This window comes from Bos taurus, chromosome 11, assembly GCF_002263795.3.
Source record: "Bos taurus isolate L1 Dominette 01449 registration number 42190680 breed Hereford chromosome 11, ARS-UCD2.0, whole genome shotgun sequence".
Classification (NCBI taxonomy): Eukaryota; Metazoa; Chordata; class Mammalia; order Artiodactyla; family Bovidae; genus Bos; species Bos taurus.
In genome coordinates this window covers 20354227-20498405 of record NC_037338.1, presented here as the reverse complement: position 1 = coordinate 20498405, position 144179 = coordinate 20354227, and the positions used below count along the sequence as shown (strand labels likewise).

The 144179-nt window shown below is 41.0% G+C and overlaps 3 protein-coding genes and 1 long non-coding RNA gene across 12 annotated transcripts; 2 read left to right on the top strand and 2 right to left on the bottom strand.

Annotated features, from left to right (window-relative positions):
- The first annotated feature begins 4259 nt into the window (after window positions 1-4259).
- Window positions 4260-8925, top strand: LOC112448759 (uncharacterized). Its single transcript, XR_003037121.2, has 3 exons — window positions 4260-5398; window positions 7372-7595; window positions 8755-8925. It is a non-coding gene; the product is annotated as an uncharacterized lncRNA (long non-coding RNA).
- A 13020-nt stretch (window positions 8926-21945) lies between these two features.
- CYP1B1 (cytochrome P450 family 1 subfamily B member 1) lies at window positions 21946-27441 on the top strand. Its single transcript, NM_001192294.2, has 3 exons — window positions 21946-22319; window positions 22746-23777; window positions 26610-27441. The coding sequence occupies exons 2-3, from the start codon at window positions 22747-22749 to the stop codon at window positions 27196-27198; spliced, it is 1620 nt and encodes a 539-aa protein (NP_001179223.2). The 5' UTR covers window positions 21946-22319; window position 22746; the 3' UTR covers window positions 27199-27441.
- A 35386-nt stretch (window positions 27442-62827) lies between these two features.
- Window positions 62828-139757, bottom strand: RMDN2 (regulator of microtubule dynamics 2). Of its 9 annotated transcripts, XM_059891089.1 has the most exons (12): window positions 128409-128532; window positions 126812-127507; window positions 114319-114493; window positions 112560-112662; window positions 109986-110046; window positions 103599-103674; window positions 101268-101345; window positions 92922-93020; window positions 85203-85256; window positions 85038-85118; window positions 72199-72248; window positions 62828-71439 (listed from the first exon to the last, which is right to left on the bottom strand). In XM_059891089.1, the coding sequence occupies exons 1-12, from the start codon at window positions 128423-128425 to the stop codon at window positions 71364-71366; spliced, it is 1566 nt and encodes a 521-aa protein (XP_059747072.1). In that variant the 5' UTR covers window positions 128426-128532; the 3' UTR covers window positions 62828-71363.
- Window positions 128672-131096, bottom strand: LOC132346553 (large ribosomal subunit protein eL27-like). The gene has a single exon (XM_059891726.1). It carries the CDS (start codon window positions 131077-131079, stop codon window positions 130747-130749), a length of 333 nt encoding a protein of 110 aa, XP_059747709.1. The 5' UTR covers window positions 131080-131096; the 3' UTR covers window positions 128672-130746.
- Window positions 139758-144179: the final 4422 nt, after the last annotated feature.

The following is a 144179-nucleotide window of genomic DNA, read 5'->3' as shown; positions in this document are numbered from 1 at the left end:
TGTGACCACACACATTCTCTAGAGATGTTAATTGGCTGCATAGGAGGGATAAATCTTCTTAGAAGAGTTAAAAAGATATTCTTAGTTTTCTTTGCTTTCCCTCCACTGATTCTCCACAAGAAGGTGTTTGTGGTCTCTGTAAACCGTGTCTCAGAATTTCCCTTGGGCTTCAACTTTTTCCTCACAATCTCCCCTTGCTAATAAGAAATGCAGTTGCCCGAGGTGGCTTTTCTTTTCTTCCCTGGTCTAATTCCCGAGATAATCTGTGGGCCTCTGTCTCATGGGGGAGGAAGAGAGGAAGAGAGGAAGAGATGGCTCAAGTCCTTCATGGGGTCATTCTTCTGACCCAGACAGTCCAGCCTACTCAGCCCTGGCGCTGGGGCGGTGGAGAAGGGGAGGCCCAAACTCCTGACAAGACCTGCTGAGAATTGTACATACACAGGACAGAAAACCAGAGGACCTTTTCTTTTTCAGAATATTTCCCTGTTTTTTCTTCTTATTTTTTCCTCTGGTCCATAAACATAAGAAAGAGAAAATGAGATTGTTTAAGCCTAGGGAAAGTGAGGAAAAGCAGGATGGGAACCCATAACATAATAATGACCAACAACACATCACAGTTGATGGTGCTCTATGGCTTACAAAGCAATTTCATATCCTTTACCTCAGCTTCTCACAGCCTGAAGACAACAGTGAACAGGTGTTCTGGCGATTTCGGTAACCACGGACCAGGAACTGCAGGCCCTGGTGGACGCTGCGGTCTGTTACTCAGATGTACCTGCAGGATGGAGGAACTCATTCCCCTGGCTGTGGAGAGTGCTGGCCACTGCTGGCCACAACTGAATCCCTCAGTGGGAATTGTCCTCTGTGGGCGCGATCTGCCTCACCCAAGATTTCATTCCCTTCCCGGGCCCTTGCTTTGATTCTGAACAATTTCAAAGGGCCATTCCAGCTCCAGGATACCCTATAGGATCAGTTGCATTTGAGTTCAACAAATGGGATTTTATTTTTGTACTGCTTTATTGACTATGCCAAAGCCTTTGACTGTGTGGATCACAACAAACTGTGGAAAATTTTTCAAGAGATGGGAATACCAGACCACCTGATCTGCCTCCTCTGAAATCTGTATGCAGGTCAAGAACCAACAGAACTGGACATGGAACAACAGATTGGTTCCAAATTGGGAAAGGAGTACATCAAGGCTGTATATTGTCACCCTGCTTATTTAACTTCTATGCAGACTACATCATGAGAAATGCTGGGCTGGAGGAAGCACAGACTGAAATCAAGATTGCCGGGAGAAATATCAATAACCTCAGATATGCAGATGACACCACTCTTATAGCAGAAAGTGAAGAGGAACTAAAGAGCCTCTTGATGAAAGTGAAAGAGGAGAGTGAAAAAGTTGGCTTAAAGCTCAACATTCAGAAAACTAAGATCATGCCATCTGGTCCCATCACTTCATGGCAAATAGATGGGGAAACAATGGAAACAGTGTCAGATTTTATTTTTTGGGGCTCCAAAATCACTACAGATGGTGACTGCAGCCATGAAATTAAAAGACGTTTGCTTCTTGGAAGAAAAGCTATGACCAACCTAGACAGCATATTAAAAAGCAGAGACATTATTTTACCAACAAAGGTCCATCTAGTCAAACCTATGGTTTTTGTAATAGTCATGTATGGAATATATGTTGGAATATAAAGAAGGCTGAGTGCCGAAGAATTGATGCTTTTGAACTGTGGTGTTGGAGAAGACTCTTGAGTCCCTTGGACTGCAGGAGATCCAACAAGTCCATCCTAAAGGAGATCAGTCCTGAATATTCATTGGAAGGACTGATGCTGAAGCTGAAACTCCAACACTTTGGCCACCTGATGTAAAGAATGGACTCATTGTAAGAGATCCTGATGCTGGGAAAGATTGAAGGTGGGAGGAGAAGGGGACAACAGAGGATGAAATGGTTGGAGGGCATCACCAACGTGATGGACAGGAGTTTGAGTAGGCTCCAGGAGTTGGTGATGGACAGGGAAGCCTGGTGTGCTGCGGTACATGGGGTCACAGAGTCGGACATGACTGAGCAACTGAACTGAACTAAACTGAAAACTGCATTTTCTTCACTCAATAACTCATCATGGTTATCTCCCCATATCATTGAATATAGACATACAGTCTTTAACAGCTGCAAAATATCCCATTGTACAGATATCTCTATTTATCCAACCTCCTATTGCTGACATTTAGATATTTTCCAGTTATTTGCTATCGATTATAAAGTTTTTGTTGAACATCTTTGTATATACATCTTCTCAAAAGATGTCCAGCTATCTTTAGGATGAATTCGTAGAATGGCTCAATCAAAGGACACTGCCCTCCAGAAAACTGGTAACAATTACATTCCCACTTCAAGTATTGAGAAAATCCCCACAGCCAGCTGTCTCAGTTCAAACTCATGATGATCAAACTCTAATGGACAGGAAGCGCTACAATCCTTCTACACATCCCTACATAGTTTGCTCTTCTGCTTTTTTAAGATAATTTTTTGAAATCTCATGTCTCCTTAACCTTTCCACATCCCTTTCCTCTCTCACATGACCAGCTGTTGTCCTGTTTTATGTATGTCCAATTCTAAAAAATTAGAAGCTAGGGCAATGGACTTTCCTGGTGGCTCAGATAGTAAAGAATCTGCCTGCAATGCGGGAGACCTGGGGTTGATCCCTGGGTTGGGAAGATGCCCTGGAGAAAGGAATGGCTACCCACTCCAATATTCTTGCCTGGAGAATTCCATGGACAGAGGAGCTTGGTAGGCTACAGTCATGACACATGAGATCACAAACGTCAGACATGACTGAGCAATTTATACACACTAGGGCAACAATCCCCCGTTTTTTTTTTTGAGCCACCCTGTGCAGCTTGACGGATCTTAGTTCCCCAGTCAGGGATCCAGATATTGAACTCAGGCCCATAGCAGCAGAAGTGCAGAGTCCTAGCCACTGGACTGCCAGGGAATTCCTGAGGGCAGCAAGCTTATCTGTCTACCCCAAATCAATACAAGCGTGCGTGCGTGTGCACACACACACACACACACACACACACCATGCACTGTAAACTGGAACTTGCTTTCTCTGTCTTCCTCCTTCACTGTGGCAAAGGCTCTACGTGTCTAGCAATGGTTAGCACTTTCCTTGAACCACATCAGCATAACTGCTCAAGGACCTCTTTCCTGCAATATTTTCTTTCTCTGCTACATCCTCGTTATCATCTCTTTCTTTCTCTCTCCTGGATCATTCTCAAAAGCATAAAAAAATCTTCTCATCTCCTATCTTAAAATACAAACAAATAAAAAATAATAAAATGAAGGAAAAAACTCTCTGTTGAGCCCAGCCTTCACTCCATTCTCTCGGGTTCCCTTCACAACAACCCAGAAAGAAAAATAGATACAGATCAATGTCTTATCACTCATCTACTCATTCAGTAAGTATTTACTGAACATCTACTATTTGCCGGGCACTGACAGAAGAGAAAGGTGCATGAGATAGACAAAGTCTCTATTCCCAAGAAACTTGAAATCCAGTGGCAGAAACAGATATAACCAGGCAGACTGCAATGGAGGCCAGTTAGAACAGAGAGACAGTGATGGGCTTGAGAGCAAGGGAGCTCGGATGGGCCCCTGCTCTAGAGAGGGGGTCAAAGAATGATGCTCTAACACAACATATCTGATGCAGCCAACCATGCAAAGACCAAGGAGGAACTTTCCAGGCAGAAAAGAATAGTAAGCCCTGAAACCGTGAGGCAAGAAAGAACTCTGACATTTGAGGCACAGCAAGGGGACCACAGAGTAAGAGCAGAGCGTGAAGAAAGGTGAGAAGGGTCCAGATGGGCAGGGTGGCAGTTTGGGGGTGGGAATGTATTATAGATTCTTTGGGAAAACACTAAAGAGTTTCAAGCAACATGCTTAGAACTTAGTGTTTTGTTTTTTTTTTTTATTTTATTGAGCTAACCTGTGGAAATCGAGTTTTATGGGAATTCAAACAACTGGCTGGAAAATCATCTTTTTTTAAATTGAGTCAATTTGAAACTCCAAAAATACAATGGTGTATTCATTAAAAAAAGATCCATCTCAAAAATGCAAAAATTCCATACTCATAGCAGAGGTGAGTCCATCATCAAAGTCCTTGAATGGGTTATTGCATGCGAAGCCCACATTTTTTTAAAAACACTTTAACTTTATGAGAGTTTTTTTTTTTTTTTTTTTTTAAGGAAAAGGGAAAATCAGGTTTGTGCCTCTGGAAAAAAAATTTGGCCTGGGTTCTAAACAAACACACGAAAGATTCTCTAATCTTCTTAGATTCGTAAATGAGCTATTTCCTCAAGCACAATTAGGAATGGCTTATTTTCTCAATTTTAAGTGAGTTTCTGAAATATATCACGTGACACAGAGGATAAGTGGAAACTAGAAGCTGCTCTTTCTAGGTCATGAATCATACCATCTTGCTTTTCTTCTATAATTTGCTGCTATTAATGTCTGAAATCTAAGACCACTGCCACAAATTAACTTACAATTCCTTACACATGAAAAGGGCACATGATGACTCAGTACTACAGGTGACTGTTTACATCATTCACATGGTGATCAGTTGGGAAATGCTTTGTGTATTTAAGATTCTCCTTTCAGAACTTTTGGATATCCATGTAATATGCCTTTAGGATAAAAAAGGCTGGGGGTGGGAGCTGATCTGGATTTGTTTGCAGATAGCTCAGTCAGTAAAGTGTCCGCAATGCAGGAGACCTGGATTCGATTCCTGGGTTGGGAAGATCCCCTGGAGAAGGAAATGGCAATCCACTCCAGTATTCTTGCCTGGAAAATCCCATGGACAGAGGAGGCTGGCTGGCTACAGTCCAAGGGGTCGCAAGAGTCGGACATGACTTAGCAACTAAACCACCACCACCACAGCTTAAAACACATTTGTAAATGTGTAAAAATATGTCACATAGACACACACATAGATGATTGCACCCCGCCCCCCAAACAACCACAGGTGAGGAACGTTTTTCACATATACACACACATTCTACTGGCCTTGTGGTTCATCTTTCCCTTCCCTTCAGATTTTGTAGAGCTGTTTTGACTCCTGCATTTTCTAGGCTAATTATTCCAGAGGATTTAAACCTTTGGCCATTGAGGTTGTGGCTGGTGCTATTATGACTCCAAGATTAACATTTTCTCTCATTTCACAATGCTCAAGAGTTTCAAGGAAAAGTTTTAAGTCCAAAGAAGTGTCACCAGGGCCCTCGGAACTCAGGGAAGACACTGCTTCTCCCTGTGTCACAAACACCTTGCAAGTCATGGAATTCTGCCACCAAATTCTCCTCGTGCTGATGAACAGACATCTTTAGAGCAGAGGTGAAGGGGTACCTATGTACTTGGTGTCACAATCATTACAGAAATTGTTGGGGGAGTTTGGGGAGAATGGATACATGTTTACATATGGCAGAGTCCCCTTGCTGTCCCCCTGAAACTATCACAACATTGTTAATCAGTTATACTCCAATATAAAATAAAAACTTTTTTTTAAAAAGAAATTGTTTGGGGGAGATTATGAGGTCAGATATCATATAGCTTCCCCACATTTCTGGCTCTTTCCTCTCCTTCATCCCTACCCTTCCTAGACTTGAAATGTCCCTTCTCAATTCAGAAAGGAAAACGACTGGCTGGCTTTTCCCCAAAGATGTTCTTATTGCACTTTGATTTCTCTGCTCTGGTCTATTGACCTAACGCTGGAGACACTTTCCTCTACCACCCACCAGCTTCTAACCACCACTAACTACCTTCCTCGGTCCCTGGCTTATCTGTGAGAATCAGCTTTGCCTTGTTCGTGGTCATTTCTGAGATGTTTTATTAAAAAGTAAAACCCCCTCAACCCTTCCTTTTTCTCTAAGCCAGCATTCCAACTGGGCTGGGAGGGGAAAGGCCAGCATTCAGCCGCCTCTCCCCTCTGAGAGCTGAGGTTTCATTCACTTCCCCTCTGGTTCAGGAATGCTGCTCCCCCACGGCACTTGTGGCAGCAAACAGGTTTTATCTGCTTCGTTTCTCAAGTGTTTATTTAACTTGTCTCAGCCTTCTCTCTCTTCTTACTCAGTGAGAATGCTTTGTGAATTTGCATGTGTCATGCTCATCCCAATGTTAAAGATAAAGGACACTAACTACCCTCCAGTGAATTCCCAACCTACTGCCCTCTTGGTCACCAGAAATGACCTCTCCTCCTCTTCTGGGCTTTTAGTGAGCTGGGGCCCACTAAAAGTGACTGTGTGCACCAACCACGCAGATTTTTCAAATATCTTTGGTGAGATAATTCACATATTTTAAGAAAAAGGTACCTCTGAGAACACAGTTATCTTGACCTTTGGTTCTTTCAATAGTTATATATTTTTAGCAAGATGGTGAGCCTTTTCAATGAACTTGATCCTTTTCTGAAGAAATTGCTCAAAATGTGCAGAATCCTTCCCCGGAAGCACTAAAATCAAAGGTGAATCTCAGAATCTGTTTCTTTGTTATGTCACTCTTCATGACAAATTTTCTCTATTTTGATTGTAAAACCTCTGTTGAATTTAAAATCACCTTTCCAACAACATGGCTTTTCCATTTCTCTACCAAATGCTTAGGGCTTCTCTGGTGGCTCAGCAATAAAGAATCTGCCTGCCAATGCAGGAGATGCAGATTTGATCCCTGATCCAGGAAAATCCCCTGGAGAAGGAAATGGCAACCCACTCCAGTATTCTTGCCTGGGAAATCCCAAGAACAGAAGAGCCTGGAGGGCTACAGTCCATGGAGTCGCAAACAGTTGGACATGACTTAGCGAATTAACAACCACCACCACTGTGTGTAAAGGCTCTGAACCTAAACTTTTTTTCATTAGGCTAACTTTTTGAATCCTCATTCATTTAAAAATGAGAATTTGGTTTTCTGCAAAATCTCTACCTAGTAAAGAGTAAGGAATTTGTTTTAAATTAGAATTCATGTTTAGTGAGAAAAAACAAATCACACAGAACTTGATGTCTTCAAACAAGACTTTACACCAAAGGCAGAAAAGACCTAGATGTATTCCTGGGTAGGGCAAGTGGAAATGTTCAAAGGAAGTTACGGGGACCTCCCTGGTGGTCCAGTGGTTAAGATTCTGTGCTTCCAATTCAGGGGCATGGGTATTGAGCCCTGGTCAGAGAACTAAGATCCCACATGCTGTGCAGCATGGCCACAAAATTAAATAAGTAAGTAAACTGGGGAGAAAAGTAAATTAAAAAAAATAGGAAGCTACCATATACTGGAAGAAGGAGGAGTATAAGCAAATATAGCTAAATAGCAATTTTTGTTTTTTAAAGTTTCAGAAAAGCTCCCAAGTGACCTGAGTTGGGTCCTATTTACAAAACACGCAGACAGGAGGGTCATTCAGCTGGTTCTAAGCCTGGCGAAGGATAAGGGCATATGTGGCCCCTTTTACCAAGTGAGGCTAGACCAACTTTGCCTACCACCCAAAAGCCAGCTTTCTCCTGGGACCTCCAAGCATCACCTTCAGTCCACAGCCTCCTTCTTATCACCAGCCTATGTAAGTTTTCATGGGGGGAGGGTGGGGATCTGCACTGCTCAACCCTGACTGGCTGTGAACTTCTAACCCAAGGAGCATTCTTATCCCATTAGGATGAAATCCACAGGGTTCAACAACTTAATTCCTCTATGAACACTGAATGTATACCAGGTGCCAGGGGAAGGGAGAGGACAGCGGGGAGGCTGGGCTATACACGTGACCAAGTCCCCGATGATTTCCAGGTCCTGAGGGTCTAGCTGAGCAAAGATATGCTGGATAGGAAACCAAAAATAACACCAGATAGAATAAAATCAATGCAATCACAGTGCAAATTGCTCAAGGGATCCAGAGGGGAAAACAATTCATTTCATGATGGGGAGTGGAGGAAAAGGAAAGAGAATTTTCATAGTAGTGAATGGGAGGGGGCACTTTTGGCTGAGTGAACAGTCTTGAAATGGAGCCTGTGTTTAGAGACCACTTTTTAATAGTCTGGCATGGCTGTGGGGGAAATTCGAGAATTCAATGGAGAATGAGACAGACGCAGAGCCTCCACATGAAATCCTATAGTCAGGAGAGAGGGCAGTAAAGTATCCTCCATATAAGTTAGGCAAATAAAAGTATTTAAAAAAAAAAAAAGTAAAACAAGATTTTCCTGGCTAGTGAAATCTTTGGAATTATAGAAGGGAATCAGATACTACTAATAATTATAATAATAATGGTGATTATTTTGTCAAGCTGGAAGTGGTTTAGGACATACATAATCTTTTAGAGCTGAAGGAACTTTAAAGACCATCCCTGCCAATTCCCTTATTTTAAAAAACAGATGAGGAGATTGATGACCAGAGCAAAGTGCGTGCATGCTCAGTTGTGTCTGACTCTGCGGCACCATGGACTGCTGTCTACCAGGCTTCTCTGTCCATGTTATTTTCCAGGCAAGAAACCTGGAGTGGATTGACATTTCCTACTCCGTGAGATCGAACCTGCATCTCTTGTGTCTTCTGCATTGGCAGGCAGATTCTTTAACCACTACACCACCCGAGAAGCCTACAGAAAAGTCCCTTGTCTCAAATTCACAGCTGCTTAGGGGCAAAGCAGGGTTGGAACACAGATCTCTTTCTTTCTAGACCTGGTCACTTTCCACTAAAACGTGTCAACCTGCACCCTCCTGGCTTTTTTTCAGAGAAGGGAAAACAGTGAAACAGCAGTTGGAGTTTAAGAGGTTTGCCTGAAGTCCCATAGCCAGTGGTGGCTCAGAGGGAACTCAGACCGAAGACATCAGAGACATCAAGCCAACACTCTCCTGTAAACATTCTTACTAAAATTAAACCCATTCACGAGGGGTGAAGCACGAGACAGAAGAGTGAGTGTGGTGATTAAAGCCCAGGAATGCATGTTTCTCCAATCGTGACCTGGGTAAGAAACACAGGGGCTGCAGGAGTCTGCTTTGCCTCAGCTGCCATCCGGCCCCACCATGCACAAGCCAAGCTGCAGGGAGCTCTCTTTCTCCACTGAGGGCTTAGCTGCAATATGGTTTAAATTAGACATTTCTTGCCTGAGTAGAACAAATCACTTAGGTTATACGCTGACAAAAAAGGAACAGTCTGCATGCTTGGAAAGCTTAGGGGGAATTAAATTATGTGCTGTCACTTCAGAGTTGTTCCTCTGTCCTCTCCACCACCACCTCTCAATTGCCTGCAGGAGTCCTAGCCTTGCGTGCAAGCCGAGCCCTAACCCAGGGCTTAACATAAACTTCGGGCTCTCAGGTCATTGGGAAATAACAGGTATATCCGGTTGGGTCTTTTGTGCTTGTCTGCACGCAAATTAAAAGCTCGTGCAAAGCTGAACTCCTTGGAGCCTCTGGTTAGGGAGAAGGTATGATGCCTTGGAAGAGAATTCTCACACGATCTCTGTTTGCTTTTTCAGGGAATGGGGGTGGAGGGTTGAGCTTGCTTATGGGAAATTCACACCTCTGGGCAGCTGAGCTCAGAAGGGGCGGGATGTGGAGGTGGCTTTGTGCCAGCTGGTCTGCTGGGAGCAGGAGTCTGCAGGACCTCATGTCGGAGCTTTGAAAGGGGGTACATCTTGTAGATTTCCGTGGGGGGAGTAGAGGTGGGTGGGCCAATGCCTGTGCTTCCTGGCTGGTGTCAACAGTGGCAGGACCCTTGGAAGGCCAGAGTTGTGTGGGGAGGGGCACAGGTGGGGCCCTATAACTAAGGGAAGGACCCATGCACCAAAAGCTGTCACCTCAGCACCCCACCTCCCTCACTGTTGAAGACCCCATTATGATTCAGCTTTTTTAAAAAGAAAAAAAAAGATTTTAAAAATGTGGGCCATTTTTCAAGTCTTGATTGAATTTGTTATAACATTGCTTCTGTTCTATGTTTTGTTTTTTTGCTGTTGTTGTTGTTTTTGACTGAGAGGCATGTGGGATCCCATCTCCTTGACCAGGGAATGAACCCCTGAATTGGAAGGTAAAGTCTTAACCACTGGACCACCAGGAAATCCCTACAATTCAACTCCGAAGCCTCCAAAAGGCTGGTTGGAGTGGGAGAAGGTGTCCACTCTGTCCCTGTGCTTCATCTAATAGGAAGCAGTGATGTTCATGTCTCCTGCTCTTACGGTTTTGCTTACCCGGCCTGGAGCAGAGGTTGCAGGGTACCTCCAGGATCTGGTAGACCGGAATTCACATTTTAGCTCAGCTATCACAGGAGCTGCGTGGCCTTGGTTGATAACGCCAACTCTTCCTGTCTTGCTTTATTTGTCTGTAGGAAAGGGATTATGGTTAATAGTTACCTTAGAGAGTTGGTTGTGAAGGATTAATAAAATGATTCATGTCAAGTGCTTGGCACTCCGCCCGGCTCAGAGTGCTCAATAAATGGTAGTTCTTCCATTATTAGTAGTACATTATTACTATTACCATTGTTATTACTGGCACAGCTGCTAATGAAAGAGCCGCTGTGATCTCAGGATGTGGCTCAGATGCCCTTCTGGCCCCACACCTGAGCAGGAGCTCCCCACCCCCTTCATCTAAGCCACGCTCTCCCGGTCGCTGACTCAGACATCACCTGGGCTCCAGGCAGCAGAGATGTGGGTACCACTCTGCCTCTTCCTTCTGGCCCTGCTTGGGGGTTAAACTGCACCATCCCCACTAGACCCATCATCTGGGAGTGGTACCTCTGTGATAGCCCAGCTGTTTAGAAGTGCCCACACGTGTCTCAGGGGCTTTCCTCCAAAAATCAGTCACTGGGACATGTTTGCCTCTGAAATCTACCCTCACTGCCACCAAGTTCCTATATCAAGACCATAGATATTATGGTCTTTATATTCTTTAGATATTAATACTTCTGGGTGGATTTTTCTCACAAGAAAAATCATACATTTGAACTGAGACGGTGATTCTCAATGGCAACCCACTTCAGTGTTCTTGCCTGGAGAATCCCAGGGATGGAGGAGCCTGGTGGGCTTCCATCTATGGGGTTGCACAGAGTCGGACGTGACTGAAGCAACTCAGCAGCAGCAGGTGATTCTCAAAGTGTGGCCCGGGGACTTCTTGGGAGGGTAGGTGGTCCCTGAGATGCTTTCAGGAAGTCCATAAGGTTAAAACTATGGTCATAAAGTAGTCTTTGCCCTTCTCCCCATTCTTCTCTCACAAGATCACCAGGGATCTTTCAGGGGCTACCTGACATTCAATATCACTACAGATTGGTTACAGCATCAGATATGAGTATTCATCTGTCTTCTATTAAATCAGAAATTAAAGGGATTTGTAAAATATGTAAAACAATGCCACTCCTACTAAATATTTTTTGTTTTGGAAAACAGAGATATTTTCTAATATGCTATTTATGTAAACATGTTTTAGGTTTATTGTGTTTTAATGGATAAATTTCATTTCTAAAATTGTAAATGCGTGCATGCATGCTCAGATCCTCAGACATGTCCAACTCTTTGCAACCCCACGGACTATAGCCTGCCAGGCTCCACTGTCCATGGAATTTAGATAAAACTTAGAGGAAGCAATAGCTCTTTGGTTTCTGTAACATTTTTTAAGAGTAGAAAGAGGTCCTGAACACAAAACATTTGAGAAACACTGAGCTAAGATTTTGGCATTGGGACCAATGAAGTCATCACTTTGCTCACTTACTTCTAAATAAAACTGTCATTTCTGGGAGTCTGGAATAGTGTGAATTTTATAGTAAGTTCAATATAATGCATTTGAATGTAGCAGATCTAGTCATGAAGGCCATGTGGAGGCTGCATTCCAGCCACTGTTTTAAAGGAAAATTTTTCAAAACCCTCCCAAGACTGGATTGTAAATTACAGAGCCTGAACTGTGCAGGACAGATAGCAATTTTCTCCACTAGGAGAGGAGAGGGCAGGTCTGAATTGCATCTCACACGGGAACCAAGATGGCTTTTCCTGTTGGGGTCCTGGCCTCCAGGAGGATGTCAGCTCTCCTGGGGGAGTGGGGAGAGGCTTGGGATCACCCAGGTCGTTCACAGGCATGTGGGTGCCGGGGAAGTGTATACACACAGTGTGGAGTCAGAAGGGAGGGGCTGCTGGACAGTTTATGACACTGGCAGTCAGTTCACGTGTGTTGATCGCTATGGTCTGGGTGGGCTTTGGAGCCTGTAGACCCAAGTACAGATCTTGACCCCCAGAGATTGTCATACTGAGTGAGTAAGTGAGACAGAGAAAGAGAAATATCATATGATATCCCTTATATGTGGAATCTAAAAAAAAAATGATACAAATGAACTTATTTACAAAATAGACTCATAGAGAATGAACTTACGGTTACCAGTGAGGAAGAATCGGGGAAGGGATACTTACGGAGTTTCGGATGGACAGGTACACACTGCTATATTCAAAATGGATAACTAACAAGGACTTACTGTATGGCACAGGGAACTCTGCTCAATGTTATGTGGCAGCCTGGATAGGAGGGGAGTCTGGGGGAGAATGGATACATGTACATGTATGGTTGAGTCCGTTTCCTGCTCACCCGAAACTATCACAGCATTGTTAACTGGCTATACTCCAATATAAAATTAAAAATTAAAAAATCACTTGCAACCTGTAAGACTTTTGGCAAATAGTCCATCGTGTCTGAACCTTAATCCTCCTATATGTAAAGCAGGCTAATGATGGCTATACATTTAGGATGATCGGGAGAAGTAAATGAAGTTGTCAAGCACTGAATACAGTGCCCGGCATTTGGAGGGAAAATTAACTCCTTTCCTCTCTGTGTCCTGACTTGCTTTGTGGTGTTCAGCACTCTAACAGACCAGAGGAGAGTGAGCCCTGGCCTGACCTCACAACTACAACATCGGAGAGGAGGATCATCCTCTCGTTTCACTGGGCACAGAGTTCTGCATGTGGCACTCAAAATTGTTGTAGTTATTCCATGTTAAATGAAATGACACTTGTAATCTGATTTTCACCTCTCTGAGCTGCCTCCGGGAGCTGCAGGTATGATACCCAGAGCCCAGCAGGAGAAAGGCACAAGGATTGCCACTGGTTCAGAGCCCGTCATGTGTTCTTAAATGGGATGGAGATTTCCATTTTACCCCAGAGCCCCAGGTATTCCATGAGGTAACCCCGCGATCTGGGAGCTCAGGTGAGTGTATCAGATGCTCCCTGAAACCGCGGACAGTGCCCTGGGGGCCTGGTAAGAGGCACCAGCTGCACCTGAACACAGGTGTAGGTGCTGCTACCAAGGCTCAGAACTGAGAAGTCCTGACTTCCTTCTGCAATCCAACCCGTAAAACAAATAAGCCACAGGCTGACTCGGCACAATAGTTCAAGGAAAGAAGGTTAGTCACCACCACAGTACAGATGGCTGAATTCGACTTTCCACTGTGGCCAGGGGAGCGTTTCCTCCCTGGCAGTTAACAAGGAAGGGCAGAGAGACTCCTCGCCCAGCCTTCTGGTCCGGGCTGCCAGACGGCCTGAGCTTCTTCAGTGCAGCTGCTCAGTGTTCTGGGTGCTGCAGGTCTGAGCCACAGCCCACTTTCATCCAGACCTGTACTGGGAGGAAAGTAGGCGGTCTCTTCTGGGGAGCCAGGGAGCATGGCTTCATTCATGCCAACCCCTGGAGGTCCCAGGACAGCACTTCCTGGGGCCTTCTCCTGTTTGCACCGCGTGGACTGTCGTTTTCTTAACTCTCCCTGGCAGCGATGGCCCGAGTGCTGTCCCAGAGCCTCTGCTCTGTGGGAGGGACTGGCCCAGAGCCTGGCTTGGAGGAAGGCACCCGGCTCGGCCTCCTCCGGGACCTTTTGGGAGCGTGGCATCCTCCTGCCTAAAGAGCTGCCTCTGCTCTGAGGGTCCTGAAGTGGAGCGTGTCCATCTGGGTGAGCTGAAACAAGGTGAGAAAGAAGTACTGCATGGCTCCATCTGGGAGCTGGAGGAAAACGCAAATTGGCTGTTGATGCTGAGCCCTTCTGCCAAGAGCAGATGGCTCTGAGGTTGGCCTTTTCAGGCAGCGGCAAATGGCTTCCCTCAGAGTAATGATCATAACTGATGCGTCTGAGCCCCTCCCTGGTACCAGGCACTGTTCTTCTAAAGCTGTACATGTATTAGCTCGTTTAGTCCTGAAGTAGGTACTGGCGTGGTCTCTGTTTTACCCAAATGTGAACTGGACCCAGAAAGCTATTTGCAGCAGCTAGAGTCACTCGGTTATGAGTGGTAGAGGCAGAACCCTGCGGGCTCTGGAGTTGGGCGCTACTGACCACTCATGTGCTGCCTCAGAAAGAAAAGGAGGCTGTGGCTGTTGTCACCTTAGGCTTCCAGGAGGTTGCAGGCGGTTGGGTGAGGGTGTGTCACCCCAAAGCGTCACACTGAACCAAGCAGGCTATGTTTATCTCTGTGAGGTCCAAGTCCTTGCGTGACTCTGATTTTATTGGACAGGAATAAGGGCGTAGTACTAGTGGTAACAATAATAAATAACAGCTAGCTTTTATTGAGAACTCACTCTTTGCCATCAACTGTGCTAATTGGTATCCTCATAATATCTCATTTAATCCTCACAGTGACCCCCTGTGGCTGGGATATTATGATCCCTTTTGTACAAATGAGGATACTTGGGCTAAGAAGAGTTAACTACCATGGCCAAGGTCACTGCTTATAAGTCAGAGAGCTGGGCCTTACACCCAAGAGTGCCTGGCTCCAGAAGCCAAATTCCTAATGATGTGTTATGCTGGCTTTACTGCTTTTAATCTCCTCTGGAAGACTGGACAAACCTAGAAGGCTTTTTGGGCCTGTGCCCAGGGGCCTGTCATCATCTCGGAGGGGACATTGAGGCACGCTGAGGTCACTCTCCTACCCTGGATTCTGTGATGTCTTCCATAGAGATATGGAAATCCGGAATGCTCCCCCCACTAATGTCTTATCAGCTTTAATCTGGGGATTTCCCTCACCTGTCAAGAAGAGGAGATGATCTGAGCACAAGCATACCAATTCTTTAAAGGAAAGAACAGATCTGAAAGACAAGTAATCCCTTTGTTTTCTTTTCATTCTATATTTGCAAAGCTAAATTAAAGCAATCATTCTTTATAGAAGGAAAAGTTTGTTGGTACATGCTACTGGGTACAAAATCCCAGGTTCCAGATGCAAACTGGCCGTCTTTGTGGAAGACAAGGAGGTGTTAGCAAGACCCTTTAAAATGCATACCCCTTTGATTCAAGATTCTCCACTGGGAAAACATTTGCAAATGTATACAGAATTGCACAGAAAAGTGAAGTCACCACAATGGAGTCTCAAATAAGTTGGAAAGAACACAAACGGTCTTCAAAGAGAAATGGCTAAATAAATTATGTTACAGTCATACTACGCCGTAGTTTAAAAGCATGTGGTAGGTAGATCTATACCTTCTGTTGAAGTTGCCAAGACAATTGTTAAGTTGAAAAAAATCACTGAACAGTAATTTTAGTATGATCTCATTTGTATTAAAAATATATACATATGCACAAGCATATGCTATACATAAGTGGAAGACACATGATTCTTGTGGCTGCACATGAGAAGGGGTAGGAGCATGGGCTTTCCTAATTCTCTGCATATTCTTATATACTGATTGAATCTTTTGCAACAAGAGCATGTTTGTATACTATGCGTGGGTGTGTTTTAAGAATTTATATCTGGTCAAAACTGAAAAATAATATATACAAATTGTATAATATTATAACATGCCTGAGTGCTAAGTCGCTTCAGGCGTGTCTGACTCTGTGTGACCCTATGGACGGCACTGGGCCAGGCTCCTCTGTCCATGGAATATTCCAGGCAAGAATACTGGAATGGGTTGCCATTTCCTACTCCAGGAGATCTTCCCAACCCAGAGATTGAACCTGCATCTCTTAAGTCTCCTACATTGGCAGGTAGGTTCTTTACCAATAGCGCCACTTGGGAAGCCCTAATATTGTATGCTCAAAATTCTCCAAGCCAGACTTCAGCAATACGTGAACCGTAAACTTCCAAATGTTCAAGCTGGTTTTAGAAAAGGCAGAGGAACCAGAGACCAAATTGCCAACATCCGCTGGATCATCAAAAAAGCAAGAGAGTTCCAGAAAAACATCTATTTCTGCTTTATTGACTATGCCAAAGCCTTTGACTGTGTGGATCACAATAAACTGTGGAAAATTCTGAAAGAGATGGGAATACCAGACCATCTGACCTGCCTCTTGAGAAATTTGTATGCAGGTCAGGAAGCAACAGTTAGAACTGGACATGGAACAGCAGACTGGTTCCAGATAGGAAAAGGAGTACGTCAAGGCTGTATATTGTCACCCTGCTTATTTAACTTATATGCAGAGTACATCATGAGAAATGCTGGGCTGGAAGAAGCACAAGCTGGAATCAAGATTGCTGGGAGAAATATCAATAACGTCAGATATGCAAATGACACCACCCTTATGGCAGAAAGTGAAGAGGAACTTAAAAGCCTCTTGATGAAGGTGAAAGAGGAGAGTGAAAAAGTTGGCTTAAAACTCAACATTCAGAAAACTAAGATCATGGCATTTGGTTCCATCACTTCATGAGAAATAGATGGGGAAACAGTGGAAACAGTGTCAGACTTTATTTTTGGGGGCTTCAAAATCACTGCAGATGGTGACTGCAGCCATGAAATTAAAAGACGCTTACTCCTTGGAAGAAAAGTTATGACCAACCTGGATAGCATATTCAAATGCAGAGACATTACTTTGCCAACAAAGGTCCGTCTAGTCAAGGCTATGGTTTTTCCAGTGGTCATGTATGGATGTGAGAGTTGGACTGTGAAGAAAGCTGAGCGCCAAAGAATTGATGCTTTTGAACTGTGGTGTTGGAGAAGACTCTTGAGAGTCCAAGGGACTCTGCAAAGAGATCCAACCAGTCCATTCTGAAGGAGATCAGCCCTGGGATTTCTTTGGAAGTAATGATGCTAAAGCTGAAACTCCAGTACTTTGGCCACCTCACGCGAAGAGTTGACTCATTGGAAAAGACCCTGATGCTGGGAGGGACTGGGGGCAGGAGGAGAAGGGGACGACAGAGGATGAGATGGCTGGATGGCATCACTGACTCGATGGATGTGAGTCTGAGTGAACTCCGGGAGTTGGTGATGGACAGGGAGGCCTAGTGTGCTGCGATTCATGGGGTCACAAAGAGTCGGACACAACTGAGCAACTGAACTGAACTGAATATTGTAACATGATATATTAAATATTTATATATATATAAAATATTGTGTATGCATAATAATGTAGATATATAATATAAACCAAAGTCCAAAGATTTTTGTCATAGAAGTAGTCCAGAGTGGGCCAGTGGTCACCTGGCCACTAGACTTGTTTTCCCCATATTACTTTCCAGCTTCTGTTGTGATCTTGGCCTCAGAGGCCATAAGAGTATCAACATGGCCTCCATGGGCTGGAAGCTTCAAAATGTATTTAATGGAAATAAATGGAAAATCTCATATTTTTTTTTAAATCAATTGTACAAGTGCAATGAAAGACTCAGAATGGTATTAAGTCTCAAGATAAAAGATAAAGACCTTAATTTATCACAAGCTTAGATACTTTAAAATAGCCCTAAAACTTAGTTTGCATTAAAAAGAAACACTGCATGATTGGTGGGAAGTAACCACAGCTCTCGGGGTTGGACAAGATCTCATCTTTGGGGTATTGTGTTTAGTTTTAGGTACATACGTAGCCATATTGAAGAGCTGCTAAAGCAAAATCCCATGAAGAAAACCAACTTCTATACTGATGACTTAAGGGCTGAGCTTTCTTGGCTATGGGTTCCAGGCAAAAAGCATCTATCTTGGGGCTTCCCTGGTGGCTCAGTGGTAAAGAATCTGCCTGCTAGTGTGGGAGACACAGGTTTGATCCCTGACCCAGGAAGATCCCACATGCCTTGGAGCAACCAAGCCTGTGCGCCAGCCACAACTACTGAGCCTGTGCTCTGGAGCCTGGGAGCCACAACTTCTGATCCACGTGCTGTAACTTCTGAAGCCTAGAGCCAGTGCTCTGCAACAAGTCTAGAACCAGTTCTCTGCAATAAGAGAAGCCACAGCAATGAGAAGCCTGCGCATTGCAAGTAGAGAGTAGCCCCTACTTGTTGCAACTAGAGAAAGCGCATGTAGCAGTGAAGACCCAGCACTGCAAAAAATAAATAATTTTTTAAAAAAGCATCTATCTCAGTTGCTGATTTATTATTATTATTATTTTGGGTTATCCTTCAACCCAAAATGAAGGACAGAAGCAGGATACCTGAGGACAGAGGGGCCTCTTACCTTTTGTTTCCCAGCAGAGTCTGGACACGACTGAGCGACTTCACTTTCACTTTTCACTTTCATGCATTGGAGAAGGAAATGGCAACCCACTGCAGTGTTCTTGCCTGGAGAATCCCAGGGATGGGGGAGCCTGGTGGGCTGCCATCTATGGGGTTGCACAGAGTTGGACACAACTGAAGTGACTTAGCAGCAGCATGTTCTCCCTACCTCCATCTCTCTTTTTCTGAAAACAGACTTAGCCCTTTGGCCACAGGGGTGGCCTGATGCCAAGCTGGCACAATGGAATCCTTCCAGGGGCTTGAAAAATGACCCTGAAAAGGACATGTTCTCTTTTTTGGGGGGTGGTGGTTAATTTGAGGCTGCCCATGGCCAGCTTTCCTGCTACATGAAGAGAGTATATGGGATGAAACCCAAGCAGAGACTAGCATGCTAGACAGTGGGAGAGCAGCCCCAGGTCCTTCCATCCTGTGAGGTACCACCTTTATCCTTTCCTTCATGTGAGCCAGTGCATTTCTGTCCTGCTTAAACACGCTTAAGCTGGATTTCTCTTCTATGGAATCAATACAACACAAGGTATTTTAAATCTCTTCCTTGAACTATCTCTCTAGCTTCGCTGTTCTTTTGAAAGTTATCTGTACCAAACAATTCAAATGTTGAGTTTAGGGGTGGGCAAAATCCCCATATTGTGTGTTATTGACTGAAAAGAGATCCCTGGGCCTTAGACACTGGCTTTGAGCAACTGATAACTTAGAGTCTGGTATGGATATTCACTAGAGTGAGGGCTCCACCATGAGCTACGTCAAGGGTACCCGCAGGCCTCTCTGGATTTATCCTGAGTCTTCATCAGGTATTGGATGGGCCTTCCAACAGAGGTCTACACCAAAAAGCCCGGGAGAAGCCAAAGCCCAGTGTTACCACAGCCAGTCTTTTTGGCTTGTCCTAACTGATAAAGCCTATCTTTCTGACAGCATTTACCTAACTGGTTCCTCTGCCTTTTAAAGCCTTGTCCTGCAACAAGAGCTGAATCCAGGGCATCATGGCTTGAAAGGTACGTTGAACTATTTGCTGTGGCAGGCAGGTATGTATCTAGTTTATCTAAAAGCTATATAGGAGGTCTTAGAAACAGCTCTGTTTTGTAGTTTTTAAGATAGGTATTTACTTGGTTTAAAAGCACCTCCATTCCTCTGATTCTGGTAGAAATACTGTGATAAAAGCTTTCAGGAACGTTGCCAGCTCAAAATTGGTAGTAGCCCATACACAATTCTTGTCTACTAAATTCAAGTCTGATGAGAGACTGATACCTGCAGCAATCTTCAATTATTAGACAAGGGTCTTGCTAAACTTAGATATTATAAGGTTGCTATGAAATTCATTTCAAATGATATATATGCCAGCGGAGCCCTGGGAAACCAATTCCTATTTACTCAGTTGCTCAAAAACTAACTTTATTACAGAACTGAGTACGCCATAATAAAGTATGAATTCATTTCCAGAGAACCTCTCAAAAGCTACTGAAGGCAGAATTTTACAAAAAGGCATTTTCTTATCAAGTAAGATATTTTAATGTTGGTTTCAACCTTTCAAAAAGTCAAACTCTTAAGAAGTTTATTTTTCTTTAGAATTTAACCAGTTATTTCAAAGTCAGCTATGAAGCACAGTCCACAGGCCTCCTTCATTCAAAACCAATTTACCTGCAAAAGATGAGCATATTATTTCTTTAGAATTCTCAAGATTCAATTCTCTAAAACAAATCTCCCTGCCCCACCCCCGCCAAAAACCCCAGAAATTATTTTAAAAAATTCTTCCAGCTGATTTTTTTTTTTTTTTTTAGGCAGGCAGGAAAGAATGCATTTGTGCCTATATTTATCTGAGGCTTTTCTTCAGCATAAACGAGTATGATGGAGCTGGAGTGCAACTTCGTGGGTTCAAATCCTGGGTCCACCTCTTATTAGCTAATAAAAGGTAGAGTGGGGGAGTACAGAACCACCTCACTTTGCCGAGGGAAGCATTTCAATCATTTACTCGGAAAAAGAAATCATTTAAGGTTATATCATATGATTGTAAATGTATGCGTGTGAACTTGGGTAAATCATATAACCTTTCTGAACCCGTTTCCTCATCTGTAAACTGGCAAACAGTAGAGATTGGCCGCGCCGGTAAACCTCAAAGCACACGGCTGGTACTTGGTAAGCGCCCAACTTCTTTACTTATTCTTGATAACCCCCGAGGCTCGGAAGCACACTTCCTACCTGAATAACTACCATTCATCCCCCGGGCTCGCCCTTTCCCCAACCTTTCGGAAAAGATCTTTTTTTCTCCAGGGTCTTTAAAATACTTTGTACCAGCCGGCAGGAAAGGGTGCTGCGCCTTGGGGCTTCCACTTGGGCAGGAGAGTCCCGTTCAGAGCGCGCGCGCGCGCGCCCAGACCCGGCCTTGGAGCGGTGGCCGGGAGGGCGCGGCTGTGCGTGCGCCGCGCAGGGTGGTGGCGGTCGGCATCCCGCCCTCGGCCGCCGCCCCCGCCGCCGCCTCGGCGTGTCAGGTGCCGTGAGAAGCGCCGAGGGATATGACTAGAGCCGACTTTCCAGAAGCAGCGCACGCAAGGCACAGCTCCGCACGCAAGGGGGAGGCGACAGCAGAAGAAACTTTTCAACCCAATAAAGTTCGCAGGCTCTCGGAGATTGGCCTCCTCCTTCTCACCCCGCTCCCGCCCCACCCCCTCCACTCCTCCAGGAATCTTCAGAGCGCCCTCCCTCCCCTGCTCTCCGCAGGGTTCGTCCCAGCTCGGCTCTCCGCCGGGCGCCCCCGGTCTCCGACGCGGCCAGCTTTGCTCCGCGTTCTCCAGTGGGCGGCGCCACCTGGAGGAGTTTCTACGCGGGAAACCTCCAGGCAGCTGTGGCGCGCCAGCTCTGGCCTTTGTATGCCAAGGAAGTCGGGGTCCCGGGGCGGGGAGCTGTGTCCTTCAGGGCTTCTTGATCTCTCCGCCCAAGGTGGAAGGAGAACTTTGCGCGCCAAAGGGCCTGACCTGATGGGTCGATATGCTTGCGAGAACGTTAAACTACAAATAAAGCAACTCGGGATGCAGTAAGGCAAACCTTCACCACAACCGAGTTTTCTTTTCCAAGCTGACAGGTTTGCTTTCCCGGTTAGGGCGCCCGAGGATCTCGAGCGATTTTCTCTCGGGGAAGGAAGCCCAGGCCACGGAAAGGGTAGAGAGGTTGTGCGCTCGGGGCGTGGAGCGCGCTCCCACCGAAAGCGCAGGAGTGGTGCTCAGGTGGTGTCCCGAGCGAGCGTCCAGAGAAACTGCGGCCTCGATCGGAAGTGGCTGTGAGGAAGGGTGATTTGGGGGAAACGCAAAGTTCTCGCCGCCGCTTCCAGGAAAGCCACCAGCTACTGCTCCAAGGCCGTCGGGGCGCGCAGGGACTGCCTCGCGTGACCACCAGCGCGCGGTGACCCCAGTCGTAGTCCGAGAGGCCTGTTCCAGAGCGCCCCGCCTTCCCTCTGCAAGCCCCGCCCCTGCCAGGTCCGGTTGCCTCCTCCCCACTCACAGACCTTAAAAAAGAGAGGCGGGATGGCGCGCTTTACTCTCCAGAGTGACTGTGCAAACCGACCACGCCTCTGCGACGCCAGCTGTCAGAGCCTTGCAGGGGGTTGTGAGGGCTGGCAGTTGACTCCATTCATCGACCCTCAATCGCAACTCTCACGCGGTGAGAAAACCCTGACTTTGCCGAGGCTCAGGTGCAGCGAGGCTCGGCAAAGCAAACTCCTTTCTGCGTCCCTATCCCAGACCGAGCGCCCCCGGCTCTGACGACCCCTAGAGACTCCAGAGTGGGCGCTGAAGTTCCCAGAGCTGGCAACAGGTGTCCAGGGTCGGCTTCTGATTTTCTGGAGACATTGAGATTGCGGTCTTGAACCCCACAAGGGCCCCAGTCCGTTCTCCCAGCCGGCCGTCTGGCGCTGCTGGAAACCGCGCCTCCTCGCAGGTCAGTGTGTCAGCTGAGCCGCCTTCCTGCGGCCTCTTGTGATGCGTGGGTTCTCACACATCAGAAGTGGCGGGGGTCGCAGGGGCCGGGGTGGTAGGCATTTAGAGGGAACTGAGCGCCACACCTTGATGCCCGCTGTGTTGTCCTTGAATTGCAGGAACCATTACGCGGCTGAGGCGGGGTCGGGGGAATCGGGTCATAGAGAGGCGGAAACACGACCCTTCCCCTCGCTTTTGGGCAATGGGTTTGGGATGGCAAGAGGCGTGTTCAACTGCTTCTTCAGTGAGCTAGCCCTGATCTGACCTACGCGCTACCTCCTGCCTACCCAACAGTGCACGGTAGCCCGAGGCAGGTGGATAGGAGCTTGGGGCGCCCTCTTCTTTCTCTGCCTACCTGAGTGTCACGCCTTCGCCCTTCTCTCCCCAGCATGGCCACTGGCCTCAGCCCGGACGATCACCTGTCGCCGACCCTTCTGTCGGTCCAGCAGACCATGCTCCTTCTGCTGCTCTCGGTGCTGGCCGCAGTGCACGTGGGCCAGTGGCTGTTGAGGCAGCGGCGGCGGCAGCCGGGCTCCGCGCCCCCCGGTCCCTTTGCTTGGCCGCTGATCGGAAATGCGGCGTCAATGGGCTCGGCGCCGCACCTCTTGTTCGCACGTCTGGCGCGGCGCTACGGCGACGTCTTCCAGATCCATCTCGGCAGCTGCCGGGTGGTGGTGCTGAACGGCGAGCGCGCCATCCGCCAGGCGCTGGTGCACCAGAGCGCGGCCTTCGCCGACCGGCCGCCTTTCGCCTCTTTCCGCTTGGTGTCCGGTGGCCGCAGCCTGGCTTTCGGCCAGTACTCGGAGAGCTGGAAGGCGCAGCGGCGCGCGGCGCACAGCACGATGCGAGCCTTCTCCACGCGCCAGCCGCGCGGCCGCCGGGTCCTCGAGGGCCACGTGGTAGGCGAGGTGCGGGAGTTGGTAGAGCTGCTGGTGCGCCGCAGCGCGGGCGGCGCCTTCCTAGACCCGCGGCCACTGACCCTGGTGGCCGTGGCCAACGTCATGAGCGCTCTGTGCTTCGGCTGCCGCTACAGCCACGACGACGCCGAGTTCCTCGAATTGCTCAGCCACAACGAGGAGTTTGGGCGCACTGTGGGCGCGGGCAGCCTGGTGGACGTGCTGCCCTGGCTGCAGCGCTTCCCTAACCCCGTGCGCACTGCCTTCCGTGAATTCGAGCAGCTCAATCGCAACTTCAGCAACTTCGTTCTAGACAAGTTCCTGAGGCACCGCGAAAGCCTCCGGCCCGGGGCCGCCCCCCGCGACATGATGGACGCTTTCATCCACTCGGCGGGGGCTGACTCTGGCGATGGTGGCCCGCGCCTGGACGTAGACTACGTGCCGGCCACGGTCACAGACATCTTCGGCGCCAGCCAGGATACTCTCTCCACCGCGCTGCAGTGGCTGCTCGTTCTCTTCACCAGGTAAAGCCTCCAGGAGGCTTGGGTCGGCCTTCCCCCCTCCCTCCGTAAAAGGTGGAGTGGAATTAGAATATGCTGAGGTCGCGACTAGCGCTCAAGGAGGGTTTGGGGTTTCGCTGCGGGTCCCCACCTGCCAAAGCTGAGACCGAGTCCAGAAAGCGCGTCTCTGGAAGGCACCGTGCGTTTTGCACGCTCCACCCAACCGCGCCGGGACGGCTCGGCATCGCTGATCTTGGAGCTCACCGCTCCGAGAGGGGATAAATTTGTGTGAAACCACTTGGAATAGCAAGATTAAGTGCCCAAGATCATCCCCCGATCTCCCACATTGGCACGGAGAAGCAAAATTGGAAATGTTCGAAAGGAAAGGGCAGCGTAGTAAAAAATATGTTAAGTAAGCACGCCTAATCGGCTCGGCTGGTCTTCAGCGCTGACTGGAGGCCGTCTGGCCTCGGAGCCAAAAGCCAACCGCCCTTCAAGGCTTTGTATCGCGATACAGCTAGTGTTCGGCGGCGGAGCCTCAAGGACCGATAATCCAAAGCTTTAGGAAAGCAACCAGAAACCAGCGGATTGTGCTGGGCGTATAAAACCGCCGCTCTAGGCGTATAAAACCGCCTTTCTAGGCGTAGAGGTGTCGGTGTAAAGAATAGGAGAAGCCATAACTTTAGCTAACGCTGAGCTGCATCTATTATAGAAAGGGAAGCTGAGTATCTGGGTGGCACCTGCTAACCTCTCGGATCCCTGGGCTCGGCTGGGTTAAGTTGATCCTCAACCGCGGACCTCTGCTAAATTTGTACACGCACGAATTAAACATGTCTCCGGTATCCCCAGATCAAGCAAATATAACATAAATTTTACATAGGTTATAGTTATATTAAAAGACGAGCCGTTGATTTACATGGGCGGCCGGTATTTTATCTGGCATCCTTACCCCAGGGGCAAATGTCTCATTCAAGGCAAGTCTTGATTGCTTTGAGAGACCAGAAATCCTGGTTATGCAATCTGGCGCACAGGTAGGGGAAGCTGGAAAGTAAAAACTTCTTTTGTTAGAATCCACTGCATCAGAATCCTGTATTTCCTTAGATACTGCTTTCACAATTTGGGGGGGGCGGTGTATATTTAAAATCACTTTTCAGTATTAATATCATGGAAACACATATGGAGGAGGGGCAGAAATCGCATAATAAGAGTCAATAATAGATCAGGAAGAGGACAATTCCAAAATGGGATCAATAAATCCTTTGCTTCCCCAGATAAGCGTGTTATCTTTTGAAACTGCCTGTCTTTCTTTTTTTCACCAGAAACCGAATTGTAAATCGTTTTCCGTGTACTCCAATTGGGCAGCAAAAGGGAATAAAACAATTTGGGGGTCACTTTCAATTCACTATAGCTGATGAAAAGTTCTTCTTTTTAGTGAAAAGACAATATGATGGGGTTGGCAAATTGCATTTCCTATTTTTTATGTAACTTATGGAAATGCAGCTATGCCCATTAATTTATGTATTGTCTGTAGCTGCTTCTACCCCATAGCACAAGCTGGGAGGTAAGAGGGCTTGATCCACAAAGCCTAAAATATTTACTCTCTGGCCCTCTATGAAAAAAGTTTGCAAATCTCTGAAAAATCACCCATAATGTCATCACAGGCACACTTAAATTTTTTTTTCAAAGTTGCAGTAATTATACATTTTTTTACTTCTGACATTTCCACTTACTATAGTGGCCATTTCCCTGTCTTTTATTTATTTATTTTTTTCCCTGTCTTTTAAACTTTAGTAATTTTTTACTACACAATTTTAGTAATTTTTATGGCTGTATAATATTTTGCCATAGTAACAGATCATTATATACAATCATTTATCATGTTTGTCTAAATATTTTTTTAAAGAGTGAGCTATTTTAATGTTTCTGCTATATTTTAATGTTTCAGCTGTATTTAAAATTTTAGCTATCATGGTTACTTTTTTTATACCTGCTAAGTTATTTCCTGAAAATAAATTTCCAGACATGGATCACTGGCTTTTAAAAGAGTGGGGAGAAATTACCCTTACAGATCTTGCTTTGTAATAAGATTTTGTTTTCCAATAGGATTGTACTAGTTTTATCGGCAACAGTGAATAAATGTTACAGTCTACCATAATCTCATGAACATTAGGGATTTGCTTTTAAAGTTAGAAGATATGTACCTTTATCTATCAGGATACCAATGATCTTTGTATAAAATGAGAACATTGTGTTCTCTGGAATTGTCTAGGGAGATGAAGAAAAAAAGAATTCACTTTCAGGGTTACATTTTAATTTTTGTGGGCCCCAAGTGCTTTTGCCTTTGAGGACACCTTACTCCATAAAATTTTTTTAAATTAAACTTTATGACTATATTGGTATAAAGATTAGCATGTTAAAATTATAAAACATTTTCATTGGCCTAAAAGCTTTTATTCTTCTGATTTTAAAAGAAATGAGTTTTCATGAGTTCCTAAAAAGTATTGTATGTCCCCGGCACTTTCTGCTGTATCCAGTGGAGAGAAGTCATCCTTACCCTTGTCATGCTTTTTCAGGCTGAGAAAACTTAGACCCTTTTTTAACTTATGATGGGGAAGAGAGTTAGAGCTGTGTGAGACTTATTATAGGAAATATAACTGTTATACTCCATCTTGTAATAAAGTGATAAATTAGGAAACTGTTTTGGATTTTTTTTTCTGGAAATGTTAATTCAATTACTGATTCAGATAGCCAGTTTAAAGAATGGTGGTATAAAAATATATTGTAATGGGCTTTCTAGATGAAAGAAGGATCAGTGTTCCTCATTGACTTTCTCTCTCTGCCCTTAACACCAAACAGGTATTCGGAAGTGCAGGCGCGGGTACAGGCAGAACTGGATCAAGTGGTGGGTAGGCACCGGCTGCCCACCCTGGAGGACCAGCCCCGCTTGCCCTACGTCATGGCCTTTCTTTATGAAGCCATGCGCTTCTCCAGCTTTGTGCCTGTCACCATTCCGCACGCCACCACGGCTAACGCTTCCGTCTTGGGCTACCACATCCCCAAGGACACGGTGGTGTTTGTTAACCAGTGGTCCGTGAATCATGATCCGGTGAAGTGGTCGAACCCAGAGGACTTTGACCCAACCCGATTCTTGGACAAGGATGGCCTCATCAACAAGGACTTGACAGGCAGCGTGATGGCTTTTTCTGTGGGCAAACGGCGGTGCATCGGGGAAGAGATTTCTAAGATGCAGCTGTTTCTCTTCATCTCCATCCTTGCTCACCAGTGCAATTTCAAGGCCAATCCAGACGAGCCTTCGAAAATGGATTTTAATTACGGCCTGACCATTAAACCCAAGTCATTTAAAATCAATGTGACTCTCAGAGAGTCTATGGAGCTCCTTGATAGTGCTGTCCAAAAGTTACAAGTGGAGAAAGAGTGCCAGTGAGAAGCCAGAGGCAAGCAGAAATTTTATAAGTATGCAAGTCGGGAGATGGGAGTAAAATTACAGTTTTTTTTCCCCCCTAGCTCCTCTGTGCCACTTTCTCAATTAGTCTCTAAAATGAGCGTAAACCAACTGACCCACAGATGATGTGCTTTGCACACGTGTCTTCAAAATAGTACCTCACGAGCCCTGGGCTGTGTAGGGGCTCCAGGAGACATTTTGAGTGAAAGAGCTAAAGGGCCCAAAGAATTTTTTTACATATATTGAATGTTGCCAATAGTAATTTCTTGAGGGAGCTTTCTTTGGAGTTAAAACACACATATACATATACACAGAACTACCTAATAAAGAGGCATTTCAGTAACCATGCCTTGCTTGGTGGGGTCCAAGGTTATGTTCTGTATGCTCTATAGAAAATTGTATTAAGCAGTTTTAGGAAATATTGTTGAATATGCAAAGATGAATAATTTCAGTGTAAGATTGGATGTGATCTGGGCTAATAAGGGAAAAAATAAAGACCAGAAATTCTCTTCTCACTTTTTCAATAAAATAGCTTAGTTAGGCTCTAATATCTATGGGTGGATTTATCTTTTTTGCCCACTGATGTGCTTCCTCTTACTTTATGGGATGAGTCATAAAGTTATTTGCTCAGAAGGAAATCAACTGTAGTTGATTTAGTGGGGTTCAGTGATTTCATGAATTTTAAACTATAAATTGTTAAATCGTAAAAAATTCCAAGCTGAAGACATACCTCGTTTGGTTATTAAAGTACAGAATTTCAATTATGAAGAAAAAAAATTTATCAGCTCAGCTAAACTTTAAGTTTTGTGATTATAACATACTGACTTCAATAAATCTCATAGGTTAAAAAAAAAATCACCAAATAGTGTTCAAGATGTATGTATATATTATATAATTATTCAGTACCAATATGTATTAGTTATTTTATCACTAAATGGTATTAGTTATTTTGGTCAAGGAAAGGTTGAACAATGTCTTTTATAATATCACAGCATATACAAAAGTACAACCAATTTATCCAATTTTAATTCAAATACATAGTATGAGCTTGATTAAATCAAATACCTGTTTTTGACATCATGAAAACCAAGTTGAAGCAAAGTCTCTTCTCTCATTGGAAATTTGAATTGAAAAATCTTAAAATTGGATCCGAAAGATGTGTTCCTTATCACTTTACAACATGTTTATTAAACTTATATTCGCAGTACAGAATATCTTCCAAACTGATTTAGTTCATATGTTATATTTCTAAACTCTTGTTGTGCTTAAAATTTTAATTTAGTTTTAAAGCCATTCTGATTATTGAGTTCCAGGAAGTTACTGGAAATCTGGCTATTAGCCTGTGGAAGGCAGGGAGACTGAATCTGTGTCTGCCTGGTGAACAGTGAAAAATGCCACGAACTATCTTGATGTTCTTTATTAAATAATATGGTGGGGAAGTCCCATTATAATGGACCTAGTTTTCCTTTTAAATAATTTTTTAGATAGCAGCGGTGTTTGTGTTTTGGAAAGTCAGAATTAGTCTTGGGAGATTGTTTTGAGGATGGCATTGGATTTCAGTGGTACCAATCAGATCGGCTGTGCTGTTTAAGACGGCCTATTGATCTTAAGCAGGCGGTCACTTTGGTAACTGTGAAGACCTAAAGCTTGAACAAAATATATATGTTCAGTTTATGTAAATAACTTGAAAACCTTTTTTCAAAAAGTGATGGAAGGTTGCAAAAGTACAAAGTGAAGTTTGGAGTTTTAACTTTCATTGCTCATAAATGTACAAAGGAAGTTGTGAAGTGTCCTAAAAGCTTACTGCTTGTTACATTTCATTAAGCTTTTTGGAATCTCTGTATCAAAATTATAAAAGAAAGAGTGTATGATTGTGGTGTGTGTTGGGACGGGCAGTGCAGGGGTAAGAGAAAGGAGTGAAAAATATGAAAAGAAAGAAAGATGGCTAAACATTCTCCCACTCATTCAGAATTAATTAATTTGTAGTATGAATATTTAGAAAAAAAAGTGTTTCATGGGCTAGTGTTGAATCCCAGGCAGATTTTTAAAAATCCACAGCATAGCAGCACTATTATAATGTGGAATTCTTATTAATAAACACTTTATACAATTTTAATTAAGAAAATCTCACAGATGTACCTCTTGAATATGAAAAAATCTGTGCCAGTATTTTTAAAGGCCCCAAAGTCAACAGTAGAAATCAGGCTTACCCAATATGTTTCAATTTTTTTGGCACTGGCTATTCCAAAACATTGTTATCTACCCTTCCCTGTGCCCTGAACAGGGCTGAGACTGTAATTTGGGGCTGCCCTAGCCTACTTACTCTGAGAGACTTGTGGCAGCAAAAGTAATCGTGTACCAATCTGGATGCCTCATTAAGTCAACCAGATCCAGATGCTCTGTAATCTGTTTCTATGTACGTAGGCTCAATTCTTCTGGCACTTTCAGTGATGAGAGAGCCGGGTTTACGAAGAAGACAATGAGGTGAGTACTGGGAGATTTCCTGGTTTATTTAATATGTTTGTAACCCAGTTCAAGGAAGGAAAGAAAAACCAAAAACAGACAAAAAAAAAAAAAAAAAACAAAACCAAATTTGAGGGCTGCTGCAATCAGGTTACAGGCTCAATCAGAAAATCTAATTTTATTTCTGCCAGAGAAAGAATGTATTTGGTGGTGGTCACCATTTTAGTCAGAATGTCTACTCCAGGTTATTGCAGTAGTTAAATATATTGTTTATGAAATGCTTCATTGATATATTAAAGCTTTGACTCAGTAAGAAAATTGCTTTTCTTTTTTTTTTTCCAAAACAAGAGGAAGATGTCTCAGGTTTGTTTTATGGATTATCTGAAAGCTTTCATGTCTCAGAACTTAGCCTTTACCTGTGAAATGCTATTACTGCCTTAACACTTCCATGTTAGATCTATATTAGATCAAATAGTTGCCTAGCATTATGTATGGATTTGTATGCTTTTTAGCCTTGACACAACTGTATAATACAAAGGTATACTTTAGTAGACGTTTATAATTCAAGGATAACCTCTTATTTAACCTTTTCTTGCTTTTGTATTTTATCATGTATGCTTTCCATCTGTACACAGCAACTATAATACTTGGTTGTAACGAAATAGATTTGTGGGGACATAGCATTGGTTTGATATACCAAATTTTAAAAATTCTATATCTGTAATTACCTATAATAGGACACCACTGCCAAAATAATAAAAATCACTTTCATAATCTTGTCAGGAAGTTTTTCTTTATGTTGTAGCAAATACAATCTAATGTGTTTATTCATTTTAACTACTATTTATAAGTGCTTGACTTAAAATATTGCATTGTGAATATTTTCTTTGGCCTTTTTACATTTTAGGCAGCTTGCCTTTTTCTTTTTAATAGGTTTTCAACATCCAGTTCTCTACCAAATTCTTGTTCTGTCTCTATTTTTTAGTTGAAATACAGTCGATTTACAATAAGTTTCAGGAATATAGCATAGTTCATAGACTCAATGTTTTTATAGATTCTGCTCCATTTTAAGTTATTACAAAATAATAGCTATATTCCCTGTGTTGTACAATATATCCTTGTAGCTTATTTATTTTATACACAGTAATTTGTACCTCAATCCCCAACCCCTATTTTGGACCCCGTTCCCACTTCCCACTGGTAACCACTAGTTTGTTCTCTGTATCTATCAGTCTGTTTCTATTTTGTTACAATATTCACTTGTTTTATTTTTCAAATCCTACATAGATGATAAAAATTTTGAATTTATAAGAACCAACTCGGCAATTAAATTTTAATGGCAAACACCTGGTAAAGTAGGAATTAGTTTCTGATTTTGAGAGGTTGAATAGATTGAGATTTTAAGACTCTGACCTTGTAGTTCTGCTTCATCTAAAAAATATAGGATGTTTTTCCCCTTTAACAGCATACCGGTCCTTTTCCTTGAGTATTTCATTCATTCATTTTGTTTTCTTTTGTCATGAAAACTTTTGTTTTTAATTTAGATGATAAACATTCATTCATTTTGTAAGGGACATGTGCCTTATTTAATATGTGTAATTAATGTCCAATAAAATGGAACAGATGAGAGTTTTCTGTAATATACTATGTGGAAATATTTTTCTGCCGACTCTTTTACCTGGTAAAGATTTGACTTCCCAGGGTCCTGCTGGGGTTCTCCAGGCTTTCCCTACCCCACCCTCACAGATGGCAGGGTCATGCAATGCCAAGGCCCCTTATTTCTTTCAGACTTTAACTCCCATTATTGTGAAATCAGGAAAAGTAATTATGAGGTATAATTGCACACAATGTCATTGAGCCTTTGACTTGAGAACATCACTTTAGCAGCCCAAAGATACGGTTAGAAATTGGTTTAAGAGAATACTTGCTTGTTTTCCAGATGTATTAATCTAGGATCATGAAAATTGTCCTAAAGGTTCAGGACAAGTGAAATAAATATTTTCGTAGAAAAAAAATGTCTTTAACGAAGTTGTAATTGGGGTCAGGTGTTTGCAGCAATGTCGAGCAGAGTTGTATTCCACCTAATCAACCTGGTAGCATATACGACTAGAATGCAGGGTGGAAAATGAATACAGTTTTGGACATAAAGCAGGCATGGTTCTTGCAAACTCATAAAGATTGTTTCTATGACTTCAAAGTCAGTTTTTCTGCACAAGTGCTACAGCAGTTCTGGCTGTTACCTCGCCCTTATTTTGGTTTAGTGACTCACGTACTCTCTGCTCTCAAGTTTTGATCTATTATAATTCTCAGAGAAGGAAAGAGAAAGAAAAGAAATTAATATATTCAAAAATATTTGGAAGCAATTCTTTTTAACGGTTTTTTTTTTTTGGCTGCACTGGGTCTCCATCGTGGTGCACGGGCTCTCTCTAGTTGAGGTGCGCTGGCTTCTCTTGTCATGGTACACCGGCTTAGTTGCCCGGCAGCATGTAGAGTCTGAGTTCCCCAACCAGGGATCGAACCAGCGTCCCTTGCATTGGAAGGTGGGTTCGTAACCACTGGTCCACTATGGAAGCCCCTGGAAGCAGTTATTTTTAATGGGAATGATCAGAGGAAAATAATCTAGTTTAAACAGGTAGACACAAGCTGTAGGTAAATAGCAGCTTTGTTTGTTGAGCCTTGATTCACTCACACACAGGCTATGTGGTCTTCAGTAACACTTTTCAACCAGAGCCAAGAATAAGGAGAAAAAATGAAGCTAAAATATGGTGTGAGGGAGACAGTAATATCATGGGCCAAAATTCTATGTTGAAAAGTGTCAGATTGCAGATGTTCCCTGGAGATGAACTGACCCAAGAGCTCACTGTCTTTCAACAGGCGGGCTTGTCACTTTCCAGCGCCCCCATGTTTGGGCACACAAGCCAGTCTGTTCATTTTTCTGTCCCTGTGATCCTGGGTTTTCACCAGCCCTGCTCCTCCTTTGTCTCAGCCACATGCCACACTGACAGTATCCTGTGCCAAGAAGACTCACAACAATCCTCCTTTCGAAGAGAAGCTTCCGCAAGCAAGAAAACTTTAAAAAGAGAAAGGGGGAGGTCATATTTTGTTTTGTAATATTAAAACTTCTTTCCCATAATCTGTGGTCAGGAATTTTTGCCTGAAGTTCATCCATAGGTTGGCCTGTGAAGTGGCCTGATTTGAGAACTCTCCCTGATAGGAGTGGAAGAGTGCAGCACACTCCACATTGGCTCTTATGACCAATCAGAACCTTTCCTGCTCTCAGAGACATTGAATAGGATTCAATAGGATAGCGAGACTCTCCAGCCAGAGAAAGTGTGCAAAACTGAGGCATGAACGAGACAGGCATGTTAACAGGAAGCCTGCTTTTGAAGAGTGTGGCTGGAGTGAATGGAATTGGTTTTGGACTGCTTGAGATCCCTTTAAGTGATAAAAAGGCTAAATAAACTAAATATATTATGCTAAATAAACAACACGATATTATACAAATTATGCAATATTCCCCCACACACCTAACAGCCCCTGAGAGGCGGGCTGGTCAGGGCTCAGAGTCTCTACACCAGATTGAAAAATCTTCCAGCCTCTTTAAAAAATGTTTAATTCTGCTTTTATTCCTAGGTGCCTACTTTTGTTTCTTTCCCTTTCCATCTCAGTACTGTTTAATATGCATTTTTTTTGTTTGTATGTGTTCCAACAAAATGTGTATGATTATTTTGTACACGTGTGTGCATGTTAAATCGCTTCAGTAGTGTCCAACTCTGTGCGATCCTATGGACTGTAGCCCGCCAGGCTCCTCTGCCCATGGAATTTCCCAGGCAAGAGTACTGGAGTGATTCTCAGGGAATCTTCCTGATCCAGGGATCGAACTTGAGTCTTTTAAGTCTCCTGCATTGGCAGGCAGGTTCTTTACCACCAATGCCATCTGGGAAGTATACATGTGTTTTAAGGTATACATGTGTTTGTGTGAATGCTGTTCCTATCTTATCCTGTTGCTCAATCTTCTCTTATCACATCATTTTAAAGACCCATCTCTGTCTGATCTTATGGTTTAACTACTACCTAAAATTCCGTGGTATTCATCCATCACGTTTTCTCTAGCCACTTTCTTGAGAATGGGCACCTAGGTGGCCCCCAAACCCATGCATCCCCAACTAAAGCTTCAAGGAACATCCTTGTATGTGTTCCCTTGCCAACTTATAAAAAATTTGCAGTGCACACCATACCCATGATTAGAGGTGCTGGACAAGCAGATCTATGTCTACATAATGTAAGTGCTGTAAGCATGTTCTGTAGAATGCCAGCCCACACTCCCATTAGCTGCGTACAAGGGTTCCTTATACCTGTATCCACATTGACACATGGCATGATCTCATTATTTCTATTTTCTTTTAATAGAAGAGTATGTTTACTTCTTTAGGTAGGAGAAGATTTCCTAAGTAAGACATGAAAAACATAAACAAATAAAGAATTAATAATTCAACTGGACTAAAAATATCTTTTCATCAAAAAACATTTTAAGGTGAGTTAAAATACAAGCTATTGACTTCCCCCCCCCCGCCCCCCGCCCCACCCCTTGCTGACCAGTGATTAAGATTTCATGCTCCCAATGCAGGGGCCCGGGTTCACCATTTGGTCATATGACCAGAAAAAAAGAAGTCTAAGCATCTCATTATTTTTGAATGAAATATATACCTTTTAGGAAGGGGTAATGCAGTAAATAGATTTTTTTAAAAGAAACATCAACAATCATTTTCCCTATGGATATATTTGTGCTCATATCGCATCTCTTCTCGGAGATGCCACATTTGTTGAAGGCAGGACAGGGTCCCTGGTCCTTGTTACTGAAAGATCTTATGCATATGGAAGTAGGCGTGAGCAGAGGGTGAGTTCTGTTACCCCTGTTTCTCTTCGGGAATGAGGTACTCTTTCCCTGACTCAGTTTTCATTTGGTGACCTTGAAGTCCATCTCAGTTTCTTCTCCTTGCTGTAGTGTTGAGCTAATTTAAGGTTTCTAAGTTTCCTATGATTCCTTGGTGGGAAGTTTCCTATAACTTACTGTGAAACAAGTAAAATTGTCATCCCTGGGGTTTCTACCCTTTGGTATGAATAGTGGCTTTCAAACTTTTTTTTTTTTTTTACCATAACCCACAGTATAAAATGTGCATTTAGCTCTCAAACATACACGTTTGAGAGCGTGTATATTTACATACATATATACTTATATAGGGGCTTCCCTGGTGGCTCAAATGGTAAAGAATCCACCTGCATTGTGGGAGACCTGAGTTTGATCCCTGTGTTGGGAAGATCTCCTGGAAGAAGGCATGGCAACTCGTTCCAGTATTCTTGCCTGAAGAATCCCCATGGATAGAGGAGCCTGGTGGGCTACAGTCCATGGGACTGCAAAGAGTTGGACACAACTGAGTGACTAAGCACAGCATATAGGGCTTCCCAGGTGGTACTAGTGGTAGAGAACCAACCTGCCAGTGCAGGTAGATGTAAGAGATGCAAGTTCAGGCCCTGGGTTGGGAAGATCTCCTGGAGATCAGGGACGACAACCCATTCCAGCATTCTTGCCTAGAGAATCCCATGGACAGAGGAGCCTGGCAGGCTGTAGTCCATAGGGTCGCACAGAGTCAGACATGACTGAAGCAACTTAGCATGCATACTTATATATAAGATCAGTTTCTAACACTGCTTGCTGTGATGCAGTCTGTTTTCAAATCTATTTTCTTATTTTTCCTTAAAAAATGCACCACAATGAGATACCACTATAAACCTTTTAGAATGGCTAAGTTAAATAAGTGCTGGAGAAAATGTGTAGCTACCGGAACTTTCAAACATTGCTGGGGATTGGTAAGGGTGGGGAATACAAAATGGTACAGAATGACCCAACAATACCAGTCTTAGATAGTCATCCCAGGGAAATGAAAACTTGTTCACATAAAAGCTTTACATAAATATTTGTAGCAATTCTATTCATAATTACTGAAAACTGGAAACAACCTAAATGTTCTTCAACAAGTGATTGGCTAAACACATCACAAATATCTCGCATGATTGGCTAAAAACATGCATATCCATGCAATGGAATGATACTCAGCAGTAAAAGGAATGACATGTTGATCCATGTAGCAACTGAGATGAATCTCAGGAAAGTAATACTGAGTGAAAAAAAAAAAAAACAAACAACCTTGAACAGTTATATGCTATATGAATTCAGTTATATGACAGTCTCAAAAAGTTAAGATTAAAGCAGTTAGAGCAAAAAGTCAAGATTAAAGGCAGATTACTGGTTGCCAAGGGTTAAGGGTGGGAGGAGGGAAGCATGATGGAATTTTGGGGGGTTTTCTGATTGTGATGGTGGTTAGAGGGATGTATACTGAGTTAATATTTATAAAACTTTTTGTTAAAATAGATTGAAAAAATGCTTTTAAAGGATAGTTGGTGCAAGTGAGCTTAAATGAAGTTGAATTGAGGTTGACAAATAGCACCGAAACTGCTGGCAGACAAAGAAGTACTGAACCAATCAGCTCAAGACCAGATGTGTGAACCAGGATGATGGCTGAGGTTGAGTTCCTGTAGGCTGGGAGAGAAGGATGGTACTAGGTTCTCAGGGCAGGACAGGAAAGTAGAATACCAGCCTGTGGGATAACAACAGCAACAAAAGCCATGGGCTGAAAGCTGCCCCGCAGGGGAATTTCAATTCAATGCCACAAGTGTTAATTGAGCACCTCCTAAATGGAAGGCACTGTAATTAGCACTGGGGATATGACAATAAAGACACCCAGTCCCTGAGCTCTTAGAGCTGATATTCTAGTAAGGTGTTGTTTTATTTTAGTTGCTAAGTCATGTCCTCTTCTGTTCATGGGATTATCGAGGTAAAAATACTGGAGTGGGTTGCCATTTCCTTCTCTGGGGGATCTTCCTGACCCAGGGATGGAAACTGAGCCTTCTGCATTGGCAGGTGGATTCTTTACCACTGAGTCACCAGGGAAGCCCCTAGAAGGGTGAGTAGAAGGGAAATAAAGATATAAGATTGAGTTAATTGTAAGTGCTGTAAACAATAGAAGAGAGAGAGAGAATATGTGTGTGTGTGTGTGTGTTGGGGAAACACTTTAGAATGAGTAGTTAGGGAAGCCTTTTTGAAGGAGGTACCATGTAGGGGTAGGCATTTTGGTCAAGCACCCTATACGTCAATAAAAATTAAAAAAAAAAAGGCCTGAGTGTAGTATAGACTATTTCCTGCCTCAGACTCTCAGGCTCACGCTCAATCATGTTCCCCTGGGAGCACTAAAACAATTCCTGAAGAATTTAGCAGAGAGCAGGCTCTCTGTGTATGTAAGTATGTTGGAACTCACAGAGTTGACAGTGATGCTTTGAACAATACAAGTTATGATGGCCTGCTGATTCTTCAACTTTATGGTCACCAAAGGACTTCCAATTGATTCTTTGGAGCACTTAATGGATCTTCTTCTGAGATACTTCGACCTCTGACCTTTGAGTGAAATTTCTGTTATATCTGATCGAGGAGGATTTCCACCCTAATCTCAGTGGACTTGCTGAGAAAAGTGAGAAGCCTCAGGTTGCGTTTTCCAGGATCTCATAATCTGATGTTGTTTGGCACACCCGGTGGTGCTTTCTCTGCTGTGCCTGGCTTCACTGTTTAACAACTCTGGCTCATGTCTAAGGCCTAGGAACACCAGGGCTCAGGTCACACCCTGCTTTGAGAGTTCCATGCGGTTCCCTCCCCACACTTGGAGAAAGTGGCCAGTGTTCCTTGGGTCTGGCAGGCTCTGTACTGGCCCTGCTGATGTCTCCACTGGTGCTCACCTCGCTGTTCACATTTCACTGATGTTCCCCTTCTGTAGGTACCTCGGGGCTCCCACTGCCCTTCCCCGCAATCACTACTTCAATCTTAAGCCTCTGCTGTTTCCACAGCCCCCAAGCAGATCCAGCTGGCATTCTGGTTTCCTAGCACTTGACCTTGACATTGAGGGTAAAAGTGGGAAAACACAGGCTGGACAAAGAGGTGAAAGAACAAGGCTGAATTTTTACTGCTGCGTTTTCCAATATGGTTTCCAGAAACTTGTTGCAATGAAGAGCAGAATGAGCCTGCCTACCACTTAGTTTTAATTCCTTTGGTTCTGGAAACTTCTATGGAGGCTTGGTTAATACAAATCAACAACAAAAAAACCTTGTTTTCCTTCCTCTTTGCCCCACTAGGCTCATTTTCTTTGTGACAACGTGTTCAGTTCATAATATAGATCTGCTGTTTGCTCTGCAGAGTTTAGTACCTTTTTCACTTTTTTTTTTTTTGGCTCGAACCTCCCATCATCTCCCTGTAGTCAGAGCTCAGATTTCATCTTAATGAAGCCTGTCTGGGCCTCTCTGTTTAATACTCAGTCTGGCCCAGGCACTCAACTCCCTGACTTTGCTCTGCCTTTTTCTGCTTTTCTTTTTCATAGGACTTATTTCCTGTTAACAGAACATAAAATTAGTCTTTTAATTTCTTTCCTGGTTCATGTTTTATTGTCTCTCTTCACCAGACCCCACTCTCCAGGATGTAAATGCCACAGAGCTGGGCATCTTTATGTTGCTTGAAAAGTGGAATATTCAATCATTCTGCTGCATTCCTTACACAATATTCCCAATGAATGATTTGCATTATATTTTAAATTCAGATGGTGTGATCACTGCCTAAATAATCCACTCACAAAAAGAAAGTACTTTTTGTTGTGTAGACCTGTGCTACCCAATTAGGTAAACATTAGTCACATCTGGCAATTTAAATTAAGATTAAATAAAATTAAAAGTTCAGTTCCTTGTTTACAGCAGCCATATTTCTGGAGCTCAGTAGTCACATGTAGGAAGTGGCTAGTTGTGGACAGCACAGATGAAAAACACGCCCATCAGCAGAAAGTTCTATTGGACTTTCTACTCCTCTATCGCAGTGCTATGGAGGAATCAATTTGCCAACTTATTTGATTTTTACTTTCATGTAGTTTGTAACTATGTATTTAATATTTAATACTGACTTGTAGTAAGGCACCATGATAACTGCATAGGAATGATTCAGAGACCTTGCTTCTTTCAGCAAGTGGGTCTGAAGATAAATATAATATGCAGATATGTATCAAGAGCCTTGAGAAGACACAGATGAAGTGCTGCAGAAATTCAAAAGAGGGAGAGATCTGTATTTTCCAGCTGAGGGTAGAAAATCAAGGAAAGCTTCTTGGAGGAAGTGGGTCTAAAACAGAAAAGTGCCTATTACCTCAGTCCTGAAGCACAGCACACTCAACACCTCAAGATAGCTAGAGGATACCAAGTAACATTCTGGTGGGAAAATTAACACCAAAAAGGAGATTTTTTAAAAGTTTTATTTATTTTATTTATTGCCTGCACTGGGTTTTCGATGCTGGGCATAGGCTTTCGCTAACACTGGTGTACGGTCTTCTCACTGTGGTGCCTTCTCTTGTGGCGACACAGAGGCTCTGGGCTTCCATAGCTGCAGCACAGGGCTCAGTAGTTGCAGCTCGCAGGCCCTACAGCATGGCTCACAGCTGTGACACATGGACTCAGTTGCCCCAAAGCATGTGGAATCTTCCCAAACCAGGGGTTGAACCCGTGTCCCCTGCAGTTGCAGGCAGATTCTTAACTGCTGGACCATCAGGGAAGTCCCAAACGAGGAGATTAATGACTATGGCTCCAAGACTTTGGAACTCCATTTTTACTTCTCCCTCACCTCCACCTTGGAACAACAAGCCCGCACATTTACAGAAACCTCGACTTCTGGTCCTGATGTCCTCTGCTTGTGCAGGGCTGAGACTAGCTGGTGAGAACTAAACAATTTGGATGGCTGCTTCTCTAATTTTCCCTTCTGTCTGGTCATTGCAATCCAAAGAGAATCTCCTAAAGCTGCTTCTCCTTGTAGGATAAAGTTTGATGTCTTGATCTAAAGAGCTATATTAAGGGGTGATGAATGGTTGATGTGATTTTCACATACCTGAGATTCTCCACTTGGGCTCATGTATCCCTCTCTCTGAACCCATTGGAGCTGACTTGTATTAACCTGACTTTCACCCATAGTTGGAGAACCCAATACTCCCAGTGGAAAATAAACTCGGATCAAGGAAACAAGGCATGTGAGAAGCACAATTATTTCTGTAGAAAGACACTGCTTTGCTGAGAGCTGTGAGGCTCCCCAATGCCACTAATAAAAGTTCAGTATCTCTTGAGTGTTTGTTCTGACTGCTCAGATAGCCCCAGTAGGCTCCATTGGCCACTGGCCATCTTGGTAATGACTCTTCCACGGTTCACAGCAGAGGCTGCCAACTATGGCTCATAAGACAAATCTGGCCCCCTGCCTGGTTTTGTGCAGCTATGTGAGCTATGAATGGTTTCTACATTTTTTAAATTGCTGGCAAAAATCAGAAGATGGATATTTTGTGATACATGAACATTTTATGGTATTCAAAGTTCAGGATCCAGAAATAAAGTTATGTAGGAGCACAACCATGCTTATTTATGGATTGTCTATGGGGTGTCCTGCTGCAATGGCAAAGCTGAGCAGTTGTGACAGAGACTACAGGGCTTGCAAAGCGAAAAATATTTACTCTCTGGCCTTTTACAAGAAAAGTTGGCCAACTTTGGTCTATACCCTCAGCTTCTCAAGCACCAACTAATAGTGATAATAAACTCCTGGCAGGCTGATCCTGCCTCACAGAGAACTCACAAAACTGAAACCTCAAGTGAAGTCATTAGGGGGTAGAAACAGGTCAGAGGCATCTTTCACGAAGGCAATATTCCAGATTGTTTGGAAATGGAGGCATTTTCTCATAGACTAGAGACACTATAACGAAATCGAAAAACAGATTGTGGCTTCAAGCGTTGAATTCTTGACTCAGTTTTTTTCTTCTTCCTGAACTATTGGGTCTCTGTAATTTTATATTGTTTGAGAGTGTGCCATAGGGTCACAATTCTTCTGCACAGCCTAAGATAATGCAACAATCAAATAAACAAATTCATCCTCTCAGATAGTCACAGGGAACACTCTGAAATGTGTTTTTGAAGAGTTCTTATATGTTGTTAAATGCAGGACACCATAAATCAAGTATAATTTTATATCGTTCAGATCAGCCAGATCATCATTTATTCAGCATCTGATTTATGTTTCTTAAACACCGTTAAGCACTGTTAGGTTGTTATAAAACAAAACTGTTATAAAAACAGACACATTTCCTGATTCAGAGGTGTTCATTTGAGGAAAAACACTGAACTCCCCTGACACAGCGTGACAGACGCTGTAACAGAGATACCCGTCAAGTGCTATGGGAATAAAGATTAGGAAACTCCTGATTCTTCTAGGGAATGTGAGGAGATGAGGATCAGGAAAGGCTCCGCAGAGGAGATGCCATGTGAGCTGGGCCTGGGCAGGTGATTAGGAGTTGACCAGAGAGACACAGACCTGCGAGAGGGGATGAGAGGATCCCAGACAAGGCCCTGAGCTACAGAAAGGTGTGGCCATCTGCTTTGTTCCTGCTGGAAGCCCACGCGTGGCCCAGCACTGCCATCTTATGCCTGTTCCATAGATTTCAGATGAATGAATGACTGTGATGTGTTTGGTGATAATCGAGGTAGAGTGGGGAGTATGTGTATGTATACTCTGTATACTCACTAACGTGCCATTGGGGAACCATTTCAGGGACTAGACAAGATTGTCTTTTAATACTTCACGTATCTGTGGGTATATAAACGGTATTTCTTGGAGTCCTTGGAAATAGCTTGTAGTCTTTCTTAGCAGCATTTCTGAAGCTCTCTCCTGCTCTGGTGGACAATGTGCACGTGTTTGACATTCTTGTGAAACCTCTGAAAACTTACCAGGAAATTTCAACTCACACTTGAAGTGCCCAGCTGTTAATGATATGTCGTAGTAGCCATTTGCTGTTGAATGTTTGGTCTTAGGTAAGACAGGCTATGGGCCTTTGGCAACTGGAAGGCATGACTTTTTCTCACACTCAAAAAGAGTATATATCAATTCATGCTGCTGCTGCTACTGCTGCTAAGTCGCTTCAGTCGTGTCCGACTCTGTGTGACCCCCATAGACGGCAGCCCACCAGGCTCCCGTCCCTAGGATTCTCCAGGCAAGAACACTGGAGTGGGTTGCCATTTCCTTCTCCAATGCATGAAAGTGAAAAGTGAAAGTGAAGTCGCTCAGTCTTATCCGACTCTTAGCGACCCCAGGGACTGCGGCCCACCAGGCTCCTCGGTCCACGGGATTTTCCAGGCAAGAGTGCTGGAGTGGGGTGCCATTGCCTTCTCCATCAATTCATGGGATTACCTTATATCAGTCACTCTCGTTTATTTTTAAGGTACATTATTTGCACTTGTTGGCTCTTTATTTTTGGTAGCAAATGACTTTCAGTCTCACAATGAATTAAAAGATAAGAACTGGGGTTTAAAAGCACTGCTTTGATTCTGTTTTATAAATAAGTTCATCTGTATCATTTTTTTTAAAGATTCCACATAAAAGTGATATCATACAATACTTCCCTTTCTCTGTCAGATTGACCTTACTCAGATGGCAATTTCTAGGTCCATTCATGTTGCTGCAAGTGGCATTATTTAATTCATTTTAATGGCTGAGTAGTATTCCATATACATATGTACCGCATCTTCTTTATCCATTCCTCTGTCGACGGATGGATAACTAATAAGCACCTGTTGTATAGCACAGGGAAGTCTGCTCAGTATTATGTAACAACCTAAAAGGGAAAAGAATTTGAAAAAGAACTGATACACGTATGTGTATAACGGAATTACTGTGCTGTATACTTGAAACTAATATAATATTGTTAATCAACTATATTCCAACATAAAATAAAAAGTTCAAAAAAAGAAGCACCGCTTTGAACTAAAACACCTTGACACTTGCAGATTTGGCAACCATGGGGTTAGTGACTTGGGATCCACCCACACAATAAATCACTGAGGCACAAATTCGAATCCTGTGGATAATAAAGCCAGAACATGGGAAGGCATCCAAAGTAGAGTTAAAGTTTTCTACTTGACTTCGGAGACCCGGTAATTCTTAAGCACTGGTTTTTAAGTTTGTAGAAAACGATCACAGGGGAAAAAAAGCAACTGCTGGCCATGACAGTAAAAAGAAAGGAATCTTTTCAGAAAGGATTCTTAGGCAGGTTTGGAAATGCCTATGGAGGATCGTTAGGAATATGAAGATCACTGAAGTCTTTCATTTCCACTTGACTGCCTTGAAAAGGGGGAATTCAAAGTCTCCTCAGCATTCACAAGCCCCCGCGGACATATCCCTGTTGTCTATGAAGGGTTGACTCTATCTTGAGCACTCTCCTACAATTTGAATTTCTTCTGTGAATTTGCATGACCCAGAAAAAAGGACTGGCAAATCCAAGGTAAACATCAAACCAGACTCAGTCTCATGGCATAAATTCCAGGTTAATGAAGCCTGAGCTAACGAGGTTTCATGCCCTCAAGTAAGTCTTAATCCTTGTCACCGGTGTTGGTGATGTCTTCCCTGAAGAGACTTGTTCCTGGGGCCAAGCCAGCCGCACGAGGCCACGTTATAATAGCTTCTCCCCTCTCCACAACTCTGATTCTGGCACTTAGAGATCATGTGCCCTTCGTGATACTTTCCAGGTAATTTTTTCAGGTGGAAGGTTCTTGAAAGCAAAGGATTACTCATGAGCCTTCTCTGTATGCTGCTTCCCTTTCTCATTTCCTTCTGGTTCTCAGGCATCAACCACATGGGGGGAGGAGATGGAGGGGGAGCCCAACTTGAGTTTCCAAATTCAGTGAATCTCTCTCATAGCCAGGAAACTAGATGCATATTAAGAATTACTAATCAACTTCATTGAGTCCATTGTAGTGAGGTGGATGAACCTAGAGTCTGTCACCACACAGACTGAAGTAAGTCAGAAAGAGAAAAACAAATACCAGACATTAACATATATATGGAATCTGGAAAATAGTACTGATGAAGCTATTTGCAGGAAAGGACTCTCTATTCCCGCAGATGCAGAGAATGGACTTGCGGACACAACGGGGGAAGGAGAGGGTGGGACAAATTGAGAGAATATTATTGACGTATATACACTACCATGTGTAAAAGAGACAGTTAGTGGGAAGCTGCTGTTTAACACAAGAATCTCAGCTCAGTGCTCTGTGATAGCCTAGAGGGGTAGGATGGGTGGGCTCTATCTTGAGCACTTGGATTTCTCCAAATTGGGGTGGGGGTGTGGGAGACTCAAGATGGAGGGGATATATGTAGACACATGGCTAATTCATGTTGTTGTACAGCAGAAGCCAATATATCATTGTAAAGCAGTTATCCTCCAATTTTAAAAAATGGGAAAAAAAGAATTGCTAATGAATTTCAAATTGTGATGCTTCTCTTAAAGCACATGAGGAGCAACTCATAAATAAAAATCATAGGAATAATCATCCCACATGAAGTAAGAACTTATTTCAGTTTCTTAAGCTCATGTCTTTTAAGTAGTATCTTGCCTTCATAGAGTGCTTCAAGCTTTTTAAGGTCTTTTTACTTTTATTGCCTGGTTTTCTATTTATGTTGATCCTACAGATAATAACATGTATGCATGCATGCTAAGTTGCTTCAGTCGTGTCCAACTCTTTGCGACCCTATGGATTGTAGCCCACCATGCTCCTCTGTCCATTGGAGTCCCCATGCATACTCTTGGGGTGGATTGCCATGAATACTGCCAAGAATAGTGGAGTGGAGCCATGCCTTCCTCCAGACAGATAATAACATTAATCATCATAATCCAACAAAATAACACGTTATTACACCAATTCAATAGATGTGGAGGTTGAAGCAATCATTCAGAGCTGTACAGTGAAATGATTCTTTGTTCTAACATTAAGAAATAAATGTGGATTTCATACAGAATCATGTTTTCTTTTGATCCCAAGTTCTTAATGAGATGATCAGGAGGTCTGTTAGAAATTGATCCATGGTAGGATATCCTGGCCAGCTTTTTGCCCAACTAAAAACTAGCTTGCATTCCAGGCAGGCAGGGCATAAACACTATGGACTTTTTAAGGTTCCACAAAAACATCTGAGATCTGAAAATAACATGCTGGGTGGGTTACATTGCTGGTTTTTTCAGGAACATTCGAGGGGAATCACAGAGATTTGGGCTATGTGAGCGGATACATTTTAGGAGGTGTACAGTCGAGGGAGACATTTTTTCAAAGCAGGTGATGTGTGTTTGCAGGACAGAGGGGTCCAACAGAGAGTGAGGAGAGCGTGAAGCAGGACAGAAAGGAGCTGGTTGAAGGAGTTACTCCCTGAGCAGGCACTGGGGGTTAGGGTGCACAGGACCTGGGATGCTGTGCTAAGTACACCAAGTGCACGTAATGTGAGGTGAAGAGGTTTCTTCAAATCTTTTCTCTACCAGTTTGTAGAAATGTGTGGAATCAATGCAAGTTAACATTGGTCAGTGGCTGTTCCCACATGTGTAAGACGGAAGGAATAAGCTTTCACATTCAATGATTGTGAATATTCAAGTAAATAATGCAGGCAACCAGTTTAGCACAGTCTTTGGAATAAAGTACCATGTGTAGATGTTAGCTCCAATCGGAAGAGTAGCTATTATTATTGCTAATATGAGGCTGGGGAAGCAGGACGACAAGATGTCTAAATCATGGTGTCTGCCCACAAGGAGTTAAAACGTTGTGAGAGTTGTGAGAAAAATAAACAAACCACGGTAACACAGAGCAGAATTAAGTTGTTGTCGCCACAGCCTTCACATTCTGCTCTCATCAGGGATGTAGAGGCCAGTAAGGACTGGGCGGGGCGGGGTTCATTCCTGAGGACCCAGGACTGAGTCCTTAGGTGCCCACTTGTTATTCCTCTTTTCTCCTTTGCAGCGGGAGGGGTTGGTCCACTGTTAGGGCTTCTTGGCTCTCGCCAGCCTCTAGCCTATGACCCTACCTCGCCCTCTCCCAATCCTTCTTTCCACTACTCTCTGCTTCCTTCCCCACAGAGGGAGAAGGAGCTGCTCCTAAGAGGCTGACTTTCCAGGTCTGATTTGCTCAAGCCCAGGGCACCAAGTCATAAGCAACAACCCTTCCTGCTGTGAAGGAACTGGCTCCGTTTGATAAGCAGGTTTCTGGGTAAGAAGATGAGTCTGTGTTCTCTATATTCCACAGTCTAGGGGAAAAAAACAAAACACCTGCAAGGTACTTCATGTCAACGAGCAAGCTACTCAAGATCATCAGGTAAATTTTATTTATTTTCTATCCTCCTCACCTAACATCAGACTTCCCTGATAGCTCAGTTGGTAAAGAATCCGCCTGCAGTGCAGGAGACCCCAGTTCGATTCCTGGGTCGGGAAGATCTGCTGGAGAAGGGAATGGCTACCCACTCCAGTATTCTGGCCTGAAGAATTCCATGGACTGCACAGTCCATGGGGTTGCATAGAGTTGGACACAACTGAGCGACTTTCACTTTCTTCTAACATCATGCCTGAGAGGAAGCAGGTCTTCACTACCTGTTTAATCAGAATGAGTTAATTTCTTTGTGTTCAGTCACTCAGTTATGTCCAACTCTGTGACTCCACAGACTGCAGCACGCCAGATTTCCCTGTCCTTCACTATCTCACGGAGCTTGCTCAAACTCATGTCCATGATCATGTGGTGATCAAGTCAGTGATGCCATTCAGCCATCTCATCCTCTGTCATCCCCTTCTCCTCCTGCCCTCAATCTTTCCCAGCACCAGGGCCTTTTCTAATGATCCGGCTCTTTGCATCAGGTGGCCAAAGTATTGGAGCTTCAGCTTCAGCATCAGTCCTTCCAATGAATATTCAGGACTGATTTCCTTTAGGATTGACTGGTTGGATCTCCTTGCAGTCCAAGGGACTCTAAAGAGTCTTCTCCACAGTTCAAAAGCATCAATTCTTTGGCATTCAGCCTTCTTTATGGTCCAACTCTCACATCCATACATGACTACTGGAAAAACTATAGCTTTGACTAGATGGACCTTTGTTGGCAAAGTAATGTCTCTGCTTTTTAATACAGTGTCCGGGTTTAAGGCCATATATTAAAATCTACCATTGCACTGCAAATTGATCTCAGGCTCCCAACTCATAGCTTTGTACTTGCACTTGAATTTTAAGTTGCAATGGATTTGGTGCTAACAAGTTAATATATAACATTTTCTTACATTTTTGTGAAAATTAAGTAGTGCAGTACATAAAATATGCTCATTATGAAGCTTTTGACATAGTATGCAATCATAATGGTTACACTAGCTGTGTGACTTCAGCCAATCTGCTCATTAACAAAATGAGAATAATAATACCTCTCTCACAACTGTAAAGCATAAGATCATACAGACCTAGTGAATTTAAATGAATGGTTCAAGGTCACACAGATGGTTATTAACGGGCCAGAGCTCAAGCCCAGACTTAGATTATAAATGTTTAAAACATGATGACTGTTAATTATAGCTATTATTTCTCTCTCTGTCTCTTCCCACTCACCCACCTGAATCATACACACACACACACATGAACTATTCACATGCAGTGAAAAAACTAGATCCTCATTCTTCCTACCAGCTTGCCTTCCCATCCCTGGGCTTTAGGGCTGGCCTTCTTTGTCTTCCCAGCCCACATTGCCTTTCCCCCAACTTGAAACTGCTTCTTGCTCTTTGGCCACGGGGTGCCAGAGGGCAGGAGTCTTCCTGCTGTCTGGAACATAATTTTGCAGTGAAGAGAAGGGAGCCTGATGGGGAGAATGGCAGAAAGGTCCAGCAGAAAGAGACAGAAATGCTAAGAAATTGAAAGAGGGGACACATGGGGATTGCAGTCTGTGTGATCAGGCACTGTGCTGGGCACTCTCCTGTTCCATTGAATCCTCATAACAAGGCCTGACCTTTGACATCCCGGGGCACGTGGTGACACTGGAGATATTAGGGCTGTGGGAGAACAGGACCAGTCCAGCATTCTTTCTTGCTGTCCTTCCTGACCCCTCAGGGAACCTACAGGTCTGCCTCAGACACAGGATGATTTTCTGGCAATGGAGGAAGAGGAAGTCTTCCCTAATTTGTCCTCAAACTTAATTCCTCCCTGCCAGGCCTTCTAGTTAACAACAAGAGTAAAAGGGAGGGTGGATGCTTCCATCGAAACGGAAATAGCATGATATATCAGAGGAGCAGAGCATGTAGATAGGAGGGACGATGTCTCTTAGTAAACGAAGATGTCAGGGCTTCCATCGAAGAAGTGAGAACACGCAGTGCCCCCAGGGCACTCAAGAACATCTTAAAAGACCTCATGCCAGCCTCCATATATGGCCAGTCAATGGACTTTGGAACCAGACAGGTCTGAATAAGAATCACATTTCTGTGATTCTCTTGCTGTGTGACATTAGGTCAGTTAACTATCCACTCTGGGCAATGCTTTTCTCATTTGTATGATGAGGACAGTCTCAAATGACTAAAATTTTAAAAGACAACTCTAAAATGAAGACTGTCCTTTGCAGGATTAAAGTGATATATATATAAAACATTGAATAACATCTGGCTTTTAACCATTGCTGAAAAAATATGATTATTTCATCATCATTTAGGAAGGAAAGTTACACGGCTCAAAATAGCCTGGAGTTAAAACTCCCCTCCAGGTCCTCCCCACCATTCTATGCAAAACAAAGGACTCTCTCACCCTAAGAAAAAAATGGACATTAAGGTTGATTACACCCAGCTCCCAGCCTGTCCCAGCCTCTGGCCGATCTCCGAATTCCTTGCCCCAGCCGTTTAAGAGATAACTACTCCGAACAACCTTGGAGAAGAAGAGGCCCCCTTAAGACAGTAGATTTCCACGTATATGCCTATATATACTTACTCTTTTCTTGTTAGTGCAGCAGCTCACTAATCTAACTGCTGCCCCTTCTCACCTCATTAAAGGTGATCTGTTCCTCTAAAGTGCTGGTCTTGTTCTTTTTCCGAACCTCACCTTCTCTAGCTCCCTTACCCTATAATTTATGAAACTGAAGTCAAGCTGAGCTCAGAGGAACTCCCTGTTCTATTTGGCATCCAGGGGGCTTACCTCAATGGGACGCACGGGCCTGGCCATCCTAGTGCTGAGAAGGGCAGGGTGGGGACGCAAGATGCCAAGGAATGTCCTCAGATATGGACTCCAGAATCTGATCAGGCGAGACCAAGGTGCCTCTGCTTCCACCTGTCCATAGTGTACCTACTGGTCCCAACCCTGTGGGCTTATGAGAATTCCAAGTGTAATGAACTGCCCCTCCGTTCCGATTCCAGAGGACTTGAGGTGCCTGCTACATGGCAGGTTTAATTCTAGAGGCTGTGGGTACAACGACGTGTGGCTTCTGCTTGGCAGCACCACAGCTCAGGAAGATGAAAGGTGGACACAGACCCTGCTCCCAAATGCTGAGGCTCTGAAACTAAAGGCACAGGAGGCCCTGCAGCACAGACAGTGGTGACAGCCCTGAACCCGAATTTTCCAGAAAACAGTGTATACAGTGCGGGCATTGGTTTTCTTCTTGGCTCTTTACCCTAGGTACCGAGACCACTGAACCAGCAACACAGAACTGGGCTTACTTGATTGTTGGGAGAAACCAAAAACACCCTGAAGGAGAGAGGGGCAGAGAGCCTCTGCAAAGAAAGACGCGAATTAGCAGCTGCCCTGCCTTGCCTGATGATCCTGGGGCTGCTGAAGGGCGCCCACCCACCACTAAGGCAGACCCGGCTGAGGCAAGTCCCTGAGGTCCTCCCCTGGGCTTGGGGGAAGGGGTTGAGGGAGAGCACAAATGGGAAGAGGGCAGGGAGGCAAAGAGAGTCCTGGGCTATACTTTACTCGGACATGCAAGTAAAGGCACCAACTGCCAGGTTTCAGAGTCTTCTGAAGCTTACAAACGACTGAAGGCAAGTACATTTTTAACTTTTCTTAAAATTCTCCTTCTCTCATCATCTCCTGAAAGTGCCGGATGTGACTCAGCTTGGGAGAGTCATCTCCCTATAGCCCTGTCAGACTGCCTGGGTTATTGACCCTCAGGGCACTCGTGTCTCATCATCTATAAAATGGGCATAGTGACCCCGTGAGAGGATGATACAAGCCAAGGGCTGTAAAGCATCTCACCCAGCATCTTCTACCAGCAGTTTGTAGGATTCCTTCCTTGAGTTTCTGCCAAGCTCTCCAGACCCAACAGGAAATGGAAAACACCGTCAGATAAAACAATGTGAATTCAGGAACATCTCACTTGGGTTTAGAACTATCTTTTAAGATCCAGTGAAACCAGGACAACTGGCATGGGTTCACCATCCGGTGTGTGTGCAGCACAGTCCTGGGGCAATAGAACATGTGAAGGAGTGGAAAAACTGCTCTTCTCCCAGGACTCACCAAAAGTCCCCTGCGTGCTGCCATGCACGTCTTTGGGGATTATGGGCAGTGTGCTCAGGGCTGGGCCTGTTTCTGGAGACAGTCATTAAACAACCAGAATCCTCAGCCAGCACTTAACCAAATTCTTATCTGTGGGCAGTATCAGTGGTGCCACAGGGATGCAGGGATAAAAAGCAATGTGGAAACATCTAGGGAAGATATAGAGAGCTGGAAGATTCCCTCCAGGAGGGAAGCTGAGAAATATTCTCCATTTCTACACGCTTGTTATTTTATGCACGTTTATTTAAACTTCCTAACAAAATCCTGCATAGTAGGAATTTTTATCACCATTTTACAACAAAGAAACTAAGGCTCAATGAGCCTAAGTTGCTTGCCAAAGTCTGGATTTGAATCTGAGTCTGAACACAGGACTCATTTCTCTCTCCTGCTGCCTTTCCCAAGAAGCCTGTATTTCTGGGAAATAAATGAACTCCAGGGATAAGGCAGCACTTTCCCCATGTTTTGTTTTCTTTTTTGTGCATGACCTCTTCCTACTTTTTCTCTAGAAATAGATACAAGGCCACCAGGATCCTAGGGGCAGCCCTGGTCATCCTTTCACTTGGGTCAGCACAGTGGATTTTTGGCTGAGTTGCTTTCCCATCAGGCTTTTCCCAGAAAGAGCCCTGCATCTGACAGTTCAGTATAACACATCTCTCAGGCTCTGTTTTCTCCCCACAGGAACCTGAGATTCTATCTCTGTGTGTGTTATCAGACCGCTAAAGAGTTACATATGTCAGCAGAGAAGAAGAGCGTGTGATGTGAGCTCGGCTTCCAGGAAAGCCCTCTCTGCTGCCCTGTTCTGGCTTGAGCTTTGTGTCTTTCATCAAGTTCTGCAGGACACCTCACTGCCTGCCAAGATCAAGGCAAATGAAGCAGAAGGCTCTCTGGGTAAATGCTCCTTTCCAGGATCTGAATTTGGACAGCAGCAAAAGATGCTGCTTATTCCATGGCTCTGACCCTTCACTTCCTTTGGGAGAGGGTATCTGAATTCTTGCTGGGTCTGATAGTCTGTGGCTCCTTTGGAAATAAAATGTGGACAACAGCAAAGTGATGCAGGTCACAAGTACCAAAGTGAACGATTACCTCCCATCAAAGTTTGCAAACTGTACCCACACTTGTCATTTTACCTCCTTCTTATGTGAACCCTATGAGCTGGGGACAGCAGGCACGAGTGTTCCCTGCAACAGATACTTGGCTTAATCAAGATCAGGTGGGAGTCACACTGGGCTCCTGGCACGGAGGTCCTAAAGGAGATGAATGTCGCCGGATGATAGCAGATCTGTCCGTGATGAAATCTCCATGGTTCTCTAGCATCAGTTCAGTTCAGTCACTCAGTCGTGTCCAACTCTTTGTGACCCCATGAATCGCAGCACACCAGGCCTCCCTGTCTATCACCAACTCCCAGAGTTCACTCAAACTCATGTCCACCAAGTCAGTGATGCCACCCAGCCATCTCATCCTCTGTCGTCCCCTTCTCCTCCTGCCCACAATCCCTCCCAGCATCAGAGTCTTTTCCAGTGAGTCAACTCTTCGCATGAGGTGGCCAAAGTATTGGAGTTTCAGCTTCAGCATCATTCCCTCCAAAGAAATCCCAGGGCTGATCTCCTTCAGAATGGACTGGTTGGATCTCCTTGCAGTCCAAGGGACTCTCAAGAATCTTCTCCAACACCACAGTTCAAAAGCATCAATTCTTCGGCGCTCAGCTTTCTTCTAGCATAGGCACCTCTTTATCTTCAAGTTGGGTGTCTATCAACAAGGGTCCCCTGGGTGTGTGCCCTGCTAGGCTATTCTTTCCCTCCCTTTTCCTCCCATTTTCCATCTATCCTTTTCAATTCAGAGCCTTGGTTTCCTTCCTGGTTGGTATATCTTTCCTGGCTGTGGTATTCAGAGCTAAAGAGCATGTGGACTTTTCACGAAGAGTCACAGTATGTAGCTGCAGATGCAGCTGTGCACACCTGGAAGGTAAGCCTCTGTATAACACAGCTGGTACCCTGAAGAGGCTCTGAGTATCACGCTGCTGTGCGAGGGCAGATCTCAAGATGCTGCTGCCTCCTGCTGGTTAAACCAGTTCTAAACCAGCCGCTTCATTTTACAGTCTATCTTCACATCCTCCCTTTTCTTCCAGGGACTCTTTTTTTTTTTTTTTAATTGAGGTAACATGGATTAATAACATAATACTTCTATTTCTGTATACCCTACCATGTGCTTGCCACCCAATGTTTATTTTCCATCCATCACCATGCAGTTGACCCTTTGTACTCAATTTGCTCTCCCTTCCCCTGTCCCTTCCCCTCTGGTCACCGTTGCTCTGTTCTCTGGGTCTACATGTTTTTGTTCGGCTTGTTCATTTATTTTATTTGTTTATTAGTTTTTAAATATTCAACATATTAGTGAGATCAGGTGGTCTTTCTCCATCTGACTGGTTTCACTTAGCATAATATCTTCAAGGTCCATCTGTGCTGTCATGAATGCAAGACTGCATCATTTTTACGGCTGAGTCGTATTCCAGCTTCTTTATCCATTCATCTGTTGATGGCCTGGTGGTCATTTTTGAATGACCCATTTTACACACCACTTTTAGCACATATTAAATTTGAATGTGTATGTGGATGTATTTATGACCTTTCACTTCTGTTTCACTGATCTGTTTACCTATTCATTCACAATACTGCATTAATTATCATTGATTTATAGTACATTTTTCACATCTGCACGGTATGGTTGCCTTTCCTTGACTGTTTCAGAATTTGCACAAAGATGCTTCTGTTTGTTTTTCCATTTGAATCTTAGAACACAAAAAAGAGTCTTGTTGGTGCTTTAATTGGAATTACACTAAATTCGTAGATTTACTGAGGAACCTTTTTTGACTCTTAGGATGCTGTCTCCTTAGACAAAATACACTATATCTTTCTATTTATTCAAACCCTTGGAATGCTTAGACTTTCGCTTATGTGAAAGTGAAAGTCACTCAGTCATGTCTGACTCTTTGTGACCCCATGACCTCTACAGTCCATAGAATTCTCCAGGACAGTATACTGGAGTGGGTAGATAGCTGGTCCCTTCTCCAGGAGATCTTCTCAACCCAGGGATCGAATCTAGGGCTTCCACACTGCAGGAGGATTCTTTGCTTATGTATCAGGTATGAAACTTATTTATTCCTAGATATTTGATTTACTGTGGTACTGGTAAATGAAATATTACCTTTTATTACATCTTCTATCTGCTTGTTATTTGTATTGGTAATGGCTATTGCCTTCTACACATTAATGTTTTACTGCACTAGCTCAGTAAATTCTATTACCGAAAATAGTTTTGAACTTCATTTTCTCACATTTCTCATGCATAGAAGTTTATTTACCTACATAAAGAATGCTATTTATTATTCCTTGTTAATATATTAAGTTCAAACGTTGTATTGTAATTAAAGTATCTTTTCTAATTAGAGATAGTACTTCCAAAACAATATTAAATAACAGTAGTGGTAATGTCACCCTTATTTTGGTTGTGGCTTCTGTACAAATGCTCCTAAATTCTGTGTTCATAAGCACGATGTGCTGAGATAAATATCTTTCATCCTGTTAAGAAAGTATCCCTTTATTTATGCTTTGCTAAGAATTTCTCTTGTAATCAAGAAAGGGGGTAATCTTACCCTTTAAAATGTCCTGTATGCTATGTGCTTAATCATGAACATTTCAGTAGAGTATATATTACATAATTAGTTAATTACATAATTCAGTTCAGTTCAGTTCAGTCATTTAGTCATGTCCGACTCTTTGTGACCCCATGGACTGCAGCACACCATGCTTCCCTGTCCATCACCAACTCCCAGAGCTTGCTCAAACTCATGTCCACTGAGTCGGTGATGCCATTCAGCCATCTCATTCTCTGTCGTCCCCTTCTCCTCCCGCCTTCAATCTTTCCCAGCATCAGGGTCTTTTCCAAGGAGTCAGTTCTTCACATCAGATGGTGAAAGTATATGAGTTTCAGCTTCAGCATCAGTCCTTCCAATGCATATTCAGGACTGATTTCCTTTAGGATGGACTGGTTGGATCTCTTTGCAGTCCAAGAGACTCTCAAGAGTCTTCTCCAACACCACAGTTCAAAAGCATCAATTCTTCGGTGCTCAGCTTTCTTTAGAGTCCAACTTTCACATCCATACATGACTACTGGCAAAACCATAGCTTTGATTAGCCGGGCCTTTGTTGGCAAAGTAATGTCTCTGCTTTTTAATATGCTGTGTAGGTTGGTCATAGCTTTTCTTCCAAGGAGCAGGCATCTTTTAATTTCATGGCTACAATCACCATCTGCAGTGATTTTAGAGCCCCCAAAAATAAAGTCTGTCACTGTTTCCATTGTTTCCCCATCTATTTGCCATGAAGGGATGGGACCAGATGCCATGATCATAGTTTTCTGAATGTCGAGTTTTAAGCCAAATTTTTCACTCTCCTCTTTCACTTTCATCAAGAGACTCTTTAGTTCTTCACTTTCTGCCATAAGGGTGGTGTCATTTGCATATCTGAGGTTATTGATATTTCTCCCAGAAATCTTGATTTCAGCTTGTGCTTCATCCAGCCCGGTATTTCACATGATGTACTCTGCATAGAAGTTAAATAAGCGGGGTGACAATATGCAGCCTTGACATACTCCTTTCCCAATTTGGAACCATGTCCAGCTCTAACTGTTACTTCTTGACCTGCATACCGATTTCTGAGGAGGCAAGTCAGGTGGTGTGGTATTCCCATCTCTTTAAGAATTTTCCACAGTTTGTTGTGATCTACACAGTCAAAGGCTTTGGCATAGTCAATAAATCAGAAATAGATGTTTTTCTGGAATTCTCTTGCTTTTTCGATGATCCAGTGGATGTTGGCAATTTGATCTCTGGTCCCTCTGCCTTTTCTAAATACAGTTTGAACATCTGGAAGTTCACGGTTCATGTACTGTTGAAGCCTGGCTTGGAAAAGTAGTGTAATTCTTGGAGAATTAATGTAAGTATATTGGGAGATGTCAATTTTTAAAAGTTTCAAACATGATTTTCATTATTCAAGCATTTATATTAAAATATTAACATTTAACACATATGATTTACTCTTTTATTTACTCTTCCCTTTTTTTTTTGGTCTTACCACACAATTTGTGGGATCATAGTTCCCTGACCAGGGATTGAACTTGGACCTTCAGCAGTGAAAGCTCAGAGTTCTAATCACTGGAATGCCATGGAATAAAATATTAACATTTAGCGTATATAATTTACTCTTTTATTTACTCTTTTTTTTTTTTTTTGGCCTCAACACACAAATTGTGGGATCTTATTTCCCTGATCAGGGGTTGAACTTGGGCCCTCAGCAGTGAAACCTCAGAGTCCAAATCACTGGACTGCCAGGGAATTCCCTACTTTTTCCTTTTTAATGCAGAAGGTACTTCAAGATCGTGAAGTCTTTATGGATCATTATGGATACTGATTATCTTATTGGTTGATGGAAAATCAGTTAACTGAGGCTCAGTGTTTGAAAAGCCTTCGTTCTCCTGTGGAAAAGTCTGATTTTTGTGGCCCTCTCAATGTCCTCCTCTATGTCAGACAGTAACACTATGCTCAAAATCCTTCAAGCTAGGCTTCAGTGGTATGTGAACCAAGAAATTCCAGATGTACAAGCTGGGTTTAGAAAAGGCAGAGTAACCAGAGATCAAATTCCAGCATTTGTTGGATCATAGAGAAAGCAAGGAAATTTCAGAAAAATATCTACTTCTGTTTCATTGACTATGCTAAAGCTTTTGACTGTGTGGATCACAACAAACTGTGGAAAATTCTTAAAGAGATGGGAATATCAGACCACCTTACCTGTCTCCTGAGAAATCTATATGTGGGTCAAGAAGTAACAGTTAGAACCGGACATATAACAACAGATTGGTTCAAAATTGGGAAAGGAGTACAAAAAAGCTGTATATTTTCATTCCGTTTATTTAACTTCTATGCAGAGTACATCATGCAAAACGCTGAGCTAGATGAATCATGAGCTGGAATCAATATCGCCAGGGGAAATAGCAACAATCTTCGATATGTAGATGATACCACTCTAATGGTAGAAAGTGAAGAAGAACTAAAGAGCTTCTTGATGAAGGTGAAAGAGGAGAGTGAAAAAGTTGGCTTAAGATTCAACATTCAACAAACGAAGATCATGGCATCCAGTCCCATCACTTCATGGCAAATAGAAGGGGAAAAAGTGGAAACAGTGACAGATTTGCTTTTCTTGGGCTTTGAAATCACTGCAGACCATGACTGCAGCCATGAAATTGAGACACTTGCTCCTTGGAAGGAAAGCTGACAAACCTAGACAGTGTATTAAAAAGCAGAGACATCACTCTGCTGACAAAGGTCCGTATAGTCAAAGCTATGGTTTTTCCAGTGGTCACATATGGTTGTTGAAAGTTGGACCATGAAGAAGGCTGAGGGCCAACGAATTGAGGTTTTTGAACTGTAGTGCTGGAGAAGACTCTTGAGAGTCCCCTGGACAGCAAGGAGATCAATCCAGTCAATCCTAAAAGAAATCAGTCCTGAATATTCTTTGGAAGGACTGATGCTGAAGCTGAAACTCCAATACTTTGGCTACCTGATGTGAAGAGCCAGCTCATTGGAAAAGACCCTGATGTTGGGAAAGATTGAGGGCAAGAGGAGAAGGAGGCGACAGAGGACGAGATGGTTAAATGGCATCACCGACTCAATGGACATGAATTTGAGCAAACTCCAGGAGAGAGTGGAGGACAGAGGAGCCTGGGGTGCTGCAGTCCATGGGGTCACAAAAAGTCAGACATGACTTAGTGACCAAACAACGACAACAAAATGTCAGATGGTGGTAGTGAAGCAGCAGTACACTGGGCCCCCGGACCCACAGCTCCCCATCATGTAGGCACCAGAGAATGACAAAGGCCAGTTTAGAGGGTGAGCTGTGTGTCTAGGCCCGGCCTCTCTGGCTCACGTGTGACACAAGTAATGTTCCAACTGAAAGATGCTCTTTCTGGCAGTGTCTTGGTGGGAGCTGATACACCTATGTGCACACTGAAGAGTGGGAAGGAATCAGGTCTCATAATGACCCGCAGCTTTAGCACAGCGGGACTTCCTGTCGAGTCACTGCCAGAAGTCTTCCTGAGCAGATGATTCTGAAAAGTGAAGAAACACTAGTATTCTCTGTGGTCATAAAAAGGAAAAAGATAGCTGGAGGGATAAACATCTCAACAAACAAATTCTTTTTTATGGGATGTCTGGCTTTCTGCAAATTGTTACTGAACCAAGACATATGTTCTTTTTGAATTAATACATGTGGGGCAAAAACTCAAAACAATATGCTGATTTATTTCATAAAGATAATTTCCAGGCTAACTGGTTTGTTTTACACTGTCAACAAGAGAAGGGAGTGGGTGGGGAGGAATCTCATAAAGTGCTGTAGATAAAAAGCTTGGGTTCACATGAAACCTAGAGTAAGTTCTCGGTCTCACTCTCTCTAACGAAAATCTCTAGGGGATCTTCCTGACCCAGGGATTGAACCTGAGTCTCTCACACTGTAGGTAGATTCTTTACCATCTAAGCCACCAGGGAAGCCCCATGAAAATTTAGTTTACTTTTGAAAGTATTTATTGAGCACCATGGAAACACAAGGGGTTCCCTTGTAGCTCAGTCGGTAAAGAATCTGCCTGCGATGCAGGAGACCTGGGCTTGATTCCAGGGTTGGGAAGATTCCTGGGAGAAGGAAATGGCAACCCACTCCAGTATTCTTGCCTGAAGAATCCCATGGACAGAGGAACCTGGCAGGCTACAGTCCATGGGGTTGCAAGAGTTGGACATGACTTACCAACTAAACCACTACCATGGAAACACAGAAGCAAGATAAGATGTTCATTTCAGTTCAGTCATTAGTTGTGTCTGAATATTTACGACCCCATGGACTGCAGCAAGCCAAGCTTCCTTGTCCATCACCAACTCCCAGAGTTTGCTCAAACCCATGTCCATTCAGTCAGTGATGTCATCCAACCGTCTCATCCTCTGTTGTCCCATTCTCCTTCTGCTTTCAATCTTTCCCAGCATCATGGTCTTTTCCAAGGAGTCAGTTCTTCGTATTAGGTGGCCAAAGTATTGGAGTTTCAGCTTCAACATTAGTCCTTCCAATGAATATTCAGGACTGATTTCCTTTAGGATTGAATGGTTGGATCTCCTTGCAGTCCAAGGGACTCTCAAGAGTCTTCTCCAACACCCAAGTTCAAAAGCATCAATTCTTTGGTGCTCAGCTTTCTTTATAGTCCAACTTTCACATCCGTACATGACTACTGGAAAAACTATAGCTTTGACAATACAGACCTTTGTTGGCAAAGTAATGCCTCTGCTTTTTAGTATGCTGTCTAGGTTGATCATAGCTTTTCTTCCAAGAAGGAAGCATCTTTTAATTTCATGGCTGCAGTCACCATCTGTAGTGATTTTGGAGCTCAAGAAAATAAAGTTTCTCATTGTTTCCATTGTTTCCCCATCTATTTGCCATGAAGTGATGGGACCGAATGCCATGATCTCAGTTTTTTGAATGTTGAGTTTTAAGCCAACTTTTTCACTTTCATCAAGAGGCTCTTTAGTTCTTCTTCACTTTCTGCCATAAAGGTGGTGTCATCTGCATATCTGAGGATATTGATATTTCTCCCAGCAATCTTGATCCCAGCTTGTGCTTCATCCAGCCCAGCATTTTGCATGATGTACTCTGCATATAAGTTAAATAAGCAGGGCAACACTATACAGCCTTGACATACTCCTTTCCCAATTTGGAACCAGTCTGTTGTTCCATGTCCAGTTCTAACTGTTGGTTCTTGACCTGCATACAGATTTTTGAGGAGGCAAGTCAGATGGTCTGGTATTCCCATCTCTTGGAGAATTTTCCACAGTTTGTTGTGATCCACACAGTCAAAGGCTTTGGCATAGTCAGTAAACAGAAATAGATATTTTTCTGGAACTCTCGGTTTTTTAATGACCCCACAGATGTTGGAAATTTGATCTCTGGTTCCCCTGCCTTTTCTAAATCCAGCTTGAACATCTGAAAGTTCATGGTTCAAGTACTGTTGAAGCCTGGCTTGGAAAATTTTGAGCATTACTCTGCTAGCATGTGAGATGACTGCAATTGTGTGGTAGTTTGAGCATTGTTTAGCATTGCCTTTCTTTGGGATTGGAATGAAAACTGACCTTTTCCAGTCCTGTGGCCACTGCTGAGTTTTCCAAATTTGCTGGCATATGGAGTGCAGCACTTTCACAGCATCATCTTTTAGGATTTGAAATAGCTCAACAGGAATTCCATTACCTCCACTAGCTTTGTTTGTAGTGATGCTTCCTAAGGCCCACTTGACTTCACATTCCAGGATGTCTGCCCAAACTCCTTATTGCTAAATTCAGACTTAAATTTAAGAAAGTAGGGAAAACCACTAGACCATTCAGGTATGACTAAATCAAGTCCCTTATGATTATACAAAGTGGAAGTGACAGATTCAACAGATTAGATCTGATAGAGAGAGTGCCTGAGGAACTATGGATGGAGGTTCGTAACATTGTACAAGAGGCAGTGATCAAGACCATCACCAAGAAAAAGAAATGCAAAAAAGGCAAAATGGTTCTCTGAGGAGGCCTTACAAATAGCTGAGAAAAGAAGAGAAGCTAAAGGCAAAGAAGAAAAGGAAAGATATACCCATTTGAATGCAGAGTTTGAAAGAATATCAAGGAGAGATAAGAAAGCCTTTCTCAGTGACCAATGCAAAGAAATAGAGAAAATAATAGAATGGGAAAGACTAGAGATCTCTTCAAGAAAATTGGAGATACCAAGGGGACATTTCATACAAAGATGGGCTCAATAACGGACAGAAACGGTATGGACCTAACAGAAGCAGAAGATATTAAGAAGAGGTGGCAAGAACACACAAAAGATAAGATGAGGTATATTTTAATTTATTTAGGGAATGAATACATGTGCATATGGAGTAGGTAACAATTCAAAAGAATTTTAAATTGAATAACACTATACGCGGCATAGACTGTATTGTGAGAGGTCACAGAAATCAGGAGTAGTCCTGAGTTTGTATCAACAGTGGTTCCTATAAGCAGAGAAGAGCAATGGAGTTAGAGGGACGGACCCATGGTTTATATTTCCCTTTTCCCAGCAATGTTTCAATGCCATAGGCTCAATCTACCTGCTCAGTGTTCAATGCAGGGCATTTCTGAAAGTCTGCTTGGATGGTCTCACCCTGGGAGACAGCTTCTGTCAGATTTATTATGTATTGTCAGCATTAAGGCAAGAAAGAAAAAGTAATAACCTGCCAGCAACTTACAAGGATGCTTTGGCTATGGTATTATTGAATTTAGTATCATGGAGCTAGTCAGAGTGATTGAGTCACAGAAGGAGATACCCAATGAGCACAGAATTTCTGATCAAATCACTAGTCATAATTAAAACCACAATGAGATGTTGCCACACATCTACTAGAACGGCTAAAATGCCAAGTATTGGTGAGGATGTAGATAACTGGAACTTTCAGACATTTTAGTGGAAATGCAGAATGGTGCAAGTGTCTGAAAAACAGCACGGCAGTTTCCTTTAAAGCTAACAGACACTTACCAAATGACACAACGATTCCTATTCTAGGTTTTTACCCCCACCCTCCAATAAAACTTCTCTGGTGGCTCAGACAGTAAAACGTCTGCCTACAATGCGGGAGGCCCAGGTTCGATCCCTGGGTCGGGAAGATCCCCTGGAGAAGGCAATGGCACCCCACTCCAGTACTCTTGCCTGGAGAATCCCATGGATGGAGGAGCCTGGTAGGCTACAGTCCATGGGGTCACAAAGAGTCAGACATGACTGAGCAACTTCACTTTCCAAATAAAAACACATCCTTAGAAGGACTTCTACATGAATATTCAGGTCAGGTTCATTCATACTAACCCCAAATTACAAACAACCCCAGACAGGCTCCCCACTCCAGTACTCTTGGGTTTCCCTTGTGGTTCAGCTGGTAAAGAATCTGCTTGCAATGCAGGAGACCTGGGTTCCATCCCTGGGTTGGGAAGATCCCCTGGAGAAGGGAAAGGCTACCCATTCCAGTATTCAGGCCTGGAGAATTCCATGGACTGTATAGACCATGGGGTCACAAAGAGTTGGACACAATAGAGCGACTTTCACTTTCAGACAGGTGAATTGATAAACAATTTGCTACATATTCAAGCTATGCAATATTACAGCAACAAAATGGAATGAACTGTTGATATACCCACCCAATAAAAATATTATAGATGAATCTCAAAAATGTGCTTGATGGAAGAATGAGCTCATTTATTCATTCATTGTTGAGAATAAGTAACCTATAGTGACAGGAAGAAGATTTGAGGTTCCCTAGTTCTGGGGCAGGTGAGATTGAGTGGGATGGGACACAAGGGAACTTTCCAGAGGGATGCACATATTTTATACCCTGCTTGTGGTAGGAATGACCCTGGCATAAACATCTGTCTAAACGCAGCAAACTGTGCAACTGGAAACGATTGCATCTGGTTGTATGTAACTTATACCTCAATAAAGGACCGCGGCGGAGTCAGAGGCTGGCAGCAGTAGGTCACTGTGTGCTTGGGTAGATGATTCTTCTGAGACCTGACTCCATCCACTGGCTCTTCCCTTGATCTAGAAACTTCAGGTGGGGTCTAGCTAATTACATTCAGCAGAGCATTCTCTCCCAGGGCCTGTACATCCCCAAGAGGGTCCCTGCTCTGAGAGCTCACCTAGCCTGAGGAGGAGGAGGAAGGTCAGGAGGGGATGTGCCACTGTCTCTTCTACATCCCAGCGAGCTGGTCTTTTCATAAAGGAACCCAGTGTTAGTGGTATCTAGCTGAGTTTGGGAAAAATCCAAATAAGCTTACTCCTCATATTGAGATTTCTTGGTCAACTCAGTGAGCCAGATAAAGCAGTCCATGTTTAGGGGGGTTTTGCAACTGTGAGATAGGTCATAATCTCCACTAAGTAAGCTATGAAATGTAAATTATAGTTATGGAACAGTGAAAAATCACATATTGACATCAAAATTAAAAGGGAAACAAATTATGACTATGAGCATCATCTTTTGGAGAAATGACCACAACCAGATGTAAGTAAATTATACTCTAAGGAGAAGAAGGCATCTTTCCTGGCCACTGCCATGAATTTATCTTAGACATATCCTAAACTCCCTATCCAAAGCCCATCTTAAATAACTGTTTTCCCATCCAATGAACCATCTCCTTCACTGTGGGAAATTCGTGTACATTTCTGGCAAGTTAGCAATTATACAAATTTTAAGAAGTCTTATCTTTGTAGACATCTATCTTTTTAGCTGCTTTAATCACTTGGTTGGTAATGAAAACAAAAGGAAATAGAGTTAGTTCCTGAAGGATGTTAAATCTTACGTGGTTTAAGATGGATTGTATGGCTCCAATTATGATGTCTTTCATCACTGCACAGGCCCAGGCTCAGAGTCAGGACACAGGGGTCTGACCACTGCTCACTCTTGAACTCGGTATGTGACCTCCAGCAAATCTAACCTTTGTTCCAGTTTCTTCCATGGTCAGAGGAGGATGGCAGCATTTTCTCAACCCATCTCAGCAAGTAAAAAGCTTTCATTGAAATATTACACATGAGAACACTTATAAAAATTAAAAGTTTAATATGACTATGAAGCATGGCTTGTTTTGCATTTAAAAGAAAACTTTTAAAATGTTATAAACATGATACGTGTGCTATCACTATACATATATGTTGTAAGACCAGGTCTCTCAAGCAATAAAAATAATAGGTCATCTTTTTATTTTTCCAATCCATTAGCAATGAGTCCAGGGGCCAAAGAGTCTCCAAAACAACAGGTACTCCTGCCATGCTGTCGGGGATGGTCCTCTAAATCATTTTAAGCTTCACACTGGGGTACTGCAGGAGTTACTTTATTGCTAAAACAATAGATCAGAAACTAAAGTCTAGAAATAAAATTAAAAAAAAAATAATTGGGTCATAGAAATGCCACAATGCCTAATCCTAGTATGGGGTCTGTATTTCAATGAATGAAGGTTATGGCAACAACAACAACAAAAAAAACCCACTAAAATTTAAAAAAATTCTGTATTGTCTTTAGGGAAGTAAGAGAGCACTTTAAATTTGCAGTAGAAAGGCTGGTCTTGGCGTTGCCTCAGGCTTGCTGCCTCTTCTGTGGTCCTTGACCTGCCTCCTCTCTTTGCTGGCTTCTTCTCTCTTTCTCTGCTCTCTCTCTGTCACTTCATATCTGAAAGCAGACATTTTTTCTCTTTTGGGAGCACTTTCTCAACCCATCTCAGCAAGTGAAAAGCTTTCATTGAAATATCAGGCATGAGAACACTGAGATGGATGTGGTGGGCGGGAGGGTCAATGGGCGACTTCCAGCCTGCACGTCTGTGGCCCCAGGGACAGCTCGCTCCTGGGACCTGCACTGAGCTTTAGACCCTGACTTGGACTCCAAGGAGAAGGACGTGGACAAGGCGCTGCTTGGTCTCCTGCTTAGGGCCCACCATGATCTAGGTTTCAAGGTTTCCTGGGACCCCCTCATGGCTGGGGTGTGATGGGACTGGGAACTGGAGGCACAGAGGCTGGGCGGAGATGGACCAACCATTGCCACAGGGCGCCCCAGGCCAGCTCACAGTGCTCCAGGGGTGGGAGTCCTCCCAAGGCTCACTCACCCTGGGGAAGCTGTGCCGCGGAGGAAGTCATTGCGTGCCATTTGTGATAAGAAAGGAGGCTGAGAGGGGCACTTCTAAACCATCCGAAATGAAAAATATTAATACATGTCAATCAATCATGCTAGGCGAGAGACCAGTGTAACTATCCTATATCCTTTTTATATACAATGACATTAAAAATTAACATCTTATGACAAAAAGAACAAAGTATGTGACAAAGTACAGGAAACAATATCCCAGAGATGTCCCTCAGAGTTAATAAATAATAATGACATGTTATTTTTCTCAATTTTTTTATATTTGTGGCATTTATCAGCTTTTAAAACTTCATATTTGTTGTGATGTCTCTTTCATTCTAAATAAAGTTACTTTCATACCTAATTTTGTATTTTTTTATTCTTTTTCTTGGGCTTCCCAGGTAGCGTTAGAGGTAGACTCCACACTGTGTAAACTTGCACACAAACTTCAATCAGCCCTTGGATAATTCCATGTTAGCTCAATATACATGTGATTAATTATGATTATTGGGTAACTTGAGCTCCTAGGGCTGAAAAACGTTAAGGAAATAAATGCATTTCAGAGAGACAAAATAAACAACTAAATGGTAGGTTGGCTGGAAAATCACTATCTTCATGACTGGTACCTTTTAAAAATGAGAACAGACTGTGTTAGGCACCAGATGATTTCCACACTACACCATGGTCTGCTAGATTGGAAGGGGCTGGTTGTCCAATGAGGGCTCTGCCAGAGGCAGATTTATGTGCCATTAATAATTTCTGATGCCGTTTCTACCTGCCGTTTCAGCAGACTATTTTCCCAATCATGTTTACCAATTTAAATTAGGAAATGTAAATAGAGTATTTAAGAAGGAGGAAAGATACAATTTAATTCTTCATATGCAAACTTTATGACCAAAATGTAACAATGTTATATAAAAACAAAAAAATCTCAGAGTTCTAACCAAAGTCCAATTAATTAATTTCATAGTGCAATTGCTCAATTTGCTTTATTTTATAGAATAGACATATTTGAATGTTATAGAAACTTCTTTAAAAAAATAAAGTCAATATGTTAGAGTCTGGAAAGCACCACAGTTACAACTTGCAAATTAACAATTTCTGTCTTTCAAAACCCAAAACATGGACAATGGATATGAATCAGTTGTTTTCAAGATATTGGTCAGCAGGAAAAAAAGGACAGTGGTTCTCGAGACAGGTAATAAACAAAGTTAAGCCCTACAATTGCCCCAGGTCACTGTCTGGAGAGAGTTTCCAGGCAATGGTGCATAGTGGGTGCATCTCCTTGAGTTGAGGAGACAAATTAATCGACACAATGCCAATCAAAATCCCAGGTAGATTTTTTTTGTGGAAACTAAAAAAAAAAGAATTCCAAAATTCATATGTAAATGTAAAGAACTTAGAGTAGTCAAAAAGAGTTAGCAAAGGAAAAAGCTTGGAGGAATATCTGATTTCAAGACAAGAGAAAACTAAAGTAACTAACCAAGGGAGCTATTGGCATTATTACTGATAATAGATCAGTGGAAAAAACTGGAAAGTACATAAATAGACCCACATATATATGAAAAACTGACTTTTGACAGAGGAGCAAAAGCAATTCAGAGGAGAAACAATAACCTTCTTAGCAGATGGTGATGGAACAATTGCAAATCCATTCACACAACAAATGAACTTCAATCCATAACTCAGATCATATACAAAAATTAACCTAGAACAGGTCACAGATTTAAATGTAAAACCAAATATTAAAAAACTTTTAGAAGAAAATATAGGAGAAAATCTTTATGACCTTGGATTAGGCAAAATATTTAGATATAGCACCAAGAACAAGATACATGAACATATAAATTGTCTTATCAAAATGAAACACTTTTGTTTTGTGAAGGACACTATTAGGGAAGACAAGCCACAGGGAGATAAAACATTGGCAAAATCTGTATCTAATAAAAGACTTCTATCCAGAATACCTAAAGAACTCTCAGAATTCAACAAAAAAGAAAACCAGCAACTCAGTTAAAATAATGGGCAAAAAAATTGAAAGACACTTCACCAAAGAAGATATATAAATGGCAAATAAGCACATGGAAAAAAGCTCAGTATAATTTGTCCTTAGGGAAATGGAAATTAAAATCCCAAGTAGAGGTTACTATGTACCCAAAGTAGCAGCTAAAATGCAAAAGACTGACTCTATTGTACAACACAGGGAACTGTATTCAATATCCTGTAATAATCTATAATGGAAAATATGTAACTGAATTACTGTTGAATACCTGAAACTAATATAATATTGTAAGTCAACTATACTTCAGTAAAAAAAAAAAAAAAAAAGACTGACCATACCAAGTGTCAAGAAGCTAGAAAAAGTGGAACTCTCATACACTGCTGGTGAGACTGTAAAATGATACTTTGGAAAACAGTTTGACAGTTTTTAAAAATGCTAGATATAAATCTACCATATAAATTCAGCCACTCTCTGCCTAAATATTTATCCAAGAGAAACAAAAGCATATGTCCATTTTAATAATTTATATGAAGATTCATAGATGTATTTCTAATAATCAAATACTGGCAACTACCCAAATGTTCATTAACAGGTGATTGGAGAAAAACAACAATACTGTGGCATATGTAACAAAATACCAGTCAGGAATAAAAAGGAATAACTATTATTACACACACCTAGACAGCATATTAAAAAGAAGAGACATTACTTTGCCAACAAAAGTCCATCTAATCAGTTCAGTTCAGTTCAGTTGCTCAGTCGTGTCTGACTCTTTGTGACCCCATGAACTGCAGCATGCCAGACCTCCCTGTCCATCACCAACTCCCAGAGTCCACCCAAACCCATGTCCATTGTGTTGGTGATGCCATCCAACCATCCTCATCCTCATCTCATCCAACTCTCCGCATCAGGTGGCCAAAGTGTTGGAGTTTCAGCTTCAACATCTAGTCAAGGCTGTGGTTTTTCCAGTGGGCATGTATAGATGTGAGAGTTGGACAATAAAGAAAGCTGAGCACTGAAGAATTGATGCTTTTGAACTGTGGTGTTGGAGAAGACTCTTGAGTTCCTTGGACTGAAAGGAGATCCAACCAGTCCATCCTAAAGGAGATCAGTCCTGAGTGTTCATTGGAAGGACTGATGCTGAGGCTGAAACTCCAATACTTTGGCCACATGATGCAAAGAGCTGATTCATTTGAAAAGACCCTGGTGCTGGGAAAGATTGAGGGCAGGAGGAGAAGGGGATGACAGAGGATGAGATGGTTGGATGGCATCACCGACTCAATTGACATGAGTTTGGGTAAACTCTGGGAGTTTGTGATGGACAGGGATGTGCTGGTGATGGACAGGTGATGGCCTGGTATGCTGCGGTCCATGGGGTTGCAAAGAGTCGGACATGACTGAGTAACTGAACTGAACTGAATGACACAAATGAATCTCAAAATAATTATGTTGAGTAAAAGAAACCAGACAAAAATGAGAGTACATAATATACAATCCAGTTATATAAAAGCCTAGAAAATGCAATTGCTAGTGACAGAAAACAGATATGTGGTTGGGGATTGGGGGGGGTGGTTAGGGAGAGTCGGGAGAGAAGGGTTGCATTGTCTTGCAGTGATGGTTTCATAGTGGTATATATATATATCTCAAAACATATCAAATTACACACTTTGTGCATTTTTTGTATATCAATTATACTTCAACAAAGCTATTTTTAAAACACGATTTGACTTTAGACGTGTAGAGCAAAATATAGGTTTGGGAGCTCTAAAAAAATCATAGAACATCAAGATAGTAACCATATTTGGTTATACAAATGTGACCTTATCTTTAACTGTGAAGTGAAATATTCTTGTTAACTGCCCATTCAGTAGTTCATGCAGTCCATAAGGAGGCTCTCCCCTACACCCAGAGCAAGTGGAATGAGTCATTTAAAATAAGTTTCACCATTCCCCTCCTCTTTCTCTTTCCTTATCTTGTGGGGAGAAGGTGGAAATACAAAAAACAGTTTTAATATAAGTCAGGATGCACAGTGGGCTTCCCAGGTAGCTCAGTGGTAAGGAATCAGCCTGTCCATGCAGAAGATGTGGGTTCAATACTTTGGTCGGGAAGATCCCCTGGAGAAGGGAAATGGCAACCCACTTCAGTATTCTTGCCTGGGAAATCCCACGGACAGAGGAGCCTGGCGGGCTACAGTCCATGTGGTTGCAAAAGAGTCAGACAGGACTGAGCAATTAAACAACCATATGCCCAATAGATTGTTGGGTACTTAACAATGATACCAGAAGGTGGGTATCAATACCCAAAGAGTAAGTACAAGGAAAGATTTTTCCTTGCTCTTTTCTTTTCCTTCTTTTTTTCACTTTTACCATCCCTCTCTACCATCCTTTTTTAAATACCCCCCCCTTTTTTTTTCTGTTCTCCTTCTACCTTCTTTTATTCCCACATCCCCACGTTTGTCGGCAGGATTCTATGGTGGTTCGGACCACTGCTCAGACTCTGGAGCTGGCTGCCCAGTTCAGATCTAGTACTGTGTCAGGCATGGTGTCTAGAAAAATGGCACGGATGAACCTATCTGTAGGGCAGGAATAGAGACACAGACTTGTGGACACAGTGGGGGAAGGAGAGGGTGGGATGAACTGAGAGAGTAGCATTAGCATATATTCACAACCATGTGTAAAATAGATAGCTAACAGGAAGCAACTATATAGCACAGGGAGCTCAGCTCAGGGCTCTGTGCTGACCTAGAGAGTGGGAGAGAAGTCCAAGAGGGAGGCTATGTCTAGTGGATTCACGCTGTTGTATAGCAGAAACCAACACAACACTGTAAAGCAATTATCCTCCAATAAAAATAAAAATAATACCCCATGCTTCAGATCCCCCATCTGTAAGTGGGCTGTTTTAAAAACTGTTTTTAGTAGGGCTGCTGTGAGGATGAAATGAACTAATACAGGGAAAACACTCAGAATAGGTGAAACCATGCAAGTGTTACCATTTTCAGAACTCTTTCCCTCCCTCCCACTTCCCTCTTCCTCGCCATCAACACTAAACACACTGGACTCCACTCAGTTCAGTGGAAAAGGCCCTGACCTCAGAGACGTGTGCAGAAGGCATGAGATTCCAAGACCTGGAACCTGGTCCTGACTCAGCCACTCACTAATTTTCTGACCCTGTCTGTGTTGCTTATGCATCAGAGCTAAAATTGTTTACTGGTAAAATGAAAAGGCAGGTCTAGAAGATCTATGGTCCCATCCACCTAACACAGCTTTTTATATTTTAAAAGTATGCAAAGATTAAGTGAAAACCTTTTTGACAATTTTCAGGCACAACAGAGATTTTCATTTACCATGAAGGATATCCAATACTTAGTAAGAAAGATAACATGGCAGATTACCCAGACATGACAATTGTTAAAATTTTAGCAGAACACTGAGTTACATGAATGTTTTACGAGAAATGATAACATGCCCCTTACTATATGCAGAAATTGAACACATTCAAACGTTCTGGACTGGAACTCCCCCTTTCCAAAGCTGTATATGAAGTCTCTTGAAAGTATAGGAGTTCGTGTACTTTGTGGTGGGGGTATACCATGGCCTTGGCCTCAGTGACCTACCAGGAGAAATCATTTCAAAAACTCTCTGCCGCTAGTCTGTCTACTCCAAGGTCAGTAGAATGAGTGGTGAGTGAGCAACTACAGAGAGGAAAGAGTTCATAATGGTTCACTTTGTATGAAAGTCACTGGAGTTTAAGTGTAATAATCTACATATAATGCCGCCATCCAAAAATACCACTCAGCTTTTAAAAGTGGGGGGAGGGTGGATTTAATGTGGAAAGTGTCCTTAGCTGGCTTCACACATACATGCTTTGATTATAAACCTGATGAAGACTAGCTATGATCAGGCAGCAGGGCTCTGATGTTAATTGGAAGAGGATATGGTATTACCACAATGAGGAGAGAGATTTCCTCTATCAATATCTTACTGAGAAATCTGTCAAATGTGGCAGAAATTCACAATATTTTCAAGATTCAAATAACTTTCAGAAAAGTTACACTCCTGTTGGGTCAAGTCCTTATTCAGAAACTTATCACTCAATCGAGACATCAATTTGTCCAATGAAGGCATTATGGACTACAGGGACCAAATAGGACTTTTGTTAAAACAAGTGAGATTGATTAGGCCTTATGTTTCAATTACAATCCCAAGTCCCACCATTACCAAAGAGTGTTCTTGTAGTTTCTCATAATTCTTAGCCGAAGTCTCTGTACCACTTTCTGCTGGCTTCCCAGGTGGCGCTAGTGGTAAAGATCCCACCTGCCAATGCAGGAGACATAAGAGACACGGGTTCAATCCCTGGGCCAGGAAGAGCCCCCGGAGGAGGGTATGACAACCCACTCCAGTATTCTTGCCTGGGAAATCCCATGGACAGTGGAGCCTGGAAGGCTACAGTCTGTAGGGTCGCAGAGTCGGACATGACTAAAGCAACTTAGCACGCACGCACTGCTTGAATGAGCTGCTCCAGCAAAGCTTACAATGCGACTGATTCTACATTATTTTCTGCTGCTAGAATCAATCACCTGTCTCAACTTGTGCATTCTCCTAGCTGTATAGGAATAGCCAGAGGTAGGCTTTGTGGACACAAGTGTACCTGCAAAACTCTTGTCTCTTCAGCTAGTACTTTCAGTGTTAAACTAGTTGTCAGAGTTTGGGCACGAATCAGTTGGACTGATTTAGGTATCTTGATGGGCTGTTATAAAAGATGAAAGGGAGAAACTGGCTGAGTTTGATGAACTGGTATCACTAGAACAAGGCTTGAAATTTAGGTAACAAGTGTGCATGTGTGTCCATGCATTTGGGATAGCAAACCAGCAATTTTTGACCTGATTTCCAGGATAAAGATGGTTAAAGGGTAGTGGGAAATCTATTGATCACTGCTAGTTAAGTTCAACTGAAAAATCCTTTTAACTATTAAAAATTGGGGAATATTAGAAATAAAACACAACTCTACAGAAATATGAACATTTTTAATAGATGAACTTCTATGCACATTTTCATAGAGTTGAGATCATGTGCATATATTATTTTGTCTTGTACCTGAACTTAAGATGCTCTGTGCATTTCCCTATGTCATTTTTGAAATTATTTTTAATGTCAAAAATATTCTATTGTAGTTGTATTCTAATATGGTTAACTGCTTTATTACTGTTCTGTTCAGTTCAGTTGCTCAGTTGTGTCCGACTCTTTGTGACTCCATGGACTCCAGCACACCAGGCTTCCCTGTCCATCACCAACCCTTGGAGCTTGCTCAAACTCAGGTTCATCAAGTCGGTGATGCCATCCAACCACCTCATCCTCTGTCATCCCCTTCTCTTCCTGCCTTCAATCCTTCCCTGCATCAGTCTTTTCCAGTGAGTCAGTTCTTCGCATCAAGTGGCCAAAGTATTGGAGTTTCAGCTTCAGCATCAGTCCTTCAGTGAATATTCAGGACTGATTTCCTTTAGGATTGACTGGATTATTACTGTTTCACATAGGGTTTTACTGTAAAAAATAATGCTATTGTGAACATTTGTGCATAAGTGTACTTTTTCACTTTAAGATTTTTTCTATAAAATAAAATTATGAGATAAAGAGTTTACATATTTTTAAGGCTCTGGTTAAATTTTACCAAATGTTTGGTCAAAATGCTCTCCCAGCAGCAGTGCATGAGAATGGTCCACCTCAAGGCATCACTGTCAGTACTGAATGTTTCTTTAAGGAAAAAAAGTCCTTGCTATTTTGATGGTAAAACAGTATTCTATTATAATTTTCTTCACGTTTTTAAAATTACTAGTTATAGTTTCCCTTTTGTTTTCTCTTATCAACAACTTATGTCCTTTGCCTTTTCCCCCTTTTCCTACCACATTAGTAAAATTATTTTGTTTTATAAAGTCGCCATTGAAGCAGCAATAAAACACTCACTAGAGTTCATTTTGTTGAATTGATTTAAATATTTTATTTAAGGAAATATTCTGAAGACTATAGTTCATTATTTATAGGAAAAATATAAAGCATACATGTTTAAAGATCATTTTGTAGTGACATTATAGGAAATAGATTTCTCCAAATAACATAATTAGTTTTGTAGTGCTACCAGTGGAATGCATTCTGCAGAAACATGGTTTTACCTTCAGATCTGAGCACACTGCCCTTACATCAAAAAAGAAAAAAGGATAATAAAAAAAAAAAACACAACTTTGATTAGTTTAAATTTTTAGTAGACCACATCTGATTTGTTGAAGAGCAAGTTCTTTTATTTACCTCTTCAAGGAAGTGCTTATTTTTTTCACCTCTTTCTGAGCATCTTTATCCTATAAAGAAAATACAAATACACAATAAAATTTCACACTTCACCCTGATACTCTAGGTACTTTGAAACAGACTTGTTGAACAAGGGGGTATTTTTTGAAAGACCATCACAAAGAAACTGTGCATGTCTTAGCACCAGGCATGATTTGGATCTCTGAGAATGTAAGTGATACAGAAAGCTATTTCCAGGCTCTTTCTCCAGCTGGTCTGGGGTGGTAGATACAGGAAGCAGAGCCCCTTCTGAGTAAGCTGACACACTGGGATCCATCACCGTGTTAATGATAACATTGTTTTCTTCTTCAACTATAACATGTGGAAAAGGTCTGAGTCCTAGCAGCAGAATTTGAACAACTCTGAGATTACTCTGTAAGATCCAGACAAGATTTCATGGTAAGATCCAAACTACCTATTTTTTTATCAGGTAATTTAAGATTTAAAATCTGGAGATCCAACCAGTCCATCCTAAAGGAGCCCAGTCCTGGGTGTTCATTGGAAGGACTGATGCTGATGCTGAAACTCCAATACTTTGGCCACCTCATGCAAAGAGTTGACTCATTGGAAAAGACTCTGATGCTGGGAGGAATTGGGGGCAGGAGGAGAAGGGGACAACAGAGGATGAGATGGCCGGATGGCATCACTGACTCAATGCACATGAGTTTAAGTGAACTCCGGGAGTTGGTGATGGACAGGGAGGCCTGGCATGCTGTGATTCATGGGGTCACAAAGAGTCAGACATGACTGAGCGACTGAACTGAACTGAATGTGTTTTATAGGACTCTATGTGTGTTATTATTTCCTTAAAACAAATGTGGAAGTTATGAAGAGTGGAAATAAATTCAGATGGTAGGGTGCTCCTATGAATTTTTTGTGTTTAACAGATACTTACCAACCACCTATCAGAAAAGGTTTAAGGTGTTTAACATATTTAAAGAAAACAGAGGAGGAAAAACTGGACAAAGTTTTTGGAAGCAGTCGTTGGCTATATTTTTAAAAAAAAAAACTGGAAGTTCTTCAATAGTTTTAATCATAAGCTTTAATACAGTGATTCTACTGCAGTGACTGATAAACTAGAAGTCTGCCTACCTGCTAAGTCTACCTTCTATGAAATCAGTATTTTTGAAGACTCAGAAAATATGACTAATGAATCTAGGTAAGTGATGCATTATTGAAAAGAACTTACAGAAAAGCCACAATTCAAGGTTAACTTTGTAATCCTAGGGCTAGCTCAGTGCCTGGCACCTAGAAGATTTTAAATAAGTGCCTATTAAATAGGCAGTTGGCTACCAGAGCTCAGTAACATTTTCTCAAATCTAGGAACCAATTTCTTACAGACAAATGATGTAGATGAAAGAACTGTTTCCATTAAATGCCTAAAGAAATAAATATACTCAAACTACAATAAAAGGTTTAAAATTAAGCTCATGGCTTAGCAATATCTGCCCTCTGGAGGCACCACAAAGAATTTCTCTAATTCCTACCCAACCCAACTGGTAACACCACACACACACACACACACACACACCCCTTCCTTTTTTTACCTTCTTCCCAGGGATTCCACCCCAGTCTTTTAATTAATTTACCTCTTTTTTTTTTTTTTTTTTATAGAAAGGACACTGGCAGTGCCTTTCAGCTAAAACAAACAAAAAAACAAAACAAAACACCACCTAAAACCACCACCTCCAGTCACGCTTTCTTGTCACTGCCTAAAATGCACCCCATGCAGACCATTAATCCTCTTTGGTACTCACCCCAATACTGCTCTTCTCTGCTCTCTCTTCCCTGACTCAACCTCTCACTTCTCCCCCTTTTCCCAGACAGAGTTCCCTGGAACTCCTGTTAGAAGACTTGTTTTGAAGTCATATTTGCATAACCAGTAAAGTATTTGCTAAGAGAATATTTTTGAGGGGGGCTCAGGAAGAGAATGAGGGAGTGGTTAGGGCCAATGGTAGAGGGTAATTGCCCTCGACCGTTTCTCATATTTGTTAACAAACTCCTGATCACTCTCTTTCTATTTTTGATGACTTTGGCGCCTTGGTCACTCTCTCCGAGTTCTACCACCACTGATGGAGACTCCACTGTTCCCATGGATTGTGTATCCCAGCCTTGCAGAAGGGTGCCTCTTCATCTTTTCTTCCTCCACAATGAGCACACCCTGGGATGTGTCAGACCTAAAACTGCTCCATGTCTGAGACAGGGATCTTGTTCTCTAAAGACTGCTTATCCTTGAGGGTCATTTACCTATCCATTTCTCCTCTCTCAAGAATTCAACATTTCAGCCATACTGAACTGTGGTGTTGGAGAAGACTCTTGAGAGTCCCTTGGACTGCAAGGAGATCCAACCAGTCCATTCTAAAGGAGATCAGCCCTGGGTGTTCTTTGGAAGGAATGATGCTAAAGCTGAAACTCCAGTTCTTTGGCCACCTCATGTGAAGAGTTGACTCATTGGAAAAGACTCTGATGCTGGGAGGGATTGGGGGCGGAAGGAAAAGGGGACGACAGAGGATGAGATGGCTGGATGGCATCACCAACTCGGTGGACGTGAGTTTGAGTGAACTCCAGGAGTTGGTGATGGACAGGGAGGCCTGGCATGCTGCAGTTCATGGAGTTGCAAAGAGTCGGACATGACTGAGCAACTGAACTGAACTGATACTTGCAGAAGCTGAAGTTCCAATACTTTGGCCACCTGATGTGAAGAGCCAACTCACTGAAAAAGACCCTGATGCTGAGAAAGACTGAGGACAGGAGGAGAAGGGCATGACAGAGGATGAGATGGTTGGATGGCATCACCGACTCAATGGACATGAGTTTGAGCAAACTCTGGGAGATGGTGAAGGAAGGACAGGGAAGCCTGGTGTGCTGTAGTCCATGGGGTTGCAAACAGTCAGACACGAATGAGTGACTGAAAAACAACAATACACTCGATAGAGTGCTTTTCCACATCATATTTATCAGTTCCAAGCCTTTGTTAGTTCTCTAGTATTTCATAAAATATGGTGTGTATACCACTAACATTGGTATCACCTGGGATATTTGAATTACTTATAAAGTATGCATATTTGTCCATGTTTTCATTCACCCTTGCCAAGTAGGTATGTATTTCAATAGAGTGATGAGAACACATTTTTTATATGTTTCATTTTTCAGTCACATTAAAAGGTGTTGTCTGATTAAACAAAGACTTTGTAAATACGTTTAGAGCTGTGTAAAAAAATGGAAACTGACCAATCGATTAACAGTGATGTAATAAAGGAATACACCTCCATTACTCAGCATAACGTTTCACGACTTTTTAAACATTTATTTATTATTTGTTTTTTGGCTGTGCTGGGTCTTCGTTGCTGCACAGGCTCTTCTCTAGTTGCAGTGAGCAGGGGTTACTCTCTAGTGGTGGTGCGTGGGCTTCTCACTGCAGTGGCTTCTCTGGTAGCAGAGCTTGGGCTCTAGGGAGCAGGGACTTCAGTAGTTGAGGCTCCAGGATTCAGGAGCACAGGCTCAGTAATTGTGGAGCACAGGATTAATTGTTCCATGGTATGTGAGACTTTCCCCAACCAGGGATCAAACCGATGTCTCCTGCACTGGCAGATGGATTCTTTATCACTGAGCCACCAGGGAAGCCCCATTTCATGATTTTTTAAAGACAAATACCCATGTATTAGATTTTTCATCAACAACTCTTTCTCATTGTTTATTACGTCTCACCAGAATCTGTATTCAGCGTTTCTAAGAATGCATCATAGTTTACATCTTTACATGGCATTATTTTCAGTAATATATTTGGCAAAAGTCTAATTATATGTTGAATTTTGTACCAAAGGGTTCTTGATAGGTCCCCCCCCTCCCAAGTATGAAGTTTCTTATATAAAATCCAGATGAAGGCATTTCTACATTGACTTGAGGCCTGAGGAATTCTCAAGTGTAAGAACTTGAAGGCTGACTAAAGCATGATCACTTCATTCATAACACGGAGAGTGTCTGATACGGTGAAAATCTTCGCATGTCCTGGAGCGTTGCTTTATGAGCAATGGGTTTCCCATGTTTATTTCACTTAATTGCTTCTCCGATATGAACTATCTTGTAGTTTCCAAATGTCTTTCTCCTGGTAAAGACTTGCTGCTTCCCTTCCTGTTTGAGTTTTCTGTAAGGCTTGTGCGTTGGCTGACGGCTGCAGGGTTTCTCCCCTCTATGAGGTCTCTGCTGTTTATAAAGGTTGGTGCTGAGACTGAAGATTCCTCCATACTCTCTAGAGTTCCTCTCCGGTGTAAGTTGTTTCATAATAACTAAGGTTACAGCATCAACTAAAGGCTTTACCACATAGATGATATTCATAGTTTCTCTGTAGTATGAATTCACTCATATCATTTCAAAGAAGAATTATTACTGGAGGCATTTCCATAATGATCACAAAGGGTTTCTCTCTGATGTGAGTTCTCTGTTATGAAGAAAAGGTAACTCTCTGGCCAAAGTGTTCTCCACGTTTGTTATAGGGTTTCTCTTCAGTGTGAGCTAACATGTGTTAAGTTACTGCTGAGCTGTGAGTGAATACTTCCCCATTCTCAGTATGTTCAAAGAACTCCTTTCCAGTGTGAAATTTCTGCTACTGATGAGAGGCTGTAAAAGGCTGGCCCACATCCATTCATCAACTCATTCATTTACATATGAATTCTATGCTGATCATTCAGTGATAACCTTTAGTTAAAAGTCTTTGCCACATTGGTTACATTCAAAAGGTGTGTTGAAGCATGTTCACTGCACAGCTATCTGATTAATTTTGAGGCCTTCATTATGCTTCAAGCACTTGATATTTGCCCATGTTTATGCAAATGTCCTCTTATAAGAACCCAGGTTATTGTTTTGAGTTCAGATTACTCCTTTCTTCCTCAAATACAAACTATTTACTCTGACAGGAGAGGTGAAAAATATCTTTAAGGGACTAGATCTGATAGACTGCCTGAAGAACTAAGGACGGATTCCTGACATTGTACAGGAGACAGGGATCAAGACCATCCCCAAGAAAAAGAAAAGCAAAAAAGCAAAATGGCTGTCTGAGGAGGCCTTACAAATAGCTGAGAAAAGAAGAGAAGTGAAAAGCAAAGGAGAAAAGGAAGATATAGCCATTTGAATGCAGAGTTCCAAAGAACAGCAAGAAAGATAAGAAAACCTTCTTCAGTGATCAGTGCAAAGAAATAGAGAAAAACAATAGAAGGGGAAAGACTAGCGATCTCTTCAGGAAAATTAGAGATACCAAGGGAACATTTCATGCAAAGATGGGCTCGATAAAGGACAAAAATGGTATGGACCTAATAGAAGTAGAAGATATTAAGAAGAGGTGGCAAGAATACATGAAAAAACTGTACAAAAAAGATCTTCATGACCCAGATAATCATGATGGTGTGATCACTGACCTAGAGCCAGACATCCTGGAATGTGAAGTCAAGTGGGCCTTAGGGAGCATCTCTACAAACAAAGCTAGTGGAGGTGATGGAATCCCAGCTGAGCGATTTCAAATCCTAAAAGATGATGCTGTGAAAGTGCTGCACTCAATATGCCAGCAAATTTGGAAAACTCAGCAGTGGCCACAGGACTGGAAAAGGTCAGTTTTCATTCCAATCCCAAAGAAAGGCAATGCCAAAGAATGCTCAAACTACCACACAATTGCACTCATCTCATACGCTAGTAAAGTAATGCTCAAAATTCTCCAAGCCAGGCTTCAGTAATACATGAACCGTGAACTTCCAGATGTTCAAGCTGGATTTTAAAAAGGCAGAGGAACCAGAGATCAAGTTGCCAACATCCGCTAGATCATCAAAAAAGCAAGAGAGTTTCAGAAAAACATCTATTTTTGCTTTATTAACTATGTCAAAGCCTTTGACTGTGTGGATCACAATAAACTGTGGAAAATTCTTCAAGAGATGGGAATACCAGACCACCTGACCTGCCTCCTGAGAAATCTGTATGCAGGTCAGGAAGCAACAGTTAGAACTGGACATGGAACAACAGACTGGTTCCAAATAGGAAAAGGAGTACATCAAGGCTGTATATTGTCACCCTGCTTATTTAACTTCTATGCAGAGTACATCATGAGAAACGCTGGGCTGGAGGAAGCACAAGCTGGGATTAAGATTGCCGGGAGAAATATCAATAACCTCAGATATGCAGATGACACTGCCTTTATGGCAGAAAGTGAAGAAAAACTAAAGAGCCTCTTGATGAAAGTGAAAGAGGAGAGTGAAAAAGTTGTCTTAAAGCTCAACATTCAGAAAACTAAGATCATGGCATCTGGTCTCATCATTTCATGGCAAATAGATGGAGAAACAGTGGAAACTGTGGCAGACGTTATTTTTTTGGGCTCCAAAATCACTGCAGATGGTGACTGCAGCCATGAAATTAAAAGACTCTTGTTCCTTGGAAGGAAAGCTATGACCAACCTAGATAGCATATTCAAGAGCAGAGACATTACTTTGCCAACAAAGGTCCGTCTAGTCAAGGCTATGGTTTTTCCAGCAGTCATGTATGGATGTGAGAGTTGGACTATAAAGAAAGCTGAGTGCTGAAGAATTGATGCTTTTGAACTGTGATGTTGGAGAAGACTCTTGAGAGTCCCTTGGACTGCAAGGAGATCCAATCAGTCCATCCTAAAAGAGATCAGTCCTGAGAGTTCATTGGAAGGCATGATGTTGAAGCTGAAACTCTAATACTTTGGCCACCTGATGGAAAGAACTGACTCATTTGAAAAGACCCTGATGTTGGGAAAGATTGAAGGCGGGAGAAGAAGGGGACGACAGAGGATGAGATGGTTGGATGGCATCACTGACTCAATGGACATGAGTTTATGTAAACTCTGGCAGTTGGTGATGGACAGGGAGGCCTGGCATGCTGCAGGTCATGGGGTGGCAAAGAGTCGGATACAACTGAGCAATTGAACTGAACTGAACCCTGACACTATATGGCTCCTTCCTACAGATATTCTGCATGGAAGTTAGGTCCTAGCTTTTAAGAGTTTTCAGCCTAGACTCTGGCCTTGGGCAAGTCCTCTCCCTCCCGTACTCCAGCTCTTCCCCTTGAACCAAGTGGGCAGGCACATCTGATTTTCAGAGCTCATCCCCCAGGCAGATCCAACGACTAATGTTTTCCATCAGTCGTGTCTCTGTATGGCTTCCTCTGAGATGGGTCCAGCAGACCCACTCTCCCTAAGTCCACAGCCATGTCCTCAAAGGTCCTCATCTCCTGGGGCTGCGATGCCAAGAACTCAGCCACCACGTGCCTTCCTCTGTTCTCTCACCCAGGGACCATCGGAGCACAAGGCCCACAGAGCAGACCTCAATGGACAGAGTGAGTCACACTGACAGTGAGGTTGTTGTCACCACCCTCTGCAGCTCGGCACTTCTTTCTCTCTATAAAAAGGCCAGGAATTCATATTTTTAACAAGCCTCCCACCCCCAAGAAAGTCTTAAAGATTCAAACGACTGGGTTTAAATTCTAATTTCCTTAGAAGCTCAGTTACCTGTCAGAACCTCAAGAAGGCTTTTCTTAGCCCTAGTTCAGGTTGCAGTCCCAGTTTTATTTTCTCATAAACTCTGTGCTTTCATCTCTATTACCCTCATCATACTTTATTGCTATTACTTGTTCAGTGCCTGCCTTCAGACTATAGAATTCATGGTGGCAAAGACAGGATCTGCTTTATTTCTCACTGTGTCCCAAGCCTCTGACAGAGCAGCACCATATTTTTAATATAAATGAGTAAAGGTAATTTTTTTCACTTACTCAAGCACACACATTTAAAAATACAGATTTTTTTGATCTGAAAATGTCAGAAAATATTACGTTTTGAGAAAATACATCAATACTGTCTACTAAAGACTTTGGATAAATAAGAGAGAGACATATTAAGCCATTATACTCTGGGCATTTGAATAATGATTTATCAGACATCAACTTTACTAGACTGCATACTGGTTAAGAATGACTGATCCCAAACTGATGCTATATCAACAGTTATTTTAAGAAAATCACAGTTAAGTTCAGTTGCTCAGTTGTGCAAAGCTGACTCTTTGCAACCCCATGGATGGCAGCACGCCAGGCTTCCCTGTCCATCACCAACTCCCGGAGCTTACTCAAACTCATGTCTATCAAGTCACGAGTTTCTTTTTTTTTTTTTAGACAGCATATTAAAAAAATTCATTACAAGGAAGGCTAAAAAACTTCTTTAAGGTGTTTTTTACATAGAAAGCTTAAGAAATAATATATATATGTATATTTTAGAAATAATATATTTTGAATGCAGATAAACATAAGGTAAGAGACAAAAGAGTGCAAATTGGAGTATGTAAACAGAGTAACACTTCCTACCTACATTCAGGAAATGTCTGTTCAGATAGTGGGAAAGTATCCACTCCAAAATGGCTTTATCAAAAAAAATTTCTTAACGTACAAGGAAGGATATATTCCCCAGGCAAGAACAGCACAGAAGATAATGTACAAGAAATACATTTAACTGAGAAAAAAATAGGCAAATACAAATTTCTAACAAATGAGACTCTGGACAACATTGCTGGATTCCTTACAACAGGAAGATAGATTAAGAGTTGGGGACTGACTACACTTTCTAAACTTATCTGAAAAACTGACAGTCTTAACTAAGATAATCAAATATGAGATCTTAATTAAAACAGAACTTAGAACTGAAGATATTGAAAGTAGATTTAGGATTTTAGGGAATTCTCTGATGGCTTAGTGGTTAGAATCCGTGCTTTCACTGCCAGGGCTCTGGGTTCAATCCCTGGTTGGGGAACTAAGATCCCACAAGCTGAGTGGTGCAGCCAAAACCAAAAAAAATTTAGGATTTTTTTTTTTTTTTTACTAAGAGTGGTTACTAAGCAAAGTGATGATTATCAATCTGTAGAACAGGTTGTAAATAAAGCCCAGGACTTTAAACTACAAGTAATTTCAAAGACAACTATATCACTTGCTTTAATTTCTACACTCCCAGAGGCATACTCTTTCTGTAGTCGTTTCTGGTATATTGTATTTATTGTCCAAAAAGAGTTTGTCTTAGAGGAGCAATGAATGTCATTTCAAAGTTTTATAACATTTTTAAAGTAGTTTTTTTTTCTTTACTGAATTAGCACATCCCTCACTAAAACTCAAAATCTTACACAATGTTTTTTTACATTTGAGCCTTCTCAGGTTGCTCTGAGCCAGTAACTTGGACACTTCCTCTGGGCAAACAACTTTCAGGCCACTGAGGTCATCATTATTTCACTCAGTGATCACTCTCACATTGTCTCAGACACAGGAATCCCTTTTATTTTAAAAGAAGGAATGCTTCCCAGGACCTGACATTACCTTTCTAGGGTCAAGAAAAGTTCACATGAATAATAAAATACCGTAATTTCAGATTCTGGAAACATAAAGCCGCTTATGCACGAATCTGGGCTCTAGAGGCCCAAGGGCTGACAGTCCCAATATTAAGTGCTGTGTGACGAGCTCCAGGCTCCTTGATAAGGACAGAGTCATTTCACGAATAACTGTGATGCCAAGAAGAGGGTACGAGTGCCATACAAAGAAGCACAGATGCTTTGCAAGTTCACAAAAGAGAGAGAGAACTGATGGCTGAGCTGCCTTTGTTGTAACGAATGCCAAAGCTAGATATGTTGGAAATAAATAACTGGGTCAGCAAAATCACTGATGTGATATACTTCAACTTAGAAACCCTTTACAGAAAGTGGATACTACAGATAATTTGCCTCATTCTAGTTTCTAACTGAAAAAGAAACTGAGATATTCCTGACAGTATCTGAACCACGTTAAAAAAAAAAAAAAACTAGGAATATAAATTATTGGAAAAATAAGTAATGTGGGAAATATTTGCTAATGCTGTTTTGCTTATTACATAAATAGTTCCACATGGCCCAGCTTTCTTAGCTACATTTATTACTAGCTCAGCTGGTAAAGAGTCTACCTGCAATGCAGGAGACCCTGGTTTGATTCCTGGATGGAGAAGATCCCCTGGAGAAGGAATAGGCCACCCACTCCAGTATTCTTGGGCTTCCCTGGTGGCTTAGACGGTAAAGAATCTGCTTGCGATGTGGAAGACCTGGGTTCGATTCCTGGGTAGGTAAGCTCCCCTGGAGAAGGGATATGCTACCTACTCCAGTATTCTTGGACTTCTCTGGTAGCTCAGACAGTAAAGAATCCGCCTGCAATGAGAAAGACTTGGGTTTGATCCCTGGCTTGGGAAGATCCCCTGGAGGAGGGCATGGCAACCCACTCCAGTATTCTTGCCTGGAGAATCCCCATGGACAGAGGAGCCTGGGGGGCTACAGTCCATAGGGTCGCAAAGAGTCGGACAAAACTGAGTGACTCAGCACAGCGTAGCTATTTAGTATTACTTATTAGCGCTATTCTTTTTCTTTTGTACGGCATTAGTCTTTGGAGCCTTCCTACCGATACTTACGGAGTCCTTGTTATATGCCAGGCACTATATTTGGCACCAGGAAGAGTGATGAATGAAAAACACCTAGTTGCTACTTTCATGGAACAACCACACAAATAACTATAGAATCACAACTGTGCTAAATGACAAGAAGGAAAAGCATGAGGTGCCTTCTTGCCTGAGAGTGCCAAGGGAATCTTTCCTGAAGAAATGCCGTTTATGGTGAGGCTTGAAGGATGAAGGGAGTGGGGGGTAGTTCGTAAGGGAATGTTTCAGAAAGAGGGAACGCCATATGCCAAGGGTGCAAGGCAGGAGGAGCACAGCGCAGAGGAGGAGAGAGGGGCACCAGCCCTGAAAGGCATGCTAAAAATTCTGAACTGCATCCTAAAAGCAAAGGGTGTTCAAGCAAGGAAGTGACATGTGAGGTTTATGTTTAATCTATGGCTTTGGCTGACACTGGGAGCCAGCAATGACTGAGCAGGGGCAAGAGGCTATGAGACCAGCTGGGAGGTTGACATGATTGTAGCTCGGGTGAAAGAGGATGGTGCCCTGCTTGGAGGGCTGGCTGGAGAGTGAGACAGGTAGAGAGAGAGAGAGGGAGCACGCACGCAGCTGGATGACTCAAGGCATGTTTTAGAACACCTCTGAGAACTTGGTGACTGGGCTGAGAGACAAGGAAGAGTCAAGGAGCATTCCCAGCTTTCCTAGTTATGGGGGTGGAGGTGCCATTTACTAAGAAGGGCAGATGGAGGAAGAGTGGATGCAAAGGCCTAATGATGAGTTGAGTCTGAGATGTCTGTGAGTCATCCAAGCGGAGGTGTCAAGCAGGACACTGGATAATCAGGTCTAGACTCAGAGGCGGGGTCTAGAGACACACATCTGAGGATCCCTGGTAGTTATGTAGCATTTGAAGCCATGGAGGATAGGTTTGGCTGGCAGGGAGGAGGAAAGGGAGAGAAGACTTAGCAACCAAGGATCAAACCCTGAAGCTCATCAATTTGGCCCTCTTATGAGAGCTCTAAATGTCAGGCATAGATACTTGCATTTCATACCAGGTAGTATACCTCATTATCATATTGCATTTTAATCTTGTATTCTAATAAGAATGCATGGGCTTCCCTGGTGGCTCAGCTGGTAAAGAATCGCCTGAGTGTGGAGGACTTGGGTTTGATCCCTGGGTTGGGAAGATCCCTGGAGAAGGGAATGGCTACCCACTCTAGTATTCTGGCCTGGAGAATTCCATGGACTGTATAATCCATGGGGTTGCAAAGAGTTGGACATGATTGAGCAACTTTCACTTTAACTTTCTAATAAGAATGCATAGACACTTAGTTTAAAATGACTGCATGTAACCCAAACTGGCATTGCTCAGGAGAGACATGAAAGACAGTAGGGTCCCAACCACTAAAAAGGAGCAAGCAACCTAGGGGTACAAAATCTGTTTTCTGCAGAAAAAGTTACACAAACTATCTTCTGGAGAAGGCGGGCTGTTTTCTTTCCAGGTGGCTCAGTGGTAAAGAATCCGCCTGCCCATGCAGGAGACACAAAAGGCGTGAGTTTGATCCCTGGGTTGGGAAGATTCCCCTAGGGAAGGAAATGGCAACCCACACCAGTATTCTTGCCTGAAAAATCCCACGGACAGAGGAGCCTGGCCAAAGGGTCACAAAGAGTTGAATGAGCCCAGCACAGCACATGAGATGGGAACAGGAAAACATTTATCTATTTCTTTTGGTTCCCACAATACCTGTACACAGGAACACAGACCGAGCTGTTAATGCTATGAAATTCCTAAAACTTACAGCACATCCAGAATTCTGAATTAGTGGGAAAAAAGGCAAGAAGTAATATGACTGCTTCTTTTTCATTAACGGGGTTCAAAGACCGAGAAAACGTTAGTACGTATTTTTAGTCCTCTCCACGGCCTTGGACAGGCACAGCCTGCTGTGCACTGGGGGCTGATGGTGGCCACTGCATGGACCCTCCTCCTGCTGTCACGGGGGTGGCCTGTCTAGCTTGCTTGCTGCCTCCCCCAGTGTAATCACCAGCTCTGCAGAATTACACCTTCCTCCATCCTTCCTCTGGGGCTTGTCTTACTCCCTGCTGTGTAACACCCAAAGAGCATCACCACATCTTAACTGCTAGCCCACAACTGATTTTCATGTCTATTCAAGATACAAGGGGTCTCCTGGTGAAGGGTTAGCTATAGCAGTTTTTAAAACTTCACAGTACACGTTAAATCCAAGTTAAAATCTTTTAGGATAGAAAAAAACTCCAGATGTATCTGAGCCACTCACTCATGGTTGAGGCTGGAATTGTACTAATAAAATAAATAGTGCTCTTTGTTACTGTGTGGACTTACCTCTTTGGTAATACAAGGAAGCAACACCGCCAAATTACAGAACTTCATAGCACTGTCGATTTGATTAAGATCGGCATAACACTAGAAATGAGAACAATAATGTGAAGGGCAGCACATTTTTGTGCAATGGATTCAAAGTGATCTTAGAACAGTGGTCTTCATTACCTTGGCCATGAACATGTAATTGGACTTAGAAAACCCAGGCTGTAGTTCTTCAACCTGATTTTAAGAGAAAACAGAAAAGAGACTATCAGGGAAATATTAGAACCCTAAGTAAAGGAGATATATTTCAATAAATCAGACATTAACCAAGTTACCCTAAGAATTTAGGTTGGCTGTGTCACATCAGAATCATTTTATCAGCTCAAGTATCTTTTGAGTGGAAATACAGCTTTTGAGCTTACCCATCAAAATGGGATTATTACTGTGGTCATAAAGCTTGCAAAGCAATGAGATACTTTAAGATTTGGGGATCACCTTGTATAACCATCTTCCTCACTTCCCCTTCTCTATCCTTTCTTTTTTTTTTTTTCCAGGGACAAAACAACCGGTGGTCCAGTCTCCTCAGGACAAGTCCCTGCAATCTCCTTAGGAAGCAGGAGTGGAGTGTGACTGGCATTCCAGGGCAAGCATCTTCTGCTACATTAATATTTGATTTCTGATGATTTCAACACATTCTGTACGAGCCGAATAATAGCTGAGGCCCATGACATCAAGTTCTTTTAAATAAAAGGCAGATGCTTAAAATAACTAGTCGAAGTGGCGAACCACCTCGCAGATCTCAGTTAGTGGGTATGATAAAGTTCCTTACGCCTCATCTGCTAGTGTCTCATGTACCAGTTCCTTTTCTTTATCTCTGGTAAATAAGAATTTCGCCAGATATGTGGTGTTGCTACTAGAGAACTCTTCTTAGAACCTAAGTCTGTCTTTGCATTGGAGCCAGATTTTGTTCTTATGAAAGTCGATGCAGGAAGCTCCCAGGTTGGGACCCCGACCCCCGACACAGAAGAAGGCAGAAGCCAAAAGGAGGATGCTTTAAAAAAATTTACAAATATATGCTTGTTTTACGACTTATCAGACATATTCAAAATTAAAAAGTGAAAGCTTCTCTGTTCCAATTTTATTCTCAATTACGATCTATTTCCCCAGGGGCAACCACTCTCAACAGTGTGACAAATGCATCCTACAGACCTTTAGCAGAGGAACTCCCTGCCTCCCACCTCCCACCTCCCCACTACTCAAGATGACTCATTTCTGAAAAAAAATTTAAATAGGACCATTTCCTACTTATTGGTCCCAAACTTTTTTTTCCCTCAATGTATCACAGACACGTTTTTGTGTTCACATACGCAGATCTACCTCATTGTTTCTACGAGCTGTATTTCATACTACGTATACACTATGACTGGGGCTTCCCTGGTAGCTCAGAGATTAAAGCGTCTGCCTCTAATGTGGGAGACCCGGGAGACCTGGGTCGGGAAGATCCCCTGGAGAAGGAAATGGTAAACCACTCCAGTATTCTTGCCTTGAGAATCCCATGGATGGAGAAGCCTTGTAGGCTACAGTCCATGGGGTTGCAGAGAGTTGGACACGACTGAGTGACTTCACCTTCACCTTCACCTTCATACACTATGATTAAATCAAGCATTGCCATTAGACATTTAGACTTATTTTTCACTATTACTAACAACGATCAATGTATATACTTGCTCCTATATGCCTGTGTGCATGTGATTATGTGTGCAAGAGAGAGTCCCAGAAGTTGGATTTCGGAGTCAAAAGATACATACATTTTAAGTATTGATAGAGGGGAAAGCAAGAGCTAGGGTTCTGAGGAGTGTTCCAATACCTTATGAGAGCACATCCCTTACAAAGGCCACTTATTCTCTGCAGAATCCAAGAGAAGGGTCCTGGGAGGAGGAGAAGGAGGACAAAGTCTCTTGGGCTAGGAAGCCAGACTCGGTGTAACTCTTTAAGACTGAATGGATGAATAGCGTGTGGATCTGGCCTAGAGCCTGTTAGTGAAACACCGGAGCTGCCGACGGACTGAAGGAAGTTGTTCAGTCCTGGCCAAAGCCCTGAAAGCCCAACAGAGCCATCCATGGTGCCAGTGGGTTCTGGTTCTCCCGCTTCTTCTCTCTTGTCCAATTATTTCCATTTTAACTCTTTGAGTTAAAAATTTTTTTTTAAATTTCTTTAATGTTGTTCCTACATGGAGATGATGAATGTTCACTAAACTTATTGTGATAATCATTTCGTGATGTATATAAGTCAAATCATTATTCTGTACACTTTAAACTTATACAGTGCTACACGTCCATTAGACTTCAATAAAAGCAGAAGAAAAAAAGAGAAGGACCTAGATTAAACTATATTTGACTGATGTCCAGTAGTTGTCCCAGTTCTGTCCAAATCCTATCTAGATAACTTGCCCCAACATAGGCACATCAGCAGCTTATTTCTTTAATGTTAGCATTTTAATTTCACATATATACTTTAATGCTATGCTATGCTAAGTCACTTCAGTCGTGTCCGACTCTGTGTGACCCCATAGACGGCAGCCCACCAGGCTCCGCCGTCCCTGGGATTCTCCAGGCAAGAACACTGGAGTGGGTTGCCATTTCCTTCTCCAGTGTATGAAAGTGAAAAGTGAAAGTGAAGTCACTCAGTCATGTCCGACTCTTCGCGACCCCATGGACTGCAGCCTACCAGGCTCCTCCATCCATGGGATTTTCCAGGCAAGAGTACTGATGTCTAATTAACCAGAATGATCATAAGTCAGAGCACCTCTTTTTGTGCTTATGGTTAAAAAAAGAAATCCAAAGAACAAAATCACTGAGGACAGTGCAGCCATGAAATTAAAAGACGCTTGCTCCTCGGAAGGAAAACTACGACAAACCTAGACAGTGTATTAAAAAGCAGAGACATCACTGCTGACAAAGGTCCGTATAGTCAAAGCTATTTGGTTTTGCCATCTGAGCCACCCTCTGGCTGATTCATGTTGATGTTTAGCAGAAAACAACAAAATTATGTAAAGCATTTATCCTTCAATTAAAAAAAAATAAATTTTTTTAAAAGCTATGGTTTTTCCAGTAGTCATGCATGGATGTGAGAGCTGGACCACAAGGAAGGCTGAGCGCTGAAGAATTGATGTTTTTGAATTGTAGTGCTGGAGAAGACTCTTGAGAGTCTCTTGGACAGTAAGGAGATCAAACCAGTCAATCCCAAAGGAAATCAACCCTGATATTCATTGGAAGGACTGATGCTGAAGCTGAAGCTCCAATACTTAGGCCACCTGAAGGGAAGAGCCGACTCACTGAAAAGACCCTGATGCTGGGAAAGATTGAAAGCAGGACGAGAGGGTGAGGGACAGGGAAGCCTGGTCTGCTGCAGCCATGGGGTCGCAAAGAGTTGGACACGACTTAGTGACTGAACAACAACAAAGGAACATGGGCAGGCCACTAACAATACTTACATCCTAAAATGGGGCAGATTCTGACCTCTGCCAAAGGCATTAGCAGCATAACAAGGAAGGCTGGGTCATTCGATAGAATGTTTTAATTAACGGGCAGTTTCTATGATGTTCTTCAAACTATGCCGTAACATCTGGCAGAAAATACTGTACTTGCTTACTTCATCTTGGTCATCCAAGTCCCCCAAAGGCAGGAGCTGTTAAGGTCATTTCTGTGTTCCCTTCATTTGGTATTAGGTATATGCTTAAAAAACATTGCTGAATAAATCAGCTTTGTTTTAAAACATCTCATGAACTCATGCAGCAGCCCTCTGTCATATCAAGTCACAGAAGACAGCTTGGCAGCTGGTGAAACCACTAAGGAAGATTCGGGGATCCTGTGACTGCTAACAGTGAGTGACATCAGGATGGCCAAAACTGCCACACCCGTCTTCTACTGCACACACCCATCCAGGAGTGCTCCAACATGCCATGGCCTGCACATGAAGGACCTTGAGATCTTTAAAAACAGGTCAAGCTTTAAAACAGCGTTGTACCACAATTCCAATCATAGGTATTTACCTAAGAAAATTTAAAACATGTCTACATAAAAGCTTGTCTATGAATGTTCATAAACACTTTATTCATAATAGCCCCAAGCTGGGAACAACTCAAACGTCCATCAATAGGTAAGTCCATAAGTAAATTGTTGTAAATCCATGTGATGGAATATTATGAGTTAATCACAAATACATTCAATAAATTGACTGCATCTCAAAACATGCAGAGCAAAGGAAGCCAGATATACAAATTACCAAAGCTATGATTCTATTTATATAAAATTTTAAAACAGGCAAAGTGGTGGTAGTTACATAAGTATACAAACTTGTCAAATTTCACAGAACTGTACACATAAAATGGGTGTATCTAATTGTATATAAACTATATCTTAATAAATTCAGATATTCTGAAATAATTAGTCTGGGTTGTAGCCCGGGTTAGCATTTTTTAAAGCTCTCCAGACAATTCAAATGTATCAGTTCTGTTCAGTTCGCATAGACAAGGTTAAAAACCACTGACTGAGGGAATCAGGCCAGAATTTTGGATGAAGTGGGAAGCATGCTATATCTTAAAAGAATCCCAACATGGAATTTGCAGATGACTCTTGGTCTCAAACTACCTCCCTAGATGTTTTGAGGCTGTGGAGAACCAGGTTTCACCAGTTATATGAAAAATAACAGCAATATCAGCAATATTTGTTTTTAGTTAGAGCACTTTGTGTGTGAGACCATGGGCCAAGTAAATGACATGTATTATTTCATGTAATTTTCACAAAAACAAAATTAGGTATTATTATGCCTACCTTACTGATAAAGAATTTAAGGTTAGGAGAAATAAACAAACAGGTCCATGTCATATTAACAGTAAAAGTCTCAGGTCTTAACCTGTCTGATTCCAAAACTAGAGCTCTCTCTCTACACAAGTGAACGGCATGGCTCTGGAGCTGTATTCCTGTGAACCTCTTTGGAGGCATGGAGCGGGGCAGGACTTCCACAGTCTGGGTTCTGACGGCATGACTTCCTGTTGGGATTAGAGGGGGTGCAGAATCACGGAGTGTGGGAGCCATGGTATGTGCTGTTTCTTCTTCCCCACTTTTCCCCCCAGGTTTCTCAGCTCCTCCACAGCCCTCAGCCCTCTAGGCTCCTCGGTACCCTCGTGTGCTGCAGTAAATATGGGGTGAAGCACCCCTGATGCCTTCTCACCCTCTTGACAAACACTGTGGAACACATTTCAGACAGTATCTAAGTCATAACTGAATGGTGAGGTCCTCAAGATGGTTTGATGAGGTGTTTACAATGAGGGCTTCCCTGATGGCTCAGACGGTAAAGAATCTGCCTGCAATGTGGGAGACGTGGGTTCAATCCCTGGGTGGGGAAGATCCCCTGGAGAAGGGAATGGCTACCCACCCCAGTATTCCTTCCTGGAGAATTCCATGGACAGAGGAGCCTGGTGGGCTAGAGTCCATGGGATCTCAAACAGACGGACACAACTGAGCGACTAACTTTCTTTCTTTCCTTTTACATTTTAATGAAGTTAAAATTCTTTGAGTCTTTATTGAGCACTTGTGAGGTCCTGGGCACTCTCCAAGCAATTTTCTTGGATTAATTTATTTAACCTTCACAACAATACCATCACCTCCATGTTATTGATTAAACTGAGACAGAGAGATATTAAGTAACTTGCCCAATGTCAGTCAGCCAGTAAAAAGCAGAACTGGGATTTAACCAGGTGGTCTGGTTTCAGAGTTGTACCTCTACATCCTTATGCTTCTTACTTACTTTTGATTTTATCTGTGTAATACTTCCGGAAAAGGCAGTGGCACCCCACTCCAGTACTCTTGCCTGGAAAATCCCATGGGCGGAAGGGCCTGGTAGGCTGCATTCCATGGGGTCTCGAAGAGTCGGACATGACTGAGTGACCTCACTTTCACTTTTCACTTCCATGCATTGGAGAAGGAAATGGCAACCCACTCCAGTGTTCTTGCCTGGAGAATCCCAGGGACAGGGGAGCCTGGTGGGCTGCCGTCTATGGGGTTGCACAGAGTCTGACACGACTGAAGCGACTTAGCAGCAGTGTAATACTTCAGGCACAGAAGCACCTTAAGAACTTGTGTTCCATGTCCTGAAAACCTGACCCTCTAATTATAAATTTGATACCATCAAAAATAGGTTCAAATGAAATTTTTGCTAATGAACATGTGATTAGTCACTTAGTTGTGTCTGACTCTTTGTGACCCCATGGACAGTTCTGTAGCCCGCCAGGCTCCTCAGTCCATGGGGATTCTCCAGGCAAGAATACTGGAGTGGGTGGCCTATCCCTTCTCCAGGGAATCTTCCCAACCCAGGGATTGAACCCACGTCTCCCACATTGCAGGCAGATTCTTTACCAGCTGGGCCACCAGGGAAGCCCAAGAATACTGGAGTGGGTAGCCTATCCCTTCTCCAGGGAAACTTCCCAACCCAGGAATTGAACCAAGGGTCTCCTGCATTGCAGGCTGATTCTTTACCTACCAGGGAAGCCCCATGAACATAGCAACTTTTATAAATCATTTTAAATGCACGATGATCTATATCCTTATAAAATTTAACAAGGGAGAACTAATTCTTGATGTTAGAAAGAAGGCGAAGTGATAATACAGTATCAGACTTCATTCACGTCTTTGACCTGCCATTGTGTGACACTGGAAAAAGTTACATTCCTGATGTCTTGATTCCCTTTCTTATAAAACAAAAAAGATCACACTAAATAAAAAAGAAGAAACATACAGCCCTTGTACTTGTATATTCATACTTTATCCCACAGGGTACAGGCTTGATTTCAGAATACTTATTTTTTCAAAAAGCCACTAGCCATTGTTCAGAGAAGTGCAGTATATTTGCTATCTTAGAATATATCATTTTTAAACTCCCTCTCGGTTCTACAAAATCGAGCCCTAAAATATACCAAAAAATACTAGGCTTTAAAATATATTTGACAATACTGTTCAGAGCCTGATTTTCTCTATATTGTTACAAATCTGAAGGAAGCAGGAGGGAAAAGAAAAATCAGTATCTATAAGATTCCATAAACGGTTCCAGAGAAAAATGAAGAGATTAGCCCAACAGCAAGTTGGTTAAATGCGTGGATATATTACACATTCTCATGTGTGCACACACACATATTACTATTTAGAGTTTATCAGCAGAGCAATCGTACATTTTAGGATGGTAATGAAAATCCTGGTTTGGTCTGATGCCCCACAAATGTTCCATAGAACTGTCTGCAATTCATAGAGTAACTTTTAAAATGACTCATCTTCTTGGCAACTTTTAGTTCTTTAAGATTAAACTGGTTCTATGTTAGGATAGTCAGGAGTATTTTGGACCAAGTCTAGTAATCAGGAGGGCTTCCCAGGTGGGCCCAGTGGTAAAGAATCCATCTGCCAATGCAGGAGATGCAGGAGACACGGGTTCGATCCCTGGGACGGGAAGATCCCCTGGAGGAGGAAATGGAAACCTACGCCAGTATTCTTGACGGGAAACCCATGGACAGAGGAGCCTGGCAGGCTACAGCCCATGGGGTGCCAAAGAGTTGGACGCGACTGAGCAACTGAGCATGCATGCTTTCTACAAATTAGGACATGAATGCTTTTGTACATAAACAGTATGGAGAGCTATACTGGATTTGGCAGTAAGGGCTGCCACAGCTAGGACTTAGCACATAACTATCCTCTAAGAAGTAGTTTGAACATGCCAAAATGAGGACACAATCTGGGGCTCCAGTTAGAGGTCTACACATGGACAAGAGGAAGATTTCCTTGACAGCAATAGTAGGAGGGCCTGATGAAGACAGGAGCCAGACTGACATTGAAAAAACGGATAGGCAAAACATACCTTAAGGAAATTTTGCAAAGCTTCTTGTACAGTTGAGGATGGTATATTTCCAAACAGAGTAGCAGCCATTTTTCTCTCAATCCAGCTCAGTTTTGAGACCTGCAAATATACAGCAACAACACTCAGACACTTGACCACCTTTTGAATGAATAATCTCTCCTCAGATGCATGTGTGTGTGCACAGACGTAGGGTATGCATACAGTATCAGGCTGTCAGTTTCAGTTCATTCAGTCGTGTCTGACTCTTTGTGACCCCATGAACTGCAGCATGCCAGGCTTCCCTGTCCTTCACCACCTCCTGGAGCTTGCTCAAACTCATGTCCATAGAGTTGGTGAAGCCATCCAAACATCTTATCCTTTGTTGTCCCCTTCTCCTGCCTTCAGTCTTGCCCAGCATCAGGGTCTTTTCAAATGAGTCAGTTTTTCGCATTAGGTAGCCAAAGTATTGGAGTTTGAGCTTTTTTTAGCTTCAGCATCAGTCCTTCCAATGAATATTCAGGACTGATTTCCTTTAGGATTGACTGGTTGGATCTCCTTGCAGTCCAAGGGACTCTCAAGAGTCTTCTCCAAAACCACAGGTTCAAAAGCATCAGTTCTTCAGTGCTCAGCTTTCTTTGTAGTCCAATTCTCACATCCGTACATGACTACTGGAAAAACCATTGCTTTGACTAGACAAACCCTTGTTGGCAAAGTACCATCTCTGCTCTTTAATATGCTGTCTAGGTTGGCCATAGCCTTTTTTCCAAGGAGCAAGCGTCTTTTAATTTCATGGCTGAAGTTACCATCTGCAGTGATTTTGGAGACCCCCCCAACATAAAGTCTCTTACTGTTTGCATTGCTTCCCCATCTATTTGCCAAGAAGTGATGGGACCAGATGCCATGATCTCAGATTTTTGAATGTTGAGTTTTAAGTCAACTTTTTCACTCTCCTCTTTGACTTTCATCAAGAGGCTCTTTAGTTCTTCACTTTCTGCCATATGGGTGGTGTCATCTGCATATCTGAAGATATTGATATTTCTCCCAGCAATCTTGATTCCAGCTTGTACTTCATCCAGTCTGGCACTTCGCATGATGTACTCTGCATGTAAGTTAAATAAGCAGGGTGACAATATACAGCCTTGACGTACTCCTTTCCTGATTTGGAACCAGTCTGTTGCTCCATGTCCAGTTCTAACTGTTGCTTCCTGACCTGCATACAGATTTCTCAGGAGGCAGGTCAGGTTGTCTGGTATTCCCATCTCTTTCAGAATTTTCCACAGTTTGTTGTGATCCACACAGTCAAAGGCTTTGGCATAGTCAATAAACAGAAGTAGATGTTTTTCTGGAACTCTCTTTCTTTTTTGATGATCCAGCAGATGTTGGCAACTTGATCTCTGGTTCCTCTGCCTTTTTTAAATCCAGCTTGAACATCTGGAAGTTCACAGTTCACATACTGTTGAAGCCTGGCTTGGAGAATTTTGAGCATTACTTTGCTAGCATGTGAGATTGTGTGGTAGTTTGAGCATTCTTTGGCATTGCCTTTCTTTGGGATTGGAATGAAAACTGACCTTTTCCAGTCCTGTGGCCACTGCTGAGTTTTCCAAATTTGCTGGCATATTGAGTGCAGCACTTTCACAGCATCATCCTTTAGGATTTGAAATAGCTCAGCTGGGATTCCATCACCTCCACTAGCTTTGCTCGTAATGATGCTTCCTAAGGCCCACTTGATTTCACATTCCAGGATGTCTGGCTCTAGGTGAGTGATCACACCATCATGATTATCTGGGTCATGAAGATCTTTTTTGTACAGTTTCTCTGTGTGTTCTTGCCACCTCTTCTTAATATCTTCTGCTTCTGTTAGGTCCATACCATTTCTGTCCTTTATTGAGCCCAACTTTGCATGAAATGTTACCTTAGTATCTCTAATTTTCCTGAAGAGATCTCTAGTCTTTCTCCTTCTATTGTTTTCCTCTATTTCTTTGCATTGATCGCTGAAGAAGGCTCTCTTATCTCTCCTTGCTATTCTTTGGAACTTTGCGTTCAAATGGGTATATCTTTCCTTTTCTCCTTTGCCTTTCACTTCTCTTTTCTCAGCTATCTGTAAGGCCTCCTCAGACAACTATTTGGCCTTTTTGCATTTCTTCTTCTTGGGGATGGTCTTGATCACTGCCTTCTGTACAATGTCACAAACCTCCATCCATAGTTCTTCAGGTACTCTGTCTATCAGATCTAATCCCTTGAATCTATTTCTCACTTCCACTGTATAATCATAAGGGATTTGATTCAGATCATGCCTGAATGGTCTAGTGGTTTCCCCTACTTTCTTCGATTTAAGTCTGATTTTGGCAAGAAGGAGTTCATGATCTGAGCCACAGTCAGCTCCCAGTCTTGTTTTTGCTGACTGTATAGAGCTTCTCCATCTTTGGCTGCAAAAAATATAATCAATCTGATTTCGGTATTGACCATCTGGTGATATCCATGTGTAGAGTCTTCTCTTGTGTTATTGGAAGAAGGTGTTTGCTATGATCAGTGCCTTCTCTTGGCAAAACTCTGTTGGCCTTTGCCCTGATCCATTTTGTATTCCAAGGCCAAATTTGCCTGTTACTCCAGGTATCTCTTGACTTCCTACTTTTGCATTCCTGTCCCCAAAATGAACGGACATCTTTTTTGGGTGTTCTAGAAGGTCTTATAGGTCTTCAAAGAAATATTCAACTTCAGCTTCTTCAGCATTACTAGTTAGGGCATAGACTTGGATTACTGTGATATTGAATGGTTTGCCTTGGAAATGAATAGAGATCATTCTGTTCTATTCTGATCATGAATCAAGGTAAATTGGAAGTGGTCAAGCAGCAGATGGCAAGAGTGAACATCAATATTTTAGGAATCAGGGAAGTAAAATGGACTGGAATGGCGAATTTAATTCAGATGACCATTATTTCTAGTACTGTGGGCAAGAATCCCTTAGAAGAAATGGAGTAGCCCTCATAGTCAACAAAAGAGTCCGAAATGCATACAATATAATATATATAAATATATATCCATGTTATATACACGAGAGATATAACCTTATGGTATTAGTATCTTGCCTTCCTTTTTCATAATTCTAACAAACCATGAGCTCTAAAAGCACTGGTTACCAAACCAATCTGAAATACTCTTAAGCAGGCTTGTGTCCAAAGAAAGGCAGAGCGGGTAGGGGTGGGGAATGATGCTGGTCCTGTTTGTTCACGTGATTCTTGATTGTGAGATGATGAACAGCATTTCCTTGTACAGAATACAGCAGCTACAGGACTCTGCCTTTGCCATGCTCCCAACCTGACCAGATCACAGCAGCTCAGAAATGTAAACAGGCCAAGGTTCCTCAATCCAGAAGGAGTGTGCTGTGAGGGCCCGGTGTATGCATTTGTAATTCAGGGGAATTTTTTAAAAAGCAACAACCACCAAAATTAAATCTCATATTGTCATTTGTTTTTTGCTTCTTTTTAAATTTTTTCACTTTTAACAAACATGAATAGTAAATATATAATATAAAAGATTAAAGGGATTCAGAAATGAGTACTTAAAAGGAGAACTATGCTCTCCATAACCCCATCGAGTGCCTTCCTTCTCAATGCCATTTTCAAGGGTTCTAGGTAGCTGTTGTTTTGTTGCCCAGTCGTGTCCGGCTCTTTGCTACCCTATGGAATGTAGCATGCCAGGCCTCTGAGGTAGCCATTCAATTCAGTTCAGTTCAGTCACTCAGTCGTGTCTGACTCTTTGCAACCCCATGGACTGCAGCACGCCAGGCCTCCCCGTCCATCACCAACTCCTGGAGTTTACTCAAACTCATGTCCATTGAGTTGGTGATGCCATCCAACCATCTCATCCCCTGTCGGCCCCTTCTCCTCCTGCCTTCAATCTTCCCAGCATCAGGGTCTTTTCCAATGAGTCAGCTCTTCGCACCAGGTGGCCAAAGTATTGGAGTTTCACCTTCAGCATCAGTCCTTCCAATGAATATTCAGGACTGACTTCCTTTAAGAAGGTAGCCATTTTTAAAAATTATTCTATAAATATTTTAAAATAACTTCAAATGGAATGTAACCTTTAAGCAGTGTGAAATACTATGTTGTACATCTGAAGCTTACATAATATTGTATGTCAACTATAGCTCAGTTTAAAAAAAAGGAGGTATGAACTATTGATATTATGTAACTATTAACATATGTAAGCTATAAGGATACACCATATAGCACAGGGGATACAGTCAATATTTTATAACTTTAAATGTAGTATAATCCATACCAGCAGCTTCCCAGGTAGCACTAGTGGTAAAGAACTTGTCTACCAATGCAGGAGATGTAAGAGACTCTGGCTAAATCCCCAGGTCAGGAAGATCCCCTGGAGGAGGGCATGATAACCCACTCCAGAATTCTTGCCTGGGAAATCCTATGGACAGAAGACCCTGGTGGGCCACAGTCCATGGCATCACAAGGAGTCTGACACGAACCAACTGAGCACACACGCACAATCTATAAAAACTGCATTCACCACGTTCTACTCCTGAAACTAAGATAATAACTGTAAGTCGACCATACTTCAAAAGTAATACTATCCCCCCAGAACTATTCCCTGGCTTTCCTACATAATGTTACTTTATTGCTATGCTTCTTTTTTCTTTTTTGAACAAGAAAAAGAAGATATCTTGTTCATCTCCTTCTTTGACTTGTTGTTTTCTCTTAACATTATAGGTTTTAAGAGTTCATCTAGAGTAATTGAAGTTCAGTCATTTAAACAACTCCAAGACAGTCCATCATTTAAACGTACATCAGTGATTTTTCACGCACTCTTTTTTTCAGTGGACATTTGGGTCTTTTTCCATTTTTTCGCTCTCAGAAACAAGGCTGCTACAGTAACCATTCTTATATATCCTTCTAATGCACATTTGCAAGAGTTTCTATAGGGTAGGTACCAGTGTCATATAGTAAACAAGCAATCAAATTCAAGAGATAATACCCAATTGTTTCTAAGATGGTTCTATCAATTTGTGCCCCCACAACAGTGTAAGAATTTCTGTTACTCCATATTTTTGAAACATCTCATATTAATAAAGTTTTATCAAATGGGAATAAAATGGCATCTCCTTATTTATCATTTCCTATTATTTCTAATTCAAAATTAATGGTTTTTAAGATTAATGTTTTGCTTCTGAATTTCTAATACTGATATAATTGCTTTATGATCAGAAAAGCTATATGATATCAATTCTGACTTGTTTCATGATCTCATGTATGGTCAATTTTGTAAACATCCTGCATACGCTTGAAAAATGTATGTCCTCTTTGGCTAGATACATGTTTTCATCTATGTTTATTAGATCAAAATTATTAAATGTGAGGCTCCAATCAATGTTTCAGATACTTACTAGCACTTTTTTTGTCTCTTGTTCTATTATCATGAGAGGGGGTGGAAATCCACCACTATGTAGTGTCCTTACGTCCCTTCCGTGTCTTTTGATTTTCCCTTCATATTTTGTCTGTTCCTCTGTGCTGCTTCCTGGCAATGTTTTCAGATTTATCCTAAAGGTCGTTAATTCTCTCTTTAGCAGTGCCTGCTGCTGCTAAGTCGCTTCAGTCGTGTCTGGCTCTGTGCGACCTCATAGACGGCAGCCTACCAGGCTCCCCCGTCCCTGGGATTCTCCAGGCAAGAACACTGGAGTGGGTTGCCATTTCCTTCTTCAGAGGATCTTCCAGACCCAGGGATGGAACCCGCGTCTCTTGTGTCTTCTGCATTGGCAGGCGAGTTCTTTACCAGCTGAGCCACCAGGGAAGCCCCAAGTATACGATATATACCAAGAATATGATTTGAAAATATGTTCTTCCATTCCATCCGTTGCCTTTTCACTGCTTTTTCACTGTTTCAACTCCTCAGACCCCAGGGGTCGCCATCCCTGAATCAGCCAGAAGAGGGCGCATCATTGCAAGAGCAGAGCTAGGGGAGGATGTCAGGATCTACTGGGTTATGCTGCTGCTAAGTCGCTTCAGTCGTGTCCGGCTCTATGCGACCCCATAGACGGCAGCCTACCAGGCTCCCCCGTCCCTGGGATTCTCCAGGCAAGAACACTGGAGTGGGTTGCCATTTCCTTCTCCAATCTACTACTAAATCCTTCCACTGAATTTTCTTTTAATCACAAATAATATACTTCTTTTTAAAATCTATTTTTTAATTGGAGGATAATTGCTTTACAATGTTGTATTGGTTTTTGCCTTTCAACAATGTGAATCAGCCATATGTATACATGTATCCACTCCCTCCTGAACCTCCCTCCCACTCCCTCACCCCCATCCCACCCATCTGGCTCACAGAGCACTGGATTGAGCTGCCTATTCTATACAGCAATTTCCCACTAGCTATCTATTTTACATATGGTAATGTATATAAAAAACTGTATATACAATTATATATAAAAATGTTATATACAAAAATATACATAAGAATTGTTTCTTTTTTTCATATCTACCTGATCATTTTTGTAGTCTCATGTTCTTTATCCATTTTCCCCTGATTCATTTTATTTTTAGGAACACATTATATGGGGCTTCCCTGGTAGCTCAGCTGGTAAAGAATCCTCCTGCAATGCAGGAGACCCTGGTTTGACTCCTGGGTTGGGAAGATCCCCTGGAGAAAGGGTAGGCTACCCACTCCAGTACTCTTGGGCTTCCCTCGTGGCTCAGATGGTAAGGAATCCACCTGCAGTGCAAGAGACCTGGATCTGATCCCTGGGTTGGGAAGATCCCCTAGAGAAAGGGACAGCTACTCACTCTAGTATTTTTGATATACATAGATATATCAAAAATTGTTCCATCTTTTTCATATCTACCTGATCACTTTTGTAATCTCATGCTCCTTATCCATTTTCCCCTAATTCATTTTATTTTTAGGAACACAATACATAGATAGCTGTTTAAAACTCTGTATTCCATGTTTGCAAAATCTGAAGTCCTTTCAGATGTACCTCTATTCTTTCTGTTTGTCTGTTCTGTTGACTGCCATTTATGATGGCTTGTTTCCTTGTATGTACTCTGTTATTTTTGAGTATGATATGAGCTCAACTCTGTAAGAATGTTCTAAGGTTTGTGTGTGAAGGTACAGTCCTCCAGGGAGGATTAGCATTAGCTTCTGCCATTTGTCTGTGGCATGAAGATCAGGTTCCATTTGGAATTAAATTTTCCTTCTTGGGTTTTTGGTTTTTTTTTTTTTTTTTTTTTTAAGCCTAATCCAATAGTGTACATTCTAGCTCCAGGCTCCTATGAGTCTGGGTCACCGATTTTTAAGTCAGGGGAGTCCCTTACCGTCATGACACTATTTTTTTTAAAATATTTAAAACTGGCATAATAGAAACTCCTTACTCTTAAAAGGATGAAATGTGATAAGAAATATAAAGTATAAAATGCACACGTGACATACACAGCAGGTGCTGATTAAAAGTAAAACCTCCTGCCTTATCTCTAATCCTCTATAAGCCACAATTAAAAAAAGCTGCTTCTTCTGCCTACCCCAATTTTCTCATTCAGAAATAGCATTTCTCTTTGGGGCAATTTTTAATGCAGCTGTTAAGATATACTTTCACATTTTGTTAACTTTCTGTAGATGAGTGTCATTTAACACACTGGGTCTCAGACTTACCAGCTGCTTTGATTTATTTCTATACATATTAGGTGCCCGTCTAAATTAAGTTCCTTGAAGATAAGGATGGTTTTTTATGTACCTTCTGGCCAGTGAGCACATAATTTATGCTCAGTAAATTCGGATATGTGAAAAAATCCTCTCACAAAACAGAGAGCAGTGCATCAATCTAGGGTACACGGGTGTAGGTGGCTGATCACCATCTGAGAAAGCACATATAAAGGGAAGCACTGTGACTACTTCTAGGGAAAAGGGAAAGGCAGTAAAGAAAAAGGACATATACATTGATAAAATCAAACAGCGTATGTGGCCCTTCCTACTAGCTCAGCAGTTTAGAATCGCCAGCAATGCAGGTGATTCAGGAGATGTGGGTTCAATTCCTGAGTCAGGAAGATCTCCTGGAGGAGGGCATGGCAACCCACTCCAGTATTCTTGCCTTGAGAATCCCATGGACAAAGGAGCCTGATGGGCTACAGGGCATGGTGTCGCAAAAGAGTCAGACACAACTAAAGCAACCGAGCATATTATATGTAATGCAACATATATTTATATAACATGTTAAATTTATAAACTCATAAAATATGTACTGATTTCACAATTTTCTCCATAGCAGGCACTACATAAAACAAGAGTAAGCCACTGAAAATCTATCATATAATCATAGTATATTCAAATAAGATTTACAGATAGAAGCATTCAACTTACAGCGTAACAGTATCTTCCTTTGAGGTAATACAAAAAGGGTTCTTCAGGTAAAAATTCGATTGCTTTATCTAGATGTTCCTGAAAGAAAATTTAAAAAAAAAATTTCATCTCCCAAGTTTCAGGCAGTGCTGAATGGAACTCTGCCTAACAATTTCAAAGGGACTTTATGATGTTGCTTCTTCCTTTATCATTAATAGAACTAAGCTTATCAATAATCCAATCATCAAAATGCTCACAACTAGAAGTGTGATTATGATTTAATAAGGCTACAGAGGATGTCACTTTAAAAAGAGAAAACATCCAAGTCGCATTTTTGTCTGCCCATGACTTGCCTACCTAATACTTACTGATTGTCAAATGATGTGGGTATAATGGAGAAAAAGAAGAGCAGAACTAGGTGATAGAGGAATCTACCCACTTAACATTGTCAAATGGTTATAGGGAGCTGGAAAACAAAGAACTCTTTGCCCATCCTTACAATTATTGACCCTGAGGGGTTATTTACTGAGTGACTATAACTATTTACTGTTGCTGTTCAGTTGCTAAGTCATATCTATGCTTTGTGACCCATGGACTATAGCGTGCCAGGCTCCTCTGTCCTACACCGTCTCCTGGAGTTTGCTCAAATTCATGTCCATTGAGTTAGTGACGCTATCTAACCATCTTATCCTGGGCTGCCCTCTTCTCCTTTTCCCTTCAATCTTGCCAGGCATCAGAGGCTTTTCCAGTGAGTCAGTTCTTCGCATCGGGTAGCCAAAGTACTGGAGCTTCAGCTCCAGCATCAGCCCTTCCAGTGAATAGTCAGGTTTGATCTCATTTAGGATTGGCCGGCTGGATCTCCTTGCAGTTCAAGAGACTCTCAAGAGTCTTTTCCAACACCGCAATTCAAAAGTATCAGTTCTTCAGCACTCAGCCTTCTTTATGGTCCAATTCTCACAACCACACATGACTACTGGAAAAACCACAGCTTTGCCTATACAGACCTTTGCTGGCAGTGTGGTGTCTGCTTTTTAATATGCTGTCTGGGTTTGTCTTAGCTTTTCTTCCAAGAAGCAAGCATCTTTTCATTTCATGGCTGCAGTCACCATCTGCAGTGAGCCCATTTAGAGCCAATCTAGAGCCCATCTGCATTTAGAGCCCAAGAAAATAAAATCTGTCACTGTTTCCATTTTTTCCCCATCTATTTGCCATGAAGTAATGAGATCGGATGCCATGATCTTAGTTTTTTGAATGGTGAGTTTCAAGCCAGCTTTTTCACTCTCCTATTTCACCCTTATCAAGAGGCTCTTTAGATTCTCTTCACTTTCATTAGAGCAGTATCATCATATCTGAGCTTGTGGATATTTCTCCCAGAAATCTTGATTCCAGCTTGTGATTCATCCAGTCCAGTATTACACATGATGACTTTACAAAGAAGTTAAATAAGCAGGGTGACAATATACAGTCTTGATGTACTCCTTTCCCAATTTTGAACCAGTCAGTTATTCCATGTCCAATTCTAACTGTTGCTTCTTGACCCACAAACAGGTTTCTCAGGAGACAGGTAAGGTGGTCTGGCACTCCCATCTCTTTGAAAACTTTCCAGTTGCTGAACCACACAGTCAAAGCTTTTAGCACAGTCAATGAAGCAGAAGTAGATATTTTTCTGGATCTCCCTTGCTTTCTCCAAAACGTAACAAATGTTGGCAATTCGGTCTCTGGTTCCTCTGCCTCTTTGAAACCCAGCTTGTACATCTGGGAGTTCTCGGTTCACGTACTGCTGAAGCCTAAATTGAAGGAGTCTAAACATAACTTTGCTAGCATGTGAAATGAGTGCAACTGTATGGTAGCTTGAACATTCTTTGGCATTGCACTTCTTGGATTGGAATGAAAATTGATCTTTTCCAGTCCTGTAACCACTGTGACTATAACTATAGGCACATTATAAATAACGAGTATGCTTATTACTCATTTTACTCATCTATCATGGCAAATTTAAGCCCTACATTGAATTCTACCCCTCCTAACAAATTAATTTGTAGAAAATGTTAATGAATTAATTCCAGCCATGTTTATGATGTAGGTGAGCTCATGACCAAAAGGCTAAGACTTTGCCTTTAGAAAAACAATACTCATCTACTTTGTGACTTCTTTCAGGTTCTATAATAATAATAATAATTTTTAATCAACCAAAGAGCTTGATTCTTTTTGGCACAGTACTTTTAAAAACTGACATTTCATTTAAGTAAAAAAGATGAATTCCTAGAGATAAATTTGTTGAATAATTTGATTTATACTTTTTAATGGAACATTAACAAGCTACATTAGAACATTTTTAATATCAAGAAATACCTTGAAGCGATATCCATAGTTAATTTTGTTTTGTAAGCCCTCAAACTCAGATACATAGCCACACAAAACTGCATACCTGAAAAGGATAAAAACAGTGGATACTGTGTAAACTTTTAATGAAATAGCATGAAATTTAACATTTAAAAAATATATCTAAACTATTCATTAATATTTAACAAAAGTATTCATATAGATGCAAGGACCCTAAAAATAATAAATACTTGACATAAACATGAAGCCAGTTTCCTCATCTATAACTTGGGATACTAACACCTTTTATCTTGTGTAAGTGCTGAGGGTAAAATATCTAAAATGTAATTGCTTAGAATAGTGCCCAGCACGAGTGAGTTTCAAGAAAGATGAGCTGCTGCTATCACAATCAACATCAAAGTCACTAAGAGACTCTCAGGAAAGTCTAATCAAATTTAAAGTATTAAACTGAAAAATATACTGTGTCAACGGATTCCTATTTCTTTTTCATAAAAATAAAAAGTTCACGGTTCCCTTTAATGTCATTTGAAAATTAAAATAAATATCATCACTAAAAACAAAAACTAATAAAAATTTTTAAAAAATACTAAAATCAAAGATAATTTTAGACTATGTTTTTTCAAAAATTCCCCATGCCCTTCAATCCTTCATTGGAAACACACTACTACAATATTGCATCTCATGAATTCTTTACTTTTTTTCCATTAGGAATATAAAATTTACATCAATAATTACTTGACTGTAAATTGGATACAATATTTGTTCAGCAAACTGCTTCCTCTAAAAATTGGGCATATATTACTTTTTACATTCAGACTATTTCTGTACAAAAGTATTTAGAGTTTTTCTGTCTGAGGCAAAATATTCATTTACCTAAATATCAGTATTTCAAAAGTAGGTCCTAGTTTTCACTTACATTGTCATAACTGAAGTGGAAAATGCAATTTTGGGTGTTATTTAGCTTATTGGTTCTGTGAATATGCATATGAACGTTCAAATAAGAAGTTGAAGAGAACAATTTTCTTAATTTGGAATAGTCAGACCATTCCTGGACACAGAAGATCACACAATTCACAAAAACTTATGCACAACCAATAAAATGGCCACTTTTCAGTTATAACTTTTTTGACCTCTTAATTTTCACTGGAAAATCAATAACATCCTAACAGTAAAAGCAAGAGTTATGACAAAAGCAACCTATTAAAGGTGAGCTGAGAACTTACCTATATTAGGAGATATTATTTAAATTACTATATTTAAATAGTATCTTAAATTGCTATAATCCATTTATCATAAGTGTTGTTATTTAGTCACTCAGTCATGCCTGACTCTTTTGCGACCGCATGGACTGTAGTCCATCAAGCTCCTCTGTCCATGGGATTTCCCAGGCAAGAACACCGGATTGGGTTACCATTTCCTTCTCCAGGGGATCTTCCCAACCTAGGGATTGAACCTGCATCTCCTGCATTGGCAGGCACATTCTTTACCACTAAGCCACCTGGGAAGCCCATCAAAACTGTAGCAATATTGATATACGATATTGAAAAATTTTATAATGAACCAATATTAATACATTATTGTTAACTACACTCATGCTCCCTTCTAATTTCCATCTGTTTTTCCCTCATGTCCTTGAATTTTGACATTTTTCTCTCCATCCCTCCTTTCATATTTATCCCTGTTAATTCACATCTTTTTTAGTATCTCTTTTCCATATGTGAAAAGCTTTTAATTACTCCTGTCATCCATCATCCATCCTGTTTCTCCTAATTTTGTGCCAGCTGCAACCTTTATAAGAATACCTTCCACATCTTCACTCACTGAAACAAATGACTGAACACACTAGTGTCTAAGATTCAGATCTGGAATGATAGGATAATGATATTGTCAACAGATATTCTGTTGAATAATTGAGGCTCAAACCATTCTCACAGCACAGGTAACCCAGAATCTTGCCTGTATTTTAACATCGTCTCCAAGAAGATTACAGGTGAACTTGTCTTCATGCTTTCCTTAAATCCAGATAATTAGCTTAATTTCCCTACTCTATTCATTAGCAAAGAAAAAACAGATGATGTCACATTTTTAGAAAAATCTATGTTGGATCTACTTGAACTTCATCATTCACAGAAAACCAAATCAACTATTCATGCTGGAGTCAAAGGAAAAGATTCTATGTTCATTGATCTATAGTGGTGGAATAAATCATCTGTTTTCTGAAATATCAGAAAAGCTTATGCACATCTGATCTAGCTTTTACAGAGTTCTTTCAGCACATTCTTTACAAGTTACTCTAAGTGAAGGGGAAAAAAGGAAAAAAACATGACTTATGAAAACCATAACATGAAATATGTGCATTTTCCCTTATAAAATAATCTGTCACCAGAGTCTCACTTTTTTTTAAAGTCTGTTTCTTTAAAGTATTATTTATCTTCTTACAAACCATAAATTCAAAGTTCACCTGACCACTTTTCCCAAAAGAATCATCATTTCTTTTCTGGCAATCAATCTCACCTATATCTACATGTTGTTCTTTTTGATACTGTTTGTCTTGAAAAATGTAATTTAAAATTTTACTTTGTAAACTCTTAGGTTGATGGGAACAAGTAAGAAACTATATACAATATGGTCTATGACCTCCATCTAGAGGTTGTTCTAACTATATTTGCTTTAACAAAAATTCTGTATTTTCTTTGCATGTATAGCAAATATTTTAATAATTGACAAGCAGCCCTGTCTCAACAACTAGTAAGCAACTATTAAATCAACTCCAAGAAGCACTTTTGATTTAGTGCCAATGCTATTTATACTGTGAAAAAGCAGAGGAAAAGTAATGTAAAAGATGAAATAGTGAGTATATACAAATATAAGATCTGGCTTTTATTTTCCCCAGTTATCGTGTGACTCTTGGTTACTAATCACAACACCACATGGCACACACATATACCAGCCCCCACACACAAACACGACACACACAGACTGCCTTGCTTACACTTTCCATAAAACGGAAACAGGTTGTTCTGCAAAACATGCATGTGGATATAATTTGTGAACAGTAGAGCACAATGAATATGTAAGGCATTATTTATAATTAAGGTCAGGCCTGATTGCTAACAAACTGCGGATCCATTGGTAATTTTGCTCTCTTGATTCTAGAAGTATTTTAGACTGGTACAACAAAAACAATAGAATTTTACAGAAGGCTTATGTAGCTTTAGAGATACAAGGCAATTTCACTTGGAAAATATGAAGATGAAAAACAAGTTTTTAAAATAACATTTATTTTTCAATTATTCCCTTGATATCAGTGAAATTATTTCTAATGATTGCTCTTTTATTTCAGACTGAAGGCTTATAAAGCATCACAGCACCCTGTAAACCATGGGTCAACAAACTTTCGCTTCAGGGTTAGGTAGTAAACATTTTAGGTTGTGGGATCAGACTCTGTTACAACTATTCAACATCAGTGCTATGTACAAATGCACAGGGATGGCTGTGCTCCAATAAAGTTTTATTTACAAAAGCAGGCAGTTGCATTTGGCCTGGAGGCCATGGTCTGTCATTTATGCTCAATGAATGAGAAAAAGTCTTAACACATTGAGAAAAATTCCAGCACAATAAGACATTTTCATGATATTTTATTACAATTGACTATGGAATCAGTCAACCTAAATTTCACCCATTGCTTCTCAAATCAAAGTTTTAATTTTTCTTTTCCATCAGCCTAAACCTCTATTACTAAATTTAATTGAATGAGAATTCTTAAATCTAGTAGGTACATCATAATAAATTCTAAAAATTAAGATAAAATTGACTTTTGAACTTATTAAATTTTATTAACTTACCAGATTTGAACTGTTTTTTAATTAAAAAGTTATACGGAATAAAAAAACAATGTGAAACACAAATCGATCAGTACTCTGTGTGTTTCTGTGTGCATATGGACAAGATTTCCCTCATGGTCAAATATCACGGTTATAAATAAGGCAGTTGCATGCGAGCTAAGTCGCTTTAGTCATGTTCAACTTTTTGTGACCCCATGGGCTGTAGCCTGCCAGGCTCCTTTGTCTATGGGGATTCTCCAGGCAAGAATACTAGAGTGAGTCACCTCCAGGGGATCTTCCCGACCCAGGGATCCAACCTGTGTGCCCTGTAGCTCCTGCTTTGTAGGCAGATTCTTTACCACTGAGCCACTGCTGCTGCTGCTAAGTCACGTCAGTTGTGTCAGACTCTGTGCAACCCCATAGATGGCAGCCCACCAGGCTCCCCTGTCCCTGGGATTCTCCAGGCAAGAACACTGGAGTGGGTTGCCATTTCCTTCTCCAATGCATGAAAGTGAAAAGTGAAAGTGAAGTCGCTCAGTCATGTCCGACTCTTCGAAACCCCATGGACTGCAGCCTACCAGGCTCCTCTGTCCATGGGATTTTCCACGCAAGAGTACTGGAGTGGGGTGCCATTGCCTTCTCCGCTGAGCCACTGGGGAAGCCCAAATAAGGCAGTGAGTACACAACAAAAGGGCTTCCCTAGTGGCTCAGTGGTAAAAAATCCACCTGCAATGCAGGAGCTGCAGGAGGCATGGGTTTGATTCCTGGCTCAGAAAGATCCTCTGGAAGAGGGCATGGCAACCCACTGCAGTATCCTTGCCTGGAGAATCCCATGGACAGAGGAGCCTGGTGGCCTACAATCCATAGGGTGGCAAAGAGTTGGCCATGACTAAATCGACTTTGCACACATGCACACACACAGCAAAAGTGAAAATAGATGAACAAAGAAGAAGTTGCCAGATTAGTGGAAGACAGGCTGGGAAATACACTAAGGAAGAGTTAAGCATAATGTGTCCTCACACAGTGAATTTTGAAGTGTTTATGATGCCTTCAGGGAAGATTCAGGATGGTTCTTGTATGGAAATTTGGAAGTTCACACTGATAAGTGTCCTCAAGTTGAGGATTAACATCAAATGTACCTTTTTTAATGTGATTCTTCACTGACACAGATGCATGTATGGGAGAAGGAGGGCTTCCCTGGTGGTTCAGACAGCAAAGAATCTACCCCCAGTGCGGGAGACCTGGGTTCGATCCCTGGGTTGGGAAGATGTTCTGGAGGAGGGCATGGCAACCCACTCTAGTGTTCTTGCCTGGAGAATCCCCATGGACAGAGGAGCCTGGTGGGCTACAGTCCATGGGGTTGCAAACAGTCAGACACGACTGAGCGAATAAGCACACACAACACATAGGACAAGGCAGAGGACACCAGAGAAAGAGGAAGCTAAGAGAAGGCAAAGAATTCTCTGTAGCAGAAGAGAGCTGGATGGCGGGGGGCGGGGGGGGGGGCGGTGTGTGGCGGGGGGCGGGGGGTGGCGGGGTGGCGATTTCTGCAAATAGAATTGCTAGGGTACTTGGGAGTCTTGTCCCACCTTCTCATGGGAGAGGGAATGCGGTAGACTTGTATCTCATTTTAAGCCATGTGATGGCAGCTTCAAAAGATTTGCTCTTATTTTGGCATGTCCCTTAGAGTTTGTCCTTTAGTGTTTGGGGGACATAAAAAATGTTGATTCCTGCCCAGGGAATTTTCAAATCAGAGTTTGTGAGTGGTGCTCCCTCTGCTGGTGGCAATATAAAGAAACAGGTCTGCTTTGAGAAAATGGATTGCAATTTTGAATCGGAGGAAATACGAATTTCCTGGAGAATAAACGTGGACCTGCAGAAGAGAAGCCATTTTAAGAGAGATTTTGCCTAAAGCATCTCAGAATAATAAAATAATCCCAAAGAGGTGTGGATTTCTGAAAACCTAGGTCTGAGAGAAGGGTCATAGATAAATTTATTACTCGCACCTAACATACCTATATTGCTGGGGAGAAAAAATAATTAAGGAACTGAGAAATGTTGCAAAAATGCAACTGTGAGTAAAATGAAGTATTAATTAAAAGCAATATATTTATTCTTGTGTTTTATAATTCTAAATATATAAAGGATCCAAATCAAAACAATACTCTCAAGAATAAATTTTTTGTCCCAAGGATGCCCACCTACAACCATCTAACTAATTAAATTTTCTTTGTTTGAGTTTTCTTATATTAGAAATGGCTTTTCTTTCACTTATGGAATGTATATACCTTGTCATCAAGGTATAATGGCTGATGTGCTTTTATTCTTTGAAGCATTCTCCTTACATTTCATTTAGAAACATGGCACCATTTTAGCATTTGTTTCCAAATAAAATCTTAAACAAATATAATTTAATTAGAATTTGTCATATTCAAAGTTATTGGACTTGGTAGATTCAGTTATGAAATATTCAATGAAAGTTTACCTTAAAAACATTTAAAATATACGTACTGAAAAATACATGAGAATAAACAGAACAAGAACAATTACTGCATAAATTTTATGTACTTACCATAGATGACAATATCCATTCTTGGGTGCTCTCATAATAGCTTTTTCACCTAATGTCTTTCCTGAAAGATAAACGTACTTACAGTTTGGTACCTTCATGTGAGTTGGCCGGAGGTAAATTATTGAATTAAGTCAGTAGTTCCCAAAAGTATGGTCCCAATACCAGAAGGCATTACCTAGAATCTTGTTAGAAAAGCAAATTTGGGGCCACATGGAAGACTTGCTTGATCATAACCTCTGAGACACAGCTATCTGCATTAACCGGCCTTTAGCGGTTCTGATGCACATTCAAGCCCAGACTCACTGGACTAAGTGAGTTAACCAAACGCAAAAGAAGTCATTCTATCATTATTAATAGACATTGCTTTATAATTAACTCAACCAACATTTACTGAGTATTTTCTAAATGACATATTGTGTGGGCCCCTGGGAATAAAAAGTCAAATAAAACACAATTCTTGACCTCTAAGAATTCACTGTTCAGTAGGCAGCAGGTATATAAACAAAAAAATTATGTATAAAGATAAATACAAGGTTAAAAAGAGCATAGCAGAGAATGGAGAGAGCAACTCTATCTAAAGGGGTAAGGGAAGGTGTCCCAGAGAAGCTCTTATCTAATCATTCATGATAGTGAACACACTCAGTGCATAAATAATTCCCTTAAATAATTTTACTTCATTTTAGAATAACTTTTAATAATCTGTTAATTTCTGGATAGAGGTTTGTCTAAACCACATTCTCAAAATCTTTCTCAAAAAGCTGCTGTTTTATTTTATACACTCTCCTTTTCTCTGCTCTAATTTTCTTTTGCTTGAAGAGCAATGATGTGATCCAATGATCTGAAAAATGCTCTTCTAAATAAGTAGTTTAGATAATCTTTATAAATAAAGATCTTTTATTCTAAAATCATTCTCCTATTTGTTAAGGTGGTATTCTATAGCTCTCTCCATTAAGAGAACTACGCAGTGTAGAAATCTACATAAATTGGAAAAAATTAAAAAGCAGTCTTTTAAAATGACAACTGATATTACATTGTGGGCATATATTAGAAGAGTTAATAATTTGATAATGAGTGCTTGAAAACGTAAATATTTTTAATGTAAAAACATTAAAAACGAAATCAACATCTTACCTACATTACCAAGTGAACAAAAATAGCTTTGAGGGCACTGCCGTAAGCCTAAAATAGAGGCGATTCCATCGCTCTGAGAATGTAAAAGGGAGCCGGGTAGTATACATACTGGTTTTGTACCCGCACTGATGCAGCTTCAGCCTGAAAAGAAACCTATTTCCCTTAAAAAAATTATTTTGTGGTCTATTTGTGTCCATCATTTAATCCTGAAAGTTACAAATATGTTCTTTTAGATATGATTCATATTTGATTTGCAAGACAAGTGTGATCAGTCATAGGACTTCAACAGATGTACTGCAGAAATGGGACACCACAGTTAGCAGGTTAGGAAAGAATTTTGTACTCTCTAGGGATCCAATCTTCCCTCCACATAACAAATTCAAATATACTGTCATGAGGAGGAAGAGTCTGCAAACTCTTCCTCTTTCATACTGAGTGCCCATGCCCTTCAACTCCAAGTCTCCAATTTCCTGGCTCCTGGATTCTCTGCCAGGCGGTTATTACCTATGCACTGAATTACAATTGCCTGTCTCTGTATTGATCTTGTCAAATCATTTGCATTCTGGCTGTTATTCTTTTGTTGTTACTTTAGAAAACAGGATGATATAATGAACAATCATGGACCCATCACTCTGCTTAAACAATTGTCAACTCAAGGCTTATCTTGTTTTACTGAGATAAATTTTGAAAAAAACATTAAAGTCTGAGTAGTTATTTCTTTGTGGTACCTGGAGTTCTATGTTATAGGAAGTAAGAAGGGTTATTTTAATTTTGGTGAAAGACTACTATTATTATTGCTTCTCAAATTATTACCACTTAATGTATCATCTTCCTATGATTTTATAATTTTTGAAAGCTGGAATTTGAGTTTTTCAGTTGCCTATTCTAATATGCTCAAATATTTTTAGAGACCATATGCTGCTGCTGCTGCTGCTGCTGCTGCTAAGTGGCTTCAGTGGTGTCCGACTCTGTGCGACCCCACAGATGGCAGCCCAGACAGGCTCCCTCGTCTCTGAAATTCTCCCGGCAAGAACACTGGAGTGGGTTGCCATTTCCTTCTTCAATGCATGAAAGTGAAAAGTGAAAGTGAAGTTGCTCAGTCGTGTCCAACTCGTTGCGACCCCATGGACTGCAGCCTACCAGGATCCTCTGTCCATGGGATTTTCCAGGCAAGAACACTGGAGTGGGGTGCCACTGCCTTCTCCAGTGCACGAAAGTGGAAAGTGAAAGTGAAGTCGCTCAGTTGTGTCCGACTCCTAGCGACCCCATGGACTGCAGCCTACCAGGCTCCTCCGTCCATGGGATTTTCCAGGCAAGAGTACTGGAGTGGGGTGCCATTGCCTTCTCCGTTAGAGACCATATACTTTTATCTAAAAATTCATTCATGGTTTACTATAATAATGATTACTACCTGAGAATAATTAATATTCACAAAATACTTACCAATATTAGCATAATGCTTCTTTTCTTGTATATTTGTAGATAGCTCATACATGTCACCATAAGCACGAGCAAATCGCCAAATAAACTCTATTTCATCTCTAAACTGAACACACAGAACTGCCCATTAGATAAACTTAGTAATGTGACTAAACTACTGCAACATTTTAAAAAATTAGGTAGCTAAACTGGTACTTAGAAATGACTGTATTCATGTGCATATCACACTTTAAATTCAAATATTCATGGCTATAAAATGTGATCTAAGGTAGTTTACATTTGGGTCTTAGAAACCAATGAATATTATGCAGACACCAGCTCCACACCTATGAAGAGAAAACTGACGGGTGTTAGAACTTATAAATTCTCTCTGGGTGGTAGCATCCTCTCCTTGCTTTCCTTTCTAACTTATCTACTATCAATATGATGCCTCAATGGGCATTTCAGATAATATCTGTAAGTTATTAGAGAGTATATATATTCAAAAGAGCAATCACATTTTTTTTTACCTAAATTACCTAAAGCACAACTCTAGAAATTTAAAAACTTTGAGTTCGTGTGTTTAGAGTTTCTAAATCCTCAAAAGTTAGCCTTAAATTTCTCATGGGAAAGAAGATTTACTGATCTTTGTGATACTGCAAAATCCTTTTTTTCCCTTTGGTGGTGGTGGTGGTGGGAAGGATGAGCTTTGTCAATTCAGTCCAACATTAAACACTGAAAAATGATTACCAGTAGAAATACAGTAAAATACTAATGGCTGTTATATTAATAACTGAAAGATAGTGAGACTAAAGTGTAGCTTTTCCTCCCTCGAGAAGCAGTATGTCTTGTCCTTTATCTGTTATACAATATTTAAGAAATACATCAAATTGATAAAATCAATGTCAATCTGTATAATCAACCAGATCTCTGGTTCTCATTTTTATGACCTTTGAGCCTAATAAACCCTTTGTTGTTGTTGCCGTGTCTGACTCCAGGTTAACCCTTTGCTACTCCACGGGACTGCAGCACGCCAGGTTCCTCTGTTCTCTACTATCTCCAGGAATTTGCACAAATTCATGTCCATTGTGTCGATGATGCCATCCAACCATCTCATCCTCTGTTGCCCTCTTCTCCTCCTTCCTTCAATCTTTTCCAATATCAGGGTTTTTTCCAGTGAGTCAGCTTTTCCCATTAGGTAGCCAAAATACATATTGGAGCCTCAGCTTCAGCATCAGTCCCTCCAATGAATATTCAGGGTTGATTTACTTTAGGATTGACTGATTTGATCTCCTTGCTGTCCAAGGGACTCTCAAGAGTTTTCTTGAGCACCACAAGTTTGAAAGCATCAGTTCCTCAATGTTCAGTTTTCTTTATAGCCCAACTCTCACATCTATACATGACTACTGTAAAAACAATAGCTTTGACTGTATGGACTTTTGTCAGCAAAGTGATGTCTCAGCTTTTTAATATGCTGGCTAGGTTTATCATACCTTTTCTTCCAAGGAGCAAGCGTCTTTCATTTTCATGATCTATCACTGTTTCCACTTTTTCCCCATCTATATGCCACGAAGGGATGGGACTGAATGCCATGATCTTAGTTTTTTGAATAAACTTTTTTATTTACTTTCAAAAAAATTTTAGTAATATTATAAAAAAATTTACACCAGTCATTTAGCTTTTGTAAACTGTGACACAATTGCTGTGGTCATAACATGAATGGAAAAGTAGATTAAATAAAAATTAAAACTTTACAAACAGGTTATTATCACATATATCTTACCTTTTCTTTGTGGTCACAAAGCAGCTCAAAACTCTCCACTTTTCTGGACTCATTCACTCGTAAATTATCAGCCCTCTGAATAAGGGCATCTAAATTTAATTCCTCCACATGAGTGTTAAACTCCTTAGGGACTGGAAAACTCTGTTCTTCGGTGTCAGTATTAGCTGTAACATACCTAAAATTGCAGAAATAATTATCAACTCTCTGGAAAGTTATACTCTAATGGCCAGAGAGATCCTTTTAAAATGTAAGTCAAATCATTCTACTCTTAGGCTTGAAATCCTGCAATGGTACCTTTCACTCAGAGAAAGCTCATGTACTAATCCTTGGAGGAGGGCATGGCAACCCACCCCAGTATTCTTGCCTGGAGAATCCTCATGGACAGAGCAGCCCATACAGGCTGTGGGGGCACAAAGAGTCAGACACGACTGAGCGACTAAGCACATTGCCTAATAACCATCTGCAAAACTAGATGAGATTTGCCTCCCACCTCAATCGACTCTCTGACCTTGTTTCCCAGCATGTTTCTCATTCAGTCAATTGCATGCTGGCTGCCCAGCTACTCCTTAAACAAGCCAGGACACTCCTACATCAAGACCTTTGCTTTCTGTTCCCCCTGATGGGATGGCTCTTCCTTCAGTGCTGTGCTGCACTTAGTCACTCGGTGGTGTCCAACTCTTCGCAACCCCATGGACAGTAGCCCACCAGGCTCCTCTGTCCAAGGGGATTCTCCAGGCAAGAATACTGGAGTGGGTTAGCATGACCTTCTCCAGGGAATCTCCTAACCCAGGGATCAAACCCAGGCCTCCCGCATTGCAGGCGGATTCTTTACCATCTGAGCCATAACTCACACCCTCACCTCCTTCAAGTCTCTGTTGAACGTCGTCATCTCAATATAGCCCATCCAGACCCCTTTATTTAATGTTGCAACCACCACTTCCCAACACACATGCATTTCCTTCACCAATCTCCCTTATCCTGCTTGACTTTGTTTTTTCTGCAGTACATACTGTCTTCTGATACACTGTATATTCTACTAACCTACTACATGCTTATTTTTTTCAGGATCTCTCCACTAGAATGCATGCTCCCTCAGAACATGATCCCTAAAACAATTCTTTGTTTTATTAACTGTTGTCATCAAGTGCCTAGAACAGCACCTGACACACAGTGGATACTCACTGGATACTGCTGAACAAATGATATAGAGTTGTAGGAACTCGGAGGCAGTCAGGTATATATATAAATTAAATATATATATACTCATGTATTTATATATACATATGTATATACGCACATATATTCACACACACACACATATATATATAAATTTGTGGTTCAAGATGATATTTTAACCCTTAGCTTAGTTGTTAAAAATTCATGCTACCTCCCACATTTCCTTTTTGGTGGCATATAATGCAACAATTAATTTTCATTTATTCACACATTCACATTTGTTCTAAAAAAGATCTTAAGGAAGTATATAAGGATATATAACAGAAGAGAATGAGTTAGAAGTGGTGAGAAAAGATAAAAACAAAGTCAAATGTGAATAAGGCCAATAAAAAAGTACATATACTTTAGATACCTTTACCCTTGCTAAAAGGCACATAAATGTGATTTTACATCTAATAGCTGAAGCAGTCACAGTCTCCAGCAGATACTAACAAAGGGAAAGGAAGCAAGTTTTGAGAGAGGTACACCTATTTTCAATACTGACAAATAAATTTCCTTCAAAGTCCTTATAAAGAAGACACTACCTGTGGCGGATTCATTTTGATATTTGGCAAAACTAATACAATTATGTAAAGTTTAAAAATAAAATAAATTAAAAAAAAGAAGACACTATATAAATGATACTCAACTTCTTTAACAACATTATTAATGGCAACTTCATTCTTCTAATTGCTCAAACCAAAAATTTAGAATCATCCTTGACTTGTCTCTCCTAAGCAACATTCAGAAACGTCTGTTGTTTCCATCTTCAAAATATATCTAGGATCCAGCTACCTCTCACCACCTTTGCCCACTACTCCCCTGTCTAGACCACCACCAGGTTACCTGTATTAATGCAAACCTATCATGTCTCCCTGCTTTAGTCCTTGACCATTATAGTTTATTCTCAACATAGGAGCCAGAATGGTCCTCTAAAAAGCTGAATCAGATCATGTAACCCTTTCCTCAAAACCCTCCAATGGATGACAAAATCACAGTAAGAATGTTAAGTCCTTAGAGTTATCTATAGGATCCTTTATAATTGAGTCCAATACCTCTGACCTCATCCCCTATCACTCTCCTGCTTGATCAGCACTCCAGGAACAATGGCTTCCTTCCTGCTTTAATATCTTTGTGTTTGCTGGTCTTTCTGCCTGGTATGTTCTCCACTGAGTATCTATGTTAATTTACCTCCTCACCTGTTTCACAACCTTTTATCAAACATAATCTTTACATTATGGCAGATGCTGTGGTTACCTACATAGTATACATTAAGAAACCTACAAATTGTGGGACTAACAGAGTTTAGCAAGTTGGCTGCATATAATACTAAAATATGAGTCAGTTTCATTTCTAATATATTAGCAGCAAAAGCCTAAAAAACAAAATTAAATAAAATATTTCACTTATGATGATCTCAGAGAATGTCAGACACCCAGGAATAAACTTAATAAAACATGTGAAAATTCTATGGAGAAGATTATAAAAGATATATAAAAAACTGTTTATAAAAGAACCTAAATTCATGAAAATATCATGTTCATGGCTACAAACAACTGATATTATAAATGAATGAATTCTCTCTAGATTACAGATTCAGTGTAACTCCAATTTATAAACCTAAGAAGAAATTTCATACAATTTAATGAAATGATTCTAAAAGTTACAAGAAAAGGCAAACAGCCTAGAATAGTCAAAGCACTATTAAGAAAGAGAACAGGAAGAGAAGACTTACCTCGCCAGATATTAGACCTATCTTGCAGCTACAATAATTAAAGACAGATTGCAACTGGTAAAAGGATGGATGAGTAACTGAAAACAGAACAGAGTCAAGAAACAACCCCATACGCAAATGAAAAGTGTGCTACGAGACAGACACGGCATGTCAGATTAGTCTTGCTTCAGCAGGTGGTTTCGCAGATGCTTATTATATTGTTTACAATAGCAAACTAAATAAATGAGTAAAAGGGGCACATGCATGGACATTAATCAGAGTTTGCATAAACTAAAGACAGTTTTTAGTACAATTCTATGCACCTGAGATACAGTAGGAAAATAATGACCAAAAGAAAGTAACTAGTTTAATATCAGACACTATTATTTAAACTAAAACCCACCAAACAGTACCCTTTAGAAGGGTGAATTTTATGTTATATGAATAATATCTCAATAGAGATGCTTTTTTATAAGAAAAAATTGAATATTCTATAGCCATTAAATCAATTAAATCAGAACTTGTATGTCTATTCTAATAGAGAGAGAGGGAAAACACAGAATAGCTATATAGAGAGTTCCATCAATATATGCAAAGAATTAAATTTATTCAAATTCTAAGGAATTAAAAAAGAGGAAACATTACTTACATCATTTATGAAGCTAGTAAAATTAATGCCAAAACCAAATAAGTATAGTAAAATAAGAAATAAAAATTATAGGCCAATTTCACATATAAATTTTGATACAAAAATGCTCCAGAATATCAACCAAAAAATTTCAACACATGTGAGAGAATGCATCATAACCAAATTGAGTTTATCTCATGAATTACAAGCACAGTTAACATTAGAAAATTTCTCTAGTATAACAGATAAAATGAGGAAAACTATATGATCTTTATAGTGGTCACCAAAATTTTTTTTTTCAATAAATTCAAGACCATTTCAAGATTTCAAGACAAAAGAAATACCAAACCCATAAACAAGGAACAGAACTTCTTATAACAGAATATAAACCCCAAACCATGATACAGTTCACATATAATGATGAAACTTTATAAGCATTATCTTTAAAATCAGAAATAGAGAAGGATATCCAATATTGTTGCTTCTATTTAACAGAGCACTGCAGGTTCTGTTAGCACAATATTAAAAGAAAAACAAAAAATATATAAGAATTGGGAAATAAGAAACAGAACTGGTATTATTTGAAGATTGTTCAATAAAAAGAAAACCTAGCTCCCTTCACCCAGCAAGAACACCGCAAGAAGCTGTCTGTGAACCAGAAAGTAGGTTTCCACCAGATACTGAATCTGCCGTAACCTTGATCATGAGCTTTCCAGCCTCCAGAACTGTGAAAAAGAAATGTATGTTGTTTATAAGCCACCCATTCTATGGTACTTGTAGCAGCTCAAACAGACAGACAGTATTCAGTATTTAAATTGAAAGAAAATCTAACAGAATTTATAGATGAGTAAATAAAACTAACATATATGATCAATTATCCCCATGGACAGAGGAGCCTAGCAAGCTACAGTCCATGGGATAGCAAAGAATCAGACAAGACTGAGTGACTAAGCACACAGATTCCTATAGAACAAGTTACAAAATGTAATTTTATAAAATATAGCCTTTATATACTATAGGACTATATACAGGAAAAATATACAGTAGCCAGAAAAAAATTCCACAAGAAGTTTGTAAGATTTTTCTATAGAAAATTATAAAATATCATCAGAGAACATTAAAATGTGTTTAAATAGATGGGAAAAGATGTCATATCCACTGACAGAAAAACTTAACTTTAAACCAATTTCATATGGTACCAAATTAATCTATAGTTTTAATATAATTCCAGTCAAAACCACAATGGTATTTTCCTATGGAACTTACCTGACTCTAAACTTAATATGGAAGCACAAGTGTAAAAAGAACCAAACCATTACTCAAGGAAATAGACAGACTCAATGCAATCCCTATCAAATTACCAATGACACTTTTTACAGAATCAGAAAAAAAAAATTATAAAATTTGCATATAAACACAAAAAACTCCCAATAGCTCAACCAATCTTGAGAAAGAAGAATGAAGCTAGAGGGATCAGGCATCCTGACTTCAGAGTACACTACAAAGCTACAGTAATCAAAACAGTGTGTTACTGGCACAGAAATAGACATACAAATCAATGGAAAAGAACAGAAAGCCCAAAAATAAGCCACGCACTTATGGCCAATTAATTTACAATGGAGGCAAGAATATAAAATGGACAATAACCAGTCTCTTTAATAAGTAGTGCTAGGAAAACTGGACAGTTACATGTAAAAGAGTGAAGTTAGAACATTCTCTAACACCACATACAAAAATTAACTCAGAATGGATTAAAGACTTAAATGTAAGACCAGATACTATAAAACTCCTAAAAGAAAACATAGGCAGAACACTCTTTGACATAAATTGCAGCAATATTTTTGGGGGGATGTATCTCCTAAAGTAATGGAAACAAAAACAAAAATAAACAAATGGAACCTAATTAAACTTAAAAGCATTTGCACATCAAAGGAAACCATAAAGAAAAATGAAAAGACAACTGATGGACTGCGAGAAAAATGTTTGCAAACAGTGCTACTGACAAGGGATTAATTTCCAAAATATACAGATAGTTCATACAGCTTAACATAAAAAAATAATAAATGGGCAGAAGACCTAAGTAGACATTTCTCCAAAGAAGATATAGAGATGACCAACAGACACATGAAAAAATGCTCAATATCACTAATTATTAGAGAAATGCAAACCAAAACCACAATGGGATATCACCTCACACCAGTCAGAATAGCTATCATTAAAGAGTCTACAAGTAATAAATGCTGGAGAAAGTATGGAGAAAAATAAATCCTGTTGGTGGGAATGTAAATTTGTACAGCCACTATGGAGAACAGTATGGAAGTTCCTTAAAAAATTAAAAATTGAGTTACCATATGATCCTGCAATCCCACTCTTGAGCATATATATCCAGAGAAAACTCTACAGCAAAAAATCATTTTACTGTACACTTGAAACAACCACAAAATTGTAAATTGACTGTACCTCAAAAAATTTTTTTAAAGAGAAAAAAATAAGAAGAGCCAAGACAATTTTAAAGAACAGGTATCAGGACTATAATATAGAGAATAAAGCAATGATAAATCAGTCTGGTACTGGCATGACAAGAGACGAACTGGCCAAAAAAACTAAGAAAGAGAACAACTAGCCTGGTCTCTTCTCCACATTAAAAAATACCCAAGTGCAAAAAAATTGTTTTCCTACTGTGAAAAGGAATCTTCTACTTATAATTGGGCATTATTAAAAATTATAAGAAAGTTTTAAAAGCAAACTTTAAAAATGCTTCTGCTGCTGCCACTAAGTCGCTTCAGTCATGTCCGACTCTGTGCGACCCCAGAGATGCCACCCCACCAGGCTCCGCTGTCCCTGGGATTCTCCAGGCAAGAACACTGGAGTGGATTGCCGTTTCCTTCTCCAATGCATGAAAGAGAAAAGTGAAAGTGAAGTCGCTTAGTCGTGTCCGACACTTCGTGACCTCATGGACTGCAGCCTACCAGGCTCCTCCATCCATGGATTTTCCAGGCAAGAGTACTGGAGTGTGGTGCCATTCCTTCTCCAACTTTAAAAATAGGGCCCGGGAAATAAATATGCCTGGGAAAATATACAACATACATACTGACTTTGTGTTAGAGCTTAGATTTCTACTGGGGGCAAAAAAAAAAAAAAGAAAAAGCATTTCATAGGTTATCTAATGTCTAACAGTCTTCCAACACTCTTTCAGCAGGCCTGGAAAAGTCTGCCCCCTAGTGTCAAATTTACTTATATCTTCTAAACATTCATCTTTTAATAGGACTTTTCTGGCTTATTTTCTGCTCCAAATTTGACTAAGAATTGTGCCATTTTATGTATCTCACTATTGTTGAACAATTGATTCCTTGCTTTAACAGCAACAATAGCATATTTGCAGGCATAGTTGTATTATTTAAAGAGAAAATGACATTATTTGCTGTGAAAATAGTGTATTTATAGAAATATATCAGTAGTGAGTTGCATCAGAATATGCAAAAACATGCCTGCCTTCAGTACTGTGGCCTCTCTCCATATCAGGCATTCTGATTTAGTTCCCTTTGCCTAACCTTACCCACACACACCTCACTGCTCCCACATTTTTTTAAAAAATACATACTAACAGAGACAGATGTCAGCAAGATGATAAACTAGGAAACTCTAGGCCCTTAGTCCACCATGGAAACACTAAACAAACAGCAACAGACAGATTGAAACAGCTTTGTGGGAGATCTAAAAAGTACGCAAGGATTTGCAGCAATCAAGAAAAACCCATATTCAAACAGCAGAAAACTTCACAGTGTTTTCACTCACCCTTGCTTCACCCTTCCCTGGTATGGCACAGCATGGCTGGGAAAAAGTCATGCAATTCTCAGCTCCTCCCTTAGGACAGAAGGAAGTGAATGCATCCTGTTTGTAATGTTCTGGCATGTTGAGGGGCTTCCTAGAAAACTAGTTTCTGTTTAGCTTTCCTTAAAGTTCAGGCAGAAATGAAGGCATAATATGGGCATCATATTAGAGGCCAGTGAAAGCTGCGGCAATCACTGTGACATGTGAGAGCTACAGAGGGACCATGGATACCTGGGCACAAGAGATTATGGGGAGAGGAATATTATAAGACACCTAAGGTGCCAAGAAGAACAGAATGAGATTCTTATTGAAAAGATATTTTTAAATAGTTATGTATTTGGGAGAAAGCATATACTCAGGCCCATAGAAAACTGATGCCTAGGAAAGACCTGAGAAGCCCATAAGCCTTTGTGTTGGGCTAATTAGTGGGTCTTCCCTGTATACAGCCAATCTGCAAATCTAGAATAGATGGCTATTTTTTCAAAAAGTACAATTTTCAACAAAAGATCACAAAGAATACAAAGTTCAGGGAAAGACTGCCTTTCAAATGAACAAAATAAATTTCCAGAACCGGACTCTAAAGAAATACAGCCTTTGTGCTTATTGAGACAACAATTTTTAAAACAACAGCCTTAAATATGTTCAAAGAGGTAAAGGGAAAAAATGGAGAAAGAACAAAAGGAAATTGGAAAAATAAATGAACAAAAAGAGAATAAAAAGAGAGAGCTAGAAATTATTAAAAAGAGGATCAACAGAAATTCTGGAACATAAAAAGCAATAAGAAGAAAAATCCACTAGAAAGGATCAAGAAAATACTTGAACAAGCAGAAGAAAGAAGCAGCAAATTTGAAGACAAAACACTTAAAACTATTGAGTCTGAAGAGTCAAAAAAAAAAAAAAAGAATGAAGAAATAGAGCCTAAGAGACTTTATGGAACATCAAAAATCAGGCCAATATATATAAGAGTCACAGAAGGAGAAGAAAGATGCAGAGACCTTATTTTGAAGAATAACTGCCAAAAACTCCCCAAATTTGAGGAAAGACATGGATATATAAATACAAGAAGTTCGATTAACTCCAAATAGGATGAACTCAAAGAGACTCACACCAAGACACATACTCAAACTGAAGGACATTATGACAAATCATAAAAATCTCGAAATCAGCAAAAGAAAAGCAAATCATTACAAAAAAAGTGAAGTAAAGAAGTCAAGTTGCCTAGTCATGTCCGACTCTTTGTGACCCCATGGACTGTAGCCTACCAGGCTCCTCCCATGGGATTTTCCAGGCAAGAGTACAGGAGTGGGTTGCCATTTCCAAAGTGATCCTCAATAAAATTACCACCAGGTTTCTCAGAAGAAACCTTGTAGACCTAAAGACAGCAGGATGATATATTTAGAGTGCTGAAAGAAAAAAACTATCAGCCAAGAACTATATATCCTTAAAGGAAAACTGTTCTTGAAAACATGATAGAGAAATTAAGGCATTCCCAAATAAACAAAAAAAATGAGGATGCTCATTACCTCTAGACCTGCCTTACAAAAATGGTAAAGGGAGTTCTTCAAGTTGAAACAAAGGATATTAGGCAGTACTAACTTGGAGTCATATGATAATACAGTTTTCTGGTAACAGTAAATAAAAATGTTGTTAAATATAAAAATTAGCATTATTGTAATTCTGGTTCATAACTCCATTTTTATTCTTGTACAGTATTTAAAAAAGAAAAGCATTAATATAAAAAAAGAAAAGTATAAAAATAATGATAAATCTAGCTAACAGCTATACAACTATATAGACGTAATATGTGATATCAATAACATAAATAGGGGAGTAAAGTTGTAAAGGAGAAAGCTTTTATATACAGTTGAAGTTAAGTTGGTATCAGTTTAAAATAGATTGCTATTACTTTAGGATGTTATTCATAATGCCCATGCTAAACATACAAAAATATCTATAGAATATACACAAAAGTAAATGAGAAAAGAATAAAAAATGTATCACTATCAAAAAATTAAGTCAACACAAAGGAAGGGAGTAAGGGGGGGAATGAAGGACAACAGGGTATAAGACACATGGAAAACAAATAACAAAAAGGCAACTACTAGTAATTACTTTAAATGCAAATGGATTAAATTCTCCAGTCAAAAGACTCAGGCTGGTAGTATGGATGAAAAATCAGGATCAACTGTATGGAGTCTATAAAAGACTCATTTTAGAACTGAGAACACATATAGATAGAAAGTAAAAGGATGACTTCTAATGAGGTGGATGAAACTGGAGCCTATTATACAGAGTGAAGTAAACCAGAAAGAAAAACACCAGTACAGTATACTAATGCATATATATGGAATTTAGAAAGATGGTAACAATAACCTTGTATGCGAGACAGCAAAAGAGACACAGATGAATAGAACAGTCTTTTGGACTCTGTGGGAGAGGGAGCGGGGGATGATTTGGGAGAATGGCATTGAAACATGTATAATAGCATATAAGAAATGAATCGCCAGTCTAGGTTCGATGCATGATACTGGATGCTTGGGGCTGGTGCACTGGGATGACCCAGAGGGATGGTACGGGGAAGGAGATGGGAGGGAGGTTCATGATGGGGAGCATGTGCACACCTGTCACAGATTCGTGTTGATGTATGGCAAAAGCAATACAATATTGTAAAGTAATTAGCCTCCAATTAAAATAAATAAATTTAAATTAAAAAAAAAGAAAGTAAAAGGATGAAAAAAGATATTCAATGTAAAATAATATCCAAGAGAGAACAGGGGTGGCTATATTAATATCAGATAAAATCAACTAAGTCTAAAACTTATGAGACAAAGAACAACATTTTATAATTATAAAAGATTCAATTTAACAAGCATATGTAACAACAATAAACATATATGTAATAAACATTAGAGCTTCTAAATATATGAAGCAAACACTGGCATAATTGAAGCAAGAAATAGCAACATAAAAATATAAAACTCTTTAGAGAAAACATAGAGGCAAAGCTTCATGGCATTGTATTTGGCAATGATTTCTTGGATGTGACATAAAAAGCACAAACAAAATAAAAAATAGATAAACAACTTCAAAATGTGTCAAAGGACACAATCAACAGTGAAAGGCAATGCACACAATGGGAGAAAATGCAAATCAAAACCATAAGGAGATACCACCTCACTCTCATTAGGATAGTTATTGTTAAAAACCAAAATAACAAGTATTGACAGGGATGTGAAGAAACTTGAGTCCTTTTGCATTCTTAGAGAAATATAAAATGGTGCAGTTACTATGGAAAAAAGTATGATAGTTCTTTAGAAAATTAAAATAGATTTATCATATGATCTAGTAATTCCGTTTCTAGGTGTAAATCAAAAGAACTGAAAGTAGGGCCTGGAGGAGATAATTTATACAACCATGTTCATAGCAGCATTATTCACTATTCAAAAGGTAGAAGCAACCAAAGTAAGTGTCAACACAGAGTGAATAAGCAAAATGTGGTATATACATACAATGGAATACTATTCAGCCTTAAAAAAGGAAAGGCTAACCCATGCTACAATATAGATGAAACTTGAGAACATTATGCTAACCAATCACAAAAAGACAAATACTGTATAATTCCACTTATAGGAGGTACCTAGAGGAATCAAATTTACAGAGGCAGAGAGTTGAATAGCAGCTGTCAAGAGGCTAGGGGAAGAGAGGATAGGGGAGCTATTGCTTAATGGGTACAGAATTCCACTTTTGCAACATGACAGATAATGGTGGTTGCACAACAGTATGAATGTACTTAATGCCACCAAACTTAAAAGTGGCTACAATAATGAATTCTTTTGTGTGCATTTCACACAACAAAAAAATTAAAATAGAAAAAGTATGATACATTAAAAGGAAAAAACATAAGAGTAAAATTATCTTAGTACAAATGATATTAACTTAGGGGGCATTTTATTATGACAAATAATTGAAAATAACTCAAATTTGTTCCATCTACAAAAACCAATTATTTTCTAAATATTTTTAATTCTTATATGACTTTCCATTTGTTATTCTGATAAACATATTTATAAACTTTATTAATAGATGGAAAAAAACTAAATATTCACTTCAAAAATAAAATTTTGGAGACATGTTTTAAAATAAAAATTTTATTAAAATTTTTTTAAAAATAAAAATTTTGGAAAAAATCTAAAAATTTTCACTTTAAAAAAGTCATAAAAATCTCTGATTTCAGAGTTTTCTGAATTCTCATATACATACACAAATGTGTATTAAAACTATTTAATTAAAATATCTGGTTTCAATAGATTCTATTTCTGACAGTATGTTTTTATTTATGATTTGATCCTTGTGTAGTATAAAAACACTGTCTATCAGTGGGATGTCTGGCATGAGACATAGGGCTAGCAAGGCTGATATAAATAGGAATTAGTAAACTAATATAGATCTATAGGTTATATAGGAATACTATTTTAATGACTAGAGTAGAATAAAAGAGGATGTTAAACTCTCTAAGAATGTAATACATTTAGAAGACCTATTTATCAAAACTTGATGTTATTTTCAGACCACAAAAGCATTACAACAGTAACTCAGAAATCTGGGACTAGGCAATTGGTAAGCAGTAAATCTGTTAAAAGCCTGAAACAGATGAATAATCTTTGACTTCCATATTCCAATGTTAATAAACTATCTTTAAAAAATACAGAAATTAACATTAAATTTAGACTGTAATGTAGAAATCTTTTTCAGAAAATGCAGTGATTTCTACAGCCTCTATACTATGCCTGCAGGGAGAGCTTCTGGTTTGAGCTGCCCTTCCAAGAGAGGGTAAAGTCTAAGGTGATCTTATTTTAGGAATTTCATGTGAGAAGATTTGTCTTCATCTTTAAACGACAGAGCATTGTTTCTGTCTTCAAAGGGATCTGAGGTAACTTCATTTTGAGGTAGGGCAAAGCCACTAGCATTTTTACAAAATGAAGTAAATTCAACGTTATGGAGAACAGGGAAAAGTTACACGTCGAGAGGGACGCTGTCGAACCATAGCTGGAGAAGTGTTTCTACTGTGACTTTGAGAAGTGGGATAAACAGAATTGCTCCTTAACTGGTCTCTTTCTTGAATATCATTGTCAATTCCATGTTGTTCAGAGGAATAGGAAATAATACTTGGAAGAGTAAGCATGGTTGCTGTGCTTTGATACAAGGTGGCAACAGTGTCCCGACAGGCAGAGGAATTCGCTTTTGATTTAGATTTCATAAAATATGTAGTGTCATATTCAGCAGAATAAGAGTGTATATATTTTTCAGCACCAGTAATATTCGAGTTTTTGGAAATGACTTCAACTTCGTTTGGATTAAATATGCATGAACTACTGGCATCAAAAGTACCAGCATTCTCGTAACAGGAAATTATACTTAGTTTTGGGGCAGAGAAAACACTTCTGGATCTAAAGCGAAAATGTTCTGAGGCTGACTTTAAATCAATGAAGCTTCTTTTTTCTTCAGAATCAAAGTTAGCTCTACTTTGTACAGTATGAAGGGACGTACTGCTTTTCTGAAATTTAGGAAATAAAGAATGTCTTCTTTCAAGGAAAGTTGCGTAAAAAGACACATTTGATGATGGCGAGGAAATTTTACTTCCTTTATGTGAACTGCCTTTAAGCATCGGAGTAGGACGAGCTGCTTTAAAATCAAGAAATTTTGTTGGCTGAATAACAGAAGAGGCTCCACGATGCAGGAGGTCTGAAGGAAGTTGATCTGCTGGACATTTTGGTTGGCAGTTCTGCTCCTCTTTGTAGCAACTGGAGTGAGAAAAGTGTCAAATGAGGAAAAAAGAACAGGGAGCCCAGGCGGAAACCTGCCAAGCATCTTGAAGAATAGCAGCTACCTTATCAATATGGAAACAGGGAATAAGAAATTAAGACAGGTGAAGTTGATGGTTACCCAGATGTACCCCCCAGAGAAGGCAATGGCACCCCACTCCAGTACTTTTGCCTGGAAAATCCCGTGGATGGAGGAGCCTGGTGGGCTGCAGTCCATGGGGTCGCTAGAGTCGGACACGACTGAGCGACTTCACTTTCACTTTTCACTTTCAGGCATTGAGAAGGAAATGGCAACCCACTCCAGTGTTCTTGCCTGGAGAATCCCAGGGACGGGGAAGCCTGGTGGGCTGCCATCTCTGGGGTCGCACAGAGTCGGACACGACTGAAGCTACTTAGCAGCAGATGTACCCCCAAAGAATGCCTAAGTCTAAAAGATTATTTCTAACCACCTACACTGTACCTGCCCACTCTACTAAACCTTGGGAAGATAAACTGAAAGACTCAGGGTGGTAGGCAGAAAGAAAGGTCAGGGGAAAACATAACAGAGGGCACCAAAACAAAAGGGTTCCCTGTAGGTAAAGGGGAACTTCCTGTTTTGAAAATAATTAAGTCATAATATCTGTTTGAGAGTACTGAACTAATAGTTTTGAAGGAGTTGATAAGTACAGTAAACTTATACCCCACTGGCTAATGCTATTTTAAAATATTAATCACGGATAAAGCAGAAGCTCTCTGGAGAGAATATTTCAGATAAATATCCAGATATTCAGTTACTGTGGGAATCTAAAGGAAGCATTAAAGCTTGGTTTATGAATATTTCAATGTTCTTTAGCACATGAAACATATGGAGACGTGTTTTGTTTTCTTTTTAAAGGCTTACCTTAAGCATTTTCCCATATTGAATTTAATACAAAGCAAATCTTTCCCTTCCTTTCTAAGCCATCATCTTTAGCCACAAAAATGTCCTATGTAGGTGGAACAGGTTAGATGCCGAATGCTTAAGCTGCATATAGAATTAACATGGCAAAAACATAGAGTATGATGATAGCAGATTCTAGAATCTAATGACATCAGTTTAAAATAAAATTGTTCTATGGCTCATCTTTCTGAAAAACTGCAATTCATGTGACTGCGGAATGTGTATTCTAACTTCAAAGCTAAATTTATCTTGGCAATAAAGCATGGCTTCCGATTACATGGGCCACATGCACAGATTATGGAGATTTGCTGTTATATTATAACCCACTTAAAGGCAAGAATAAAAAAATTATTAGAATACCGTCCTCTTCCTTTTCCACCTATGACATAAAACACTCCCTCAACAAGCTTCTCCATATCCTGTATACTGTAATATTACATCTTGTTTTTGTTCCCTTTCTAACAACTTTCTTTGGGAAACCCTTGAATAAATCCCTTTCAAAGCTCTCTAATTCTCACCATACCACTGTCAGTTTATAATCCAATTTTACCCAACATTCAAATGAATTTATCTGTTCCTGTTTCATAGTTGCTGGCAGAAGACATAGGATTCTTGCATAAGAGACAGAGGACTTTGTTACTCACAGCAAATTAAGCAATGTGATCACCCGCTTATTTATGTTGGTTCTCCTTGACCTCAGGACCCACAAGGGCAATGCGGAGAGCCCAGAGACTCTTAATATCAAGTGAACTGCCTTTCAAAGAAGGCACACCAAGCTCAGGGAATCCCCTACTTTTAGAGCAAGCAGTAACCAAATCTGTTCAATCTGCTGTTAGTCCAGAGGGGAAACACTGCCTCATTCTTCAGAGTTTCTCATCACAAACCAGAGAATGGCCTGGAGAGAGAGGCCACACCGACCTTACACCTGTCACAAAAATGAACTCAAAATGGGCCACAAACTTACATATAAAATGTAAAACTATGAAGCTCCTAGAAGATAACATGGGAGAAAACCTAGATAAATTTGGCAATGACTTTTTAAATACAATACCAAAGCCATGATCCATGAAAGAAATAACTGATAAGCTTCTGCGCTGAGAAAGATAATGTCAAGAGAATGAGAAGCTACTTTGCAAAATCCTTGCAAAGAATATTTCCCTTGAAAAGGGACTGTTATCCAAAATATACAATGACCTCTTAAAACTCAGCAATATAAAAATGAACAATCTCATTTAAAAAATGGGCCAAAGACCTTAACAGATACCTCACCAAAGATGCACAAAGGGTAAATAAGCATATGAAATGATGTTCCACATGGTGTGTCATTAGAGAAATATAAACTAAAACAACAATGTGATGTCATTACATACCTATTGGAATGGGCAAACTCCAGAACACTCACAACACCAAATGCTTGTGAGGATGCAGAGCAGCAGGAATTCATAGCTTATGGGAATCCAAAATGGGAGAGCCACTTTGGAAGACAGCTGGAGGCTTTCTACATAACTAAACATATACTTACCATACAATCCAGCAATCATGCTCCTTGGCAGTTCCCCAAATGAGATGAAAATTTATGTCTACTCAAAAACCTGTACATGAATGGTTATTGCAGCAGTTTTCATAATTACTAAAACTTGGACGCAACCAAGATGTCCTTCAGTAGGCGAATGGATAAATTGTGGTATATCCAGACAATGGAACATTATTCAGTGCTAAAAAGAAATGTGCTATTAAGGCACTATGAAAAAGTATAGAGGAAACGTAAATCCACATTACCAAGTAAAAGACGTCAAACTGACCACATACTATATGATTCCAACAATATGACATTCTAGAAAAGGCAAAACAGTAGAGAAAGTATAAAGATCAGAGGTTGCCAGGGGTTTAAAGGGGAGAGAGGGATAAACTGGCAGAGCACAGAGGATTTTTGGGGCAGTGTAAAGACCAGCAAGAACAAACGGTTCTTCTAGAATACATGACTTGGAAAACTAGATAATTCTATTAAGTGAGCAAGGCTGTATGGCCCATGTAGTCTCTTAAAGCCCAAATGAAACGGACAAACAATGAATTTTATTATGTGGTATTACTTTAACCTAAACTGAAATAAAATCTAATTTTTGAAAGGGAGATTTCTAAAGCTTTATATAACACTGTGATACAAATAATACCTTTTTTTTGGCCTGGGGGTGGGGTGGGGTTTAATGACTGAACAAGACAGACAAAACTGAAGCTTCTAGAAAAACTATCTGTTCCTGCTGGTCTTGTATCTCTCCTCGAACTTGACCTTGGCCTCTCGTCAGGCTTTGCATTCGACAGCAGGGTCTCTGAAGATATCCTTGTTGGCAACAGTTTCGTCCAAGGGGATACCCATAGAGATCGTGGTGGGCCTGAGGTGATTATAATGATAAACTTTCACCAAAGACTTGCTCTTTGACCTCTTGGCGATTTTCTTCTTGGCCAATGCAGCTGTCGCTTTGCAGGGACAGTGATTAGTTCCAGCCACCAGAGTATGGCTGTGGGGTGTGTCGGAGGCGCCATCATCAATATTCTTCATGATGACCTCTTTGTCTCCTTTGTAGTAACTAGCGAGGGCCAGCATCGCATTCCTGGGTTTCATGAACTTGCTCATTTCGGCAGCTACCACTCAGGACAACAGCAGAAAACTAAAATAATTATTTTAAACCCATGGTTTGATAGAGCAATACAAGTAAAAGATTGACAGCCTGGCATATTGCAGTCCAGGGGGGTCACAAAGAGACGGACGTGACTCGGGGATTGAACAACAAGCACTGATCTCAAAAGAATTGATCAATCATTTACGTTTCTTCATGTATGAAATCACCTTTAAATTCCTTCTCTTTGTTTCCTTTCTCTAGATCCCTCCTCCTTCTCCCAATTCTATATTCAGCAGATCACCTATTAATTTAAGTAATAGTTATTGTCATCTACTCGGCTTTCCCGGAGGCTCAGCAATAAAGCATCTGCCTGTAATACAGGAGCCACAGAAGACGGAGGGTTCAATTCCTGGGTTGGGAAGATTCCCTGGAGAAGAGAATGGCAATCCATCCCAGTATTCTTGCCTGGAGAATCCAATGGACAGAGGAGCCTGATGGGCTGCAGTCCATAGGGTCACAGAGTCAGACATGACTGAAGTGCCTTAGCATACACACACGGTGGGAGGCATAAGAACAGGTGTTAGGAATACGATGATGAAAACATCCTTGCCCTGATGAATTTCAGGCTATGTTACATTCACTAGTGCATCTTTATTTACTTTCCTATCTTACTCCTTAGAAACACTAGTCAGGCACAATTCCTTTTTTTTTCATAAATCATTTGTTTTTCCCCCAAAGGATATTATTCATGCCTTGATTTTAGAATCCAATGAATTAATCCCATGCAAGGATGAAACTGAGTCACTTGTACATTCTCAACTCTTTTTAGGTCTGTACTGCCCAATTCAGCAGCCACTGGTGCCATGTGACTGTTTAATTTTAAATTAATTGAGATTAAAACTTTTCAGTTCCTCCACTGCACAAGCTACACTTCAAGCTTAAGAGTTACACATGGCTTGTGGCTACCATACTGGGCAGACAGATTTAGATCATTTCTATGATCACAGAAAGTTTTATTAGACCATTTATTGGACAGTTCTTAACTACATAAGGGGTCAGAGACTGGCCACATTTAAAAACAGGTTACACGTTTTGGCAAATGATCACTGTCTTCCTCATACTCACGTGACGCCACCAGCACTAGCAAGTATTCTCTTTGTCAATGAGCTCTAAACTAAAGTACTGACCTCCACTGAATATGGTTTTAATTATAACATAAGCAAAAATAATCACTCCTTTTTATGCCTTATTATTAAATAGTAACAGCATATTTGACTGGGAATGTATAATGAAAATACCTAAATAATAGCAATGCTGCAATAAAGAATCAATTTAACATAAAAAACATCTTAAAGAAACTTACCCTCCCTCACTTTCCGCTTCCTCTGAACTATTACTTGTTGCTGAACTTTGAACTGTGGCAAGCCTTCTTTTTCTAGCTCTGTGCTGAGGACTTATCTTGTGAACAGTTACCTTCCCTCCAAGTTCACCTTGTATATACTCCTCCAGCTTTGGAATGGCTTCTTTAAGAACTCTGATTTCCTCTTTGAGTTCTTCCATATGTGTCAGTAATTCATTTAACTTCTCCAGTATTTGAAGCTGCCTTCCTTGAAAGATCGCTGTTGTTCCTTGGCCACTGGGCATTTCATCTTGCAAAGTCATCAAATCAAGTGAATTACCCAGAGAAAGAAATTTAGGTAAAGACATTGCTGTCCTTGGTTTACGAACCTTGTGATACCACAAAAGCAGCAAGCTGATTCCGGCAGTTCCCACCACAATGCCAAGTATCATTTCTCTATTTGTGGAATGAGGCATTTCTTAGGTTTTGTTTCTAAAATTAAAAAAACAAAAAAACAAAAAAAACAGTAAATGAACATTATTTCTGTCTTTGCCCAGGACAAAAATACTGGAGTTTTTTTCCCCATCAACAAAAATCACGTTTGCATCATCACAAAAAATTTAATAACACTTGATAAATCACAAACTAAAATAAATTATGAGTAATGGCCTCTATATGGCAATTACTATCTGAGTTTCCCCAATGGCTCAGCAGTAAAGAATCCACTTATAATGCAGGAGATGTGGCAGAAACCACGGGTTCAATCCCTGGGTCAGAAAGATCCCCTGGAAAAGGAAATGGCAACTCACTCTAGTGTTCCTGCCTGGAAACTCCCATGGATAGAGAAGCCTGGCAGGCTACAGTCCATGGGGTCGCAAAAGAGCCGGACACGACTTAGTGACTAAACGACAACAAAAAACCAAATTGCCTCTATGATGTATGTGGGTGAGTGGAAATACTACCTTTAAGGATATTACTGACAACCAATGTAAAGTATCAACTTTAATTCAGAATCGGTATTCTATACATCTGATCTGAAATTTACTCTTTTTCATGTATTTTTAAAGGGTATGATAGAGGTAAAAGCATCATTATAAATTTCTGAAAAAAACTGTTTCAGAATTCAAATTATGCTTAACTGTATCTGAACCTCTTGTTTGTATATAATTAACTTTGCAACGCTATGGACTGTAGCTAGAGTGCTAATGTCTGGGTTTTACTTTATCTTTCAGGAAAGCCCAAGAGAAAGCTTTTCCTTAGCATCTGGTTCACATTTCGTACTCCAATTTAGAGTGATGAACATTTTAAAATGGGATTTGGGATATATAATATAGAGAAAGTTTTGGCTTGTGTGTGCCCACTTCATCTTCTGCTTTATTCAATGCGGAAAGCAGAGACACTACCGTATGTGCAGGCTTCACCTCATTTCTTCCGACCAGGAATTCTGCTTCTTACTCATAGTTCTACTTCTGTCTGAGGCCTTAATGCTTTCATTTTCTTTCAAATGTTCACTTACTTTTAAAGTAACAAAAAACTAATTTCTTTGACTCCTTCCTCCTCCTGAACTTTCACCATTTGCATCAAAGACCTAAGCTCTGGCCCATCTAATTCCACATAACCTCAGCTACTTTGACAAAATGCACCATAATCTTTCTTTACTTTATCCCCTCTTCACTAGTTTTATTGCTTATCACTGTTTTTAAAGTCAGAAGGCCACTAAAGGAAAACAATAGTATAAATCTTTCCGCCACATAAAGTTACAGCAAGAAGTTGTCATCTCTAAACCAGGAAGCAGGCCCTCACAAGATACTGAATCTGCCAGTGCCTTGATCTTGGATTTCTTAGACTATAAAATAATGAGAAATAAATTTTTGCTGTATATAAGCCACCCAATCTACAGGATTTTGTTATAGCAGTCTAAATGGCCTAAGCCATCATCCAGAAAGCACGCAGATTAAAAAAAAAGACTAAACAAAGAAACCAAGTAGAGCCTATAGGGTAGTATCAAGCAGTCTAAAACATATATAGTTAAAAGGAAGAAGGGGTACAAAAAAAAAACCTTAAAAGGAAAAATGGCCAAAAAAAATTCCAAGTTGGACAAAGCCTAAAAACCCAAAGATCCAAGAAGATCAACATAATCCAAGAAAAATAAAATCAAACCAAGGTCAAACACTATTAAAATGCTGAAAGCTAGTAAGAAATCTTAAAAGTAGCCAGTGATGGGGAAAAAAAAGACATTACTTACAGAGAAAGAAGATAAGATTACAGCAGACAGTGTCTCAGAGATGTCACCTTAGAAACTAATCAAGCAAGAAAACAACGGAGTGACAACAACGGAGTGACACCTTGAAATGGCTGAAAGAAACTTTCAACTTGCATTTCTATACCCAGTAAAATAGTTTTCAAAAATCAGGGTATTTTAAACAAAGAAGTATTTAAAATACTATTTTAAATATTATTTAAAATAATATTTATTTTAAATATTGAACTATTTTAATATTTTAAAGACTATTTTAAAAAAAGAAAAGTTGAGAGAATCCATTACCAGCAGCCATTCACTACAAAAAATGCTACTGGGGTTCATCAGGCAGAAGTAAAATGATAACCACAGAAATTCGGGTCTATGCACAGGATGAAGAGCGCCAGTGGTGGCAAACATATGGCAAAATACGAAAGTCGCTTTTTTCTCATTTTAAGATTGATTCATTAAATACTTGCTTATTACAGCAAAAAATGACAGTAACATCATGAGGTTTTTTATCAGATGTCGAAGTAATAAAGTAGGATAACAGCACAAAGGATAAGGGAAAAAGAAAATCCGCTGTTGTAAGGGTCCTGGGTTATAAAGCAGTGTTATAGTAAGTTAAAGATCCCAGTTGTAAGCCCCAGGGCAACCACTCAAAAGACAAAAACAATAACACCAAAAAAAACGAACAAACTTCCATAAAAATGTAAATAATCAGCCAAAAGTGGTAATAGTAATGGGAAAACTGAAGCTATTTCAATTAGTCCAGAAGTCAGGAAAAGAGGAAAAAAGAACAAATGGGCAACCAGAAAACTAGAAGAAAAGAAATATCATGACTATACTGGAAAACAGCACCAAAAGATGGAGAAATAACATTTTTGTTTGTCAGTGGAAAAGATCCAGCTTTTTTTAAAGGAAGATTAGATAAATGACAGTAAAAGAGAGATTAGAGAATCGCTGCAATTAACATGAGAAGGAAAGGAGGGTGGATGGTCTCCAGTGCACAAGTACAGAGGCCGACCTCTGATGGAAACACAAACCATTGGAGTAATGAAAGAGAAGACAGATTACGTAAGCAGGTTCAGGAAGGCGGGGAGGTGCGATGGTGGGACCTTATGAAAGTTCTCTTTGATTGCTTCACTATTCTAAGTGAAATGGGAACAAAATAAACCACTGAGGAGGAGAAAGAGGGGAAGTAGTATTGTAAAGATGCAAATTCTGAATTCAGTTGTATACCTGAAATATGCTTTCCTATGGTTCACAGCCTATGATCTCACATACTGAAGCGAAGCATTACTGGGATTACCTGGTGGTCCAGTGGGTTAGGACTGGGTGCTTCCAACTGCAGTGGTCTGGGTTCAGTCCCTGGCTGGGTAACTAAGATACCACAAATCATAAAGTGTGGCCAAAAATCGTTTTAATTAAAAAAAAAAAAAAAGGCATTACTCATACTCTAAACAGTCAAATATGTTTCAATGATGCCCCATGGAAGAGAAAGACTAAGACTCTATTACCAAGAAGTCTTCCTAAAAGAAACTTTATTATTTATTTATTTTTATTTGGCTATGCCGCACAGCACACAGAATCCTAGTTCCCTGCTGCTGCTGCTGCTAAGTCGCTTCAGTCGTGTCCGACTCTGTGCTCCCTGCAGTGAAACCACAGAGTCCTAACCACTGGACTGCCAAGGAAGTCCCAAGAATATCTCTTTAGACTCCTCCGTAATATACTAGACTACAAGCGTTGAACACATGGATTACCCTATTTGGATGTATTCCTGCATCACAGGTTTAAGTATAAAAGAACTAATGCTTTTTAAATAATAACTTTCCAGAAACTATCTTGCGTGTTGGTGAATATTATATACAAGAGACTTAAGAATTCCTTCTCCTGAAGCCAAAGGTTCCAGTAGCAAGCCTGTGTGCTTAACCTGGCCTACCTGAATTCAGGACATAGTTTGTGCTGTGCTTTGTCGCTCAGTCGTGTTGGACTCTTTGAGAACCCATGGACTGTAGCCTGTCAGGTTCCTCTGTCTATGGGATTCTCCAGGCAAGAATACTACAGTAAGCTGCTATGCCCTCCTCCAGGGGATCTTCCCAACCCAGGGGATCGAACCGAGGTCTCCTGCATTGCAGGCCATCTGAGCCACCAGGGAAGCCCATCACTATTTTTTTAAGCAAAAAGTATTTTTGCCTAACCATTATAAATATGAACTCTAAGTCTAACCATCTGTCCACTCCCATCCTGTGTAGGAGACATGCCAGCAGCAGATTCAGACCAGTTTGTAACTTTACCTAAAGTTGGAGGTAATTATTATCAGCTAGTCAATTTTATTTCTACAAAAAAATATATCATAAACTATTTCAAAAGAGTACTACAAAAAGGCAACAGATACAAGAAAAGTCACTGTATGTTCATGATTTAATATTTACAGCACATCTAATAATCACTGAGCGTCAAGCTTGACCATCTTGGCTCTTTCTTGTCAATACAAAGATTAATGCAGGATGTTCACATGCTGACCTTGAGGTCTATCAGAAGAACTCTTCCTATTGATTGCTTTCTTGGCTCATTCCTGCTGGGCCTTCTTTGAATTTTACATTAAAAAAACATAGCCTAGTTTGAATTATTTTTTAATTTAATCAGTAAATAAATGGAAGTCAAGATCTACCAAGGAAGATCTTATTCCTGAGATGGTACCAGGTTTAAACAGGTGAGAAAGAGTTATCAAATTTTGTTTGACCCTTTCTTTAGAAATTATAACTTTCCTGGTGGTTCAGACGGTAAAGCGTCTGCCTACAATGCGGGAGACCTGGGTTCAATCCCTGGGTCGGGGAGATCTCCTGGAGAAGGACATGGCAACCCACTCCAGTATTCTTGCCGCCACCCCATACCAATCCCAAGTTATCTCTTTGAGGCAGGTCTTGCTATTATCTCTACTGGGCAGATAAGGAAACTGAGGCACATAGCTGTCAAGTCATTTATCCAGAGGTCACCCAACTAGGAATAAGAACTGTTACCCTTGATAACTCCTGGTACTGTTGCATGATGAAGATTCAGAAAGCATCAACAAGGACATAAAGGAGAATGCTGAGTGGGTAGAGATGTTCAGAACTGAAATACAACTTCAGAACTTTAAAATCAACTGGGAAAAAAGCTAGAGTCAACGCAGCAGGTATTGGTTTCAAATAACCACAACTAAAGAATAATAGCTCAAACTATGTCTGAGTTTTATATCAGTATAAAATGAATGTTCTAAGTCAATTAATTTGAAAAAAGGAGCTCATTAAAAAGAGTAACAGGAGAGTAATAGAACACTTGCTTGCCTGCAGTATAATTTCAAAGTTAATATTATATCATTTATATAATAACTTTGATATTTAATTATCACATTAGTAGTAGACACTTGCAGTTTATTATAAAAACAGTAACTTAAAAACATGTTGACTAGGGCATTTCCTAGTTGTCCAGTGGTTAGGACTCAGTACTTTCGGTCCAGTGGTGAGGACTCAGTGCTTTCACTGCTGGGGCCTCCAGCAATCCCTGGTCAGGGAACTAAGATCGCACAGTAGAAAGAAAGATAAAAAGATAGAGAGAAAAAAAGAATAAATCTTGGTTTATAATATAGATACACATATATAGAGAGAAATCAGACAGATTAATCAGATGCTAGGTATTATTCCTGCCACATGTTTTAATTAGTAAGGTGCTAATAATAATGTACAATAAGATATAATTTTATTACAAATTATTGGTATCTAAAATTAATATGTAATACATAATTAAAAGATTATTTGCAGAGATGAGAATTAAGAATTCTGCTGAAATAGTAAATCATCAAAATGTTGACTCTACAGAAACTTCTACAATAAAATTCCTTTGTAGAACATGTCATAAAAAATTAACTTCAGAAAACAATTGTCATGTTCTAGTTTCAATTAAAATTAATTTTCAGATATGGAAAGTATGCTTTACCAAGTTATTTACAATGCTTTCAAACAATATTTAGCATATACATTCACTTAGTTCATCAGCAGATTCTTAGCGGGGAAATACATAAAATACAGAACTCTGATAAACTCGGAAGAAGGATGAAAACTTGTGCAAATCAGGTAAAAGTACACAGTAAGGGTTACAAGTGACCATGAGTTGTAAGCATAAGGGAATTCTCTGAGACCTTGAATTAGCGATTAGATTCCCCACAGCGACCTGGATAACTCGATACTTTCTAAGTGAATTCTAATACTCCTATTTCATTCGGTTTTCACTTTTTCCCTCCTATTTAATAATTCTTTATTTCGGCCTCCCTGATGTTTGGCTTATCTGCAAATGTTTGTCCAACTAAAAATCTAGCATTCATTTTCTGTAGAACAAGTAGAGAATCCGAGTTTGCCAAAACAAAACAAAAAACGTTTGCCGAAGGCTGAAAGGTAAGAAAGCCCCAGGGCGCTCAAGCGAGAGGAAGGCAAGTGTCTCCGGCGGAAACTGAGCTGGGTCTGCTGCCCGCTCCCCACGCACCCAAAGCCGGGGGCCCGCGCGGAAATACTGGCGACCTCTGGGGTCGAAGGCGGCGCTGGAGGAAGCCGCTGTTAACCCGCTCTGCTGCCCCCAAAATACACAGCACCGCGGGCCTGCGGGAGGATGCCCAGCAGCAATGCGGCGGCCGAGAGGACGCCTGCACGACCCGGAAGTGCGGTGGCCGCCGCCGGAAGTGCCGCCTGGGCCCTCGGCTCTCGGCCCTTGCCCGCGTCCCACCCCGGGCCGCAGAGACGCACGCTGCCAACCGGCTGACGCACCTGTTTTCGCGGCGCTGGTCTCTCTGCCGTCGGAGACCTGGGACCTGCTGGCGGGGTGATCGGGAGCGAAGCGGCGGGCGGACAGTAGTCCGGGAGCTTCCGAGTCCCAAGGTCCAGCGCCGCGGCCGCGGTGTCCTGCCCAGCTACCGGAGGCGCCGGGGGAGGGGCCGGCTCCACTCGCCCTGCGGGCTCCCGCCTCTTCCCGCTGGCGGTCAACTCTCCGGGGCGGGGGCCCCGCGCATCTTTTACAAAAGGAGACAAGTGCGCCCTACCTGGCGCCTTGACTCGCTTCGGACTTTGCCGCCCGGTTGTCGCCTCCCCCAAAGCTCATCTCCCCGCCCTGACCACCGCGCCCTGGCTCAGGGCCACAAGCGGAGGTTCGGCGCGTTCTTGCTGCCTCCGGCGCGCTTTCGTCCATCACTGAGGCTCCCCAAACCCATCTCCTTGCCTTAGTATCATCCTTTTTCTCTACCGTTTTCTAGATAATAATCTTGAACCTTCCACGTGACAGAGTCAAACGTGATGTCTTGCACGAATTACTGATCAAATTATCCCAACTTTAACTCACTTTTTATTTTTTTTTAATTGGGGGATAATTGTTTTGCAATACTGTGTTGATTTCTGCCATACATCACCATGAATCAGTCACAGGTATGCATATATATTCTGGGTCCTGAACACCCGCCCTCCCCCGCCCGGCCCATCTCCCTCCCCATCCTTCCTGTCTAGGTTGTCACAGAGCACTGGGTTGAGCTCCCTGTGTCACACAGAAAATTCCCTCTTGCTATCTATTTTACATACGGTAATTATATATTTCCAGTTAATTCTCTCAGTTCTTCCCACCTTCTTCTTTGTTCTTACCCCAACCCCCACTATGGTCCTGAGTTGCCTTTAGGTAAAAACCTTTTTCTTCTCAGATGCTTAACAAAATAGAGATTTTATCCAGCTTCACCTTGTGTGGTTTGTGTCAATATAAGGAAAATAATTTCTGTCAAATGAACTATTAAAAAAACTGCACACTCACTCTTTCTGTGTTGTCCTTGCTTTGAGCTTTAAATTTAGGCTTGCAGGAAACTTGGTCTTGAGTGGTAGTTTCCTACCAATGTGTTGAATGGAATTAAAAATAGATGCACTCCTATTTATCAAAACCCCCCACAAAAACCACCAAAAAGCTGCTCTGTAGAGTCAGAAGACTAATTTCACAATCCATATGAAGCTATTTACTAATGGAGCTTCTATAGGACCTTTAAAACTACAAAATGTTTTTTGAGCTTTAGGAAAGCTATATTCAAGAGTAAGTAAGCCTAGCCAAGTCATTTTATTAAAACTAAGTTATATTTTGGAAGACAGCAAACCAATGTGTGTATATGCTCAGTCTCTAAGTTGTGTCTGACTCTGTAACCCCAGGGACTGTAACCCGCTGGACTCTTTCCATGGGTTATTCTAGGCATGAGTACTGGAGTGGGTTGCTATTTCCTCCTCCAGGGGATCTTCCCAACCCAGGGACGGAACCAGCTTCTCCTCTTGAGTCGCCTGCATTGGCAAGTGAATTCTTTACCACTGAGCCACCTGGGAAGCCCCAAAGTCATTTTATTAAAGCAATGTTATATTTTGGAAGACAGCAGACTAATACTTAGCATCTAAGATTTGAAACTGTGAGAACCCTTCTAAGAACCACTTTTGTTTACATCTTGTGGTTTGCAAGGATATTACAATACAATGCTAATATTTGCTTTATGTAAACAGAATATAATGTAAACCTGTCTAGCAGGTTTACATAGGTTTTTCTTTTAACAAGATTTTTTTCCTAAAGAAATTCAGCTGTTTCTTCGGTAACACTTTAATGGTTTGAAGCACCTTGAGATTTAAGCTTTTCCGGGAGTCCATGCAGTTGTTCACCGCTGTTTCCCCAGCATACATCACAAAAGAGGTCTGCAACAAAAATGTGGAATACGGGCTGAGAACAGTGCCTTACCAACCCCCTGCTCCAAAAGACAGTGCTGACTTGTTCTTCACGTTCAGGGAGTAGGGTCAAATAGCCAGATTCTTTCATATGCCTGTGTGGCACCTGTTTCCCCTTGATTATGTTTCTTGAGCAGTAAAAATTATCTGAGACGTAGAAATTCACATAGTGGTAGCCATTGATCTTTGGCAAAGTTAAAACTAAAAAGTAAAACAAGAGGAGCTGTATTTGCCAGGCATTGTAGGAATGCTATGGAAGAGAAGGAATGATTCCACCTGCCTCTACTAGGAATGAGGTCTAAAAGAAATGTCTGAAGGGAAAAAGAAAATCACTAGGAATCTCAGTCGACTCAATGGACATGAGTTTGAACAAACTCTAGGAGACAGTGAAGGACGGGGAAGCCTGGTGTGCTACAGTCCGTGGGGTCACAAAGAGTGGAACAGGACTGAGCAACTGAACAGCAACAACAAAGGAATCTCAGAGACTTTGTCTGTCATGAACTGAATGTTTATTTTCCTCCAAAATTCATTATATTTGATCCCTAATCCCCAATGTGGTATTTGGAGGTGAGGCCTTTGGGAAATAATTAGGTTGTGAGACTGGACCTCTCTAGAATGTGATTAATGCCCTCATAAGGATCCATGGGGGCTGTTTCTTATTCTACCATGTGAGGATACAAAGAGAAGCCAGCAATGTGCAACCTAGAAGAGGACCTTCACCAGAAACCAATGTTTCTGGTGCTATGATCTCTGATATCCCACCTCCAGGATCATGAGAAATAAATCTTGGCTATTTAAGCCACCCAGTCTATGGTAATTTGTTACAGCAGCCCAAACTAAAGACATTTTGATTCATCACCACCAGCACAGTATCACAGTCAGCTAACACCTCTGCTGTACGGGCCTTCACAATTTGTCCCCTTCTACTTTTCCAGCTTTTCTCTACCATTTTCACCAGACATCAATTCTTCACTTCAGCTGTAAGCGAACTACCTTATTTTCTTTCCATCAGTCACACATTTCCCCAGTCTCTGTGTCCTTTTTAGGCTGCTCTCTGTAATACTCTCCTCTTTGCCACCTGCCAAAAACCAGTTCATCCAATTTAATCTGCTTCCCTTGAGAAGCTACTTCACACATCCTCCTCCTCCCCCAAAGAAGTACTCCTCCACGCCCTGCCAAAACTGTGTGGAAGGGTAAGGAGTTCCCGTAAGCACAAACCCACTCCGGGCTGACTTCCTGCTCCCAGGTACACTGGATTATTGTTACCGCTTGCTCAGTGACTGCTGCATCCTGGGGTCCCAACATATTCAAGGCAAGGATGTATTCATCTTTGTATCCCCAGCGCCTGGCACAGTGCTCGTATTCTATATTGATAAATATTTGAAAAGCTTTCTTTGAAAGTATTATTTACTCTCAAGAGAAAAGCGTTAACGAAATTTGTAGTCTTTTGGATGGTGGAAACATGAGAAGTGTCAAGGGTATGTGGTGGTGCAGGAGGGAGTGTTTCATTTTTATTTCTTGGGTTTTACCTACATGGTTTTATTTCCAGCAAGAAATTGAATGACAAAGTTGGTGGATGAAGGAGCCATCCAGACATAGCTGAAGCTCCAAGTTCCCCAGCTTAGGTCTGTAAACTGGAGGGAGATCTAATAGCAACTACAGCCACAACAGAAAGGTTGATTGACTCCTAGACTCAGGTCTTGCTTTATTCTGTATATGAATTATCTTAGTTCATCTTCCCAACAGTCTTGTGAGGTAGGTTATATTATAGATGAGACTTGCTGCCTGTGATGGAACGTTGGCAGGGGACTCTTCATAACACCTTTGGTGAGCACATCATAGCACTTCTCAAGTATTACTGTTCTGTCTGCATGCCCTACTTCAGTTACTTGGCGTTCAGCCTTCTCTGCTCCCTCTATGGGGATTGAACCTCCAAATCAGAGCACTTATCCCACGGAAGGCTTCCTCATTAGGGCTCTGCCACTATCTCTAAACCACAGGGTTTAAAATTATGGCAGGTCTATCATATTCAGTGTAAGCTAGGAATAGAGTTTGCGGGAAAATAATCCTGTGTCTAATATAAACAGTTTGGGGCTTTTTTTTGATATATATATCAGGGATTTATGCTATGCTATGCTATGCTAAGTCATTTCAGTCGTGTCCGACTCTGTGCAACCCCATAGACGGCAGCCCACCAGGTTCCCCTGTCCCTGGGATTCTCCAGGCAAGAACACTGGAGTGGGTTGCCATTTCCTTCTCCAGTGCATGAAAGGGAAAAGTGAGAGTGAAGTGGCTCAGTCGTGTCCAACTCTTAGAGACCCCATGGATTGCAGCCTAACAGGCTCCTCTGTCCATGGGATTTTCCAGGCAAGAGTACTGGAGTGGGGTGCCATTGCCTTCTCCTCAGGGATCTATAGAACACAAGAAAATTATTCCCAAAATTTCTGGAAAAATACCTATGACTAAATCGGACCTGCCAAGGGAAAAATGCTTTCATTGAGAAAGGTATAAGGATAAGTTTATTAACTACTTCCATAAGACTAAGCAATTAATATAATAAATTATCAGTCACATCATACAATAAAATAGTTAGCCCAATATTTTGGTACTGAATGAATATTAAATGGTATTTTTAAAAGACATGTATAAAAAAGAAGCTAGCAACAATATTTATGTAATGCTGCTGCCAAGTCGCTTCAGTCGTGTCCGACTCTGTGCGACCCCATGGACTGCAGCCTACTAGGCTCCTCCATCCATGGGATTTTCCAGGCAAGA

What these genes read in the sequence shown, in the direction of transcription:
- CYP1B1 (NM_001192294.2), top strand. Translation starts at nt 22,747, where the DNA reads ATGGCCACTGGCCTCAGCCCGGACGATCACCTGTCGCCGACCCTTCTG. An exon ending in CTGCTCGTTCTCTTCACCAG is followed by an intron (nt 23,778 to 26,609) that starts GTAAAGCCTCCA and finishes AACACCAAACAG; the next exon opens with GTATTCGGAAGTGCAGGCGC.
- RMDN2 (XM_059891087.1), bottom strand. An exon ending in GATATTCAAGAAAGAGACCA is followed by an intron (nt 114,494 to 126,811) that starts GTTAAGGAGCAA and finishes CTGCAATTTTAG; the next exon opens with GTATGTTACAGCTAATACTG. An exon ending in AATGGATATTGTCATCTATG is followed by an intron (nt 103,675 to 109,985) that starts GTAAGTACATAA and finishes TATCCTTTTCAG; the next exon opens with GTATGCAGTTTTGTGTGGCT.
- LOC132346553 (XM_059891726.1), bottom strand. Translation starts at nt 131,079, where the DNA reads ATGAGCAAGTTCATGAAACCCAGGAATGCGATGCTGGCCCTCGCTAGT.